At 40.1% G+C, this 144,179-nt stretch overlaps 1 long non-coding RNA gene across 1 annotated transcript; it reads right to left on the reverse strand.

Annotated features, from left to right (window-relative positions):
* Positions 1-19,714: 19,714 nt before the first annotated feature.
* Positions 19,715-77,261, reverse strand: LOC130931153 (uncharacterized). The gene is made up of 4 exons (XR_009067165.1): positions 76,936-77,261; positions 76,635-76,764; positions 21,796-21,910; positions 19,715-19,845 (listed from the first exon to the last, which is right to left on the reverse strand). It is a non-coding gene; the product is annotated as an uncharacterized LOC130931153 (long non-coding RNA).
* Positions 77,262-144,179: the final 66,918 nt, after the last annotated feature.

The following is a 144,179-nucleotide window of genomic DNA, read 5'->3' on the forward strand; positions in this document are numbered from 1 at the left end:
TTATTTTGAGATGTATGGGTTAATTTTTTTTTTTCCAGAACGTAGTTGCAAATTGGAACATGAATATATTGTTAAAATAAATTATCAATAAAAAAAATAATGATATATATATATATATATATATTTTTTTTTGTGTAATTAAAATAAATATAACTTATAGATTATACCCACAGCCACAGCTCAAGTTGCTCAAGAACAAAATAATTTCTATAAAAAAGTAAAAACACTTCTGAATAATATATTTTTTTTTAATTCTACTGCATGACGGTTTTTTGAAGGTGGAAAAGCTCAAGTGAAGTTTCACCATTTTCAGCCACTGTGTCAGCTCTAGTCGACATGAAGTCATGCCTATGTGGTAAAAACAAAGAATTCATAAGTTAATAAGTTAGTTAAAAATGTATAAGTTAGTTTAAAGTGTAAATATTGTCGTGGAAAGGTTTCATCTAAACAAACAAACAAACAAAAAAACATTGGGATTGAGACCTCCTCTTGATCCAGCGAACATGGATTTGTGCTTAGGGCAAGAGCATCTTTCGCAATTAGCGATCTTTGATGCTATCCCCTTTTCCCCTTCATTTAAGCGAATCAAGCTTGTTTTCTCACTCTGCTGCTGTAACACTCGACGAAGTTGCTCTCCCAGCAAAGCCTAGGCTAACATTCGTCTTTGTAAACTTTTAGTTAGTTTGTATATTGAATTTGAAAGGAAAATGTGTGTTTTGTTTTTGGCGAACTTTTTCATGATGCTAATCTGTTGAAGCTACTCACACATGGAAAAATACAATTGTACAACGTTTTAAATGTATTCATTTTGTATATTCCACTTACCACGATTTGCGAGCTCAATAAATTGAAGAAAAGTACCCCTTATGTTTGGAGTATTTGTTTTTGGGTTCACTGGCTGTCTAGCCGATAGCGTCACTTTCACACACAGCAACAAACAGGAGGGGGTGAGCGCTGCCGCGCCAAGCCACTTCTGCCTGCATTTTTGACACATGAAAAATAGCTAATACCGTACTACGGTCTGACGGAAAATTTTAGTGGTTTTGAAACCGCGACGTTTTCACACCACGGTAAACCGTGAAACCGGTAAGCAACACATGCATAGTCATGACAAATAACAGTCATGTGCTAAATGGAATATGATATATAAAAAATGCTTTTATTCAGTACAACAGGGCCAAATTACCGTACAATGGTCAAAACTGCCGACTTCTTGAACCTCCCAAACGGTACTTTATGCCACCGGAGTTAGTCCAGCTTTTGTCATTTCCCTGCCCCGACTTCAGAGACGGAAGAAAAAGCGTAAAAAACACAGGAGGCGTGAGAGCTAGGCGACACGGTAACCCGAGCAACTTTTCCTAGTCTTATCATCGCCTTTCGAAAACGAAAAATCACACAAAACTACCCCGACTCATGTCACACACGGCAGCGGGGTTAATTGTCGTCACCGATCGGCCAGCCCACGGCGGCGAGCAAGTTTCGACTTGTCGTTCTGCTGTGGCCCCGGCAGGCAGGCTGTGCTCGTCGCCGGGGACGCAGAGGGGAATGAAAATGGCGCAATCTTGGTGGACAAACCGGCCGATGTCAGAGCATGTGGCTGCCTGAGCCCAAGCCGAGAATAGTGCTCGAAAGATGGGCACGCGAAGAGGGCCAAGGGGTGTCGAAGTCTCGACACAATCGAGAACCGGAGACGAGAGCGGGGGGCTCCTGTGGCCCAAGCAGAGGATAGCGCTCTATCCAGAAAGGAATAGTATCTTTTCTCGTATTTACTGTTTGACTGTTAGTATTACTCTAACATACCCAATATAAAATAAATAGCATTTATATCATAGTTTAAGGGACAAAAAGAATATATTTGACATAGGGCATAAGAGATACATGACGCTTTCTGACCACGGACGTCCAACGCGTGCGTCATGCAGCTGAGTAAGCAAGATTGACGCTGACTACAAGGTGATAGGCAAGACATCTACAAGCCCACGTCTGCAACACCAAATCCTGCAATCAGCTCTACAGGACAGTCCAGAACAAATGCTGGGACGTCCTGTACTACCACGAACACCCGATTAGAAAAACAACTAAGTTTGATAGCTCGGCACCTCTCAGACATCAAGGCAGGCCAAACCTTCCACTTCAGTTGCCTCAGTAACCATGACCCAGCAACGAAGGGTAGCACACCAACTTGACCACTCAAATCTGCAACAGAAGAATTTGCCCTAAACAACACCCAGGCACACCCTTCGTCCGGCCCACCATACTACAGACTTCGAAAAGACTGAACGCTTAGCTAACAACTGTCGCTTCTCGGGGACATTGCAATGTGCTCGTTGTTTTGCTGACCCTGGATCCAGAATCGCCTCTGTGTCGGGGACCTATTTGCTTTTTGCCTTGCTGTTTGATCGCTGTTACCTGAATAAATTGTCAACTTGTGTTTCGAAGCCTTTTTCCATCTTTTGAAATGGAGTCAGAACAAGGACGTTAAGACTCAGGTGAGCGTGCAGAGTTTGGCCTTTTGCCGGGTTGTCGGAGTTTCGCCGGCCCGGGTCATTGGAGCTGCACCAGCGCGGGTCCGGCAGTTTGGCTGGCGTGATTCCAGCAATCTGGCTAAAAGGTCAGATTCCTTCAATAGGCAGGCACGCCTTTCTCGGCCGGCGACCATGGTGTGTCCGGTCGTCAGCCGAGCGGCCTTCTCGGTGGACAGGGAACATTGTTACGCACAAAATGCAAGCCACCTTCTTATTAAAACGTTTGCCATGACCCCAGTATTTGACATAACATAAAACACAGAGCTTACTCACGTAGTCATGCATCCAATGGTCTCTTTATTGTCGGACTTGTTTTGCCCATTCTTCGTTGTGAACAGGAGCTTTTGGAAATCTAAAAGCCTCACACTACTCTCCCTGGTGTAGCAACTAAAGCCTGCAGCACATTGGGCTAGCGTGACGCAAAAAATAAACAAAGTAATACTCAAAATCAGCTGAATCCGCAGTCCTTCTGCATTCGATAGTAATGGCTGAATTGTGAAGATGATTAGTCTGTTGATGTCACATTCGCCTTCTTCCTCAATCCGAGGCCGTGGCTGGTCTCATTTTCGTAGCGCGGGATTAAAAAAACTGAATGAATATATCGATCGCTTCTGCACATATCCAAGTGGTCATTTTCATTCAGGAGCATAAAATACAGGGTGTAATATGAAATAAACATGCTTTTTTGTGTTACAGGCACTTCCATTAATCGATTTTGAACCGAAACCAACATTTCTGGTTAAAACGATCGCAAAAACATTCAAATCAGTAGGTTCAATATTCAGAACCGCACCATTTTGGTTCATTTAAGCCACCTTATTTTCCTCAGCATTTCCGCTTCCTCCCACAAGAGGGCGCCGTCTTACACAACAACAACTATGGCTACTGGTGATTCTGCTACTTTTGCCCAGACAACTTTGGACACAAATTGCATAATGCCCTGAGTAGGTGTAATATCTCAAGAAGTGGTTGAAGCAACACTTGTAACTTTTCAGTTTTGGTCGATTTTAGTGACGCCGGTGGACAAAAGTGGTAGTGTTTTGCCTTAAGGAAGACTGCGTTTCCCATAAGGGCCAGCGCACACCCGCACAGTGCTGTAAAATCATCAATCAATCAAAGATCAGTCTCCCGGTCGCCTGCAGACGGACTAAAACAACATTACTGTTTTCAGTGGCTGTGTGAAGGATGAATAGTAATAAGGTCATGAATACAGTTGTGGCTAAACAATAGCATATAACAGTTAGAAACCGTGTGGCTTAGTGTGGCATGCGCCCCTTTAATGCTAACACTTCATCAACCAACATCGCTCAAACTCTTGCAAATAAATTAATATGAGGTGAACAGAACAAACGTGCAATACTGCAAACCCCTCCATGTGCCACGGCCTTTACTTGTCTGACAGTGCGACCAGCACCGAGAGCCATGAACAGGTGATAAATCATTGTCAGGATTTATTAAAAACCCAGCCAGGCCAAACAAAACATCTCATATTGAGCTGTAATAGCCATTGAGACACTGTATGAGAGAGAGAGAGAGAGAGAGAGAGAGAGAGCGAGAGAGAGAGAGAGGGTGAGGCCTTCCTCTTTGGTATGCTGGCCAGCATAGGTCTAATGTCTTTCCAGTGGAGGTGCGTGAGAGAAAAGTAGAACACCACACTGAGAAACCACCTACGTGAGCACTGACCAATACCCAAACTTTCAAAATGAAGTCCAGTAAGTGTTAGAAAAAGTCTGCAATACCGGACAATGGCCACTGGGTCTGGCTCCACAGACATATTAGCCCGCTAGCATTTGGTTGTGGAAATTCGTGGTCATTAATATGATCAGCAGTTTGATGATTTTTATGAATGAATGAATGAATTTATTGTCATTGTCATCATCATCAAAATCATTGACAATTTCAGAGTGTGGAATTTTACCCGAAGCAAAGACGAAGACAGACAAGGAAAGACGGGAAAAGCAGATGCTTATCGAAACCTGTCCCCCATCAGGCCGGGATGCACAAACAGCATATTGTGTATCAGTCCAGTCATAATCTTCACATTTCGTTCAAAAGTCATTGATTGCCATGGATTTTCACATATTGTCAATTCGAGTGGGTTCATTGTATCAGTTGATGTCCAAGTAGGTGTAGGGAGGGAAGGCCGGGGGTGCTATGGAGGCTCGCGTCTGTTGTATCCGCTTCAGAAGATTAGTCATCGTCCTCCCTTGCCCGGTTTCCTCGAGCGAGCCTTTCGTGATCACGGAGCTCCGTGTTGATTTTTGTGACCATTTGAGCGGCGGCATCACTTAGCGCTGCTTGTTCCTTCGTCACCTGTGACAATTTGTCGCCGTTGTGACGAGCAACCTCCATTATCTCGTGGAGTTGATTCTTCTTCCTCATCGAGAATCGGCGCACCCAGAGGGCACCAAGAAGCAACAGGAAGGCGAGAGCAATCAGAGAGCCGAAGATGAAGAGGTCCTCGACGTCCTCAATCTGGAGAGACGTTAAGCATAATGGCCTCCATTTTCCCTAGGCATCCTCCACATAACCAGACGTGAAGGTGTTGGCCGGACATGGTCGTTGGTTTGGTGTAGGTCTCATCGTAGAAAATATTTTATCCAGAGAGCTCAATGCCCAATCTACAAGCTCCATTTTGTAGCAGGTCAAACACGGTACTCTCGTTGCAATGGCAGCTCAGTAATGCGATTTTGCTGAAGGGCATATCCTAAGAGCAATTGTTATGTCTTATTCTCTGACCCTTATTCTCTGATTGACTTTGTAGTTGTGTCATTGGATTTGCGGCCGCATGTTTTGGACACTCGGGTGGCGAGGCGGACTGTCAGCTGATCAGGGTGGCGTGCCCTCTCTGGATCGGGTCACGCTTCTGTGCGCCAGTTATTTTTTAGAGCGAGAGGGGAAGAGCGATAGTTCGTTGCTCCTTGTCTTTCAGTTGTCCAGCAGTAGTTTTAGGTCATGTCAATTGAATGTCCTGAGTGTGTTGATAAGATCTGTGTGCGTCTATAAGAGTACACAAAACCTCTCGTACTGTTTAGCCTTTATTGTTGTTGTTTCTGAGATGTTAACAGTTAGCTCCGAGCGCTAAGCTAATTAGCGAATTCTTTAACGTGTGTTTTCCATGGTTTTCTGTGAGCTGTTTGTTGGTGCTCAAAAGTTACTCCATGTGCATAACATGTAAAAACCATGATTAAGTACAGCGGTAACACTACAAACATGTGAAATAGTACAGAAATCTGTGAAAACAAAGTAAATTGGTTAAAAGAAGTCTTATTTCTAAAGACACTGTTTCCAGAAAATGTGGAATTTATTCCAACCGTGTAAATGTTATTGTATTGTTGAGAGAAATAAGTACTGCCCTGATTATCGTTCAATAATCGAATCGTAGCACCCTGAATCGTAATCGAATCGAATCGTGAGGTGCCTGAGGTGGCACACCCCTATTGTTCACAAGTGAGAGAACAGGAGATCAACAGGCGGATCGGTGCAGCGTCTGCAGTCATACAGACTCTGCACCAGTCTGTTGTGTTGAAGAAGGAGCTGAGCCAAAAGGCGAAGCTCTCGATTTACCAGTAGATCTATGGTCCTACCCTCACCTGTGGTCACGAGCTGTGGGTCGTAACTGATAGAACAAGATCCCGGATACAATGAGTTTCCTCCGCAGGGTGTCCGAACTCTCGCTTAGAGACATCTGAGAGGTACTCTGTGTCGAGCCGCTTCTCCTCTGCGTTGGGAGGAGCCAGTTGAGGTGGCTCGGGCATCTGGTTCGGATGCCTCCTGGAGGTCTCCCTAGAGTGGTGTTCCGGGCATGTCCCACCGACGGGAGGACCTGGGGACGACCCAGGACACGCTGGAAAGACCTGGGAACACCTTGGGATCCCACCGGAGGAGTCGGTTGAAGTAGCTAGGGAGAGGGAAGTCTGGGTTTCCCTGCTAAAGCTACTACCCCGGCGACCGTACCCCGGACTAAGCGGCAGATAATGGATGGATGGGTTATCCGCCATTGCTAATTCGCATCTGTTGTTAGTCTGGTTGAGAGGTGGAGACGTATTTCATTTGTTGCTGATGCATAGTTCGGATGTGTGAGCATTCATAGTGTGGATATTCACATATTAAAGTGGCCCAAGTTGGATGTGAAAAGATCAGAATATCAAATACGGGTCTGATACGGGCAAAGAAATTGGAATTTAACGTATTTTCCAGACTACAAGTTGCTTTGGAGAATAAGTCAAAGTTGTCAAAAAAAATAATTTATTCACTTTCCAGAATTTTCTATGGAAATGTTTGATGTAAATCACCCAAAAAAAAAACAACTTCTGAGTTTTTGACTGAACAATTACAGTGGTACCTCGACATATGATCGCTTCGATCTTTTCGACATCAGACATAAAATTTGACTCGCCATTTGTTTCTACATCCATCAACATGCTCGAAATACGACGACATGACAGCACCGCAGACGAACGCACGGCGGATTTTCCTGTGGGAGAAATCAACACAGGTTTCAAAAAAGTTGGTGCAGGCGGTGAAACAAGGAAAAAGGTGACGCTTACCTTCTAAACGAAGATGCAAATTATAGAAAAATATGAGTGCGGGGTGCGCATCCGTGAACTGGCTCAACAATACATCTCCATGGTCCTCCTCCAACCATCGTTCGCCAGTCTTGATAAGTTAAGCTGATAATTATAATTGTGGTAACATAACATCACCAAAGAAGTCGCCTGCTTCGTCACTTTTTTATCATTTATTTCACAACTTATTCAACACAAAACGCCTCCTGACCGCCAAAGATGACAGTGATCTCAAGAAAACATTAAAAGTGAAACTCTCAAGCTTACCACTCTCGGGTGCGGTACGTTCAGGTACAGCAAAAAGCGTCAGCCACATTAGAACCCTATTTGTTACACTATTACTAGGGCTGTCAGAATTATCGCGTTAACGGGCAGTAATTAATTTTTTTAAATTAATCACGTTAAAATATTTGACGCAATTAATGCACATGCCCGCACAAATAGATTAAAATGTCAGTACAGTGCCATTGGCCACTTGTTACTTGTGTTTTTGGGGTTTTGTCGCCCTCTTCTGGCGCTTGTGTGCGACTGATTTTATGACATTTATTATTGACTCAACAATGGCTAGCTACTAGTTGATTTTTTGATTGAGAATTTTACAAATTTTATTAAAACGAAAACATTAAGAGGGGTTTTAATATAAAATTTCTATAACTTGCTCACATTTATCTTTTAAGAACTACAAGTCTTTCTATCCATGGATCGCTTTAACAGAATATTAATGTTAATGCAATCTTGTTGATTTATTGTTGTAATAAACAAATACAGTACTTATGTATTGTATGTTGAATGTATATATCCGTCTTGTGTATTATCTTTCCATTCCAACAATAATTTAGAGAAAAATATGGCTTATTTTATAGATGGTTTGAATTACGATTAATTAATTTTTAAGCTGTAATTACCTCGATTAAAAATTTTAATCGTTTGACAGCCCTAATTATTACAGGAATTATTATTATTATTATTATTATTATTATATTATTACGACTTTTATAATTCATTTGTTTTGCTATGTGTAATTGGCTAGGCTATTTATTAAGGATTTAGTGGAAGTTTTTGGGCTGAGGAACGAATTAATGGAATTACAATGTATTCCAATGGGAAAATCCTGCTTGAAATACGACCATTTCGACTTACAAACAAGGTCCTGGAACGACTTAACTTCGTATGTAGAGGTACCACTGTATTTGGTTTATCTACACAAGTTGCCAAATGAACCGAATGACACATTCATGTGCCTTTTATCCCTCCAAGCAAAAAGCGTTTATCGCGGTCAACCTCTCCGATTCAGTTCTGCTGACTAGCCAACAATAGAAATCATCACTCATTATTTATTTACCTGGTCGAGGAGCACTTTTAAGACAATTAATTGAGTCAGTGAAAGATTTAGAAGCAGCTTGACCGGAGTGCTCAGACAGCAAATGGGGCGCGTTGTCAAATACAGAGGGAGTGAACCTTGAAAATCAATTACTCTGACATGTCATGATGACCTAAATAACCCAAACAAGGAGTGTTGACAAAATGAAGCCCAAACTTTGCGCTTGATGTTTAACACTGTGATAGCCCAACGGAGAGTAACCTTTCCTTAACATGTGCACTGTCTCATAAAAAAAGTCCCCCACTTGCATGCACGGTAATGACAGTAAGTGTGGCTGAACGGCTGAGTGCATACGCCACATGCAAAACATTCTTACCAGCTCAGCATATTTCTGTTGGGCTATCCTGAAACAGCTACACGCTCTTCATTCCTTCTAGGTTTTGCCCTTGATAGCCATGCTGTTGGGTGGTCCGTCTGACGTAAATTTGCTAATTTCTCTTCCTGTGAAAGATATTTTTTCTGTGCACACGTGTATATCATACACCTCTCTCTCTTGTGGCATATTTCTTACAGGCAATGAGGATGCGTGGTTTTAAGTCATAACTCACTAGTGACAAGATAAGAGTGTTAACACTGTGGATGGGTTAGGACCAGAAGTTGACAGTTGTTACATTTGAACAATTCCAAGACAAAGCGCAAATATATTTTTTGGGTGAGTGTATTTTGAGATTTTTTTTTTTTTTTTTTTTCTAGATTCAAGGCAGTGCTTCTCAATTATTTTCTGTTACGCCACCGTTAGGAAAACGTAAATGTTTCACGACCCTCCAAACTCTCTGCCGCCACTGTAAATAGTATCATTTGTCTATAAAAATACTATTATAAAAAGGGCTGTAAAAATGATCGCGTTAACGGGCGGTAATTAATTTTTTAAATTAATCACGTTAAAATATTTGACGCAATTAACGCACATGCCCCGCTCAAACAGATTAAAATGACAGCAGCGTAATGTCCGCTTGTTACTGGTTTTTTGGTGTTTGGCGCCCTCTGCTGGCGCTTGGGTCCAACTGATTTTATGGGTTAGTACCATGAGTGAGCATGGTGTAATTATTGACATCAACAATGGCGAGCTACTAGTTTATTTTTTGATTGAAAGTTTTACAAATTTTAATAAAACGAAAACATTAACAGGGGTTTTAATATAACATTTCTATAACTTGTACTAACATTTTTCTTTGAAGAACTACAAGTCTTTCTATCCATGTATTGCTTTAAGACAGACATGTCCAAAGTCCGGCCCGGGGGTCAAATGCGACCCATGGTTAAATTTCATGCGGCCCCCCGCCTCTGTCATAAAATCAATAACGTCTGGCCCACACACAGACTTAATAAATTGGTCAGAAGTACTGCTACCAGCATATAAAGTAGCTAACACACTAAATGCTGCTCCTCATTTACCCACTAAAAGGCAGCAGCACTCTAAGCAGCATTACCCTGTGTGACCCTTCCAATTTTCTAAAATGGCAATAATCAACAACAACAAAAAAGTTGACTGCGTTGGCCAACGCTTCAAAAATAGGTGGAAATTGGACTATTTCTTCAGTAAAATACGCAATAACTGTGTCCGCCTCATTTGCAAAGAGACAGTCACTGTTTTTAAAGACTTCGAGTGAGGCGATTTTACCAAACAAGACACGCTGACACGTACGACAAGATTACAGGGAAGATACGTTGCGAGAAATTGAAGCAACTTGAAGCTAATTTAATTTCACAGTAGGATTTCGCAAGAGCCCGAGAGTCGAAAGAGAATGCCACAAAGGCTAGTTGCGAGATTGTTGAAATTATTAATTGAAAAAAATAATAAAGCAAATGTGACGCACAGAATCGCTTGCTAAAATTTGCTTAAATATATTGTTCTATGTAAAGGACGTCAGCCAAGTTCGGCCCCCCACATTTTTACCACATCAAATCTGGCCCCCTTTGCAAAACGTTTGGACACCCCTGCTTTAAAAGAATGTTAATAATGCTTTTGCCATCTTGTTGATTTATTGTTATAATAAACAAATACAGTACTTATGTACCGTATGTAGAATGTATATATCCGTCTTGTGTCTTATCTTACCATTCCAACAATAACTTACAGAAAAATATGGCATATTTTATAGATGGTTTGAATTGCGATTAATTACGATTAATTAATTTTTAAGCTAACTCAAATAAAAATTTTAATCGTTTGACAGCCCTAATTACTGTATAACTACACTTCTGCCTAAGATTGTGTCCTTTTTTTCTAGTAAAGACAAAGGTAACATAGATCACCTTATAATAAAGTTTCATTATTAACATTGTTTTATTTGTAACAGAAAATACTTTAAGCGCATTAATTTGCCCGAATAAAAAAAAAAACAAAAATTGACATCCAAACTGTAAAAATACTCAAGGAACATTTTTGACCATTTGATACTTAAAAACAAAATGTACTAAAATCAATACATAATAATAATTTCAAATTGATTAGCAACATTAACTCGTGAGGACAATATGCCCAAAAAAATTGACTGAAAAAACAAAACTGAATAGAAGAAAATCGACAGTGTCAGTAGACAGAAATTAATTAAAATTATTTTTTGCTGCTCGCAGTAGCACCTCCTCTGCAATCTTTGCAATGGTGTGGGGTTATTTTGCACTAAGCATGCTAACAGTGCTCACTGGTTTATTGATGTAACACTGATAAAGCGGGACGATTGTTGGCAAGATTTGGCACGTTTTCGCTGAAAAACAATCAGGCGTCTTATCAATGAGAGTGGACTCTAATGTCTTTAAGTGACGTCTTAATTCATGGGTGTCCAAACCTGTCCGCAAGGGCCGCTGTGGGTCCTGGTTTTTGTTCCTACCAATCGAGCACAGACAGTTTAACCAATGAAGTTTGTGCTAAAACAAGCAGCACCTGACTGCAATCAACTGATTACACTTGTGAGACACCAGATTGGTGAAAAGATGTCATCTTGTTTTGTAGGAATGAAATCCAGCACCCACTGCGGCCCTATGTGCAATAGTTTGGACACCACTGTCTTAATTGATTTGATCTTGTTGACGCTACAATATATGCAGGTTGTCCATAAGTTACGACGTACTCGACTTATGCGAATTTGACTTTATAACGCCAGAGTCCCGTCTGCCAGTTTGTCTCCAGTCGTTTTTTTTTTTTTTTTTTTTTTTTTTAGTCGCATAAACGGTACCTTATTGTACCTCACAGTAACTTACTTTTTACTTTACTTTTTTAACATGACATGTAGGAGGAGTGTATCCTCCCTCATTAAACAAAATACAATACTTTAGGACTTTTTGGATAGTTATTTTGGGGTACTTAAAGGGTTAATTCCGCCTTACGCAGAAATTTGCGTTACATCGCCAGCGTAGGAATGGAAAACTTGTTCTTAACCTGGGAACTACCTGTATTGCCTATCTATAATATGTAGGTGTAAATTATTGATATACAGCTTTCAAGTCATTTATTACTCATCAACCATCAGTTTATTAATGATATATTATCTATAAGGCATCATTATGAAATATTAACAAACTGTTAAACATTTAACAAATCAACATGAAATCATTCATTAACAGTTTACTAATTGTCTGTTAACTAGTTATAACGGATAGTTTTTAGAAAGTTTTATCAATATTTTGTTTATAGTAATCGAAACCTTAAAACTCTGGGATGGAATTTTGATTTTTTTTTTTTTTTAAATGTTGTTCCTCATCCTTTCTAGGATACGGTGAATTTAGTCCTGAATCCACCGTGGTTTCTAAATGGCACATTGTTTACTTGCTTAAAGGGTATGTCATGCACTGGGAAAATGTTAATATTCCATCATTTATCCATAAACGCATGCCTTTTGTATTCATATCATGCCACTTCGTGTAATTACACACAAGAAAATGAGAGATATTTGGCTCGATTGTCAAGCTAAAACGACCGGCGCCCGAGATCTGGCAGATTGTGTGCGACACGTGAAGAGAGTGCCACCGGCCACTAGGGGGGCAGCGCCTGTCTGCATCAATATAATTCCTTCTAGTGAGGGGAGAATTAGGCTACGTTCATACTACAGGTCTTAATGCATGAATCCGATTTTTTCGTGTTTTTCCGACTCGAGTGAGGCATTAACTTGACGGTCTGAACGTGACAAGTCGCATAGAACGGGACCATTTCAAATCCGATCTGGGTCACTTTCGTATGTGGTCTAAATCCGATCTGGGCCACATTTTTCCAGACTGTCGCGGCGGTCTGTACTGTCCAGTCCCGCAAATCGGATTTAATGCAGCAATTACGTCATCAAATAGCGAGAGAGTCGTTACCGTAGCGAAGCACCTGTGCGTTATTAGCGCCTAGCTTGCAGTGAACACTGCTTTTGGGGAAGGGCTGCGCTTGACAACAGTCATAAAAAATAAAAATGGGTTGAGGATAAGCCTGAGAAAGCTCAGTTTTCTCTCTGTTCCAAGTGAGCAATATTTCAACATTGCCTCCACGGCCGAGAGTTGGGACAAACTGCCCGTATGTGTGTGTGACGTGCACGGACAGTGCGTGCATGCTATCGATCCATATAAACTTTGAATATAAGCCTAAACGGGGATTATTTATGTCTGTTATTTGTGTCCACCTTTTGAAAAGCAAAATAAGATATCCTAGAATGACGGATGACGTCTGTCATTTGTTTTGATGCTTCTGCGCATGCGGGTCTTCTTGCTTAGCGCTTGTCCGACTGCGAATTAGTGCGCATGCGTAATACTTAAACGGTCTCAATGGATAAAGGCAGTCTGAACGGGCACGCCAAAAAAACGGATATGACAAAAAATCGGATTTGTGCATTAAGACCTGTAGTATGAACGTAGCCTTAGGGGTGTTTTGAGCTGTTTATGCTGATGCATTGTGTTCGTCCTGCACATATTCCAGGTTCCCTCATGAAGAAACACCCCTCGTTGTCAATAAAAGAGAATTCAGAATTGACAGTGAGGGGTGTTTCTTCAACAAGAAAAAGGCTCAGTGCTTTAATATTGAATGGCGGCGATGATGGCAGACAATTTCGTTTCTAGTTTCAGCGACGAATCCGACGTAGAAGGACGTAACGAATGTTCATCTAATGGTGACGAGGAGAGTTACGAAGCTTTAATCGGTGTTTTAGGTTCAGGCATGAAAATGGGTAAGGGGTTAAAAAGGTGAGAAGGGTGTGGAGCAAATATGTTCCAGTACACTGTACACCCCAACAAAATATTGAGCTCTGTCGACCCACACTGTGTTTCAGCAGGGCCGTGCAGAGACCGGTGGAGGGGCAGGTGCTTGTAGATCAAAAGGGGCACATGAACAAGTATTTAATACACCTTAAAACAACATAACTTCAATCTTAACCAGCTTTAGATAATAATTGGCTGCGACTGGGACATACTTTAATTGGGAGGGGGTAACAGTGAATAGAAATCAAAACTGTCATCAACACTTTCTGGCTGTGACTCAGTCAGTCTGCCTCTTTTCTTCCTTCAACCTCTGCATCAAAACTTCCTTCCTCAACTTGTTCATCTGAGAACAAACCACATCAGATGGTCACTGAGCCACCAACAGCACAGTTTTCTCAAAACTATTATTTCATTATTATCCATACTTAACAACTCTAGCACCTAATGATTAATAAAGCAATGACATAAAATCTTATAGAAAAATAACATTGTGATTGTGTTTATAATTGTATTTAATAGCCGACTATCCTTGCAAACTTGTTCTTACCAGGGCTGCTATTCACCCAGCTGATGAGGTATCCACTGCCTTTAGCAGCCTCATCCAACTCCTTTTTTTACCCCTCAATCTCCTTTCCCTACGAGGCATGTCTATGTAACGAAATATAAATATTTAAAAAAAAAAAAAAAAAAAAAAAAACAGACTCTCCGGTGGCTTTTAGTTTTAAAGCTTTCTTAATTTCTTTCTCTCTCAATAACGATGGAGGTAGATTTGTGTTTTTGTTATTCAATCAAAAAACAAAGTTACTTCTATCAAAAATAAAGTTGCTTCAATCAAAATACAGTATATACTTTTAATCCCCAAAAAGTCACTTCAACAAAAAAAATTGTTTTTGATTGCAAAAATAAATTTGAGACAAAAAAAGCATTTGAAAACAATTTTTCTTGATTGAAACAAATTTTTCCATTGAAGTAATGTAGTTTTGTGTTTGGGCCACATTTTGGCTAGGACATTTTTGTCTTTATTATTCAATCAAATAAATTGCTTCAAACAAAAAAATATATGTAAAAAGAAAAACTTTGCACATGTGTCAGTCACCGTTTAACAAAGCCTGAGAGGGTTTGAATAGACTCACTATGAAGCATATAATAAAGCCAAGCATTTTCTTACTACTTTATTCTTGTTTAAAAATAATTTGGTGGGGCAGTAACATGTTTAAAACTGATCATAATTCTTACACTTTGAAGTGCTTGAAAACCATTTATAAATGATACTTTGGTGAAAAAAAGTGAAAAAACTTGTCTTATATATATATATATATCTTTTTTCCAATGTAAAATCTGAATACATACATCGAACACGCACAAAAAAATGGGGGGGGGGGGGGGGGGCTACTTCGCGGTTTTCACTTATTGCGGCGGGTTCTGGTCCCCATTAATCACGAGAAACGAGGGATCCCTGTATTTCTGAAAAGCTTTAAGAAGCAAGAGTCATTCCCACCACTCCTCAGCTAGAGTCCCAAACGAAAATAACGTGTCTCAGGCGGACGACGGGAGCGATGCGAGGCGCCCCACTCCATCCGAGAGCATGCCGCTTAATTTGACTCAACAGTGCGTTTCTTCGTTAATATAACCGCTAAATACACGAGTTTGACGCCAATTTAACGGGAGCTATTTTTTCACGGGAGATTGGGCTAGCTCTGGCAGTGTTCAACGCAAGCTGCAACGAATGGCAGTAACTTTATTATATCGCAAAATATGAAAACGATTGAAAGCATTACTCACCAAATTCAATCTGCTGGCAAATGCAGGGAAGTGTGTATGCTGCGCTCTGGTCTGCCCCGCTCTGGATAAGGCCTGCTTTTTGTTTTCGCAGCTTTGCAACGCAACCAAAGGCTCTCCAAGCACTCCATGTACACGTAAAGAGTGCGCGCGATTGGAATAATGGAACGCAGTTTGGGCCGATGATTGGTTCTCGTCAGCGAAGCATCTAGAAGGATTTGCAGACTGGATTTCTTAAGTGCTCAGTTTACGTACTAAGTTAATCACATGATGATAATAATAATAATTAAATAAAACCTCCCGACCCCCCCCCCCCTCCTCCCAAAAAGAATTTCTCCTCGGATCTATGCAATTCACGTAGGTCGCCCTTTTTGACTTCAAAACGGCGAATTTCTCCGAAAGGTGAGAGATTTTCATGCCTGTAGGTTACCAATTTGAGCCCAAACGAACGCCAATGCAGCGTAATGAAACGGTCATTGAGGGGAGCAATGACACTGATGAAACATCGGCAGCAGATCGTGTGGGAAACAACAAATGATATTTTTTGCATTTGTTTTTTTGAAGCTGATACACCGTGACCGCATAATAAAGTAATGTGTAGAATAATTATCATTTATTGCGCTATCATAGTTTTTCGCTCTGCCAACAGACACAAATATGAATGGGATCAGAGGATTTGTTCTATATATTTTACGAGCGATAATTTATACATGTGTCCAGTCCTGTATCCAATGCGTGATATTTTTTAATTATAAAAGAGTACTCACTCTGGCCATTTCGAGCTTGGCTGCTCCCCTCCTTTGCTTAGCCTTAGCCTCCTTTGCCAGTCATCGTCCTCTTTCTTGATATCTCGGGACATTTAGGTGGCTGTGCGTGTATGGTGGGCACCGCATCTGCTTTGAGCAGCAATCTTTTAGCAAAATCCGATTTCACTTGTCCATAGTTCGAGAAGCTTTCAGGTGGAAAATGCGCACCACAGAAAAGCGTGCCGGAGGCTGTGTCTAGAAAATTAGCCCTCTTTGCACGGACGAACTTTACCCATTGTCTGCGTAGTCCAGCTTTTTTTTTCGCGTTCGGGAACTCATGGATACTATATTCCGATAAATAACTATTTGTACACCACATAGCACAGCAGTTTTGAACCATTTTTGTGATGTTTTCATCAAACAAACCCCAACGCTACTCTCTCGTCGTTAAAAAACAATGGCACCTGGCTCCGCCTCGACTGTCAATCACTTGTCGTGACGTCCCCGCCCCATTCGGCTGTTTCCGGAACACTATCGGGAATGTTCGTCATTTTCGATCTATTTTCGATAATTGCTCATTAATGTGATCGATTTTTTTCTTAACTTTATCAATATTTGTTATCTTGGCACATTACGGTTCTATTGATGTCTCACACCCCCTTTGCCGCTACATACCCTTTAAGCTGGCAATGCTGTCACTTGCTCATGTCTGCCAATCCGTGAAAATTCTGTTTTTTTTTTTTTTTCAACAGTCGTCAACAGCAGCTTTCAAGAATGCATTCATGCAGGATTTTTCCTCCATCATTTTTCGTTTTATTGGATTGTTAAAAAGTTCCCGTTTTTTGGGGGGGTTACCATGTACTTAGTGCAGCTGTTGAATAAACATTAGGGGTGTGAAATACATTTCTTGAGCAGAGTCTACAAAACAAATGCATTTAAAGCCTCCCATCGCCGTGCTAGAAGTGGTATAATATTATTTTCCAAGATACCATGACACACTTTCAGTGGATATTTGCATTTGTGGGAGTCGGCACTTGCACGAGCAGTCATAGTTTTGATGCTGCGCAATCATTCAAACAAGAAGCCAGTAGTCCAGAGCAGCATGACAGATACTTATTATAGGTCTTGGCATCATATGTTTAGACAACCCCAATACGTTATGTTAGGCAAGATCCAATACGGTGGGTTAATGCAATATGGTCATGCTTGCTGTAGACAGGAAGTAGATGCATCAGTCACAAAGGGCACGTGAAGGATGATTGGCTGTCTTCTCATGTGTTTCAAATGAAGAAACTGTCATAGATTCTTAGATTGATAACACATCTGCACAAAGTGTTTGTAATCACACGTAAAGTCAAGGCAGGCAGTGATTCTTAACCAGCCGCTCAAATACTTTTCTTTTTTTTTATTTAGGGCGAAGTGAAAAGTCAATATTGAAAGACATGTTCCATTTGTAGGACCATGATTTAAAAAATGCACATCTTTATTGGAGATAAGCAAAATGTGTTAAGATGAGAATTTTATTATAATTATTGGATGTACAACAGAGTAATCAATGTTCATTTCAAATTTTAACTGCTATTTATTAACCTTATAACACCTAAGCCTATTTTGGCTGAATTTGCATGCATTTGATGTTGCCTTTATATTTCAAAGAAAAAAATGTTCACAATGGCTAAGTTGGGTCCCTTTTTTCAGGACACCTTTAACTTCATGTCCAAAGTGTTGTTTTCTTCACTGACCATCTACAATCCAAACTTTGGACCCAAAAAGACAAAAAAATCCCAAAATATTTCTAAAATTGTAATGTTGATGTCCCATTGACAACCAAATATGCTCGGCCAACCGTTTTGAAGCTTGATAATATTTATTCAACTTGTTAGGATAAACATTCAATAGAAAATAAATAAGATTGAATAGTTTTATGTTTGACAATTCAACACAAACAGCAGGTATGGTCATAGGCGTTTTTGGCCTTTACACATACTATGGTCAAAACAGGTTATATACAGTGCAAAATAGTGAGAAAAAATATATATGTATATTAGGGCTGTCAAAATTATCGCGTTAACGGGCGTTAATTATTTTTTTTAATTAATCACGTTAAAATATTTGACGCAATTAACGCACCCGCTGGCATATTGCCTCAAACATTACAATGAGGCCGTTTATGGACATTAAGAGTGAAGAGAATGCCACCGGCCGCTTGGGGCAGCGTCGTTCCATACTCATGTTATGTCTTCTAAGCGTGGGAGAATTAGTAGTTGTGAGACGTTTATGCTGTATTCACAATGCAATGCAAATTGCTATTTGTGCTCCACACATATTTCGGTAAGTTTTCTTTCTTTTAGTGTCAATTATGTGTCTCTTGTTTTATTTTGGGTAAGATATGTACAGATACAGTGGGGAGAACAAGTATTTGATACACCGCCAATGGGTTTTGGCAGTGTATCAAATACTTGTTCTCCCTACTGTATATGTTATACAGTAAAGGCGAGTGGACACAGGCGCGCCGTTTATTGGCATAAGCTTCTCCTTCACAACAAACATAAGTATCCTTTAGTGAAAGCACAACAAAAATAATATTCCTATCTCTCAAAAAATAAATAATGTTCTCAAAAAGAAAAGCACTTCAGTCTATAGTAATGAGGCCCTATTCTGACACACAGTTAAACAACAATGCTAAATAAACTGGCATTCCATATCAATTTAGCTATGCAAAATACACGTAAAACTTTTCACTCTATTTTTATTATTGTTATTTTTATTCTTCTTATTATTATATTAACTATACTTTTGATTGAAAATTTTACACATTTTATTAAAACGAAAACATGAAGAGGGGTTTTAATATAAAATTACTATAACTTGTAACTATAACATTTATCGTTTAAGAACTACAAGTCTTTCTATCCGTGGATCACTTTAACAGAAAGAATGTTAATAATGCCATTTGTGGATTTATTGTTACAATAAACAAATACAGTACTGATGTACAGTATGTTGTATGTATATATCCGTCATGTGTCTTATCTTTCCATTCCAACAATAATTTACATAAAATATGGCATATTTTAGAGATGGTTTGAATTGTGATTAATTGCGATTAATTACGATTAATTAATTTTTAAGCTGTAATTAACTCGATTAAAAATTTTAATCGTTTGACAGCCCTAATATACATATATATATATATATATATATATATATATATATATATATATATATATATATATATATATATATATATATATATATATCATCTAACACAAAAAGGGTTTGAAGGATATCACTTTGTGAAGTTAGGTATTGTGGTAGGTGTTGTACCCATCACCTTATCAAAAGCATATACGTACATGCAATCAAGCTTCTCGAACACACATCTATACAAAAATTGAAAAGATTATAGTGAAGAAAAAATACATATGACATTGAAAAAAAGCATTTTCAAAAATATTGACAAGTAGTTCAGTTCAATTCAAAATTTTCAGACATGTGACCCAATAAAGTTTTTTTCGCGCACTCAATAAAGCTTCTTCATGAACAGGTAATGGAGCTGCATCACACACAACTTTAGCCAGCCTACTCTTTCGCCGTTTGCGCGCTGCTGTCACTTCTACTCGCCGAGACTCCGACTTATCCAAGGAAAACAACGACAAATGCGGCTCATCTTCTTCCTTGAGTTAATGAAATAATGCATTAGCTTGCGCTAAATTTAGTTTTAGATTCATTCTGCACGTTTCAAAGTCGCTCCCTCAATCCAAACGGCCTTTGCTTGCTTCGCATGCCTCCCTTTCATTAGTTGGCGTCTCACTCGAAAATTTATTAAAAATGATCACATTCGGTTCGTCCTTCTTGACATCACAACAGCTCTTGGGATATGTAGTCTTTTGTGCTGCTTTCGGTTTTGAAAAAGGACAAGAAATGATGGAAATATGGAGATAGATACATGGTCCATGCAGCGTTTTAATGTATATTTATGAGTGCAATAAAAATTTAAAATTCAAATGACATTATGTGACAAAGGGTTAAACAGTTTTATTAGTACTATTTACACAATATTTGTTTTTCTTGGACAATCTGAACCTGTTAGTGGTTTGTTGTGATTCAAAAACTCATATTTTGTTAATACCGTATCGTGAACAACAACAACAAAAAAAGCTGATTTTCTCTTTTATCAGGTTACTTAATATTTTTATGAACAGGAGATGACGACACACAATTCACTAACATAAAAAATTTGTTATATTTTCAATATAAAGGTAAGATCGTGCTAACTAGATTTGTTCAATAATGACTTTTTAACAGATATCCCGAAATTATTCAACTCAAAAAATGGAGTTATATACACATTTATTCATTTTCCAAGCCGCTTATTCACACGAGGGTCGCGGGGTTTATATACACATACTGTATAATCTCACTGGAACAGCACCAAACCAAAGTTCCAGCATCATCTCCTTGTCCAATGCAGATTCTTGACTCTTACCACCTTGTCCAATGCAGATTGTCCAATGCAGATTCTTGACTCTTACCACCTTGTCCAATGCAGATTCTTGACTCGACAAGGAGATGATGCTGGAACTTTGGTTTGGTGCTGTTCCAGTGAGATTTACAAAGATGACCGCCTGAAGAAAACATCAACATTTTCTTAGTCCTTGATGGTATGGGGCTGCATGTCAGGCAAAGGCACTGGGGCGATGGCTGTGGTTAAATCTTCAATAAATGCACAATTTTACATTGAAATTTTAGACGGCTTTCTTATCCCTTCAATTGAAAATATGTTTCTCATTTTCCAAGATGACAATGCAGCATGCCACAGAGCTAAAACTGTTAAAGCATTCTTTGGAGATAGACTCATCCATTCAATGTCATGGCCTGCAATTAGCCCAGATCTAAACCCTATTTTTATTCATTTCTTTTAGTGTTTCTGAATGCTAAAGTGTTGCACTTTTGAACTAATTTATTATTTTTTCAAGCTTTTTATCCGAGTTTGTCCTACATGATAAAATGAGTGAGCGCTCGTCCGAGACTGGGGATTCCATACTTTTTGCTAGGGGTTGTACTACAGAATTCTCATGAATATAAAACAAAGGAAGAATATATCTTACAAGCCATGCTTGTATCAAGCACAAACAACATGGTGGGATGGCAAGAACTGCTAAGGTAAACTGGCTGCAGACGTTAGCTCGTCCATTTAGCTCTCTCTATTCGCAATGAGCTTGCGTCGACATATGATTTAGTCACCAGAAAGGGCTGCGACTTATCAAAACTAGTTACACCTAAGCGCCAGCAGGAGTCGTCAAAACATTAGAAACACAGGCAAGCAATAAGTGGACATGACAGCGTTGCCATATTGACCCAAAAGGAAATAATGTCAATAGTATCCGATATCATTTTAAAATGCTTTTATCGGACAACTCTAATGCTAACCATCTTTGCAAGATAAGATCGATTACTGGATCTTGATTAACATAATGGAAGGTCAATCAGTTAGTGCGACTCATCAATTCTAATTTTGTAAAATCTCATTATTAATTGATAATATGAGCATTATTAAATGAAATATTAGAATACTTAGTCGTGATTGCTGAGTGGGATTGTGTCATAATTTCTAGACATTTTACCTTGGCCATATTTGAAAGACGATATCCTGTCCTCTTCTTTGTGCTTGGATCCATCAGGTCAAACTAAGGACATCTCTTCCGTCGCTCCAGACAATCTGATATCACACATTCCTTCCTGGAAAAAGATGAAAGGAAAATTAAATGCGTGCAAAATCAAATCCACAGATCATAAGCAGGCAATCACAATAGAGCCCTGTGAGAACTAAAAGCAGACAGTGGCGCAAATAAGCGGAGGCACTCCGGAATGCACAGTGGTCACTAAGGCTAGGTTCACACTGCAGGTCTTCATGCAAAATTCCAATTTTTTGTCATATCTGTTTTTTTTTTGGCGCGCCCGTTCAGACTGCCTACGTCCAGTGAGCCTGTTCAAGTATCATGCATGCGCACCAATTTGCAGTCTGAGATGCGCTGAGAAAACTGCATGTGCATGGGCATCAAAACAAATGCTGGCTCAACATCATTCAAGGTTGATATTTTGATTTCCAAAAAGAGGACACATAACAGACCTAAATAATTCCGTTATGTCTTATATAGTCAAAGTTTATATGGATTGGGGCTCACAGTTACCCCTTCACGGCAGTCCCCGCCATTCCTGCACCTTTTTTAACACACCACATACATCACACTCATCCCATCACGGTGCTGAGTAACGGCAGCCAGCCGGGAACCTGGCAGCCACAGTAATAGGGTGGTAGGTGAGTCCCACATTTTTTCTCTTTGGCGTGGCTTCCGGGGCGTGGTCTCCCCTCTGCCTGTGCTGCCGGCCGCGGGAGTGGGAGGAGGTCGGGGCTCCGATCTCACGTCGCCCCATGGCGGCTCCTCGGCGTTCTCCTGCTTCCGCCTTCCCCTTTCTTCTCTGCATGGGTACCGGTCCTGCGCTCCGCTGCGCGTCGCTTGCTGGACACCGGTGTATGGGTTGGATGTCGCCTGCTGCGGCGGGGGACCCTGCCTTGCCCTGGGCTTGGTGGGCCGCTGGGGATCTCGTGGCGTGCTGTGCCGGTTGGGGGCTGTGGCTCGTGGGCCGGGCGTGGGGTTGGTGGTGCATCCCCTCTTCCCATCCCTGAGGGGTGTTTGATGGGAGGGGCGGGTGGCCCGGGCGACCACCCTGGATCAGGGCCGGTCCAGCCTATACGCAGACTATGCAGCTGCTTAGGGCCCCTGACCACTAGGGGGCCCCCAATCTGGTAATTGTTTAATTTGTATTCTGTTTACTACAGTTTGCTTTATTTGACTTTTGTGAGTTTTGAGACTTGATTACAAGCTTAAAAAAATAAAAGTTCTTCCTTAACTTCTTTCATCCCTCTTTTAGAAAAAGGTTTGGCGCTATCTACTGTAAGTACTGACAATCATTTGGGGTGAGAAGTTTGAAGTATGCAGTGCAACAAAATCTGATTATTATACAAAATATGGACGTATGGGTTGGATTGCATGTATGGGTTTCACAGTACACTGTGACGAAATGGTGGGCCAAAAATATGGGCCCCTTTGCATTATTTTGGTTAGGGCCCCCAAATGGCCTGGGCAGGCCCTGCCCTGGATCCCGGGAGGGTGACGATGGCTCCTTTGCTGGGCTGCAGGAGGAGGGATGGGCTGCACCCCCCCCCACTGCCCGCCCGCCTTCCCTCCCTCCCCGGGGCTGGCTGGGTGGGGGCCGTGGGCCAGGGGTGGCGCCTGCGCAGTGTCTCCACTCGTCTGCGTGGCTGTCGCGTGTTTGGTGGGGCTCGCGTACTTGTTGGATGTGATTAGGCACGCTCGGGTCGGGGGTTCCGGTGCCGAGACTGGCGGTTGGGCGGCGTAGGGTCGGTTGCCAACGGGCTAACACTCACAAGAGATTCACACGATTACTTGGTTCTAGATCACAGAGCTGATTTGAGTACATTCTACCACTCCCAATTACTTAGCTTATAGACTTCCCCACCCCCCTCCCCTTCTTTCCCTGGTCAACAGGCCCCCCACATGGTGTCAACCAGAAATAATTCTAACTGACGATAGCACTAACATATTAATAGCTATTGTAAGTGTTCAATGTATTTCTTGTTGTTGTTTGTGTTTCCCTTTTTTTCTCGTTTCTTTTCTTTTGTTCCGCCATAACCCCTTCCTGTTCACTGCTTTGTCATAATAAACAAGATATAGCGGAAAACACTCAGGTGACTTGAACTTCCGCTCTGAGACCCCCAGTTTGGCCAGATTTCAAAATTGTCCTACATGCGTGTGTGATACATCATTGGAAAGCTTAACATCTCCACTTTCTGGGGGAAGAAAATTTTTGAACAGGTGAGCATTTAAAAAAAAAAAGAAATACAATCTTTTTAAGCACCGAAACCCTGACTAGAGGTGAGAGCACTCGAGAGCAGAATTAAAGACGCCATGATTTTAACGAGATAGTATCGCGCACTTACCTATTTTCGATCCAAAAACTATGTAGCATGTATCACCGAGTGTCAAGACACAGTTGTGAATGGCCACAGCTGGATTTTTGGCGGATTTTATGGGTGAAACATGGTCATATAACAAGGGTTACGATGCAGAAATCGCAGACATCAAGGAGTGGTCGAGATTCGAAACATTTTTTTTTTCAATTTTTCTTTGCATAGATTATTTATCATCTTGCATATCGGAGGAAATGCGACAGTAACAAAAAAAAAAAAAATACAATTAAGGGATAGTTATGAGGTAGATATCAGTGACCTGTTTACAGACACCATTTTTTTCATTGTGACATAATTTGTAAAAAAGGTTTTAAAAGTTTAAAATATACGAGTGACATTTTTTTAAGTCTTTTTTTTTTTAAAAACGAAATATTAGACATCAATTAATGATTATATGCTAAAAACGACTTTTTGAATAATAAATATAACTAATTACCTTCGTTTTATGGCTGGGTTGAAACAAAAGTGGTTGCGTGACGTCTGTAAACGGGAGTTACCAGGGTAAAACGGACAAATTAAAAATTGTTTGGGGGCTTAATACGCCATGAATCTGCTATGGCAGCATATAGACATATTGTTCTATCAAAGACAACAGTTCTTTTGGCTTAAAATACAGCAGTTTATTTTAAAGAGGAGTGCAAGGGCAGAAACTGCTTTTTCAGTCTTGTCCGTGTTTTCCGCCATATGTTGAATGATCACAATGGGAGTACCGTAATTTCCCGAATATAACGTGCACTTTTTCCCCCCAAAATCAACTTGTAAAATCATGTGCACATTATAAACATGGATGGCGACAGAAATATATATATATTACATATATATATACTGTATAAACCGATTTTTTTCCATTGACACGGCCACATTGTGTTGAAGAAACGTATGCGGCGACCCGTTGCCGACCATTACGGTACGTGACGTCACCATTTTGTTTCGGTAATGCTTCACTCTAATCGGCCGAATGATTTCGTCTGTGTTCAATTCTGCTTTTTTCACTCTTCATAAAGCACATATTTTAGTTTCTTGAACTCATTTGAGTCAACGTTTATTGCCGCTCCGCAACTCGGACCATAACAAACAAAAGCACACAGACTTCCTGTGTGTGGCCGTCAACTATATCTGTCCCTCCGGAAACTCAAACCCAAATAACATTAGTTCCTATTGTTACTGTTGTGTCAACAGCGATGAGCTCTCACGGATTTCCGACTTACGTTCTCAATTTCATTTTACCATATCAATCCATGGAAGAAACATTTATTCATCATGATGAAACGAGCAAGTTATACATCAGCCTTTAAAAGAAAAGTCACATCTGTTTTGCTTTCTCCTAGATTTTGGTAAGTTGGAGAAGTTGTCAAATCACATTATTCCCGTAAATATTGTCAGTTTATGGTAATGTTTTGAACTACCAATGTGCTATGCTTGTGCTGTATTTCACCAGTCAGTAAAATGACATTTCTGTATCTGTACACGAGCTCTGTTTTCTTGTATTCTTCTATTTATTGGTGCTAAAATTAGGGTGCGCGTAATAAACGGGTACAATAATTTCCCCTAGATTTTACAAGTAAATTTGGGGTGCGCATTATACACAGGTGCGCCTTATATTCGGGAAATTACGGTAAGTCATACTCTCACTGTGAAACATTACAACTGTTCAGACCAACCGGACACTTAGACTTCCATTCTCCGTGCCAAACAGGACAGGTTTAAAAAAAATAATAAACAAAAAAAAACGAATGCAGGCACCGTGCGTGCATGACGCACACACATAAGCCTTATCTGTGTGTGTCAGTTTGCCCCGACTCGGCAATGTATGCAATACTGAAATATTGTTTATTTGGCGCACAGAAAAAAAACCGAGCATTATCAGGCATATCCTTTTCTTCATTTTATTTTTATATATTTTTTTTATGGCTGAGGTCAAGCCCGACTACTGCGTAGCTTAAGCTAGGTGCTAATGGTAAATGGTAAAAAAAACTTAAAGAAAGTAATCAGATTATAGTCACGCGTTATTTAGTACTGCTCATTGCCATTGCAATGGACTCAATACTTTGGAGTAGAGATGTCCCGATCCGATATCTGGATCGGATCGGACGCCGATATGGGCAAAAAAATGCGCATCGGTATCGGATCGGCCGACACGGAAAAAGTCCGATCCAGACTTCCGATTCGTTTTTTTTTAAAAAGTCCGATCCGGGTTTTCAAGCGCACCGATTTACATAATCCATTCCAGTTTTTGCTTCGGTTTCCCTAAAATACGGTCCGCATTTTACAGCACATCTTCAACACACTACATTACCGTCTCCCAATTTACTGAGAGACTTTATCGGTAAAAATGTCAGCTGTGTGGGATCATTTCACCTTTAAGGACGACAAAGACGAAGAGGCAGAGTGCAACATATGCCACAATAAAGTCAAGCGTGTTGGTAAAGCTGTAAGAAGTTTTAATACAACCAACCTAATCAAGCATTTAGCGAAATACCACCACAAACAATATAAGGAGTATGTTAAGAAAACCGAACTAACCCAACTAACACTGGCAGAAACTTGCTATGCGTGACAAACTGGCACTCGACAGTCCCAAAGCCCAGGGAATAACAAGAGTCGAAGAATTCATTCTGGACGACGAGCCATTATCTCCTGTGAGTAAAGACGCACCATCCAACACTTAGAACCCCGGTAGAACATGCCCAGCCGTCATTACATCCTTGAGCGATTCGGCCGTGGAAGATTCGAGAACGATTCACAAACATCCAAATTCCCATTATTGAAATATGTCAAGTAAAGCTGAACAAATACACAACGCGGTCTTCGGGACGCAGTGAAAAACGGACCGCATTGCGTCCCGAGAGTAAACATCATGCTTCTCATAGACCCGGGTAATCCCAATGCTCAACTCACGGCTTTAGCTCAACTCATGCTGCTGGATAAAAAAAACACAAGAATACCTGACTGCTGCTGACAGCTGCTACAAACTACGTCAACATTGTTTTACTGTAGATAATAGATATCATATGTATATAGAACTAGATGCAAAATGGCAGACTCGACGGCGTTAGCAACATTGAAGTATGCGTTAGTAAACAGCCGCCATCTTAAAGCAGGAGACTTCCCTAGGAGGCTGTTGTGAACCTTCCAAGCGAACCTAATTAACTTTTTATCTAAAATACTCCTAAATCGGCAAAATCTTGACTTGAATCTATCTTCAAATCAGTTTTAAAACTTTCACATGTCGGAAGTAGACAGAAGGGAAATTATGGAATAACGGGAGCAATTTTAACAACTTTAACAGTTGATTCGCAAAATTAAATGAATGTAGTTTAAAGCTGCTGTTACAGAATGGGGACTTGAGTATTTTATTTACTGTTTTAAAATGTTAACTTGATACTGAAATAGTCGTTTTCTTTAAACCTGAGAGGCTTTTTATACAATTATTGTAACTAATGCACGAAACATTAAAAGCATCTAATAGCTTGGGGGGTTTGTGGGATTTTCCATTGAGGTTGTATCTGTGTTTTGCTTTTTTAGGACAGTTTACAATATTATTTGCACGTTTTACTGACTGACTATGCCATTTCTGTTTGTTATTTATAATGTTTTGTGTTTGTCGCTGAATAAACAGGTCAGTTTCTTGTTACCAACCGTTGTGTGTTATTCAAACTCACCTAATACAGCTGGCTAGTTGTTATCAAGAGTACTAAAACCCTTTTCAACATGAGTCTGACAACTAAGTAAGGAGGCTAAATAATTTTAAACTTTAACACATGCTCAGATAGTATCGGTATCGGATCGGAAGTGCAAAACAATATCGGTATCGGATCGGAAGTGCAAAAACCTGGATCGGGAAATCCTTAGTTCAGACTGCCCCCACATTCAAGGAAAAATGTGGCCCAAATAGGATTTTCACCAAATACACAGATCGTATTTGAAATGGTCCACTTTTATGACTTTCCCGGTCCAGACCTTCAAGTTAATGCCGCACTCAACTCAGAAAAACACAAAAAATTGGATTTGTGCGTTTTGAATCTAGCCTAAGTCAGTCGGTGAGTATTTCCTTCCCTTGCACAAAAGTGCACCAAGGGCTGTATAATGCCAGCCCCCACGTTGTTTTCTGACCCCGCCTCTGCGCTCTGTGGAGGCAGGTTGCCAGAAGCTTTCAGGGTTGGTAGAACAAAATGTCTCAGCGGGTCTTGTTTTATTTCCCTCAAGTAGCAATCAGCACCTCCCCATCACATTCGCGCAGACAACCCCCCATTACCATAAGATTCAAATGTAACATTGCCTTTCATTCATTGTAAAAGGGCACCTAGAAACATGTAATTATTTTCTCTCTCCCCTCCCCGAGATCAAAGCCCAGGCAGCAGTGATTACGTAGAGTTAGGGCACGTCTTTGAAGACGCTCTCCGGCTCCCTCTATAGATGTTTGGTTGCTGTGTAAATAGGGCATGGGGGGACGCCGCCGCGCTAACCTCGCCACAGCAGGCAGACTCTCACAAAATGGCAGGTGTGCTTCTCTCTACAGCATGGTGTACTCAAACCCTGACCCATACAGGGGTTCCTGTTCTCACTTTCTCTGAAGCCCACACTCCCATTCTCCTTCTACTCTCCTTGAACCTTAGCTGTAAAAACACTTGTAGTTTTTGCGTGATCTATTTTAGCTATGTAGCGTTGAGCACAGTTATAGGAGAGAGAAGCCCTAAAATGGTTCTCCTCTGTACTAGGAAGCGCCTTGTAGGAGTCCTTTATGATCTGCCAATCCAAACACCATCTTTCATTTCTTTAATTTCCAGCCATGTATTAGCAGCACACGGATGACTTGAATTATTGCGAATCTCTTTTTGTTAGTTTAAGCTGAAAAGCAACTACTTTTTGCAACTGAACATCGAGTGTATCCATGCCAAATCTTCATAAGATATTCCAGCTGTGGAAGATAACGTTGCAATAATAAGACGGTGTACCAACCTTTTTGTAGCTGTGGATTTATTTGTCTTTTATTCTGGGAATATGGGATAAAATATTAATTATTTTAGAGCCCTATTTGCAGTGGCGCCACCAGGGGGTGGCCAGGGGTGGCCACGGCCACCAGTGTTGTCACAGATTACTTGAAAGAGTAATTTAATTACTCATTACTGATTACACCTCAAAAAAGTAATCTAGTTACTTTACTGATTACTTCATTATCAAAGTAACTAAATTACTTTAAAAGTAATCTATCAGTTACTTTTTACACATTTTTGTCCCTTTGTCGCCTCAACATAAGAATGACAACAGATGATGTGGACAAAATGGACAGAATATGTTAAGCCTGTACGAAATGATTTTGGTTAATATATGCTTATACATAACAATTTCTTTCATGTAAAAAATATGGCGAAGTAATAGGTTCCCTGCCTCTCGGTTTTTTGTTTTTACTTTATTATTTATCTTTTTTTTTGTTTTTGTTTTTTGTAAAATCTTATTTTGTTTGTAAAAAAAAAAAAAGAAAAGCAGAAGAAAAACGTTTTTTTTTTTTTTTTCAGTCTGGTATGTTGAAAGAACAAATGGCTTTTCAATAAAAAACAATAAATTTGAAAAAAAAAAATGACAACAGAAAAATGTCATCACATGTAATTGACTTTCCGATGATTGAATTTAAAGGGGAATATCAGAATTTCGCGCTAGCTTAGCCACTCCAGAGCCCTGAAACTAACAAATATCTGACTAACTGCTTGGAATTTGTTGAAATCAACTCCACCGACCAATTAAACCCCGCTAACTCTAAGATTAAGCCTAATGTCAAAACTTCTGAATTTCGGCTTATCAGTGCCAATGTAAAACAATGCAAACTGACGGCACAATAATCAACAACACAAGTGGATTGTACAGTGCAAATAAACACAAAGGTTGTGGTGGGCGCGGATGCGCGTGCAGCCGTGCAGATTAACAACCCGGAAGTACTCCTCTCAACACACACGCGGTCAATTTGGCCACAAAACGTGGCGGCAACTAAGCACTTTACACTCAATTGGACTTACAACACATCCCACAGATGCTAAACGAACACATCACCTCACGGCATGAATGTGCAACACGCATATGATGTGAACAAAGCTTGCCAACTTGGAGCAATGACTGCCCGTCATTGCTACGGCAAAGCTACGAAATGGCCGCGCATGTAGGGGGTCCCACCTTTTGCTGATACCCTCCAGAATGAAGGAAAAATACTCACCTTCATTCATGTATATCTACAGATCAACATTCCCTCGCAACGTCTCAACATTTGGCGCGAATGTCCACCCGCCTCAGTCCCACAACACGTGACGCAAACCAAAACAGGAAATAGCTAAGAGGTTGTCATGGAAACATGTACCGGGAACCTTTTATTTTAGCATTTTCCATTCAAAATGCTCTTTGTACATGACTACAATATTCTTCATTCTACATACGTTATGAGGCAATGAAAAAATAGTAACGCAGAGACACTCAGGAAACTAACTTTAATCAGATTACTGGTGTAGAAAAATGAACGCGTTAGATTACTCGTTACTGAAAAAAGTAATCAGATTACAGTAACGCGTTCCTAACTAACGTGTTACTGACAACACTGACGGCCACCCGTATAAATTTGTTGGCCAACCCACTGGCCACCTCGCTTGCCAGTATATCGTTAGATTGTTGTAGCATCAGTTACGCATTTCATCCCAAATGAATGCATTTATTTTGTTTTGTTAAATGTACACCTTATGCCTAATATATACATAACAAAATAAAACAGAATTGCTGTGGAACTCAAAATGTTGATTGGACAGTTATGGACTATGCACATTAAATCATTATTAACATCAAATATTACACAATACACCAAAGTATATCAGTAGCCGTGTCTTTCTGATAGTTTTCCCCTGACCTTTTACTCCAACAACATAATGAAAACCTGAAATTATGGCTTTTAGTTTTGGTGTGCCACCCCAAGATTTTAAGTGGCCCCATCTGACCACCCCTATGAAAAATTTCTGGAGGCGCCACTGCCTACTTGACCGGAATCGCACTGGTGCAGCTCCAACGGGCTGGGCTGACGGGACCCTGGCAATCTGGCCAGAAGGACAAACTCCGCGCGTTCACTTAGTCCAGTGGTTCTTAACCTGGGTTCGATCGAACACCAGGGGTTCGGTGAGTAAGTTTCAGGGGTTCAGTGAAGGTATAGAAACACAGAGCCCTGTTTTCGTACGCTGATTAAATCTAAGCAAAGTGGCTTTTTAGACCAGGTCTTGGACTGGTTTGCTCCCAATTTACAGGCTTAATCCATTTCTTTTAACTGCTAGTCCTCGATCTGATGGGAGGAGGAACTGGTTTGTTCAGTGGAAGGTTGACTCGCACTTGGTATGAGGGAATACAACAGACCAATGGGCAGCATGGTCTCAAATTTTGACCTGTTTCCATGCTATTCCCTATGCTTTCAAAATGAGAAGCATTTTAAACTGGAATTTGCTAAATCATTAAATCGCTATATTAGATACAGTTTGGAATTTGAAAAAGTTGCTTTATTAACTAATTTCAAAGGGTTCGCTGAATCCACATGTGAATCCTGTAGGGTTTGGTACCTTTAGCAAGGTTAAGAACTACTGCCTTAGTCTTAACCCGTTGTATTGGCTCCATTTTGAAAGGTTTAAAGAAGGCTCACCGAAAACAAGTTGACAATGTATTCAGGTCGACAGAGATCAAAATAGCGAGGCTAAACAGAAACACTGAGGTGGGGAGGCAAGCTCGTTCCAAGGTCACCATATGAGTAGTCAACAAAAAGGTTCCCGAGAAAAAAATGACAACGCTTAGTTAAACATTCAGTCTTTTGAAGGCTCTCGCATGGTGGGCCGTGGGCAAGAAGAAGGGTGGGTTTGGGATTAGCATTCTTAGCATTTAAGATAGCAGACTTTTGTTAGGCAAATTAAGCTAATTTCATCTACTAAATTTCCGCATTGATCAGACTAGATGGACGTTTGAACACCAATTTTTTGTGTCGCTCCAGCCATAAAATGCCCAACGAAGAGAAAAAAAACATATACAAGTCGCACCGGAGTATAAGTCGAATTTTGGGGGGAAATTTATTTGATAAAATCCAACACATATAACAGACATGTCATCTTGAAAGGCAATTTAATATAAAAATACAATAGAGGACAACATGCTAAATAAATGTACAGTGTACAGTGCATGAACAACGAAATGTGAATATACTGTCCAACGCTACGGCCTGTCCTGGCTATACAGCAAACTCCCAAAAGACAATGCTGGACGTCCGTATAAATTGCTGAATCAATTTGGTCCTCGATAGAAAACAGGTTCGCATCAACGTAAATAAATGATAATTAGGTACTAATAAGTAACAGGTTAGCATGCGTTCACTATCATTAGCACATCGTTCAAACAACCACACAACTGGCTCTAAGTGTCCGATCACGGGTGGAAAACACACAGCAACAACAGAAAAGATGATACACACAGGCGTTGCCTCTGTAGAGATGATTTAAAAGCATAAACAATGAAAGTAGGTTCACATCCCTCTATTCTCTCTAGCTAACTCGCCCACTCACTCACTCAGAGCTACGTAGCTGTCCGTCTTCTTCTGGCGTGTGACGTAAACAAGTACGAGTGCGCCCTCACGTGGGCGTGAAAGCGCCACAAACTAAATGCATCCATTTCAAGATAAAAAAAGTCAATAATACAATTGAACATACACTGCCAAAGGTAGAACGCGAACGTGGCCATAGCTATAAAGTTATTCAGATAACTATAGCATAAGAACATGCTAACAACTTTACAAAACCATCAGTGTCACTGCAAAACACCAAAATAACATGTGAAATTATATCATAATGTGTTAATAATTCCACACATAAGTCGCTCCTGAGTATAAGTCGCACCCCCAGCCAAAATATGAAAAAAAACGCGACTTATAGTCCGAAAAATACGGTATTGTTAGAATGTATGTCGTTTTGAACATAGGTGTACAGTGATCCCTGCTACTTCGCGCTTCATACTTCCCGCCCTCAGTCCATCCCAGATCCCCCCCCCCCCCCAAAAAAAAAACAATACAGATGAGCTGTCCAGAGACGATCGCGCAGTCTCATGCTCGCTCCCTTCCTCCCTCCCTCTACCTACTCTTTGTTCATCAGGGAGTGAACTGGAGATGCTTATTAAAGTAAACGATGACTGACAGACGGTTAAGCTTGATCTTGCCAGAGACTCGACCTTCAAAGGGCTGTGTGCGTCAATCATTGTTTAGAATAGAATAGGCTGTAAGTTGTTTCAGCTAATATATGTTTGTGTATGCATTTGTAATTAATTTTACAGCTAGTTTGTGGAGTTAGACTAGAGCGATTTGCTGTTAGAACTGTGAATACGTAAGCATTTGTAGCATTTAAGAAAGCGGACTTTTGTTACGCAAATTAGGTTAATTTAAAGTAGTAAATTTTACATATTGATCAGACTAGATGGACGTTTGAACACCTTTGGTTTTGTGTCAAAAAGAATACTGAATTGCACCATACCCACTGTGAAGCATGGGGGTGGAAACATCATGCTTTGGGGCTGTTTTTCTGCAAAGGGACAAGGACGACTGATCTGTGTAAAGGAAAGAATGAATGGGGCCATGTATCGCGAGATTTTGAGTGAAAATCTCCTTCCATCAGCAAGGGCATTGAAGATGAGAAGTGGCTGGGTCTTTCAGCATGACAATGATCCCAAACACACAGCCAGGGCAACAAAGGAGTGGCTTCGTAAGAAGCATTTCAAGGTCCTCGATTGGCCTAGCCAGTCTCCAGGTCTCAACCCCATAGAAAATCTGCGGAGGGAGTTGAAAGTCCGTGTTGCCCAACGACAGCCCCAAAACAGCTCCGGAGGAGATCTGCATGGAGGAATGGGCCAAAATACAGGCAACAGCGTGTGAAAAGCTTGTGAAGAGTTACAGAAAACGTTTGGCCTCCGTTATTGCCAACAAAGGGTACATAACAAAGTATTGAGATGAACTTTCGTTATTGACCAAATACCTATTTTCCACCATGATTTGCAAATAAATTCTTTAAAAAAAATCAAACAATGTGATTTTCCGTTTTCCTTCCCCACAATCTGTCTCTCATGGTTGAGGTTTAACCATGTTGACAATTACAGGCCTCTCTAATATTTTCAAGTGGGAGAACTTGCACAATTAGTGGTTAACTAAATACTTTTTTGCCCCACTGTAACTGTCTGAAACACAAAGACACCAGGAAAACCTGTAAACTCCGCACTGTAAGGCTCCAGCTTAAATTTGAATTCACGAACTGTGAGTTAGATGTGCCAATTACTAGTCTTGTGTATCTGCAAATTTAGGTGTGGAATTTATGCCCATATTAAGACAATACGCAATGCCACTTATGAGTTGGAAAGAGAGCCTGTAGAAATAGTGCTCTGGAGCTATGGAAAAAGGTGATGTGGTGTGACGAGTCCAGATTGACCCTGTTCTAGAGATATGTGTGCATCAGGCTAAGACGTGAGGCTGATAAATTGACCTTCCCATCACACTCTTTGCCTTAACCTTCAAACCTTTGGGGTCAGTGTTATGATCTGTGCTTGCTCCAATTGGTCATGTCTTGGTTCAGCAACTTTATGTGCCTAAATATAATGGCCGGCCGGCTGGCTGACTACCTGATTATACTGAACGGTGGATCTTTTGCCCTATTCCCATGAGGCGGAGGATATTTCAAGATGGCAATGAAGGATTCATCTGTCTGAAATAGTAAAAATGTGGTTTAAAGTGCCTATGACAGCAAAAAGCATGTTTATTTCATAAGGATCGCTTGGATATGTGTGGAAGCGACCGATATATTTAGTGAATAACTTCCTGGCAGTGGCGGACTTGGCAATTTTGGGGCCTAAGGCGAACATATCCAGGGGCCCTCTTCATGGGTCAGGTGTTAAAAAGGTGAGAAGGGTGTGGAGGAAATATGTTCTGGTACACTAGGGCTGTCCTAAACGACAAATTTTCTCCTGATTGGTCAGCCGACTAGTTTTACGATTAATCGACTAATCTAATAATTTTCTTTTTTTTTTTTTTTACTAATGTAGCAATGAAATTTTTGTTGACGCATATTAATTCACCCACTATTTTGGAACACTTAAGTACAAATAATCATGTAAATAACAATAATTAATCACAAATAAACAATGAGGTTAAATGCTGATCGCATTTACTAGTGCAAAAGAATGGAAAGTAAACAGATTCAGAACACTGACTTTGCCTTTCCAACATTATTCAAAACAATTCTTAAAAAAATTCTAGCAATAGTGTTATTATAGTATACTACTTTATATAATAGTAGTATAATAATTATAATATTTATTCATTGCCAATCATATTTGTCATGTGTGTCATTTGAAAGCTATTCTTAGTGTAGAATCTGTATTATGTAGTATTTACTCAACATATTATGATATCAATTCTGAAGTATGTAGGATTAACTCCAGAAACCATTATTTATATGACGAACATGACGTGCTTTTGCTGTTAACCAGCTGTTTGGGTGTTATTGTATGACTGATTGGAACTGTACTACATTGTTTCGCCACAGGGTGTGCTGTTGTGTATTTTATGTTCGGTGTGAAGAAGAAGAAAGATAAAATAGGCATTAGAGGCCTGTTCTCAACTTCTCCCTCACTGCACTTTGGCTCTCATGGAGAGAACGTTCGCTCATGTATTCGAAATAAACGATAGCCGACGTGCAAAGTAGCAAGTGAGCTGTAAAAATAGCGAGCTTAGTGGCGTGAAACCCGCAGGAGAGCTAAGTGAAGCTAACGAACAGCTAAGCGATGCTAAACGGCGCTAAATGAAAGCTAAGCGACTGATACTCTGTTCGTCATCGTGGAACAGTCCATTGTAGTGCGTGTGTGGGAGGGGGGAGATAATATAAATGCAGCATTCAAATGGCTTTCTTTTTTGTTTTGTTATTTGTTTGGTATGCTGACATAATTATACATGACGAATAGTTGGGGGTGCTGCTGGCTCCGGTGGCCCAAGCCGTTGCTCGTTGGGGCAAGGGCAGGGCAGCTGGTTGGGGGCCCCCTAATGGTTGGGGGCCTAAGGCGACCGTCTACTTCGCCTGAATAGTAGATCCGCCTATGCTTCCTGGATTGAAGAAAAAGGCGAATGTGATGTCAGCAGGCTAATCATCCTCAGTATAGAGTATGCAGAACAGCTGCGGATTCAGCTAATTTGGCGGAATATTTCGCATCACGCCAGCCAGATGTGCTGCAGGCTTTTGTTGCTGTACCAGGGAGAGACGTGTGAGCCTTTTTGGGTTTCAAAAAGTTCCTGTTCACCATGCATAATGGCCAAAACAAGTCCGTCAACTGTGGGACCATTGTGAGGTAAGTAAGCTACATGTTTTATATTATGTCAGTTACTGGGTTCATGGCACATGTTTTAATAAGGAGGTGGCTTGCATTTTGTGGGTAACAATGCGGCTTATCCACTGAGAAAGCCGCTCGGCGGTTTGTCACGCACCATGGTCACTTCCACTCCATAGGTCCTACTCGCGTGCCCGCCCAGAATGCGCTTTCCTCGGCTTGGCCACGAGCATCCCCCTGCTCTGATGTCAGCCGGTTTGTCCACTGAGAAAGGGCTATTTTCGGTATTCATTCCCGGCGACAAGCACTGCCAGCTCTCTTGGCCACAGGGGAACGACTAGCCGTAACTTGCTCGCCGCCAGGGACTGGCCGATCGGTGAAGACAATCAACCTTGCCGTGTGTGACATGAGTCGGGGTAGTTTTGTGTGATTTTTCGTTTTCAAAAGGCGAGAAAAAGACTTGCAAAAGCTGCTCTGTTTGGGTTAGCATGTCGGCTAGCTGTCACGCCTCCTGTTTTGTTTACGCTCTTTCCTCCGTCCCCAAAGCTGGGGCAGGGAAATGACAAAAGCCGGACTAACTCCGGTGGCATAAAATGTAATGTGGGAGGTGCAAGAAGTGGACAGTTTTGACCAATATGGAGTAATTTTGCCATGTCGTAAAGCATAAATGCATTTTTAATATTTCATATTTCATTTAGCACAAAACTGTTATTTGTCATGACCATACCATTTATTTAGGGGATAATTGGGGAAAAATACTTCGATAAAAAGAATATCCTGTAAAAATATTGGAGTAGAGAGATTGAAACAATCATGGCATTTCGCTGCTCCCTGTTGTTTTTTGCTCGTTCTGAATCTTCCCCCTCAATGGGCTGAATTCTAAAACAGATGAAATTGTGACTCTGCTGACGTCATCATCCAGCTGGGGACGCTCTAGCGCTATGATGAGAGGCAGGTCTAAACGGCAGATTAAAAGACTAATTTCTCGTCATCTCCGCTTTGCCAAATGGTTGTATATGGTTGAATAATCTCAAAATATGATTATAATTCACAAAATAATGCTATTTAGGATTTTTTTTTATTCTATCACTGGCACTATAAGGGGCATGAGACGTCATTTTCTGTACCTCCTGACGTGATAGGGGGACTTTAAAATTAAAATGTTTTGGTTGAGCTACAAAATAACCTGACCTATCCTCACTGCGAAATGTTGTAGAAGTATTTACAACAAGCCTTCTGCTCATGGGATTTTACTTATCCAATGATCTATGGAGAAAATGTACTGGCTTGTTCTTTTTCATCTGCTTTATGACTCAGATTTTCTTTCAATGGCATTATTGTTCTCAGCCAAATAATATTGACGATTTGCCACAGCTGTACACTACCTTACCAGTTGTAGCGAAATAGTGCACTGCATTTTGCCTCATCAAGGAGAATTCATCAAAACTAAACACAAATGACGTTTTTTTTTTTTTTTTTTTTTTACCCAGTTTGATCAGTCAATTGATTAATACTGTAAGTCCATCCCAAACAATAACAATGTCAGCAGTGCTCTATTGCGCGCAAGAGCTGTCACTCCTACGCGTGGGCAAAGTAGGGACGCTCGGAAATAGAAATGAATAAAATCAAGCCAATAGGGAGAAAGGGATAGAAGTAGGAGTGAGTGACAAAACGGATGCAGATGAAAGAAGACATGGTGACAGTTTCAAGATAGGCAGGGAGAAGCGACAATGGAGGGGAGGAGAGATGGAAGAGGACGCAGGCAGGAAACCCAGCAGGTGTTTCCAGCATGCCTGCCTCCTCTACTGTCAGCTCTTGTGCAGCCTCGGCCAGAGAAATGATGACGTAGTTGCTGCTTTGGAAGAGCCAGGAAACAATTTGCTACTGCAAGACTTGCAGACAACACAGAAAGGACAATAATTTCAGCTGACAGTGTATGACGTAACTTAATTGCCGTGTTGTACATAGACTAGCTCAGTGAATGAAAGTTCATGACCTTGTTCATGTTATGGGTGACCAAAAGGATTTGCACATTTTCAGTTCTTCATTCTGAATTTACGGTAATGCAGAGGAGATTGCATAGCCAGGGAGGTGCCAGGCCATGAAGTGCTTTAAAGGTAATGACAACCACAAGAGTATCACTATTACAAGTCATTGACACCTCACTGATGCATTTTATATTGGCTTATCTTGTGTTGTGTAAATTTATATTATATATATTAGGACTGTCAAAATTATTGCGTTAACAGGCGTTAATGTTTTTAATGAATCACGTTAAAATATTTGACGCATTTAACGCACATGCCCCGCTCAAACGGATTAAAATGACAGCAAAGTGTCATTTCCACTAGTTACTTGTGTTTTTTGGTGTTTTTCCGTCCCTTGCTGGCGCTAGGGTGCGACTGATTTTATGGGTTTCAGGCTTTAGCACCATGATTACTATTGACATCAACAATGGCGAGCTACTAGTTTATTTTTTTCATTGAACATTTTTACAAATTTTAATAAAACGAAAACATTAAGAGGGGTTTTAATATAAAATTTCTATAACTTGTACTAACATTTATCTTTTAAGAACTACAAGTCTTTCTATCCATGGATCGCTTTAAGAGAATGTTAATAATGTTAATGCCATCTTGTTGAATTGTTGTTATAATAAACAAATACAGTGCTTATGTACCGTATGTATATATCAGTCTTGTGTCTTATCTTTCCATTCCAACAATAATTTACAGAAAAATATGGCATATTTTATTGATGGTTTGAATTGCGATTAATTACAATTAATTAATGTTTTAAGCTGTAATTAACTCGATTAAAAATTAATTAATCGTTTGACAGCCCTAAATATTACCCAAAATAAGGAGAGAAGACAATTTGGTTGGAAAGCTTGCAAGGAGAAAGAGGTGAAATTTCCAGTTTCCGCAATCATTCTAACTAGCCCCTCCTTTACCTTGCTTTTTATTTGGGATGGCCCTAGCAACAGACGGGTGTCTTGCCCTAAAAGAGAAAAAGGGTAAGCAAGCTGGCGACACCTCTTGTATTTGTTTGGTTATGTGTGTGCATGTAGGTGGAATTATATACATATGTGTCAGCACATTTCAGTCTTCTGACCTTGACCAGGCAAGACAAAACATTCTTTCTTCGTGAAAAATAATAATAAGCAAAAGCATTTCTTCATTCATTATCTCATCAAATACATTTCATGAAGCAATAGCATTTGGTAAGTAATAAAATGAAACAACATGATTCCTTAAATGTATTGAAGTTGACCTGTGGAACCTAAGCCGGTTTAAACCGGTCAGAATGACAAGGCAGTATTATCAAGAGGTAAACATGTCTACAGTTATCAATTCCAAAAACGTCCCTGACTGCAATCAATCATGGAACATCCTATTATAACAATCAATACTTTATTATGAGTCTTCATTGTAAAAAGCAAATATTTAATAACCAGTGAATAATTATCTTATCAAGAAGCATCACATGATTTTTCAAAGTGGGCAAATACTTTTGTCTGGCTCATTTATGGAGTTTTGTGTAAAATGATAATGATTTAATTTTTTTGTTTTCATTCTCTTTTGTGTTTTTTCATTGCTAGCCCCCCAAAAATGAAGCACTTGTAATTGCATTTTCTGGGAGAAATTGAGCATTATCTGACAGAATTGCAGGGGTGCCAATACCTTTGGTCAGCAGTGTATCGGCCGGAGATATAGGTCAACCTCTATTTGTTACAATATATTATTATGTTAAAGTTGCATTAGCCAGTCCTTATTTTGCATTTCTTATTTTTGTAGTTTAGTGGATGGACAGAAGCTTCAGTGGCGTGAAAGTGACTCTCAAACAAAACCAACTGGAACATCATCACTTTGCCCTTTTTCATGGGAAATTTGCTTTACCAAGTTACAGTAACTGGGAGCGGCTTGTTGGATTTTGAGTTTGTTGAGAATAGGCGAGCTTTTAGTGGGACCTCAGGTACTTCTGTGCTCATTATGGATCGATCCTCCTGTCTCTTGTGTCAGGTTCTCTACAGGCCTGATTGAAGTGTTTTCACCCCAGTTTCATGAGTCTGTAGGGAAAAAAACATCTCTCTGCCTCCTATTGATTTCATAGTGTCAAAACCTGAACCTTAAGAAGAGCACAACACACTCCAAAATGCCTCAAGATGGGCTTAATAGCTGCAGAAAAAAATGCCTTTGGGAAACTTTCTTTTTTATTTATTTTCTACCCAGTTTACTCTTTGTAATGCACTCTCTTTGGTCTCGCTCCTCGGAACGCATTTTCTAAAAAGAAGTGGTAGGTGAAGCATATCACCATGCCATGATGAGGAAGAAACTGTCAGTTAGGAAAGCACCCCGTCTGGTTTGTTAAGGATTAGGCTGGTTGGGGAATGTTGTGGATTAATCCTGGGCGTCAGACATCACACCAAAGCCTTGCGCTGGATTAGGATTTGCTTTTGTTTGATTCATTGTGAATTAACCAACATAATCCACCTGGTGTCAGACACAAATATTAGCGCACTAACTGACAGGCACAGGCTCAAATAGTCTATCAGGATCGACTGACATCAGTCAGTGCATTTACGTGAATTGTTTAGTCAAGCTACTGCTATACCGCCGTTAAGATGTTGAGGCTTCGTCTACCGGAGGCCATTTCTCTAAAACTGCAAGGGAAGCTCAGCTTCTTTTAAAATGTCAAAAAAATGACTGCTCAAATGCATACTCTTATGTGTAGGTGTTGTTGATGAAATATGCGCTACAACGCACTTAGCTCTGTTCAGAATTAGCTTCTTTACAATGGTATGAAAAAGTATCTGAACGTTTTGGAATTTCTCATATTTTTAAATAAAATCACCATTGAATCTTGATCTTTGTCGAAATCCCACAGATGGAAAAACAGTGCCTGCTTTAACTAAAACAACCCAAACATTATAAGTGTTCATATTTTAATGAGGATAGCATGCAAGAAATGACAGAAGGGGGAAAATAAGTGAACCATTACATTTGATATTTTGTGCCCCCCCTTTTGGCAGCAATAACTTCAACCAGACGCTTCCTGTAGCTGCAGATCAGTCTGGCACATCAATCAGGACTAATCTTGGCCCATTCTCCTCTACAAAACTGCTGTAGTTCGGTCAGATTACTGGGATGTCTGGCATGAATTGCTGTCTTTTGGTCATGCCACAGCATCTCAATGGGGTTCAAGTCTGGATTTTAACTTGGCTACTCCAGAAGGTGTATTTTGTTCTTCTGAAACCATTCTGAAGTTTATTTACTTCTGTGTTGCGGATCATTGTCAGCATCCATCCTGTTTTTAGCTGTTTAGCTTTTTAACTGTCTGACAGACGGCCTCAGGTTTTCCTGCAGAACTTTTGAATTCATTCTTCCATTAATGATTGCAAGTTGTCCAGGCCCTGAGGCAATGAAACAGCCCCAAATCATGATGCTCCCTCCACCATGCTTCACGGTGGGGATGAGGTGTTGATGTCGGTGAGCTGTTCCATTTTTCTTCCACACATTACGTTGTGTGTTACTCCCAAACAATTCAACTTTGGTTTCATCAGCTCACAAAATATTTTGCCAAAACGTCTGTGGAGTGTCCAAGTGCCTTTTTGCGAACATTAAACGAGCAACAATGTTTTTTTAGACAGCAGTGGCTTCCTGGGTGGAGTCCTCCCATGAACACCATTCTTGGCCATAGTTTTACAGATAATTTATATGTGCACAGAGATATTGGACTGTGCCAGTGATTTCTGGAAGTCTTCAATAGACATTCTAGGGTTCTTTTTTAATTCTGTGAGGTATTCTGCGCTGAACTCTTGGGATCATCTTTGGTGGCGGGCCACTCCTTGGGAGAGAAGCAAAAGTGCCAAACTCTCTCCATTTGTAGACAACTTCACTGACTGTCGATTGATGAACATCCAGACTTTTAGAGATGGTTTTGTATCCTTTCCCAGCTTTATACGAATGAACGATCCTTGATCACAGGTTTTCAGACAGCTCTTTTGACCGAGCCATGATGCACATTAGACAATGCTTCTCATCAAGACAATTCTTACAAGGTGTGTGTTTTAAAGTGGGCAGGGCAGCTTTGAACCACTCATCAGTAATTGGGTACACACACCTGACTTCAGTTGTTTGGTAAAAATGGGTGTCAAGTCTCCTTAGCCAGAGGGTGCACTTACTCATCCCCCCCCTTCTGTCATTGTTTGCATGTTATCCTCATTAAAATATGAAAACCGATAAATGTTTGGGTGGTTTTAGTTAAAGCTGACACTGTTTTTTTTTCCATCTGTGTGTTTTTGACAAAGATCAGATCACATTTGATGGTGATTTCATGTAGAAATTTGAAAAGGGTCATATACTTTTTCATACCACTGTAGTTGGTTTGTCCTTAAAATTGGTGAGACTGTTCATGAGAAATATGAGATCTCAATTGATCAAAATGGTAAGTTTTTGGTGGTACCAAAGTCGGCCATTTTTTTGGGCAACAAGCCAATTCAAAATTCAATAATGATTACTAACTCCCTGATGCACCGTTCAGTCTTTTTCATATCTGGCATGTATGAGAGGTATCCCAGCCTGAACACGACTGCATTGAAATAGTACCCAGGGAGATCGAAATATGGATCGGTGCTGCGTCTGCAGTGGTGCGGACTCTGCATTGGTGATTTTATGCAGAAATGTGAGAAATTCCAAATCATTCAGATACTTTTTCATACCACTGTATCACTGATTACGACGCGACATACTTTTCATTCATTCGCATCACTACACAGTCCTTTAATGCAGTGTTTTTCAACCGGTGTGGCGAGATCGTCAGGTGTCCTGTGAGAAATTATCCAATATAATTTTTTTTTTACGTCGTCGGGCAAAGTTGCAGTAGGAAGGAAAGACTAGGTAGAAAGTTCTCGGTCATGTGAAGATGATTGAGGTATTGCTTGTGTCGCTTTCAAGAACTGCTCGGATTCCTACCCATCAGCCACCTTGCTGTCCGTTGACAGCAAGTGAGTTAACTTATTTAGCCAAAATAAACTACTCCAGCCCACATGGGATCTAATTGCCACAAACGTGGCCCGCGAACCCAATTGAGTTTGACACCCCTGTACTAAGGCATATGGTGTCTTCTCCAGTGTGTATCCTAAACCGCATCTTTGCTTTCCTCGTCACTCCAGCTAAAGAAATGCATTAGACATTTGAAAAGATGCTATTGTATCATCAGGCCAGCCTTGTTAATTGGCTGGCCCTCTTCCGTTGAATACACACACAGCTGCTTGCTCTATGGAGGTTAAGTGCTTAAACATGTTCTCCGCCTATTCTAAATGCCTCATTGAGGTGCTGCATCAGACCATGTCATTTTTAATTACTAAAAAGGTAAAAGACTACATGGATGAAGTTATATTTGGAGAGTTTTAGTACGGGATATTAGAAAAGAACATTTTATGCAACAGTGTTGAACTTCATCTGTTTTGAAAACGGTTTCACAGCAGATCCCGGTAGATAAAAGTCTCTCACCATCACGCTTGCAGACTTCAAACAGCATAATCTGATAAGCAACGTTTAGCTTCCAACTTGCGGTATCTCTAGGAATACATATACTGCCTTCAGAAGCATATGACTGACTGAAATGTGATTTACCCATGCTTAATCATGCCCTTACCTATGTCACCTTATAAGGACTACCGTGATGTTCGGAATATAAACCGCTACTATTTTCCCTCAGTTTGAAACCTGCGACTTATTCATTTATTTTGGTTAATAGGTAATGCTTTATTTGACAGTGGCATCAGAAGAGTATCATAATTATGACATGACACTATCATGGGCATTACTGAATGCTTATGACAGATGTCATTAAGTGTCATTCGGCAAAATATATCACTAACTCCATTTATGTCCAGCTTGGATCTTTTACATCCATTCAAAAGTGAGATAATTTGCCAGATGACACTAAAGGACATCTGTTATAAGCATTTGTTAATGCTCATGACAGTAATAATAATATAATTATAATTGTCTTATGACAGTCTTATAGTACCACTATCAATTAAAGTGTTACCAAATACCATAACTAGCAATTAATGAAACAACTGGAACAGTAACTGAAGAAATAATTAGCACAGAAGATGAATTTTGATTATTTACATATGTAGCGCTGCAATGCATGCTAGGAGGCATGTTGGACGACAACAGTGTTGACAGCAGGTGGCAGGAGAGGTTGACTGTGTCCCACCAAGGGAGCAGTGATGGCCAAATGAAGCTTCTTGAAGCAATTAAGCTTTGAACCAATTGGCTGCAAAGCTTAATGTTGGTTCATTTGGTCTTATGACAGTCTAATGATGCCGCTGTCAAATGAAGTGTTATTGGTTATTTTTAAAGCTTAATTAGTCACATCTGAGATGCAATTGTTGGCTGTTTTCAACAATCTACATGGAAAATAAAGACATTGATAGTCTGAAAATGGTTCAATAATAGGTGAAATGTTTTGTTTTCTCAAGTATATTCAGAAGTGCTCTTTACCTAAAAAAAAAAAAAAAAAACGTTTTATCCGATTACTCGTTTAATCGATAGAATTTTCAGTCGAATACTAGATTACTAAAATATTCGATCGCTGCAGCCCTAGACCAGACAGCACAGGTATGAATACTAGGGTTGGGAATCTCTGGCATGAAGCCGATTCGATATGTATCTAGATACACAGGTTACGATTTGATTAAAAAACGATACATTTTTAAGGCCGAGCGATTCGATACGATTCGATACAGTTTAAGAATGATACGGTTCGATACAGAGTGAAAACGATACGATAGTAAACATTTGTTGTGTCTGTTCGTACAGTATTTTAAACATATCAAAAAAGATTAAAAATTAAACAACAACATTTCATACCAATGCTATATTTTTTTAAGAAAAAAAAAATAAAGCTTACTATATGACCGTCATTTTGTTGGATGGGATTGATAATAAAATAAAACTCCAGTGACAGACAATAAAGTGCAGTAATTTAATTACTGTATTTCCTGGTGTTTTGGACACAATAGGTAAGTAATTTAAGTGCAAACTTTCAACGTAAATATCTTACAAGCAAAAAATATTAATTATATGCAGCAGCTCTTGAAAAAAAAAAAAGAATTAAACCTGCTAGTGTTATCAGAAATAAATAATAAATTATGCTTTACCACTGGTATAACTGGGGGGAACAAAACATGGCATTTTAGACAGGTCTATAATCATTACTTTAACCTTATACACAGCAAAGCCATTCACTTATGCCTGTGCTTCCACATTTTTTTATTCCCCATCAATGTCTCTATCTTTTTTGAAGGGCAGATTTTTCTTGAGGAACATCAACTGATCCACATGTTCATGTTTAAGTAGACTGCGTTTCATGGAAACAATATGCCTTCCTTTCCACCATTGTAGTGGGTTATTTTTCAGGGCTCAAAACTCACAATCTCTGTACCGCTTCACACTAGCTCTGTCCCATGCGAACAGATCTGTCTGCCTTCGTCACTTCAAAGTCCGACTTTTGTTTTCCGGAGTGCGTTGAAAATCAATCGCTGCACGTCGCTGGCGTGGTGCGCAAACTGTCCATTGTTTTAGCATGTTGCCACTACTAGTTTCGTTTTTGGCTGTGAAGAAAACGCTACGGATCGTGCGTTTTACAGTGGTTTTGTTAGCTCTCGCGTTGTTATGACACGCCCGTGACGATCGGGTAATGACGGCGACGACTAGCGGTTCTGCCGAAATGAATGGGAAGTTGAGGCAACCACGACGGCGGTCACAATCGAAGTGCGCTGTGTGGTGAATGACACAAGCGCAGCATGTGAGGTAAATGCTAAATTATTATCATATTAAACAATGGATTGAACTAGGCATTAGAAGTCGATTCTTGTGCTCGCGATAGCCGAATTCTATCTCTACTATCGGTTCATTGAATATTAATTACTGTCGAACGGTAACTTTACTATCGATACAGCTGTATCTCTCACCTGTAAAACCGGATATCCGGTCGTATCGGTTTATTGTTCTCAAGCTTAGTGAATACCCTTTAAAACCCAATTACTGACCAGACTTAAACAGGCGCCGTAATGCTCGCGTCAGCCAGCGAACACTGGGATGAAAAAAAATGTAAGGCGATTTTGGTCAAGGAATATCCAGGCAAGCTGTCAAAGTACGAGGCACTAAAACGCTTTGTAGCATTTTAGTGCCTTGTAAATCTACAAAGTAATATAGAGACGTGAGGCCTCCTCACTGACTGAATGCATGTGTGCTTATGTGAGCTTTGCTATATAGTGCTTCAATGTGAAAACCATCTTCCCAAAGTCAGAGAAATGCGATGCGAATCCCCGACAGCAATAAATAGCTACGATAACTTGAGAAGGAAGCCATATTCCGCCGCTGTGATGGGTCCGCGCGAGGACGAAGCGGCCATAAAAGACTGAATGAAGAGATGTAAAACAATAAGGCCGAGAGAGGACGGGGGGTAAAGAAGGGCGGGTGGGCGAGAGAGAGAGGAGGGAGGGGTGACGACCCCCTGCAAACGCGACTTAACGAGAGATAGATGGAGAAACGGAACGTGTGGAGGAAGGGAGAGGGTGAGTCAGCCATGTCTGCACTCCATCAAAAACTGTGTCAGTCATTCTGGAGTACCAAGCAACGCCACCTCACCTACCCAACAACCCACCCCCCTTCAACTAGCACATTAATTCTACTTCTTTTAACCGCCAGCCAGGGGTGTCCTCGACTGAATGTCAATCCTGTGTTCAGGGTGACAGAGGACAGAACCAGGGGTAGAGAGAGGGGGAGCGGGGGCAAGCAGAGGAGGGGGCGAACGAACGGCCAGCAGTGTGGCTCATTTGCAGGCCTTCTATATCTAAAGGCCTCACCCGGCGCGACCTGCTCCTTTTCCATTTTAATTACTCTCTTTTAATATGACTCCTAGCTGCTCAACTGACATTTGCAGACACTTTATGAGATACTGAAACTATGACGTAGTGTTTGACAACATGACGACTGAGGCTCAGCACAGACGTGACGGTGTGGTGAGCCTAGGTGGGGTTTGACTTTTGGAGCAGGGGGGGGCACAACATGTTGATGACCCCGAAACGCAGTGTCAGCAATAAAATTAACTTACAAGAATATTTATTAGAGATGTGATGCCGATCGATCGGGTCCGATCACGTCATTTTCAAAGTATCGGAATCGGCAAAAAATGCCTTTTTTTTAATATATATATATATTTTATATATTTTTTTTAAATATATATATATTTTTTAATTAAATTGTTTTCTAATTGTATTTAATGTGACAGACATAATGTGTTACACTCTTCCAGAGTCTTTAGTTCAAGCTTAAGGTAGGGTTATCAAATTTATCGCGTTAACGGCGAGAATTAATATTTTTTACATTCATCACGTTACAATATTTAACGCATGCGCTGCACGACCCACTCACGCATTGTCGCGCTCATTCTATAATGGCACCGTTTTACCCATTCAGTATATAGAGCTAAAGGGCAGCGTAAAATGAGTAAAGTGAATTTTGGCAGCCTTTGGAGCCTTTTTTAAATGGCTAAAGCCTTTCAATCCCTCTCCCAACGATTAGAATAATCGTGGGAAGCAATGTGGGGAAGAAATGTAGTAAATGATCTTTTTCTTACCACCCTATGTTATTTCCCAACGCAGAGAAGATATATCAATTGGTGCCACTACGCACAGTCAAGGTTGCAACTTCCCATCATGCATTTGGCCAGAAGTTAAATGGCTACAGTATCATTTACTGAAAGCTCAACAAATACACTAGAAGGCAATATTTAGTCACAATATACAAAGTCACATTTATCCTTTAAGAATTACAAGTCTTTCTATCCGTGGATCCCTCTCACAGAGAGAATGTTAATAATGTAAATGTCATCTTCAGGATTTATTGTCATAATAAACAAATACAGTACTTATGTACTGTATGTTGAATGTATATATTCGTCTGAGTTTTATTCATTTTTTTCTTAATGCATTGCCAAAATGTATATGATCGGGAAAAAATATTGGGATTGATTGGAATTGAATCGGGAGCAAAAAAAAAAGCAATTGGATCGGGAAATATCAGGATCGGCAGATAAACTAAAACGATCAGGATCGGATCGGGAGCAAAAAACATGATCGGAATAACCCTAATATTTATAATAATAAGATGACAATGAGCGTTTTTTTGTTTCCCATCATTCTTGAGGGGAATTCGAAATCAGGCTGCTTAAGCAATACTTTTTGCCAAGATCATCATCCATTGAATATGGTACGCCCGCCGATGTTGTGCCAATGTAGTTACCCAGGTCAAAATTGTATCCCCTGGGCGAAGCCATATGGAGGTAGATTTGTGTCTTTATTATTCAATTAAAAAAAGTTGCTTCAATCAAAATATATATTTTCAATCTAAAAAAGTCTCTTCAATTAACTCATTTGCTCCCCAAAAAATATAAATACGTTCTATTTTTTTTATTACTTCAGTGTCCCAAAAAGATATTTATACGTCTTTTGTTTTTTTTTGACAAGAGGCATCTATAGGTTCCGATCTATCTAAAACATAATGCACAAAGCTCAAACCCATTTTAAAGCAATAAAACTGGCCACTGGAGGGCAGTAGCATATTTTGTAAGAACACATCTCGGGCCAAGAAAGGAAGTGAAGAAAAATAATCAGGAAACGGAAGTTGGAGGGATCTTGTGAAGACGTGTAAGAATTTGAGAAAAATGTGGAGAACGATCGGGGAATAAAGGCAAACGAGACTGGAGGAGTGTTTTGAAAAGAAAACGAAACCATCGTCAAAGAAGGATTAAAAAAAAATCTATCTTGATGAGGCAGACTGTGACGGCCACAACAGCCACACTCATTCTGCGGAGCTCATGTTGCGTTACTCCTGAGCCCGAGGTTGAAACCAACGATGAAGATGATGAAAAAAGTGAGACCGTTCTTGATCCGGACTCATCAGAATACTGGGAGCCACCTCATTGAACCGGGAGTAGCAGAGAGCCTTCCCCGTTATGTGCGCAAATAGTTCAACAGTTCAATAGTTTAGTTATGTGTAAATAAATTGTTACTTTGCGATCAAAAGCTCTATTTGTCTTGTTGTTTACGTTCTTTTGTAGAAGGAAAACATTCAGATGTTTGGGATGTCACATAAGCAAAAAATAGCTGTGTTAAAGTCAATGTTTAAAATGCATGCTTTTGCAAAAAGCTCAATTTCTCAGTTTTTATCAGAAATTGGAAAATTGCTCAAACTAAGCTATTTTCTAATGCTGATTTCTAGAGAATGGAAAAAGATATGAACTTTTCCCGCTGAAAGAAGAGCGTCTAATTTTTCTTTAAATGGGTTCCATGTTTATATAGCAATAGAACAGAATTTTCTATGGGCCTTGCAAAATCAGTCAAAATCCAGTAAAACGGCTGGGAGCGAAGGGGGTTGCTCCGGTGAAAATGGCTGGGAGTGAATGAGTTAAGCACACTGGCTTTCTTAAAGGAGAATGAGCATAGCTGAACAACATATAGTCAAGCCGGCTGAAAAGGCTTTTTTAAAATTAATTTCATTAAAAAAACACATTTACCGACATGGTCAAAATTACGTTGGTCATCGTGAACCACCTCGCTAACGGTAAATTTTTGGTAAACCGCCCACCTCTAATGTAAATGTAAAATAATTGCTGTCATGTTTAAAATTACGTTGGTCATCGTGAACCACCTCTAATGTGAATGTAAAATAATTGCTGTCATGGATTGGTCAGAAACTGCTTAACAACCTTTGTGCCTACCTGGTATGTGTGAAAATAAAGGAATGAACTCCTAAACTTGAGACTAAAAATCCTCTTCGGCATCCCGATCGATCGGGTCCGATCACGTCATTTTCAAAGTATCGGAATCGGCAAAAAAATATCGGACATGCCTTTTTTTAATATATATATATATTTAAATAAATCGTTTTCTAATTGTATTTAACGTTACAGATATAATATGTTACACTCATCCAGAGTCTTTAGTTTATGCTTAAAGTAGGGTTATCAAATTTATCCCGTTAACGGCGGTAATTAATTTTTTAAAAAATTTACCACGTTAAAATATTTAACGCAACTAATGCAGGCGCTGCACGGCCCACTCACGCATTGTCGCGTTCAATCTGTAATGGCGCCATTTTACCTATATATAGCGCTAAAAGGCAGCGTAAAATGAGTAGAGTGAATTTGGAGCCTTTTTTTAATTGGCTAAAGCCTTACAATCCCTCTCCCTACGATTATAAACATCGGAAGCAATGTGGGGAATAAAGGTAGTAATTGATCTTTTTCTTAACACCCTATGCTATTTCCCAACACAGAGAAGATATATCAATCGGTACCACTATGCACAGTCATGGTTCCACTTCCCATCATGCATTTGGGCAGAACAGATGGCTACTTATCATTTACTGAAAGCTCAACAAATACACTAGATGGCAATATTTAGTCACAATATACAAAGTCACACTTATCCTTTAAGAATTACAAGTCTATCTATCCGTGGATCCCTCTCACAGAAAGAATGTTAATAATGTAAATGCCATCTTGAGGATTTATTGTCATAATAAAGAAATACAGTACTTATGTACTGTATGTTGAATGTATATATTCGTCCGAATTTCATTCATTTTTTTCTTAATGCATTGCCAAAATGTATATGATCGGGAAAAATTATCGGGAATGATTGGAATTGAATCGGGAGCAAAAAAAAAAAAGCAGTCGGATCGGGAAATATCGGGATCGGCAGATACTCAAACTAAAACGATCGGGAGCAAAAAAAACAATCGGAACAATCCTAGTACTAATGCTAGAACATGACTAGCCTCTGCTAGCCTACAATTTCCCGTTTTCCCACTTGTAACGTATACATATTGTCATCAAAGATCTGTTACAAAAGATGAACAAATAAGTCTCCCCAAGGTACCATTTTTAGCAGAAAGTGTACCAATGAAAGTTGTTTTAACACTATATGACCATCCCTTAATCCCTGAAGAATAGATTCAAACAGATATACTGTACTACTATGGCTAATAACACTCTTGCAGAAACCAGTATATTTTTATCTTACTGTTACCGAATGAAAATCATGGAAGCATTTTGGTCTAACAAGGTGAATTCGGAACACTCGGCTCACTGCACAATGGCCTGGCACTTCTCGTATCCTACACTAACGCTCTCCTGTTAGAGTGAGAAATGAGCATGAGGAAATTGGGAGGTAGTCCTGGGTGAAATTCAAGGCCAAAGCATTCATTTTTACTCCATCTACAGTACCACCGCCCACCTCAGGCAACACATTACCCTTCTCCGGGACATAATCACACCTAGCGAAGAGTGAGCTTTCGCGACGTCGTTTACGAGAGAGAGAGGACATGGAAAGCAGTGCATGTGTTTGCACATGCCTTAAGGCTTCACACTTCCAAACACTGGAACAAGAGAACTCCTATAGGAAGTAAAGGCAAGCAACTAGTTCCCCAATCATTATAAGCAGAGATACCAATCGCTATTATTGTATCTCTGGACTATTTTGGATATTTTGTCGGGAAGAGTTAGATTTTGCATCCAAGCCAAAGCTCACACATGCTGATAATCAACACTATTTTTTCAGCATACCATATTTTTCGGACAATAAGTAGCGTTTTTTTTTTTTTTTTTAACATATTTTGGCTGGGGGTGCGAGTTATACTCAGGAGCGACTTATGTGTGAAATCATTAACACATCATGATATCATTTCACGTGTTATTTTGGTGTTTTGGAGGGTTTGGTGAACTTGTTAGCATATTCTTTATGCTATAGTTATCTGAATAACTTAATAGCTATGGCCATGTTCGCGTTCTGCCTTTGGCAATTTGTGTTCAATTGTATTATTGACTTTTATATTGAAATTCATGCTTTTAGTTTGTGGCGCACTCGCACTTGTTTACGTGAAGAAGAGCGCTCACACGCCAGAAGAAGACTGACAGCTACGTAGCTGTGAGTGAGTGGAAGAGTTAGCGAGAGAGAAGCAGGCTGCGAACCTACGTTCATTGTTTATGCTTTTAAAATATCTCAACAGAGGCAACGCCTGTATGTGTCATCTTTTCTGTTGTTGTTGTGTGTTTCCACCCGCGATCGGACACTGAGAGGCAGTTGTGTGGTTGTTTGAACGATGTGCTAATGCTAGCGAACGCATGCTAACCATTTATGTCTTTGTGCAAGAACACCTAATTACGTTTTTTTACGGTGATGCGAACCTGTTTGGTATCGAGGACCAAATTGATTCAGCAAATTATACGGACGTCCAGCATCGTCATTTGGGAGTTCGCCGCTGTATAGCCAGGACCGAGCCGTAGCGTCCTGGTGAGGACAGTATATTCGCATTTTGTTGTTCATGCACTGTACACTGTACATTTATTCAGCATGTTGTTCTCTATTGTATTTTTATATTAAATTGCCTTTCAAAAGGACATATCTGTTCAATGTGTTGGATTTTATCAAGTAAATTTCCCCCCAAAATGTGACATACTCCGGTGTGACTTATATATGTTTTTTTTTTTCTCTTCGTTGGGCATTTTATGGCTGGTGCGACTTATACTCAGGTGCGACTTGTAGTCTGAAAACTACGGTATATCTAATGGGTGCGTTGTGTATATGCATGTGAAACCTCCCTATTGGTGTCTGGGCTTTTGACCCAGCGGCTAAGTGCGCTCTCACGCCATGCTGGACGTGCCGTGCCGTGCTGTGCGAGGACAAGTCCTGACCCAGGAGAGGGGGACGGATCGCGTTGTGCAGCGTGGCTCCATACAGACCACTTACATACAGTGCCTTGCAAAAGTATTCGGCCCCCTTGAACCTTGCAACCTTTCGCCACATTTCAGGCTTCAAACATAAAGATATAAAATTTTAATTTTTTGTCAAGAATCAACAACAAGTGGGACACAATCGTGAAGTGGAACAAAATTTATTGGATCATTTAAACTTTTTTAACAAATAAAAAACTGAAAAGTGGGCGTGCAATATTATTCGGCCCCCTTGCGTTAATACTTTGCAGCGTCACCTTTTGCTCCAATTACAGCTGCAAGTCGCTTGGGGTATGTTTCTATCAGTTTTGCACATCGAGAGACTGACATTCTTGCCCATTCTTCCTTGCAAAACAGCTCGAGCTCAGTGAGGTTGGATGGAGAGTGTTTGTGAACAGCAGTCTTCAGCTCTTTCCACAGATTCTCCATTGGATTCAGGTCTGGACTTTGACTTGGCCATTCTAACACCTGGATACGTTTATTTTTGAACCATTCCATTGTAGATTTGGCTTTATGTTTTGGATCATCGTCCTGTTGGAAGATAAATCTCCGTCCCAGTCTCAGGTCTTGTGCAGATACCAACAGGTTTTCTTCCAGAATGTTCCTGTATTTGGCTGCATCCATCTTCCCGTCAATTTTAACTATCTTCTCTGTCCCTGCTGAAGAAAAGCAGGCCCAAACCATGATGCTGCCACCACCATGTTTGACAGTGGGGATAGTGTGTTCAGGGTGATGAGCTGTGTTGCTTTTAAGCCAAACATGTCGTTTTGCATTGTGGCCAAAAAGTTCAATTTTGGTTTCATCTGACCAGAGCACCTTCTTCCACATGTTTGGTGTGTCTCCCAGGTGGCTTGTGGCAAACTTTAAATGAGACTTTTTATGGATATCTTTGAGAAATGGATTTCTTCTTGCCACTCTTCCATAAAGGCCAGATTTGTGCAGTGTACGACTGATTGTTGTCCTATGGACAGACTCTCCCACCTCAGCTGTAGATCTCTGCAGTTCATCCAGAGTGATCATGGGCCTCTTGGCTGCATCTCTGATTAGACTCTCCCACCTCAGCTGTAGATCTCTGCAGTTCATCCAGAGTGATCATGGGCCTCTTGGCTGCATCTCTGATCAGTTTTCTCCTTGTTTGAGAAGAAAGTTTGGAAGGACGGCCGGGTCTTGGCAGATTTGCAGTGGTCTGATGCTCCTTCCATTTCAATACGATGGCTTGCACAGTGCTCCTTGAGATGTTTAAAGCTTGGGAAATCTTTTTGTATCCAAATCCGGCTTTAAACTTCTCCACAACAGTATCTCGGACCTGCCTGGTGTGTTCCTTGGTTTTCATAATGCTCTCTGCACTTTAAACAGAACCCTGAGACTATCACAAAGCAGGTGCATTTATACGGAGACTTGATTACACACAGGTGGATTCTATTTATCATCATCGGTCATTTAGGACAACGTTGGATCATTCAGAGATCCTCACTGAACTTCTGGAGTGAGTTTGCTGCACTGAAAGTAAAGGGGCCGAATAATATTGCACGCCCCACTTTTCAGTTTTTTATTTGTTAAAAAAGTTTCAATTATCCAATAAATGTTGTTCCACTTCGCGATTGTGTCCCACTTGTTGTTGATTCTTGACAAAAAAATTAAATTTCATATCTTTATGTTTGAAGCCTGAAATGTGTTGAAAGGTTGCAAGATTCAAGGGGGCTGAATACTTTTGCAAGGCACTGCATATACACATGCAAGATATACACGGATACATATATATAAATACACATACTGTATACAGACATGTATACAGTTGTATGAAAAAGTATCTGAACCTTTTGGAATTTCTCACATTTCTGCATTGAATCAACATCAAATGTGATCCGATCTTTGTCAAAATCACGCAGATGAAAAAACAGTGTCTGCTTTAACTAATACCACCCAGACATCTATAGGTTTATTGTAATGAGGATAGTACGCAACGAATGACACAAGGGGGAAAAATAAGTGAACCATCACATTTAATATTTTGTTCCCTCCTTTGGCAGCAATAACTTCAACCAGACGCTTCCTGTAGCTACAGATCAGTCTGGCGCATCAATCGCGACTAATCTTGGCCCATTCTTCTCGACAAAACTGCTGTAGTTCAGTCAGATTCCTGGGATGGCTGGCATAAATCACTGTCTTTAGGTCATGCCACAGCATCTCCACGGGGTTCAAGTCTGGACTTTGACTTGGCCACTCCAGAACGTGTATTTTGTTCTTCTGAAACCATTCTGAAGTTGATTTAACATGGCCTTGCTTGCTACCAGGTCACGTTGGCTAAAGCGCTATTGGAATGGAAAACAACCGTTGACAGAGGAAGCGTTAACATGGTACAAAAGCAAATGAGCGATTTTTTTTTTTTCTTTACAAAAATAACAATTTTCTAAAAGTAGCCTAGTAGTTGTACGTAAACTATCCAGTATGTGTGTGTTCTGCCATTTTTCACGCCATGTATGGACACAATAGAGAATGGGGGTTGACAAAGTTGGACCGAAACGGCTGTTTTTGGATGGAAAAAAAAACAAAACAAAGTAAGATACTCAGCACCCCCTGTTGTGAGTGACTTCCAGCGCCCTTGGTTGCAATACTAATCCTGCTCAGTATGAGAGGAACCACATATTATCCAACAATGCAGGTGCAACTCCACACACACACATCAAAATCAGCAGCTATAGTAACAAGTGTGTATTTGTCCTCCCTTAGCCTTTTACAGGTAGGAAAAATATATTACCTGAGCATTGAACAACTCAGCCAGGTTAATTATATGGCAGACTGCTGATTAACAACAGCATACAATGGAGAGTGGCACTTTGAAAGGTATTGGGTCAGCGAGGAGAAGGAATGATTGGCAATTGAGCGGAGTTATTGGAGACCAACAATGCATGCGTTGACTTCAGATGGATGTCGTCGCAAAGTTGAGCCCCAAGGCTGTGAATATGCTGTCTGGAAGCAGTGAGATTACTGTAACTAATGCAGCTCAGTGACATCATGTCTGCAGAGGTGGTTATGAGGAGTATCCATCAAAGGCATTGTATCGGGATAGGATATAGTACCTTGCATAATGTACTTGTAGTATTTAAAAAATACATTGTATATTGTTTTGATGAAAAGTTTGATATGCATTCACACTTTGGTTTTCTCCCTTCCGTGGGACGTCTCAACTAAGTAGGCTAAATCAATGCTTAGATAAGACCTGGCTGCTGATCAGTTCAATGAAATAGAGGCAACCCCATGTGGAGTTATTATCATCACAAATGCACAAACAACCCAAATACCCTTAATCTAGTCAAGGGGTAAAGCCTGTATTGACCTACTGGTGTGGTATGCGTGTGTACATGCGCGTGTGTATCTGACCTAGTCAGATGGGTGCAGTGAAAAAGTCTATCAGCCATTTTCACCTGTAGAAGGCCAGACTGGTCTACTTCCTCACACTATTAAGAGGCAGTTAGTGTTGTGCATGGGTTCCATCCATTCAGTGAATCTTTCTGATTCATATGATTATAAACACATTTCAATTTATGTTATGCAACAAGACATTTTGGAGATGGTGATAGAATCAATGCAGGAAATAGTTGGAGCAAGAAATCATTTGTGACAGTCACACATATTTTGGACTACATTGCTTTGTATTGATTTCAAGGGCGTAGGTTTGCATAGGGACAGTAGGGACATATCACTACCAACTTTTCAGGATGCTCAAATTGTCCCCACCAACCTTTAAGCAAACCTATATGCATTATATAATAAGTTCAGTTATACTGGTAATTTAGATTGTCTTCCCATATGTTGTAATGACAGAATTGACCCTACCATAATTAAGTGAATTATTTTCATTATGTTCAGACTTAAATTTATAAAACATGCTGCCTCCTCCGCCCCCTTCGAAGAGGAGGGATATTAGAAGTTTTTTTCAGCAAGCAGCAGCCACTGTAAGTCATTTAAAAAGACACCAATGTTGTGGAGGTGAGAAACACACCACTAATTTTGCTACTGAAAGTCCAAACTGTACCAGAGTTAACATAACATTAAACTGTGTGAACTTGCTACGCTGCAAAACTCGAGGAGGAAGCTGCTTAGAGAGAAGTGTCCTACTGATAGTGTTTTCTACTGTTAAGGTTAATTAAACTGTGAAAAATGCAGTGAACTCTGCTGGAAACTATAGAGCCAGAAAAACCTTAGCAAAAAGCTGCTTAGAGACAGGTGCTGCATAACTTAATTTGTTGCTCACACAACACAACATACACACCACATAATCATAATTGACAGTACATTAAAAAAAAAGAAGAAAAAAATTAGCGTTACAATCGACTGGTCGATCGTGATCGATGCAACGAGCACCCCTGATTTAGCACATCAATTAATTTGGTTCATATTCGCAAGAAATGTAGCCCTGCCCCCGTTCACCCAATCTGTTTGGTTTTATTAATGTTCCATCCCAAGCTAAAAGTGTACATGCAGGTTATTCTGTTACATCGTCCCTACCAATGTTGAGACCAAACCTACGCCCTTGATTGATTCTACCAGTATGAGTCTCTGGGTATATTCATTATCCATAGACTTCATAACGATATTGACGGGACACATTCCCCAGACATTGCGCCACGCCTTCAAGTAGGGGGCTGTCCATCACTCCGATTCAGTCGGTCGCAGTTATTCTCAAACACATGCAGCGATCCAACGCGGAATTTAGGTTGAAAAAGTACGAAAGCTGGACCACATAGAAATAGGAAGGATTGTCTGATTTGTTCGAGGATTCAAGGTTATTATATTTTTCGTACCACGTATGCATTTTGAAATGTTATGGAGAAAAAAAATCAATGGGAGACATTAACCGCTATGGCATTGGCGTCATACTTCGCAATATTTACGTAAAATAAATGCTAATAGCCCGTTTGTTTTTTTTGTTTGTTTTGTTTTTGCTTTTAACCCTTTAACACCAAACGTGTCGGCAGCGACGCATTTACGCATGTCGTCTTTGAAGCTTCGTCACGCTGTAATTACGTCACCCACGTGCCGCTGGTTGGTCTCATTTGAAGGTGCAGAAGTTGGTCTCCACACCAGTTTTTATTTGAAGTCAATCGACCAAGAAAAACGGGAGATAATGTCATTTGAGTTTTATAGTTTTATTGCACTCATAAATATGCATTAAAACGCTGCAATGACCATGTATCTATCTCCATATTTCCATCATTTCTTGTCCTTTTTCAAAACCGAAAGCAGCACAAAAAACTACAGATCCCAAAAGCCGTTGTGATGTGAAGAAGGACGAACCGAATGTGGACAGTTTTAATACATTTCCGAGCGAGGCGCCAGCTAACGAAAAGGAGCCATGCGAAGCAAGCAATGGCCGGTGTTGTGCACCGGTTCGATTGAGCGAGCGACTTTGAAACGTGCAGAATGAATCTAAAACTAAATTTAGCGTAAGCTAATGCATTATTTCATGAACTCAAGGAAGAAAATGAGCCGTATTTGTCGTTGTTTTCCTGGAATGAGTCGGCGTCTCGGCGAGTAGAAGTGACAGCAGTGCGCTAACGGCGAAAGAGTAGGCCGTGTGACGTTGTGTGTGACCCAGCTCCGTGACCTGTCATGCAGAAGCTTTATTTAGTGCGCATAAAAAAAACAAACAAAAAAAAAACTTTATTGGGTCGTATGCCAGAAAAATTTGAATTGAACTGAACTATTTGTCTCAATATTTTTTTGTGTTAGATGATATACATATATATATTTTTTTTTCTCACTATTTTGCACTGTATATAACCTGTTTTGACCATAGTATGTGTAAAGGCCAAAAACGCCTATGACCATACTTGCTGTTTGTGTTGAATTGTCAAACATAAAACTATTCAATCTTATTTTTTTCTATTGAATGTTTATCCTAACAAGTTGAATAAATATTATCAAGCTTCAAAATGGTTGGTCGAGCATGTTCGGTTGTCCATGGGACATCAACATTACAAATTTTGAAAAAATATTTTGGGATTTTTTTGTCTTTTTGGGTCCAAAATGTGGATTATAATTGGTCAGTGAAGAAAACAACAGTTTGGACATGAAGTTCAAGGTGTCCTTAAAAAAGGGACCCAACTTGGTCATTGTGAACAATTTTTTCTTTGAAATATAAAGGCAACATCAAATGCATGCAAATTCGGCCAAAATAGGCTTAGGTGTTAAAGGGTTAACCAAGAATCGAGCCTGTTATATGTTCATATCGATGAGGAATTCAGAGATTTAAGCATTTGTTCATAAGAATTTTCAATGTAAAAAGCTCCTTGCGGTGCTAAGGGGCCGCCACAGTTGGAGAAAAACAGCACTACCAGCATGTATTTTTTTGGTTTTTAACCAACAATCAAGACTGTTTTACGTCCATCTTTACAAAGAATTTAGGGATTTAAGCATTTATTCACAAGAATTTTCAAGGGAAAAAGCTCTTTGTTGTGCTAAGACGGCCGCCACATTGACTTACAGACTAGCGTCATACTGCGACATATTTACGTAAAATAAACTCTAACTGCCTGGTTTTTTGCTTTTAACCAAGAATCCAGACTTTAGCGTTCACATCTATAAAGTATTTAGGGATTTAAGCATTTATTCACAAGAATTTTCAGCAGACAAAGCAATCAGCCCCGCGCCCAGTCAATATATTATGAAGTCTATGCATTTATCTTGACAAAATGTATTAAAAAGCAAGACTGCAATACAGCAGATAATCCCCATTCACACAGGCAAAAATATTTATACAGGGTCCCCCGGGGCACGAACAAGTTCCGTTCCTACGCTGGCGACGTAACCTGAATTTCCGCGTAAATCGGAATCAACCCTTTAAGTACCCCTAAATCTCAAAATAACTTTCCAAATAGTCCAATAGTATTGTATTTTGTTTGATGATGGAGGATACACTGCTCTCTGGTGGCAGCGTTCGGTCTGGCTGGACTGTTGCCTTGTATGACTGAGGAGCAGATGCAGATATCTGACATGGGTAATGGATAGCTACGCTCTGGTTTGGCCCACATAAGGCTGTAACTTGTTTTCGCTAATATGTTTTTGTATACATTTGTAAAGAAGTTTAGAGCTACAGTTTATTGAGTTACTTGTGAGCGATTTGCTATGACAATAACCTAGAAGACTTTTGTTCGGCAAAGTAGGCTAATTGAATCCACGAAATTTACATATTGATTCTGACGAGATGGACGTCTGAACACCAATTGTTTTGTGTCAAGTGTTTTATGGTTAAAATGCATGTCGTTTTGAACATTAGTATACATATGTGTGTTACAGCTTTACAAATTGTCAAAAGTGAAGGAAGTAAAACGCTTCAAACAGCACAATTTTTTGCTGTCTACAGAGCTGAACAACTTCACGTTTAGTGAGGACGGAACACGTCATATTAAGAAAGTAATGGAAAAAATAAGATACTGAGAGGTACAATAAAGTACAGTTAAAGGGACTAAAAGAATACCGTATTGGCCCGAATATAAGACGCTGTTTTTGCATTGAAATAACACTGAAAAAGAGGGGGTCATCTTATATTCGCGGTCTAGACATTATACCCATTCATGACGCTAGATGGCGCCAGATATCATTGAAACGATGTTCTGTCATGACATATCTCAGCTACTCTTTTTAGTTTGACCAGTTTTCATTATTTTATTGCAATGTTTTTCCTTATTCATATTTTTTTCAAGACTACAGTTAGTTAGACTTCACTTTGATGGTTAATGCAGTTATTGCAATTTTGTTGTTTTATCACAATAGATTGGTTTATTCACATTTCAAAAACCAGAAGCCATTCATTTACGAATGTGATGGCACTTTAGTTTACATATTTAAATGTTCAGATATTAAGATATGAATGAGGCAAAATAGCATGCTTTTTCTCTCAAATTTATTGTTATAATGATTTGTTTTGGATGTACTGTAATTATTTTCTGTATAAAAATTAATTTGGTGTTCAAAAAGTCTTTTTTCAAACTTCAGTCCGTCTTATATTCGGGCCAATACGGTAATTATATATAAGAAAAAAACAACAACAACAACAACAACAACAACTGGAGACAAAATGGCAGATGAGACTCCCGCGACGTAAAGTCGAAATAACGTAAGCGGAGTAAGTCATAACCTGGGAACTACCTGTATAATGTGCATAAGAGTTGAGTCACTGGCAGTGTGCCTAACTGCTTGTTTTCATCCCAAAAAGTTGAAACATAAAATAAAATAGATATGAAGAAATTATTCGTGTCTGTAGGTTGCAGTAGCAGTGTCGTGAATGAAATTTATCAAATCAAACTTCCATCAGCTATGTTTTACAAGAGTAAAGCTGGCAGGAAGAAATAGCATTTCCATGCATCAAAAAAATCTGAGGACACTTTTTTTTTGCACATGCATTGACACAGATACACACTTTTTACTCTATTGCTGCCAAAAACATGTAGGCTACATAGTTATTAATGAAAATGTTATGTTGGCAGCTGTTAATGTTTGCTTACCAAGTTGATGTGACTTTACTTGGCTGTCTAATGGTACCTTAACTTTGAGACGTACAGTGCCTGATATCTTGGAGATGCACAGTAAACACTGGAATTTTTGTATTCTGAGACCATGAGGGTTCGATAAATAACACACCTCTCATTAAGTTATGCTAGAAGTAGAGGTCCATAATGTCACATGAAACAAAAGATATACCGTATTGGCCCGAATATAAGACGGCCGTGATTATAAGACGACCCCCTTTTTCAAGACTCAATTTGGAAAAAAAAAAAAAAAAGACTTTTTGAATACCAAATTAATTTTTAGACAGAAAGTAATTACAGTACATCTGAAACAAAGGATTATAACAATATATTTGAGAGAAAAAGCATGTTATTTTGCCTCATTCAAATCTTAAAATCTGAACATTTAAATATGTAAACTAAAGGGCAATCACATTCGTAAATGTATGGCTTCTGGTTTTTGAAATGTTAATAAACCAATCTATTGTGATAAAACTAGGGCTTTCAAACGATTAAAATTTTTAATCGAGTTAATCACAGCTTAAAAATTAATTAATCGTAATTAATCGCACTTAATCGCAATTCAAACCATCTCTAAAATATGCCATATTTTTCTGTAAATTATTGTTGGAATTGGAAAGATAAGACAGATATATACATTCAACATACTGTACATAAGTACTGTATTTGTTTATTATAACAATAAATCCACAAGACGGCATTAACATTAACATTCTTTCTGTGAAAGGGATCCACGGATAGAAAGACTTGTAATTCTTAAAAGATAAATGTGAGTACAAGTTCTAGTAATTTTGATAGTTTGTATATTGTGACTAAATATTGCCATCTAGTGTATTTGTTGAGCTAAACTTAATGTTTGAATTTTTTCTTTTTCTGTTTTCTTTTTGTGAACATTATTTTATTTTTGAGAGATAGGATTATTACTTTTGTTGTTCTTTCACTAAATGATACTGTAGCGACTTAAATGTTCTTAATTGCCCAAATGCATGACAGGAATTTGAGCAACCATGAGTCACAGTGGTTGCTGCAAATGGTATATCTTCTCTGCATTGAGTATAATACATGGTGTTAAGAAAAAGATCATCCCCTGTTATTCTTCCCCATGACGCTTGCCACAATAGTTATAACAGTTGTGGAAGAGATGCCACCGCTTATTCCATTATATAGCGCGGCTCCAATACATGCCTGCGTTAGCAATCCGCCATTCTTGGTAAATGGCGGTGCTATGGACTGGCGATTCATGTTGGCTCGTTGTCGTCGGTTGGCTCGGTTCGTCCGATTTTCCTCATGAGGAAGACGGCAGCGTACATACAAACACCAGGAGGCGTTGGATGACATTTTGTGGGTACTTTTATGAACAAAACAAAAGCATGTGGCGGACACAGCACTTCAGCTGACGTTATGTTAGCAAGGTACAGTATCTTTAATCTTATTAGCGCGTCAGACAGTACTTGCTACCTCCGTAGCATCATGCGTGCGTACTTTGTAGAGACGTTGTCATAGTTGGTAGCAGCTGTCGGCTACAATCAGGTATTTTATTGCTTCTTACTCAACAGACGTGACTTCAGCGCATTGTCCCACATTAAAAGTAGTCCGGGCAAAACGTGATGCTTAGAGCTGGAAAATTACACGGATCAATTTTTAAACTCGAGTTACTCGAGTATTCGTTTCGTTTCACAACAAATGCTTGGAGTGCAAAGGGTTAATCGATGGCAGTTAACACTAGAAAACCCAGCAGAGGCCGACTTGGCCTTTCCCAAGACAAACACTCCTAATATTCCCTAGCAATGGCCGATTTGGGCTCTCTTCCGTGACTTGTGATAGTTTGTGTCTGTTCAAGTGAAGCTGCATTTATTCAATTACATTTATTTATGAAGTTTCACACGTTTTACACATTTTTTAATTAACTTCTCCTATACTCCACACATGACGACAGAAAGAATGTAGAACTGCAATTTAAGTGTAAAAGCAGGAATTGTGTCTATAGTTTAGAAGGACTGAATCAGGGGCATGGAGTATGGATTGTGGTCATTGTGTCTGAAGTTAATGTATGTCTAGTGGTTGCATTTCCATATGAACGGCTGTTGTCTGTCCGACAACGACTTGCCAATTCGAAAGCACTTGGGTCATTTTTGCCACCCCTGGGTTTTCCAGGGGAGAGGCCATATCGGCCATTGTTTGGGACTAGTAGGAGTACCAGAATTCTCTGGGACTTCTAGTGTTAATGTCAAATATGAGTTTTCTTCTGTGCTGACTGGGGTTTGAACTGAAGTGGCGAGCCTATGTTTTAGGGTGGCATTCCCCCCCCATGCCATCCACATGAATCAACCCCTGCAAATTGTGCCTTCATGGATTCCAATGATAGCTGAGAATCTACACTCGTGTTCAAAATCTGGTAATAAGAAATAAATAGACTACATTTTAATATGACTCAAGATATCACATTGGTGTTTCCCAACTAAGGCAAGCCTGAAATTAAGGGGTTTCATTCAAGACCCCAAAGAGCCAATGGATCCATGTCATTTTCATGCAATAAGCCCATTTTTCTGCTCCCTTCCCCCTATCCGTCCATCCATCCATCAGCCCTCCACCCACCCATCTCCCCTCTAACCTCTCTCACCCTGCAGGGCAGACCCTGCCTTCCATCTGCTGTCTGTCCCAGCTCAGAGCAGCCCCATTCCCCTTCCATTCGCATTTACAATTCAATTAAAAGCAACAAGCCCTTCTTCCACCCTCGATTCTTCCAAGCCTCCCACTCTTTTTTTTTTTTTTTTGCCTGGATGAGCACACCAGAAAAGCTGATACCCCATGTTGGGAGGCAGTCATGACACACACTTGTAGGGGCGCAGTTAAGCAATACCAAGCCAACAGATGACGTAAACGCACACTGACACATAAATACACAGTGTGTGCAAAAGACGCACAGAGAAACCAACTGACTCGCACACACAATGATTTTTGGGGTCCTCATTTAGTGCATAGAATACAGGGTTTGTAGGACTTGGAACAATACAATTCAAGAAAGTGGGTCAGACTTTGCATCAGAATAACATATGTAACAGTGATGTAACAGCCTCTCAAAATAAGCAGGAAAAAAAGTATTTTAATTTGATGAATTAGTCACAGGACGTGAGTTGATTTCATATACTTGTAGCAGAGCTCTAAACCAGACCATCATCAATGTCATAAATATAATAAATCAACAAGAGAATAATAACACTACTGTCAAAACAGCTCAGCTCACCGCATTTAACCCATTTAACCTCGTTTATTTTTCTGCTTATGATATAATACGCAGGGAGAAATACATTATGAAACCTTAGCGTTCTAAATTAAGCATCTCATAAATATCGCTCGCTTTCTTTGCAGTAACGTGAAAGCAATATCTGGAGGCATCCCCGCTACTAAAAATGGGGGGAGTTGGGGTAGGAGTCTTTAATATTTAATTATGGTGGTGCCAACATGCAACTTTTATCATTTTCTTGTGTCATTTGCATCTCAGGCGAGCCCAGAAGATATACACAAACGCTAGTAAAGAAGGAGGAGGGGAGTATTGATTGTGATGTTGGGGGGGGGGGGGGGGGAGGCTGAAGAATACAGGAAGAAAGAGAAGTGGAAAAAAGGGGAGGGAAGGCACTGTCATCGGGGATCCCATTTGACAGAGAGCGAGCTCAGAAGAGATAAAGGTGAGAAACAGGGGAGGAGAAAAACAAAAAATATATAGGACAAGTTGGAGATTAAATGAAAACAACAGAAATTTTAAACAGAAGGTGAATAAAATGCATTGGCGGGGAAGCAGTTCCTCGTTGCCGTCCAACTGTTACCTAGCCGGGCTCTCCAATTTTAGCTGGGGTGAAGGGTTTTTATATTTTCCAGCCATATAGTATCATTCTGGGATGGGGTGGTGTGGCTCAGTGGTAGAGTTGCTGTCCCCCAACCCAGAGGTTGTGGGTTCAATTCTCTGCCCTGATGAACTCACCTAAGTATCCTTGAGCAAGATACTGAACCCCAAATTGCTCCTGGTGCTGCGTCACCAGTAGGTAGATGGCAATGTAGAGTGTAAAGCGCTTTGAGCACCTTGAAAGGTGGAAAAGCGCTATACAAGTATAACATCATTATTATTATAATTCTAAAGCATATTCAAGTTACAGTTTAGAGTGTCAGGTTTCGAGGGCTGGCGGATCCAATAGGGTAACGCACGAATGCTATGCTAACCTTTTTTTTTTTTTTTTGCTTTTAACCAAGAATCGAGACTCTTTTACGTCCATATCTATAAAAAATTCAGGGATTTAAGCATTTATTCACCAGACTTTTCACTGGCCAAGCTCTGTTTACATATGGCGGCCGCCACATTGACTGACAGACTAGCATCGTACTTCGATATATTTACGTAAAATAAATGCTAAGTGCACGTTTTTTGTTGTTGTTTTTTTTTTTTTTTTTTTTTTTTTTTTTTGCTTTTAACCAAGAATTGAGACTGTTTTACATCCATATCTATGAAGAATTCAAGGATTTAAGCATTTATTCACAAGAATCTTCAACAGAAAAAGCTTTTTGTTTACATATGGCGGCCACTAATTTCCTTATGGACCAGCCTCATAGTTCGCAATATTTACGTAAAAAATATGCTAACTGCAGATTTTTTTTTTTTTGCTTTTAACCAAGAATTGAGACTGTTTTACATCCATATCTATAAAGAATTCAGGGATTTAAGCATTTATTCACCAGAATTTTCACCGGAGAAGCTCTGTTTACATATGGCCGCCACATTGACTGACAGACTAGCATCGTACTTTGATATATTTACGTAAAATAAATGCTAACTGCACTATTTATTTATTTATTTTTTGCTTTTAACCAAGAATCGAGACCGTTTTACATCCATATCTATGAAGAATTCAGGGATTTAAGCATTTATTCACAACAATCTTCAACGGAAAAAAGCTTTTTGTTTACATGTGGCGGCCACTAATTTCCTTACTGACTAGCCTCATAGTTCTCAATATTTACGAAAAATAAATGCTAACTGCACTTTTTGCTTTTAACCAAGAATCGAGACTGTTTTACGTCCATATCTATAAAGAATTTAGGGATTTAAGCATTTATTCACCAGAATTTTCACTGGAGAAGCTCTGTTTACATATGGCAGCCGCCACATTGACTGACAGACTAGCATCATACTTCGATATATTTACGTAAAATAAATGTTAGCTCCACAATTTTTTGTTGTTGTTGTTGCTTTTAACCAATCGGCAAAGACAATCGATAACCACGTCACCGTCTGACATGTTCCTGGATAGTTTTGTGTGATTTTTCGCTTCGAAAGGCAAGAATAGGACTTTGAAACATCACTCGGTTCGGATTAGCATGTCGGCTAGCTGTCACACCTCTTGGTTTGCATACGCTTTCCGAAGGGCAGGGAAATGACAAAAGCCTGACTAACTCCAGTGGCATCGGGAGGTGCAAGAAGTTGACAGTTTTGACCATTTCTAAGTAATTTTGCCAAGTCGTACTGAATAAATTCATTTTTAATATTTCATATTCCATTTAGCACAAGACATATTTGTCATGACCATACCAAATTATTTAGCAATTGGGGAAAAATACTTTGATAAAAAGAATATCCTGTAAAAATATTGGCGTAGAGAGATTGGAACAATGACATTTTGCCGCACTTTTCGTCGCATTTTCCTCCTTCTGAATATTTCCCCCTCAATGGGCTGAATTCTAAATCAGATGAAACCATGACCCTGCCGACGTCATCCTCCTGTTGCGAACGCTAAAGCTAAACGGCAGAGTAAAAGACTTAATTTCTCGTCATCTGCGCTTTGCCAAATTGTTGTATGTAGTCGGTTGCCTGCAGGTGGATTAAACAACATTTCTGTTTCCAGCGGTGTGAAGGATGAATAGCAATAAAGTAATTAATCCCAGTTGTGGCTAAACAGTAGCATATGAAGGTTAGCAACCGTATGGCTAAATCCCCAAAAACCCCACCCGAACTCTTCAGCGCTGACGAGTTAGGTTGAGGGTGGGGGGGTTGATTGAAAATTGATTTGTTATACAGTACAAGTTACAAATTTGTGCACATAGTTTATTTTAGGATTGTTTTTTTTCAGTTATAATATATGTGACTTTTTACATTGTTGCGCTTTAGTAGGTTCAATCGTCAAATCACAACACATTCATACAATGTGATCACACCATTTGCTTAGATTATACAACTATCACCATCCCACTTGCGCTCCCCACTCTAGAAATACAAGCGTAATCAATCTACTACACTGCTTGATGGAAACGTGGCTCCTCAAAGCTCAAACACTATCTTCCAACCTCTCTGCCCTCCTTGAAGGCCAAACTCCTGGTCCGTGTCAGGCACTGGGGAAAACTGCATTAATGACTGATAATGTGTGTAATTAACAAGCCTAACAGCCACACATAGCTAATGAGGAACCACAAACATTGCCATACTATTCCATCCATCCGGCTGTCATTAATCCTCAAGCGACCGAGTGGGGTCATATATGACCCCGGGCATATATTTTTGCACGCTCATTTTCAAATTTTAATCATTAAAAAACATCATTCCTGCCAGGAATTTGTCAAACTATTTGTCGTCTGTTTGTTCATTGAATTCTGCAAGCATCGCATGATCCGTTTGGCAAGTATAATCTAAATTGCGGGGTCATATAGATCTATATTGTTTTATTAGTGTGTGTGTTTTTTCCTGATTTTTATTTTTTTTAATAAATAAAATAAATTGCATAAGTTTTTACAAAAGGTGACGGAAAATACAGTTGTGGTCAAAAGTTTACATACACTTGTGAAGAACATAATGTCATGGCTCTCTTGAGTTTCCAGTTATTTCTACAACTGATTTTTCTCCGTTACAGTGATTGGAACAGATACTTCTTTGTCACAAAAAACATTCATGAAGTTTGGTTCTTTTATGACTTTATTATGGGTTAACAGAAAAAGTGATCAAATCTGCTGGGTTAAAAATATACATATAGCAACACAAATTAGCAATTTCTTGTGAGTGATTATTGACTTGAACAATCATTGACTTGAACAAGTCAGGAAAGTCACTTGGAGCCATTTCAAAACAGCTGCAGGTCCCGAGAGCAACAGTGCAAACAATTGTTTGGAAGTATAAAGTGCATGGCACTGTTTTGTCACTGCCACGATCAGGAAGAAAATGCAAGCTATCGCCTGCTGCTGAGAGAAAATTGGTCAGAAGGGTGAAGACTCAACGGAGAATCACCAAAAAGCAAATCTGCCAAGAATTAGAAGCTGCTGGAACACAGGTGTCAGTGTCCACAGTCAAGCATGTTTTGCATCTCCATGGACTGAGAGGCTGCCGTGCAAGAAGGAAGCCCTTGCTCCAAAAGCGGCACCTTAAGGCTCGACTGAAGTTTGCTGCTGATCACATGGACAAATATAAGACCTTCTGGAGGAAAGACGAAACAAAAATCGAGCTGTTTGGCCACAATGCCCAGCAATATGTTTGGAGGAGAAAAGGTGAGGCCTTTAACCCCAAGTACACCATGCCTACCGTCAAGCACGGCGGTGGTAGTATTATGCTGTGGGGCTGTTTAACTGCCAATGGAACTGGTTCTTTACAGAGAGTAAATGGGATAATGAAGAAATTCTTCAAGATAACCTAACGTCATCAGCCCGAAGATTGGGTCTTGGGCGCTTGCCTGGCTCTGCCAGACTATTCTCCCTGTATTTTTCAAACACTGAGAGAAATAGTCTGGGAACCATCCCATTAACGGCCTTTTCGAGCAGGTACAAAATCAATCGACAAATCAGATTCGTTTATTTGCGTGACGTGTTCTTCACGAGAAACGTCACTCTTGCGCGCCGAAAGTCGTCTCCACAACACAGATGGTCAACGGGATAACCGAAAACATGTTCCAATCCGCGGTAAATTCAGTTTTAAATTACCAAAAACACAGCAACACGAGTCATTGACAATAGTCTGTCTCGCGCTAGCCACGTTGAATAAACTCCGCTCTCTTCGTATGTTTGCTTCTGCGTGCAAGTCCCTCGTCCTTCCGTCGTCAGTTAATAACGTCACGTCTGCCCGTCGCTGATTGGTCCACTTCGCTGTCTGTTTGCTGTGGCTTGCTCCGCCCTGGAAATTGTATCTGTGGGAATGGTGGCCAGACTCAATAGCTGGAACAGCGTTGAGTCTGGTGTACCAGGCAACTTGGGCGCAGTCTGGTGTTCCAACAGGACAATGACCCCAAACACACATCATAAGTGGTAATGGAATCAGGCTAGAATTAAGGTTTTCGAATGGCCTTCCCAAAGTCCTGACTTAAACCCCATTGAGAACTTGTGGACAATGCTGAAGAAACAAGTCCATGTCAGAAAGCCATCAAATTTAACGGAACTGCACCAATTCTGTCAAGAGGAGTGGTCGAAGATTCAACCAGAAGCTTGTGGATGGCTACCAAAAGCGCCTAATTGACGTGAAAACGGCCAAGGAACATGTTACCAAATATTAGCGCTGCTGTATGTACATTTTTGACCCAGAAGATTTGATCACTTTTTTCTGTTCACCCATAATAAAGTCATAAAAGAACCAAACTTCATGAATGTTTTTTGTGACAAAGAAGTATCTGTTCCACTCACTCTATCAGAGAAAAATCAGAGTTGTAGAAATAACTGGAAACTCAAGAGAGCCATGACATTATGTTCTTCACAAGTGTATGTAAACTTTTGACCACAACTGTATACTTGTATATAGGAGAGAGAAATACAGTGGTATGAAAAAGTACATAACCCTTTTGGAATTTCTCACATATCTGCATAAAATCACCATCAAATGTGATCTGATCTTTGTCAAAACCACACAGATGAAAAAACAGTGTCTGCTTTACCTAAAACCACCAAAACATTTATAGGTTTTCAGATTTTGATGAGGATATTATGCAAACAATGACAGAAGGGGGACAAATAAGTAGTGAACCATCAAATGTAATATTTTGTGGCCCCCTCCTTTGGCAGCAATATCTTCAACCAGACGCTTCCTGTAGCTGCAGATCAGTCTGGCACATTGATCAGGACTAATCTTGGCTCATTCTTCTCGGCAAAACTGCTGTAGTTCAGTCAGATTCCCGGGATGTCTGGCATGAATCGCTGTCTTTAGATCATGCCACAGCATCTCAATGGGGTTCAAGTCTAGACTTTGACTTGGCCACTCCAGAACGTGTATTTTGGTCTTCTGAAACCATTCTGAAGTTGATGTACGTACTTCTGTGTTTTGAATCATTGTCTTGTTGCAGCATCCATCCTCTTTTTAGCTTCAACTGTCTGACAGACAGCCTCTGGTTTCCTGCAAAACGTTCTGATAAAGTTTTGAATTCATTCTTCCATTAATGATTGCAAGATGTCCAGGACTGAGGCAGCAAAACAGCCCCAATTCATGATGCACCCTCTACCCTGCTTCACGGTGGAAATGAGTTGTTGATGTTGGTGAGCTGTTCCATTTTTCCTCCACACATGACGTTTTGTGTTATTACCAAACAATTCAACTTTGGTTTCATCAGTCCACAAAATATTTTGCTGAAAGCATCAGTGTTTTTTTTTAGACGGCAGTGGCTTCCTCCTTGGAGTCCTCCCATGAACACCATTCTTGGCCATAGTTTTACCTATAGTTGATGTGTGCACAGATATATTGGACTGTGCCAGTGATTTCTGTAAGTCTTTAGTAGACACTCCAGGATTCTTTTATACCTCTCTGAGTATTCTGCGCTCAACTCTTAGTGTCATCTTTGGTGGACAGGCAACAGTGCCAAACTCTCCATTTGTAGACAACTTCGCTGACTGTTAATTAATGAACATCCAGAATTTTAGAGATGGTTTCGTATCCTTTCCAAGCTTTATACAAATTAACAATCCTTGATCGCAGGTCTTCAGACAGCTCTTTTGACAGAGCCATGATGCACATCAGACAATGCTTCTCATCAAGACATTTCTTACCAGGTGTGTGTTTTATAGTGGGCAGGGCAGCTTTAAACCACTCATCAGTGATTGGGCACGCACCTGACTTAAAATGTTTTATAAAACATTGGTTTCAATGTCTCTAAGTCTCCTTAGGCAGAGTGTTCACCTACTTATTTCCCCCTTCTGTCATTTTTTTTGGTATGCTATCCTCATTAAAATATGAAAACCTATAAATGTTTGGGTGATTTTAGTTAAAGCAGACACAGTATTTTCATCTGTGTGATTTTGACAAAGATCAGATCAAATTTGATGGAGATTTTATGCAGAAATGTGAGAAATTTCAAAAGGTTCAGATACTTTTTCATACCACTGTACATATAAAGATCCCTAAAACTATCATTGATATAAAATATTCCTATATAAACTGAATGGGGTTGCAAATGTTTCCACTCTGATATATTAGTCGCTGAAATAGCCTGGTCGCTTGAGGGTTAAGGTGGCCATCTAACATAAATAACACATGGCAAAACAATTGTTCTTGTAAGTATATTTTTAATAGGGTTTTGATTTAAATTTCGAGTGACTTTAGGGATCTATATTATGGCAGTTTCATTCATCACTAGCTACTAATTTAACACACCATATAATTTTACAGTTCAATGCACAGACCGTAAACTGGCTGCAAGTGTGTCTGGCAATTGGACTGGTTGCTATGATCGCTTTGTTTCTGAGAAAGAAACAGTTTTTGAAAACTCTTGGGAATATTAAAAGCCTTGTGAATTGTCCAGAACTTTTAACTCGTGTTAACTGAGGTGCTACAGAGTCCGTGAGGTGCTGGAATGCAGTTTCTTGACTTTTGGGAACAGCATGATAAAATAGTTATGAGATGCTTATTAAATATTTGCTTTTAATAATGATTGCTTACAATAAAGACATGTTTTAGTGATTGATTGCCAGAAAAATATACAGTGCTGGCCAAAAGTATAGGCACCCCTGCAATTCTGTCAGATAATGCTGAATTTCTCCCATAAAACGAATATTCCTTTATTTTGCTTGCAATGAAAAAAATACACAAAAGAGAATGGGAGAAAAAAATGAAATCATTATCATTTTACACAAAATTCCAAAAATGGCCCGGACAAAAGCATCGACACCCTTTGAAAAATCATGTGATGCTTCTCTAATTTGTGTAATTAACATCACCTGTTACTAACCTGTGGCACATAACAAGTCACGGGGGCAACTAAACCACACTTGCAGCCAGTTAAAATGGATTAAAGTTGACTCAACCTCTGTCCTGTGTACTACATTGCACATGGAGAAAAGAAAGAAGACCAAAGAACTGTCTGAGGACTTGAGAAGCATAACTTTGAGGAAGCAGAGCTGGAGTTTTCCAAAACTTACCTGAGAAAGCCAAAAACGTTGAGGAAGAATGTTCTCTGATCAGATGTGACAAAAGTAGAGCTTTTTGGGAAAAGGTATCAACAAAGAGTTAACAGGGAAAAAAAACAAGGCCTTCAAAGAAAAGAACACGGTCCCCAAAGTCAAACACGGCAGAGGTTCTCCGATGTTTTGGGGTTGCTTTCCTGCCTCTGGCACTGGACTGCTTGACCGTGTGCATGGCATCATGAAGTCTGAAGACTACCAACAAATTTTGCTGCATAATGTAGGAACCAGTGTGAGAAAGCTGGGTCTCCAGCATGGGGCATGGGTCTTCCAGCAGGACAATGACCCAAAACACACTTTAAAAAAAGCACTAGAAAATAGTTTGAGAGAAAACACTGGAGACTTCTAAAGTTGCGAGCAATGAGTCCAGACCTCAAACCCATAGAACACCTGTGGAGAGATCTGAAAAGGGCACCTTTTAAATCTGAGAGACCTGGAGTCGTTGGCTAAAGAAAAATGGTCTAAAATTCCAGCAGAGCATTGGAAGAAACTCATTGATGGATACCAGAAGCGGTTGTTTGCAGTTATTTTGTCTAAAGGTTGTGCTACCAAGTATTAGGCTGAGGGTGCCAATACTTCTGTCTGGCCCATTTTTGGAGTTTTGTCTCAAATGATAATGATTTCATTTTTTTTTTTTTCATTCCATTCCATTTTTCCATTGCAAGCAAAATAAATGAAGATATTACTACCAAAGCATTTGTACTTGCAATCATTTTCTGGGAGAAATTCAGCATTATCTGACAGAATTGCAAGGGTGCCAGTACTTTTGGCCAGCACTGTAGCTAGACATGTTTTGCTCTCAATAAAACTGCCTTGTCACTTAACACAGGTCCAAACAGGCTTTCATTCCACAGGTCGGCCTTGAGACAAGCCGAAGACATTAAGAAATCAAACTGTCGCATTTTACCTGTTGCCAAATGCATATCGCTACATGAAATGTCTTGAGACACATGTATCCAAATCCACCAACATACACACACATAGTCAAAAAAGTTCAAGGGGTGTCGCCAGCTTGCGTGCCCAATTCCTTTTTGAGGGCAATACACCCATCTGTTGCTAGGGCCAACCCAAATAAAAGGTCACGGGAGGGGGAGGTTTAGAACAATCTTGCTTTATATAGTTCCCTCCCGTTATCCTTGCAAGTTTCACAAAAAGCTTCTAAATGTCACCCTACGGATTTATATTTGAACTTGATATTTAATTGGTCCTTCGAGCCGGATTGCAAAATACTTGGAGTTCCCGGAGGCGGAGCTGACATCCAGTCAAGTCTGTGCACGGCCTCGGTTTGCGAAGTACTGGCCTCACCTCTGCATCTCCAGGCCAAGGGTTTAAGCAAAGCCTAAGGACTAAAGGCATCTCAAGGGAGGAAATTCACTCACCCAAATGTATGAGTGATACGATTTGCGCGGCTAACTCATTTTAAGGACGACGGTATCCTGTGTACATTCAAACTTACTGAAAAAGAGAGTAGTCTACAAAACTGTAGGGTGACGTTGTCCTGTACTATGAATGATTTAATTGCAAATCTTGAATTAAAAGGTACAAGCGAACGGTGGTGCATAACTCAAGGAAAGCTTTTGGTTGAAACCTTAAGGTACAGTGGGGTAAATAAGTATTTAGTCAACCTCCAATTGTGCACGTTCTCCTACTTGAAAATATTTGAGAGGCCTGTAATTGTCAACATGGGTAAACCTCAACTATGAGAGACAAAATGTGGGGAAAAAAACCCAGGAAATAACATTGTTTGATTTTTAAAGAAATTATTTGCAAATCATGGTGGAAAATAAGTATTTGGTCAATATCAAAAGTTCATCTCAATACTTTGTTATGAACCCTTTGTTAGCAATAACGGAGGCCAAACGTTTTCTGTTAGTCTTCACAAGCTTTTCACAAACTGTTGCTGGTATTTTGACCCATTCCTCCATGCAGATCTCCTCTAGAGCAGTGATGCTTTGGGGCTGTCGTTGGGCAACACGGACTTTCAACTTCCTCCTCACCCCATAGCGTCAAAATGATAACAGGAACGGTGAGCAAAAACCCCAGAACCACACGGGGGGACCTAGTGAATGACCTACAGAGAGCTGGGACCACAGTAACAAAGGCTACTATCAGTAACACAATGCGCCGCCAGGGACTCAAATCCTGCACCGCCAGACGTGTCCCCCTGCTGAAGAAAGTACACATCCAGGCCCGTCTGCGGTTCGCTAGAGAGCATTTGGATGATCCAGAAGAAGACTGGGAGAATGTGTTATGGTCAGTTGAAGCCAAAATATATCTTTTTGGTCGAAAAACAGGTCCTCTTGTTTGGAGGAAAAATAATACTGAATTGCACCGTACCCACTGTGAAGCATGGGGGTGGAAACATTTTGCTTTGGGGCTGTTTTTCTGCAAAGGGACCAGGACGACTGATCTGTGTAAAGGAAAGAATGAATGGGGCTATGTATCTAGAGATTTTGAGTGCAAATCTCCATCAGCAAGGGCATTGAAGATGAGACGTGGCTGGGTCTTTCAGCATGCCAATGATCCCAAACACACAGCCAGGGCAACAAAGGAGTGGCTTCGTAAGAAGCATTTCAAGGTCCTGGAGTGGCCTAGCCAGTCTCCAGATCTCAACTCCATAGAAAATCTGTGGAGGGAGTTGAAAGTCTGTGTTGCCCAACGACAGCCCCAAAACATCACTGCTCTAGAGGAGGTCTGCATGGGAATGGGCCAAAATAGCAGCAACAGTGTGTGAAAAGCTTGTGAAGAGTTACAGAAAACGTTTGGCCTCCGTTATTGCCAACAAAGGGTACATAACAAAGTATTGAGATGAACTTTTGGTATTGACCAAATACTTATTTTCCACCATGATTTGCAAATAAATTCTTTAAAAATCAAACAATGGGATTTTCTGTTTTTTTTTCTCCACATTCTGTCTCTCATGGTTGAGGTTTACCCATGTTGACAATTACAGGCCTCTCCAATATTTTCAAGTGGGAGAACCTGCACAATTAGCGGTTGATTAAATACTTATTTGCCCCACTGTATGTGCTGCGTCCTACACATAGGGAAAAAGGTTAATAATTTTTCATTTTCCTGAATAAAAACCTTGTGAAAACAAGAAGTCCTAAATATAAGCAATTGCTGGTACAAACAGCTGTATCTAAAACATTTTTTAATTCCCAATGTTTCTAAGATAGTCAGCTACTATCTAAAAATTTGCAGATTTTAATTTGCAATACTTAGTACTGTACTGTATACTCCATTTATAACAGAAGAAAAATGGCTTTGATTATAAGAGTGGGTGTTGTGTAATTCTTGATCTTACATGTCACTGGTTGTTTCAAGAAAGGAAACAGGCATAGCCAGCAAATCCAAAGCTCCAGGCAATGTCTGAAAAATTGTCTCTCTCTCTCTCTCTCCGTAATGCATCTGGCATTCTGAACATGTTGCTTCAGCTGTAGGATTACAAACAGCAATGCAACACAAACGTTATAGCGCTTTAGTTTGAGAGGCACACAGACAAACAGGGTCAACAAGGTAGAAGGCACACTGGATTTGAAGGTCTTTTTAAATCAAATCCTGAATAAATATTTAATTTCCAAAAAGAAACACGGAGAAGCCGTTACCTGTCTCATTGGCACTGTAGGAATGATGTTTCCATTGAAGTAATGTGACAGAACGATAGGCAAAATTGATTTACTGATCACTAATAATTAGGTAGATAGTGTCATAGGCGGAGATTGAGAGGGGACAGAGGGTGCAGTTTGCCCACCCCTGGACTAGCACCTTAGAGATGGTCCTTTGCTTTGCTTAGCTAAAACTACACCTGAGGAGTCAAGATATTGAGCATTTCCTAAAACCTAAGCTCTCAAATCTTTAACAATAACCGAGGATTGAACGCGAACAGTGTCAAGATACAATATATATATTGTGGCGTCCCAGTGCCACAGGACTCACCACAGGGGTCAGCACAATAGACGGCGACACCCCTGGGCGGCCACCACCACACCTGCCGGCAATTGCCTCATTAGGCAACAACACCTGATGAGGCAATCCAGGTGTGGCCGCAAGGGCGTAGGTTTGGTCTCAACAGTGGTAGGGACGATATAACAGCATACCTTGCATGTACACTTTTTGCTGGGGACGGGACATTCATAATCAATGCAAAATAAATCTGTATTGATTTATACTAAGTTTTATGTATATTGGTTCCGCCTACACTGCTCAATTCAAACCTTTATTTTCAAAAACTACTAAACATTTTGAAAACCTCCAGAAAAAAAGGTCCAGGTTTTAAGAGCAATTTTAATTTGCATTATTTGAACATAAATTTTATTAACATACAAAATAAATACAAGCTTGTTAATCATCTCTTGACGATCCAGGAATTTAAAAAAAAAAAAAAAAAAAAAAGTGTCTTAAGACCACTCAACATTGTCTAACTAAAATATAAATATCACTGAAAAAACTTCTTTGTTAGGGAATAACAAAAAATAAAAATGGAGCTGTCCTTCAGATAAAACACTACTGCTTTTGCCCACAAGCAGAGCCAAACTCAAAAACATGAAATATCCTGTGGGCTGCTTTAAGACCACATAAATAACATAAAAAGTACGATTGGGGAGAAGGGGGTGGACCTCGGTTCACTACATTTCTCACAGTTAATTTAACGTTAACAGTAGAAAACATACAGGAGGACCCTTCTATCTAAGCAGCTCCCTACTCGAGTTTTGCAGGTTAGCAAGTTCAAACAGTTTAATGTTATGCTAACTCTGATGCAGGTCAGACTTCCAGTGGCAAATTTAGTGGTGTGTTCCCCACTTCCACAACATTGATGTCTTTTTACATTTCTTACAGTGGCTGCTACCGGCTGAAAAAAAAAACCTAATATCCTTGATATATAATGTGTGTGTGTGCGTGTTTGTTTGGTTGGGTGGTGGGGGGGGTCAAGTCATCAGCCAATCAAATAAGCGTTTTGAAGGGGGAACAAATGGACCGGCACATTCAGCAAGTGAAAAGAGGTACATGTAAGTCTAAACATAATGAAAATAATTCACTTAATACTGGGGTCAGTTACAACAATTAAAACATATGGCATGGCAATCTGAATGACATATAACTGAAGTCATTATATAACACAAATAAGGTTGCTTAAAAGTTGGTGGGGACAAATTGAGCATCCTGAAAAGTTGGTAGTGGTTTGTCCCTACCGTCCCTATGCAAACCTACGCCCTTGTGTGGCCATGATCCCCTAAGACAGATGTTTGCTTCGTTTTGTTTAATAGTTGTTTCCTTTTTGTTTGTTTTTATTAATTTAAAATGGGCCACAACGGCCCAGCATGGTCGCAACCTCATCCTGCCTGTCCTCCTTCGAACCCCGAATGTTTACACAGGTAGAGAATGCGGGCAGGCCAGTCCCCTGCTGCCCAAAGACTCGAGCTATAGGAGGAAGTGCAACGGAGGCAGGTGGTGCGCTAGTTCACATTTGCGCACCTGAATCTGAGGGCGGCTCCGGAAGAAGCTGTCACGGAAGCAGAGAGCAGTCCGGATGCCCCCGCCAAAGTCAGGAGGGAGCGACCCTGTCGCTGGACGAGTTTTTGTTTTTGAACTTCCGTGCCCCCAAACGTGACTCTACATCAAATTGGTGTGCATGGCTGTCACCCCAGGAGGAAGCTTCTTCTGAAGACAGTACACAAGAAAGCCCGCCTGTCTCATCAGACCATAGGACATGGTTCCAGTAATCCATGTGCTTTGTTGAAAGCCCGCCTGTCTCATCAGACCATAGGACATGGTTCCAGTAATCCATGTGCTTTGTTGACATGTCTTCAGCAAACCGTTTGCGGGCTTTCTTCAGAGGCTTCCTCCTGGGGTGACAGCCATGCACACCAATTTAATGTAGAGTGCGGCGTATGGTCCGAGCACTAACAGACTGACACGCCCACCTCTTCAATATCTGCAGCAATGCCGACAGCACTCCTGTAATGAGTCACATGACATTTTGGAGGGAAAATGACAAGCATTACTCAAATTGGACATTTAGGGATGTAGTTTCTAAGTGCTCACTTTTGTTGCCAGGGGTTTAGATATTAATGGCTATATTTTGAGTTATTTTGAGGAGAAAATAAATTAACTCTGTTATATAAGGTGCACACAGACTACTTTTCATTGTGTCAAAGTTTCATTTTGTCAGTGTTGTCCCATGAAAATATATACTTAAATATCTGCAGAAATGCGAGGTGTGTACTCACTTTTGTGATACACGTTTCCCGTGTCATGTCAATAGGTTATGAAGTCTATGCATTACTTCAAAAGTAACAATAAGTGAAAGAAATACTTCATTTACTCGTACTCGATAAAGACCTGGACCATTTTTCTTAGTTTAATCGCTGACCAAGGTCTCCAAAGTCAGTTGAATATTGACTTTCTGCCATCAAACTTCACATTCTCAGAAGGTCAACCCAAACAATGTAAATACAATCAGACTCATTTTAACATCCTCTGGCTGCAAGGAAAAAGTCAAACCCCATTAATTCATGTCACTCTCCCTGACTTTCATTCTCTCTTGTCCAATATGTTTGTTATCATTTGTATACCGACCAATCGATGGGTCAATACGTCAATATATAACAAATGACACTGTGGGTGTTAATGACAACCTGGGATTAGGACGGATAATTCTGCCCGAGAAGAATCAATCGATGAGCAGCAGCAGTAGTCGTCGTCGTAACACAGTGCCGCAGTGAAAGTGCGCTTACCAGCAAATACATTCAGGATCAGGCAAAGCAAGGGCGTAGGGAGGGTAGGGACATAACACTAGCAACTTTTCAGGATGCTCAAATGGTCCCCACCAACTTTTAAGCAACCTTATTTGCATTTCATAATGAGTTCAGTTATATAGGTAATTTAGATTTCCTTCCCTTCCCCTTAGTCAACCTCCAATTGTGCACGTTCTCCTACTTGAAAAGATTAGAGAGGCCTATAATTGTCAACATGGCTAAACCTCAACCATGAGAGACAGAATGGGGAAAAAAATAGAAAATCACATTGTTTGATTTTTAAAGAATTTATTTGCAAATCATGGTGGAAAATAAATATTTCTATACCAATAATATACTCATTATTGGTATACAAGACACCTGTCCACAATCTCAGTCAGTCACACTCCAAACTCCACTATGGGCAAGACCAAAGAGCTGTCGAAAGACACCAGAGACAAAATTGTAGACCAGCACCTGGCTGGGAAGACTGAATCTGCAATAGGTAAAACGCTTAGTGTAAAGAAATCAACTTTGGGAGCAATTGTTAGAAAATGGAAGACATACAAGACCACTGAAAATCTCCCTCGATCTGGGGCTCCATGCAAGATCTCACCCCGTAGCGTCAAAATAATAACAAGAACGGTGAGAAAAAATCCCATAACCACACGGGGGGACCTAGTGAATGACCTACAGAGAGCTGGGACCTCAGTAACAAAGGCTACTATCAATAACACAATGCGCCGCCATGGATTCAAATCCTGCACTGCCAGACATGTCCCCCTGCTGAAGAAATTACACGTCCAGGCCCGTCTGCGGTTCGCGAGAGAGCATTTGTATGATCCAGAAGAGGACTGGGAGAATGTGTTATGGTCAGATGAAACCAAAATTGAACTTTTTGGTGGAAACACAGGTTCTCGTGTTTGGAGGAGAAAGAATACTGAATTGCATCCGAAGAACACCATACCCACTGTGAAGCATGGGGTGGAAACATCATGCTTTGGGGCTGTTTTTCTGCAAAGGGACCATGTATCGAGAGATTTTGGGTGAAAATCTCCTTCCGTCAGCAAGGGCATTGAAGATGAGACGTGGCTGGGTCTTTCAGGATGACAATGATCCCAAACACACAGCCGGGGCAACAAAGGAGTGGCTTCGTAAGAAGCATTTCAAGGTCCCAGAGTGGCCTAGCTAGTCTCCAGATCTCAACCCCATAGAAAATATGTGGAGGGAGTTGAAAGTCCATGTTGCCCAACGACAGCCCCAAAACATCACTGCTCTAGAGGAGATCTGCATGTAGGAATGGGCCAAAATACCAGCAAAAGTGTGTGAAAATCTTGTGAAGAGTTACAGAAAACGTTTGGCCTCCGTTATTGCCAAAAAAAAAAAGAGTACATAACAAAGTATTGAGATGAACTTTTGGTATTGACCAAATACTTATTTTCCACCATGATTTGCAAATAAATTGTTTAAAAATCAAACAATGTGATTTTCTGTTTTTTCCACATTCTGTCTCATGGTTGAGGATTACCCATGTTGACAATTACAGGCCTCTCTAATATTTTCAAGTGGGAGAACTTGCACAATTAGTGGTTGACGAAATACTTATTTGCCCCACCGTACAATTGACCCTACCTTATTAAGTGAATTATTTACATTATCTTCAGACTTATATTTACCCCTTTTTCACTTGCTGAATGTGCTAGTCCATTTTTCCCCCTCAAACTCATGCTTGATTGGCTGATGACTTGATCCCCCGCCCCCACACACACATACGCACTGACCGGACGAAAATACAACATGTCGCCAACATGCCGCCTCATCCGCCCCCTTCAAAGAGGAGGGATTTTAGAATGTTTTTTTTTTTTTTTTCAGCCAGCAGTAGCCACTGTAAGTAATGTAAAAAGACGTCAAAGGTATGGAGGTGGGGAACACACCACTAATTTTGCTCCTGAAATTTTGCTACAACCTTCATCAGAGTTTGCATAACATTAAACTATGTGAACTTGCTAACCTGCAAAACTCGAGAAGGAAGCTGCTTAGAGAGAATTGTCCTCCACTTTTGTATGTATTTTCTGCTGTTAACGTTAATTAAACTGTGAGAAATGTAGTGAACCGAGGTTTACCCCCTTCTACCCAATTTTCATTTTTGTTTTGTTTATGTGGTCTTAAAGCAACACTTGGTAACTTTTCAATTTTGGTCGATTTTAGCGACGCCGGTGGACAAAAGCGGTAGTTTTTTGAAGACTGCGTTTCCCATGAGGACCAGCACATGAGCACGTATTGTCGTCCTATGAAGGGCGTAACAGAAAATAATTGAGGAGCACTGGTATAACTCCATACAGATGTATTTTGCAATGATCATTTATCAATGAATTTGGTTCATTTTTGAGAGAACTGTAGCCCTGACCCTCGTTTACCTAATCTGTTTGGTCTTATTAATGTCACGTCCCCAGTAAAAAGTGTACATGCATGTTATGCTGTTATATCGTGCCTACCAGTGTTGAGTCCAAACTTACAACCTTGAGGCAAAGACTAGAGTAAAGAGTGAGTACTGCACATTAAAAGGCTTGCACCCTATCAGTGGCGCCTCCAGAAATTGTTCATAGGGGTGGCCAAACGGGGCCACTTAAAATCTTGGGGTGGCACATCAAAACTAAAAGCCATAATTTCAGGTTTTTATTTTGTTGCAGTAAAATGGCCAGAAGAAAACTATCAGAAAGACTTAAAGGGATCCTCTGTTTTTAAGACAAGTAATTCTTAAAAGATACATGTTAGTATGAGTTATAATAATTTGATATTAAAACCCCTCTTAAAGTTTTTGTTTTAATAAAGTTTGTAAAATTATTTTAAGTGATAGGTCGCCATTCTTGTTACGTCACAGTGCGTGATGTCACTGGTCCCGTTGCGGAAATCCCAGCGTGTCACTCGTTAGCTTTCCCAAAATATCGTCAGTTCTACCCTTCCTATTTGAACCAAATCTGAAAAGTGAAGAGCAGGACAGCACTGTCGGTCGTTCACAAGACGAGCTTCAGGGAAAAATGCGTGCAGCAAATACCTGATAAGACAAAAGTTGGGCAAAACTGGTGATGCAAGAGAGTACTGTTGGGAAGTCCGGTTGGGAGCGAAACTGTATGCTGTCCGGTTTTATTAGCAGATATTCAAGGTAAGCATATTGCGTTTTCAAACTTATACCAATATAATTATGTAGATTGTTAGCATCCAGAGCTGTCGTGTGCTTTACATACAGTACAGGCCAAAGAGCACACCTTGTGTAATCCATGTCTTGTACATTGTAACGCGTGGTAGCTAGGATACGTGTATAAAAGTACCAAAAAGGGGAGAAGCTTCCACTTATGCACATTTATTCACAAAAAATAATATTTTCATCTTGCTTGACCACTCTTGACTCGGGAGCTCAGCAGTACGCAAACACGCCTTCCCAGACGAACTCCAACATTGTTTTAAGGTCCACGTCAGAGTCACTGTCGTCACTGTAGCGTGCCATAGTGCTTTAATTATTTAGTATGATTTGGGGAAAACTCCCACGAAGAATAGTCAACAAAAAAGATAGCAATAGTAATCCAAATCCGCGTTTTTTACTCACTCGAAGATCCAGGAATTAGACCGATCCCATGGCAATGTCGCAGCTGCGATCAGGCCGTCGATTCCACAAAATAGACTGATCCGAAAAGCCGCTGTGGGACCGACGTATCAAAAAAATGGACGGATCCGAAACCAATATTGCAGACGCGGTGGGACCGTCGGATCCAGAAAATAGACGGATCCCTTACTTGACTGAGGATCCAGGAAAAATGTTCGGGCGCCAGTTGTAACGCGTGGTGGGTAGGATACGTGCATACAGGGACCAAAAAGGGGGAGAAGCTTCCACTTATGCACATTTATTCAGTAAAAATAATAATTCCACCTTGACCACTCACTTCACTCCCCTTGTCTCCATTTGACTGGAAATTGCATCCAAAAGCAGCACATCGTGGCATTTTACTTAGCGAGTTTAGGTAGCAATAAGCAATTGTTGAACACGAACGATACCAATGACGTCATCACTGCGAGCCCGCAAACCATGACGCCAACTAACGGTCAAAATATGGACTAAATATTATAAAATATTGCCATTGATTTAACATTTTATGTGTTTCTAACAACCTATTTTATTACAAGAGAACAATTGTGGTTTATTAGAGCCTACATGTATTTAAGTTAGAGGATCACTTTAAGGACACATCTACTGTTATACTTTGGTGTATTGTGCTATATTTAATGTTGCTAATGATTTAATGCGCACAGTCCATAACAGTAAGGTGAATATTTTGACTTCCACAGCTACTACAATCTGACATCATACTGCAGCGGCGCTGGAAGTCACTCACAGCTTTTTTAGTATTTCCCATCCAAGAAGAGCCGTTTTGGTCCAAATTTGTCATGATTGCGCATTTTTTCCATACATGCTGGATAGTTTACATACTACTACTACTAGGCTACTACAGAGACAGCGTTCTATTTCACCTACAGTGTGTGTTGGAGTTTTTGTACTGGAAATAAAAGCGCCCGTGTACTATAATGCAATTTCCTGCAGCTAGACGGCAATGACACACGAACGCGTTTGAAAAATAAAAGGTCCAATAAGCCTCGGTTTAACACAGGGGTGTCCAAACTTTTTGCAAAGGGAACCAGATTTGGTGTGGTAAAAAAGTGGGGGGCTAACCTTGGCTGACGTCCTTTACGTAGAACAATATACAGTATTTAGGCAAATTTTAGCAAGCCATTTCGTGTGTCACATTTGCTTTATTATTTTTTTCAATTAATAATTTCAACAATCTCGCAACTAGCCTTTGTGGCGTTCTCTTTCGATTTTCGGGCTCTTGTGAAATACTGCAGCTGTAAAATTAAACTAGCTTCAAGTTGCTTCAATTTCTCGCTAGGTATCTTCTCTGTAATCTTGTCGTACACGTCAGCATGTCTTGTTTGGTAATATCGCCTCACATTGAACTCTTTAAAAACAGTGACTGCAAATGAGGCAGACACAGTTGTTGCATATTTTAGTGAAGAAATATTCCAATTTCCACCTATCCTTGAAGCATCGGCCGTCGCAGTCAACTTTTTTTGTTGTTGATTGTCGCCATTTTAGAAAATTGGGAATAAAGGGTCACCCGGGGTAATGTTGCTTGGAGTGCTGCTGCCTTTTGGTGGGTAAATGAGGAGCAACATTTAGTGTGTAAGCTACTTCATATGCTGGTAGCAGTACTAGTGACCAATTTATTAAGTCTGTGTGCGGGCCAGACGTTGTTGATTTTATGACAGAGGCTGGTGGCCGGATGAAATTTGACCAAGGGCCGCATTTGGCCCCCGGGCCGGACTTTGGACATGTCTGGTTTAACACCAGGGGTGCTGCAGCACCCTCAACAACCCACTTCTGGCGCCACTGTTATGCTGGCCACTGGGGTGGCCATAAAATTTATAGAGGGGCTGTGGCCACCCCCTGGTGGCGCCATTGCACCCTATCCCCTTCATAACAGAAATGCCGGAACACATTTTGCCACATAAGGTCTTTAGGACGCTGAAAAAGATTTGCCGTGGCGCCAAGTCGAGAACGTGTGCTAATGCTGAAATGTCAAAGCGACTTAATTAACACACAGGGCTATAACTGTGATCAAGGCTCCCTTGAGGAGCAAACACAGTGTACAACCCAATCTCTCTGCCTCAGCTTTGCTCTTCCTCGATCGATGGCAATAGATTTTCTGCTTTTGCACACACCTGAGTGCTGTCAACAGTGCCACGTAAATTTGGTTTTCTGTTACTCCTCAGTTTCCCGTATTTGGGAGTTTATTTCTCCTTCGCCGTGCACAAAAAGTAAGGTGGGAACTGCTTTGGCAGGCAGAGTTTGTTATAAAATGTTGTGTTTATAGTGGTTTTGGTCTAAATCTGCTCTTCCTGCCCACACGTTGAAAGGCGCCTTTGAAAAGAAGGCCTCCGGTGGCTTTGGTAGGGATAGCGCGCTAACACTCTTGTGAGTTCACGCATGCAGTCGCACACTCACATGAGTCGTTCTCTCATTACTCAGCATAAGGCTTTCACGCTTGACCTGATTTTTAACTTTCTGATCTGGATTAGCGGCAAATTATTTCGTAAGGAGAAGAGCAGGGAGTGTGTGTCTGCTTGAGCTGAAAGGCTTAGAGGTTGCGCACTGTTATCATTCAAAGCTGGACTCAGGACAGTAGCGAATTGAATTGAAATGAGTTCATCACGTGTAGACGTCCAATCCGTTTGAAGCGGGAGGCTGACAGCGAATCAAACTTTGCTCATTCGCTGCCAATCTGCCCACTTCAAATGGATTGGATGTCTAACCGTGACAAACTCATGCAAGCGTTCAGATTGCCCTGAAATTAAAGGGAACCACAGATAGAAAGACATGTAGTTCTGAAAGGAAATCGTATCTTTTCTCTTATTTACCTGTTCAGCTGTTTGTTTCACTCTAACACACTTAAGATGCTATTCCCCGATTGATTATATCTTCTCCTATTTACTGTTTGTATTCCTCTAACACAACCAATATAAAATAAATAGCATTTATATCATAGTTTAAGGAAAACAAGCAGAATATATTTGACATAGGGCATAAGAGATACATGACGCCTTCTGACCACGGAAGCCCAACGCGTGCGGCATGCAGCTGAACGAGCAAGATTGACGTTGACTACCAGGTGATAGGCAAGACATCTGCAAGCCCACGTTTGCAACACCAAATCCCGCAATCAGCTCTTCAGGACAGTCCAGAACAAATGACTGGATGTCTTGTACTACCACAACACCTGATAACAAAATAATTAAATTTGATAGCCTCTCAGACGTCAAGGCAGGCAGAACCTCCCACCTCAGTTGCCTCAGTAACCATGACCCAGCAACGAACGGTGCCGCGCAAACTTCAATGCCCACATCTGCAACAGAAGAATTATCCTAAACAAAACCCAGGCACACCCTTCGTTCGACCCACTGTACTGCAGACTTCAAAAAGACTGAACGTTTAGCTAACGACTGTCGCTTCTCGGGGACATCCCGACGTGCTCTTTGTTTTGCTGACCCTGGATCCAGAATTGCCTCTGTCGGGACCTATTTGCCGTTTTGCCTTGCCGTTTGATCGCTGTCGACCTGAATAAATCATCAACTTTTGTTTCGAAGCCTTTTTCCAGCTTCAAAATGGAGTCAGTGCAAGGGGTTAAGACTAAGGTGAACGCGCAGAGTTTGGCCTCTTGGCCGGGTTTTCGGGGTTCTGTCGTCCTGGGTCATCGAGACTGCGCCAGCGCGGGTCCGTCGGTTTGGCTGGCGTGATTCGGACAATCTGGCTATTAGGTCAGATTCCTTCAGTTCTTAAAAGATAAATGTTAGTACGAGTTATAATAATTTTATATTAAGACACCTATCAATGTTTTCGTTTTAATAAAATTGGTAAAATTAAAAACCAAAAAATTTACTAGTAGCTCTCCATTGCTGTTGACGTCACAGGGCGGTGACGTCACATCGGTACGCTGTCGTACTTCCACAGTGTCACTCTTTAACTATGTAAGGTCATGATTTAAATACGCCACAAGGTGTCAATGGAGAGTTTTAAATTAATTAGAGATCAAACCAATAAGTGCGTTTTGTACCTTAACTGACGCCGTAGTTTGCTTTTTAGTATGGGTCCATTGTGCTGTATGTTCAATTGTATGTTGTCTTGACAACAGACAAGGACTCCTGACTCCCAGGATTCCGGCAGTATGTAAAGTATATTGTGACTAAATATTGCCATCCACTGTATTTGTTGAACTAAATGAGCTGCTAAAATGTTTATTTATAAATAGAGTTTGACCAAAGTCTGAGTAGGTTTTACGTGTATTTTGCATATCTATTTTGTGAATTTGTTAATGCCAGTTCTCTTTGCATTGCTGTTTAACTGTGTGAGGATAGGGCCTCATTAATACAGATTGAAGCACTTTTGTTCTTGTGAACATTTTTTTTTGAGAGAAATGAATATTATTTTTGTTGTATTTTCACTATATAAAACTTATGTTTGGTGTGAAGGAGTTGCTGAAGCTTATGCCAATTAACCGCGTGGTCCGAGCTACAAATCTGAACGCCTGTGTCCACTTGACTTTTTCTGCCTCTTAGAGCTCAATGCGCAAAATAAGGTGTTGTTATAATCTGTTGGGGAAATAAATTATACAAATTGCCAGCAATCAAACTAAGTTTAATACATTTATTCGCTCCCCGTGTCGCTTATTCACCGGGAAGCAAGCTTCGGGAGCAACATCTGATAAGTTTGATAAATCTAAGAACAGCGGCAGGTTAATCAACAATCTGGACATCTGCTTTTACATGAAAAAAAAAAATAAGGTAAGGCAGCTTTCTCTCGGTCACGGAGCCCCTTAGACGTCCCGGTAGAGGCAAACTGCATCAACGTTTTCAGGGGCTGTGATGCACGCTTGGCTATTAGCAAAAATAATCAAACTGCTGTGTTTTACTGTATACCCTAATCATATGGAAAGCACACGACAGCTCTAGATGCTAACTATCTCCATAATAATATTGGAATAAGTTAGATCCCCCAGTCGTTTACTTTGAAGATCTGTAAACAGTTTTTGACATCAAACACTCTCCTGCTCTCATCACCATAAAAGGAGAGTGCTGTCACTAGCAAAATTGACACATGAACGCTACTCTTCTCATCCAGTCTTTCCTGTTCATTTTGCATTTGCTGTCCTTCTCATTAATGTCCCATTTGGGTTCAAATTGGAAGGGCAGAATCAATGACATGTTTATGTAGTTAAAGAGTGACACTGTGGAAGTCCGGCAGGGTACCCATGTGGTATGAACAACAATGACGACCTAGCAGTTAAAATAATTTTACAAATGTTATTAAAACGAAAACATTAAGAGGCATTTTAATTAGGGTTGTTCTGATCATGTTTTTTTGCTCCCGATCCGATCGCTTTAGTTTGAGTATCTGCCGATCCCGATATTTCCCGATCCGTTTGCTTTTTTTTTGCTCCCGATTCAATTCCAATCATTCCCGATAATTTTTCCCGATCATATACATTTTGGCAATGCATTAAGAAAAAAAATGAATAAAACTCGGACGAATATATACATTCAACATACAGTACATAAGTACTGTATTTGTTTATTATGACAATAAATCCTCAAGATGGCATTTACATTATTAACATTCTTTCTGTGAGAGGGATCCACGGATAGAAAGACTTTTGACTTTGTATATTGTGACTAAATATTACCATCTAGTGTATTTGTTGAGCTTTCAGTAAATGATACTGTAGCCATGCCTAAATGCATGATGGGAAGTGGAATCATGACTGTGTGTAATGCTACTAATTGATATATCTTCTCTGCGTTGGGGAATAACATAAGGTGTTAAGAAAAAGATCAATTGCTACCTTGCTTCCTCACATTGCTTCCCATGATATTTCTAATCGTAGGGAGAGGGATTGTAAGGCTTTAGCCAATTAAAAAAAGGCTCCAAAGGCTGCCAAAATTCACTCTACTCATTTTACGCTGCCTTTTATCTCTCTACATAGGCAAAACGGCGCCATTACAGATTGAGCGCGACAATGTGTGAGTGGGTTGTGCAGCGCATGCATTAATTGCGTTAAATATTTTAACGTGATACATTTTTTAAAAAATTACCGCCGTAATGGGGATAAATTTGATAACCCTACCTTAAGCCTAAACTAAAGACTGTAACATGTAATGAGTGTAACATATTATGTCTGTAACGTTAAATACAATTAGAAAATGATTTAATTTAAATATATATATATATATATATATATATATATATATATATATATATATATATTAAAGGCATGGCCGATATTTTTTTGCCGATTCCGATACTTTGAAAATGACGTGATCGGGCCCGATCGATCAGGACATCTCTAGTTTTAATATCAAATTATTATAGCTCGTACTAACATTTATCTTTTAAGAACAACATGTCATTCTATCCATGATAACCTGTAAACGAAAGTAGCCAGAAAATGCCTAAAATCAGTAGAAATTGACCGAAAATCAACAGGATGTGACCCTCTCTTTTGTGAGTTACAGTGTCACCTAAATCGCTTTGAAATATATTTTAGGCCGGGCAGGGATCTGTTGAAAGCCCCACCGCTAAAGTCCCAAAGCTCAACAAACTCTAAGAAAGCACATTTTTCAAAGCTTCCTCCGTTGTCCTTATGTAATTACTTGTGATTATGTCCGCCGGATTATCCAGTTATGCAGCAAAAAGAAAGGCAACTAAGCATCAAGCTTAAGGCTGCGCCGGTTGCCGGACAAGGCTTAGAATCCTGGGATGTCTGGCCCAAATACGGACATATGGCCACCTTACTTGCAACATCATACACAATGAATGTGGTTTTTCAACAGTGCCTTAGGAGTAAGTAGTGTGAAAAAGGCTTGAGAGGGGGTGTTTCAAACGAACGGTGTGGGGGTTGATGGTGGTTGTAACAAATACATTTACATCCTCCCACTGTTTTATTTGCTCCCGTGGACTCTGCTCACGTCTCCCTATTCAGGCTTGTTTACCTGGCAAGCCAAGTGTGACTGAAGTAAATTCCCCACACCCTGAGGTGGCATTGGAGCCCTGATGGAGGGCACAGTAGGGGAGGAAATAAGGTAGGCTGGAAGGAGTCAGAGAATATATTATGTTGAGGATGCACAGTACCTAACAACTGCAAAGCTGGGTCGACATAGTGAAACAAGCCTATTTCAACAACGTTTGAAAGTCAACACAATGTGAAGAGATTTAGAATTTTATTATGAGGTGTCAGTCACATAGTTTACCCATGTACGGTGTCAAACAGAAGCATGATTACAATTAAAGTTTTGCAATAGCAAAATACAACGTGGATAACTGTTTAGCATGTCGTGTCACACTTCTGAGCTCAAGGGAATAACACACAGGGATAACATAAGCCCTGCCGATATGTAGAAACTAGTGGCGGATGCTGGTCTTTAGCTCAAATTTAGCCTACATCATAAAATGTGTCTGATTATTTATCATCGCTGCTTCTCAAATAGTGGGGCGAGCAATGCCGGGGGTGGCCCATGTGATCTTGTGAAACATACTTTTTTGCTGTACTAGAATAAAGTGTAATTTCTAGGGCTGTCAAAATTATTGCGTTAACGGGCGGTAATTAATTTTTTAAAATAATAATTAATTAATTAATACAATAAAGTAATTAATTTTTTAAATTAATTACATTAAAATATTTGACGCGATTAACGCACACGCCCCGCTCAAACATTAAAATGACAGCACACACAGTGAAATGTGTACTTGTGTTTTTCGGAGTTTTGTTGCCCTCTGCTGGCGCTTGGGTGCGACTGATTTTATAGGCTTCAGCATCCATGAGCACTGTGTAAGTAATTATTGACATCAACAATGGCGGGCTACTAGTTTGTTTTTTGATTGAAAATTTTACAAATTTTATTAAAACGAAAACATGAAGAGGGGGTTTTAATATAAAATTTCTCTAACATTTTTCTTTTAAGAACTACAAGTCTTTCTATCCATGGATCGCTTTAACAGAATGTTAATAATGTTAAGGCCATCTTGTTGATTTATTGTTATAATAAACAAATAGTCCTTATGTACCGTATGTTGAATGTATATATCCATCTTGTCTCTTATCTTTCCATTCCAACAATAATTTACAGAAAAATATGGCATATTTTATAGATGGTTTGAATTGCGATTAATTATGATTAATTAATTTTTAAGCTGTAATTAACTCGAATAAAAATTTTTATCGTTTGACAGCCCTATTATAAATGTGTACACTACGTTACAATGCTGGCGTAAAAAAAAAAAAAAAGTAAATTGACAATAAATCTTCTTTAAAAGCTTAGTATTTAGATTAATTTCGACATCACATGAACGCATCATCAATCTGCTCACGTGAAAACAATTTGTTCCAACTGACGTTCCCGATGCATGAACAAACAAGACCTAATCGGATCAGTATTTTTAGTGTCCACGAACACAGAGCATCTGATCATAATTTTACGCTGATCGGATTGAAGACATTTTCTCCATGTAAACATACCCAATGACATACACACAAGACCATATAGATTTCTTTACTGTTTTTTATATTTTAGGGGAAGCTGAGTTTCCCTTGCAGTCTTAGAGCAATCGCCTCTGATAGAAACACACAGCAACAAACAGAAAAGCACGGCTAGGTCAGAGTGAGACATCATGGTCTGCTTTTAATCAGAGGTAATGGTCAAGGAAAATAAACATTCTAGCGAGGTAGACGTCTATCTTAGGCTGAGGCTGTAGCTGCAAGATAAGGAGCAACAGGCCTCACAGACGTTTTTTTTTTCCCTCTTCACAGCTCTTTTCTTAGAATTGCACTTTAATATGGGTCTTAAGAAGCGTCTGCGAGGTGAAAAGGTGAAATTATGGGACGGCCAGTTCTGAAGTGCATCAATCATCTTTTAACTCTATTTATCGGGGGCTGTAGTTGCCCGACTTTTGATGTGTTCGCGAGAAGATCCGAACAAGCTTTCAAAAGGCGTTACAACATTCTTCAAGAGTGGATGGATGTAAGTGAGCCATCAAAGTTGCCATATTGCCTTGCATGGATCTTTAATTAGCTGAGAAAAGCCTCGTTAAGACAGGCTCAGTGGTTTTCATGCCACTTCAACTTCATACATCAGCTAAGCCCTATACACTGACGTAAAATAAAGCACTTCTTTCCGACTCAATAAAAATGGAAATTTGGATCTGGAAGACACAGAATTTATCTGAGGAAGCTTACACTGTGTTCATGAAAATATGTATGGCTATCATTCTCCAACAGTCATATTGAGGGGTGAGAAATAGTAGTAAGAACTGTTGAAATGTTGTGCATCAAAGAGAAAAAGAATGAAGAGTCATAGGGTAATCATTCTATCAGTCGCTGGGGAAATGAATCCAATTTGCCAAGCAGAGCTAGAATACTTCAGAAGTGGTCAAATGCAGATTCATCGGAGCTTTTCTTTTTTCCTTAGAAATATTTAAAAGCATATTGGCGAAGATATTCAAACTTGGTGTGCGATGTAGGCAGGAAACAGATCTCAATTATTACTTTTTTTTTTTTTTCAAATTTTTGATACCACCTCTACAATTAGCCCCTGTCTGATTATTCATATTTTTGTTTGTTTTCAAACAAAACAAGGATTGGCACTACTTTTGCGTGCCCAAACATTACTATTTGATTGTGGAAAATTTGAAATAAATATGATATGGTGGGGTGGGGGGGGGGGGTGTAGACGTCATAATTATCCCATATTGTCCCACACTCTGCGTCAGTTATTCACAGCTGGTCACAGTTATTCAACACGGCAGTGATCCAACGCCGGATTTAGGTTGAAAAAGTATGAAAGCTGTACCACACACAACCAGGAAGGATGGTCTCAGGGGTGATTTCTTCGAGGATTCGAGGTAATTGTTATATTTTTGTATCATGCGTGCATTTTGAAACGTCGTGAAAAAAATCAATGGGAGAAATGAACCGCTACGGCATTGGCGTCATAATTCGCGTAAAATAAATGCTAACTGCCCGTTTTTTGTGTTTTGCTTTTAACCAAGAATCGAGACTGTTTTACGTTCATATGTATAAACAATTCAAGGATTTAGGCATTTATTCACAAAAATTTTCAACGTAAAAAGCTGTTTGTGGTGATAAGGCGGTGCCACAGTGGCTTAAAGCGGAAATGTGAAGTAAGGTTGGCCAACCATGTTTTTGAATAATATCAATGGCTAAACAATTATAAGCATATTTTCGTTTTTTTTTTTTTTTTTTTTTAACGCAACCCTTCCAGATTCTTTGTTTAACCCATAGCAACGCCCTCGACAACGAAAATGCTTTTCTTCGGCAATCTTCGGAAATTACGTCACACCGGGAAGTGCGAGGGAAGTCCGCCATAGAACAGCATTGTTTGTTGCATTGCTTCTCGGTAAGATGCCACGGCGGTGTGTGGCGATGTTTTGTTCTGACACAAACAAAAAGTTGTATGAGTGGCCAAAGGATAGCAGGGCACGTAAATGGACATCTTTCGTTCGCACGAAGCGAATGAATTTCACGCCATCATCGAGTAGTGTTCTCTGCTGCAAACACTTCGAAGATGCCTGCTTCCTTAACCGGTCTGCTTATGATCAAGAATTTGCGAAAAAGTAAGTGTGATTTTTGGATAGATGACTGATGACTTTGTCAAAGCAGAGCTGCCAACTGTTGTGGAATGAACAGTATAAGCTAGCGACGTTAGCCGAAAGTTAACTCGTGGCAATCCCCGATCATAGTTGTTGTTGCGTTCGCTAGGTTAAGCGTGTTTAAATTGTGCGTCATCTACGATCTTGTCCGAAAGGGTTAATCCACTGTCAATCAGGAAATGGGTGTGGATATGCATATAAGCGGGTCGGCGTCGCGGTAATTCACGGTCAAGTTGCCGTAAGAGACACACTCCGCCGGTGAGTTTGTGCACATTTATTTGTATTTTTATTATGTATTTCCACCTTCATGCTTCAAGCATTGCATTTCATTTGTACGGTTTGGCATTTCTTTCACGATGATTGCTTGATAGCCTTCTAGTTTGTGTTTTACGTACGAGAGCCGCTGACAGGTGACAATAACAAGCGTGTTGGTTTTAATGTCTGGCAGCGAATCAGCGAGCGCGCAGGTCACGCAGTGAATCATGGGAAATGTAGTCTCTGGACAACACTGAAGTGGTGCTTTGTAATCTGTTCGCTTGTGTGAAAAAACTACAATTCCTCACACCACTAGACGCCACTTCCTGCCGAGAGCCCCGAGCTGTGTTCGTACTGTTAGCTCCATGTGTTAATAAAGAAACAAAGTTGTCAGCACGTCGTGTGTTCGATACATTTGTAAACAAAAAGCTCATAACAAGACACCATGCACGATCCATTTAAGAGACGCTGGAGTAGTAGGAGGCGAGGAGGAAATCAGCGAGAAGCAAAACTTAGCGGTCGAATGTGGCGGCAGTCCGCTATTATTTTGTTTTCTTATTGTTGCCACAATAAAGTGAAGAAAATCATCAACGACTCATCTTCTTTCTCCCCAACGTTTTTATATTATTATTTTATATGCACGAGAGCTGCCGGATCTGCCAAAATGAACGTGAAGTCTGATTATTATTTTTTTTTAACAATGTCATCAGATAGACAAAAACATAAAATTATGTGCAAATGTCTGCATCTTCAAATCATGAAAATAATAACAGCCTATATCTTACCAGTCTTGCAATCTCGATGGGTCTGGTATCCATTCCATGTCAGGTAGTCTAGGCACATTGTTTGCATCCTGATTAGCGTCTGGCTAATAAATGTTAGGTCCAACATAAAATTCCAAGCTCCTCTTCTTCCTCCAACTCTTCAAAAACTTGGATCTCCTCCCTTGCGCTCGATCTATCGCTTATATCGCTGTTTGAATCGTTGTTTGAAGGGCTTTGTATGGCAGCCGTATGTATGGAGCTGCCATCGCTGTTCCCGGTGTGACGTATCACTTCCGGGTTCGTCCAAGAAGAACCAAGAAGTCTCCTGCCAGAGACTGTTTTCCATCTATATCTATGCAGAATTCAGGGATTTTAAGAATTTATTCACAAGAAATTTCAACGGAAAAAGCTCTTTGTGGTGATAAGGCAGCACCACAGTCGCTTAAGGACTAGCAGCACATTTGAAATATTTGCGTAAAATAAATGCTAACTGCCCGTTTTTTGCTTTTAACCAAGAATCGAGACTTTTTGCGTTAATATCTCTAAAGAATTCAGGGGACTTACACATTTATTCACAAGAATTTTCAACATAAAAAGCTCTGTTTCCACTCGATCAGCTTTGCCGGAGATAGGCCCCCTATTAATCTGCCTCACGCCCCGTCAGTATGTTATGAAGTCTATAATGTATTTGTGTACATATTGTCGGTTTGGATTAATATAATCATTCTGTTACTGTTATTAAAATAACAGATGTCCTGTTATTTTAGTTGCTAAACATTATTTTTCTTTTTGCAATTTTCGAGAACCTAGTTCTTGGCCCAAAGCATTTGCACCCAGAACCAAACCCAGTCATCTTGGATCGGGGGTTACACTTGTACAACTCAATTTATATTTTCATACTACAACCAGGTGGAAAAATCAACACTTGGAGACACATTGTCAAGTAATCATTGCTGTTTTGTCAATAAGCATCTTGGGAAATGTAGTTCGGCGTCAGATCCCTGTTCTCTGGCCTAATGTAACTTTTGCTTTTTGGCCCAAAAATATTAAGGCGGCCTGATTAGTACACCTCGGCACGGCCCAATTGTGCTATTTGTTGTCATTTATTGAGCTGAGATGCACAGCGAGACTGTACAGCTATTTAAGTCTTCTTGAGGAAAGGAAGAAGAATGGATTTTCTGTTGAAATAAGTAGTGACGCCAGCCAATGTGTTGAGTTCAATCCTTGTATCTAACTTTTTGCCGTTTTATTTAGTAAACAACAAATTCATATGTTAAAAGCTGGAGCCAGAGATCTCCTCCTCCAAAGCCTCACGGAAGGGCTGATAATCTCGGGAGCTTCCCCAAACCCTGGCTGCATTCCTTCTGATCAGGTCTGAAGTTTAGTCGAGCATAGCTTTCACCTTTTAGCCCTGGCGTCCCCTAAGCTTGTAGGCGGTTACCTCGGCTCCAATACTGCAACAACAAAAGGAAATGAAGGAAGCTTCGCTGCCACCTTATCCTGTCTGGGTCAATGCATTGATCCCCGCAAATTAGCCCAGGACCGGACTGTGTTTGCCCACTTGGCTGCTTCTGCAGACACTTTGATGGTTGATTTTATGGTGAGGATTTTTTTGGGTCCAGTAATAAAACTATAGTGTTGAAATGAGTGAGTTAAAATCATTTTTTTCTCTTTGTTGTTTGTTCTACCATTGTGTCAGTTACGCTTAATAAAGAGACTGGGTTGTGGAACAACATACTTTATTGCCTTGTTTAAGGCAGCACACATATTCACATGACATACGTTTTGGGATTTCCACCCCATATCTTACCAGTGGCGTCCAAACTATTCCACATAGGACAGCAGTGGGTGCTGGATTTCATTCCTACAAAACAAGATGACATCTTTGTTTTCCAATCTAGTGTCTCACAAGTGTAATCAGTTGATTGCAGTCAGGTGCTGCTTGTTTTAGCACAAACTTCATTGGTTAAACTGTCTGTGCTCGATTGGTAGGAACAAAAAGCAGGACCCACAGCGGCCCTTGCGGACAGGTTTGGACACCCATGCCTTAGGCCTTTGGGGCTGCCGAGGGCAAACTATTTTCAACTTTGGCCATGCGGGTTTTAGACAGGAAGTAGGGGCACATATACTAGTGAATTGTGATTTTTTTTTTTTTTCTCGGGAACCTTTTGTTGACATGTGATATGGTGACCTTGGATCCTCGCCTGGGTCCCTCTGTGCTGTACGATTGCTGTCGACTCAGAATAAATTGTCAACTTGTGTTTCGAAGCCTTTTTTCAGCTTTCAAAATGGAGTCAGTACAAAGGGTTAAGAAAAAGGTGAACGCGCGGAGTTTGGCCTTTTGGCCGGGTTGTCTGGTCTCTCCGGCCCGGGTCGTTGGATCTGCGCCGGGTCCGGCGGTTCGGCTGGCGTGATTCAGGCAATCTGGCTAAAAGGCCCGATTCCTTCACTACTCAGCAGTTGCCGTATTCATGCACTTGGGGCGCTTTCAAATTAGACCAAGAGGAGCGGGGTCCGGTTGGAGAGCTATGTCTTAACAACACTTGCAAATGACTTGTTGAAAAGGTTCAGCATTCACACTGTGCCACCCGAACTTTCCGAGTAGCATGGTAGTGTATGTATGCATATACAGTGCCTTGCAAAAGTATTCGGCCCCCTTGAATCTCGCAACCTTTCGCCACATTTCAGGCTTCAAACATAAAGATATGAAATTTAATTTTTATGTCAAGAATCAACAACAAGTGGGACACAATCGTGAAGTGGAACAACATTTATTGGATAATTTAAACTTTTTTAACAAATAAAAAACGGAAAAGTGGGGCGTGTTATATTATTCGGCCCCTTTACTTTCAGTGCAGCAAACTCACTCCAGAAGTTCAGTGAGGATCTCTGAATGATCCAATGTTATCCTAAATGACCGATGATGATAAATAGAATCCACCTGTGTGTAATCAAGTCTCCGTATAAATGCACCTGCTCTGTGATAGTCTCAGGGTTCTGTTTAAAGTGCAGAGAGCATTATGAAAACCAAGGAACACACCAGGCAGGTCCGAGATACTGTTGTGGAGAAGTTTAAAGCCGGATTTGGATACAAAAAGATTTCCCAAGCTTTAAACATCTCAAGGAGCACTGTGCAAGCCATCATATTGAAATGGAAGGAGCATCAGACCACTGCAAATCTACCAAGACCCGGCCGTCCTTCCAAACTTTCTTCTCAAACAAGGAGAAAACTGATCAGAGATGCAGCCAAGAGGCCCATGATCACTCTGGATGAACTGCAGAGATCTACAGCTGAGGTGGGAGAGTCTGTCCATAGGACAACAATGAGTCGTACACTGCACAAATCTGGCCTTTATGCAAGAGTGGCAAGAAGAAAGTCATTTCTCAAAGATATCCATAAAAAGTCTCGTTTAAAGTTTGCCACAAGCCACCTGGGAGACACACCAAACATGTGGAAGAAGGTGCTCTGGTCAGATGAAACCAAAATTGAACTTTTTGGCCACAATGCAAAACCATATGTTTGGCGTAAAAGCAACACAGCTCATCACCCTGAACACACCATCCCCACTGTCAAACATGGTGGTGGCAACATCATGGTTTGGGCCTGCTTTTCTTCAGCAGGGACAGGGAAGATTGACGGGAAGATGGATGCAGCCAAATACAGGAACATTCTGGAAGAAAACCTGTTGGTATCTGCACAAGACCTGAGACTGGGACGGAGATTTATCTTCCAACAGGACAATGATCCAAAACATAAAGCCAAATCTACAATGGAATGGTTCAAAAATAAACGTATCCAGGTGTTAGAATGGCCAAGTCAAAGTCCAGACCTGAATCCAATTGAGAATCCGTGGAAAGAGCTGAAGACTGCTGTTCACAAACACTCTCCATCCAACCTCACTGAGCTCGAGCTGTTTTGCAAGGAAGAATGGGCAAGGATGTCAGTCTCTCGATGTGCAAAACTGATGGAAACATACCCCAAGCGACTTGCAGCTGTAATTGGAGCAAAAGGTGGCGCTAGTTATTTTGAGGGGAAAATAAATGAACTCTATTATATAAGCTGCACACAGACTACTTTTTATTGTGTCAAAATGTCATTTTGTCAGTGTTGGCCCATGAAAAGATAATGCAGAAATGTGAGGGGTGTACTCACTTTTGTAATACGCTGTATATATAAAAGGCAAATCAAAGTCAGTCAAGTTCTGTGATTAAAGCCCTTAAAAGACAAACAACTTGGTTCGTGATTTCGACTCGAGAGTTATTTTTACATGTTAAACTACTATATAACTTTTTTTTTTTTTTTTTTTTTTTATTACTGGGTTTTATTTTGCAAAGATAATATAACTATGCATCTGTGTGTGTCAATTATTTGTCAACTGACTATTTTGTGAAGTAGAAGTTTGGAGGCACGTAAGTTAAAAAAAGAAAAAAAAAATAGCATAGCATAGCATCTCACCCAGCGACAGGGTCACTCCCTCCTGACTTAATGCCGAGTGAACTGCGGTATGTAAAAAATGCATAGGAGAAAATAAACCACGAAAGGGTACCCCAAGTCACACAGGCGTGCAATCGTTCTCACTTTCGGGACTTTTTGGACTGTCAAATTGTCGCCACTCCCAGAATAGCCAAACTTACAAAATGGCCGCCTGTCTCGGCCACTGTCACTTTCACACGGTCCGTTCAGGAACAGCATTCAAAACACAACCACCACATTAAAACCCCATTCTGAGTATCAAATGTAACTGCTTAGCGCAGCACAACATTTGGCCATGAGTAATCGTCTGTCGTCTTGGCATTGTTGCAAGCGTGCGCAAGCGCACTGGGCATTGTCTACGACGTCTCGCCGTGTAGGAAGGAAATGCGGAACATTGGGTTACATAAAGTGAACATCTTATCTTGATTGGGAGGTTGTCGTTTGGGTTAGTTTTTATTGAAATGGGTGGATTTTCCAGTGTGATTAGGCTGGCAAGTAAAAACATTATTGAATTGTTTGGGAATCAACTGTTCCTTCATCTGTTCCACTCCACATTTTGAAATAAATTGTGGCAAAATGAGCATATAATGAATCAAGTCTCCGGGATCAAATACTTGACTGTTAGAGAAACAATGCGCTGCCTCCTCAATAACGGGGTGGTACGTCTCGCTACCAGACATCTTTGACGGATTCGACGCTTCCTCGCATTTGATGTTTCTTGGGATTCATGAATGTGGCAAAGGGGATAGTCACTGTAGTAGTGGCCTATGTGTCTCCTTTAGATTGTTCTCCCTGCTATGCCTGATATATTGCCAGCAGATTACCGACTAGCAAGAATGACAGCGGCTGCATTTCATACAAATGCTGTGAATACATAATGCATAGCATTGTCTGCGTGAACCCTTTCACATGCTAATGCCAACCTTTCTGCAGCTGTCTCAGAGGTATGCACCGGTGACTGAGGAATGGCAGGGAAGGTAATAAAGAATAAAAATAAAAAAAAAAGATTCAAATGCAACAGTGAAAAAAAAGCTCATCAACAGTCTAGTAGCTGTGACACGCAGGCAATCAAGCATAATACCAAAATACATTTAGAATCCATTCGCCTTATCTAAAATGAAAGAGTAGGGTGAACACTAGACTCAAAGGTGACGTGGAGTCGTGTAGTTGCCAGTTTAGAGAGAATTTTGCATGTTTAAAATATGAATTTTTTTAGTCGATAAAAAAAGAGTAAATCGGTGAAGATAAAAGCTCCAATGCTGTCAACTGCAGTACTGCCTTTTCTGCTTACTGTCTTCTGTTTTCAACGGGTGGCAGTGTCAGGACACAAAATTGATATTGTGATATGAAGAATTTGCCTAGAAGCCTAAATAAGCACAAACAATCAGCCACTCATGTTAAAAGTCAGCGCTGAAAACTTAAAACTCAAGGCAGACCTCTTCTAAAAACAGACATTTTTGTCCATAAGGATAGTCACATGGATTTCATGTACAAGTAAAGGTAAAACCATAAAGTTATTTGATTTCGGCTTGAAATATTAAACTGGAATTATATATAAATACGTAGTATGTGTGTGTGTGTTTGTAAATTTGACTGGAAGTAAATGCGTCACTCATCATGAATCTCACCGGACGTCCGTTTTACCCTGGAAACCCCCGTTTACAGACGTCGTGCAACAGCTTTTGTTTCAACCTAGCCAGAAAAACAAGTAATCGTATTTATTATTTGAAATGTCTGTCATTTTAGCTTAGAATCATTAATTGATGTCTAGTATTTAGTTAAAAAAAAACGACAAAAAAATTATTCACTCGCATATTTTAAACTTTTAAATAAACTACGTCAGAATAAAAAAAATAGCGTCATGCATATCTACCTCATAACTATCGCTTAATTGTATTTTTTTTTTTATTACTGTCGCATTTTCCCCACTCTTTTAGATGATAATCGATACAAACAAAGAAAAAAAGAAAAAGAAAAAAAAACGTTTAAAAGGATAAATACCGTATTGGCCCGAATATAAGACGGCCTCAAGTTTGGAAAAAGACTTTTTGAACACCAAATTAATTTTTATTCAGAAAATAATTACAGTAAATGTTGAGATAATTATCGGGGTTCGATTGATTAAATGTTTGCTTGGTTGGTTGATTGAATATTTGCTTGTGCTCATATATACCATAAATAATACATATTGCCATATTCTTCTTACTTACGTATATATTTGCTTGTGCTCATATATACCGTAAATAATACATATTGCCATATTTTTCTTATGTATATAACCAGTAAATGATTATTGCTTGCTATACCAGATTGTAGTATAATGCTTAAGTGTTACAAAGAGTAAAAGAGGGTCGGGGTGACAACTGTTTTGCTTCATGGCCGCACCATTGCGTAACTAGACCTTCCGAGGCATCCTCAGCACCTGGCGTCTGGACTTTCGTCTAGACCTCCGAGGACAATTTTCCATCCGAGGACATCTTCCATGGCCGCAGCGTTGCATAACTGAAGTGTCTGGATTATTTTGACTGTTTATATGATTATTTTGACTGTTTACATGTTTGTTTACATAAGCTCTTGCTTCCACACGTTGTATTCACTTAGTTCCACCTACATGCACACACATATCCAATCGAAAACCACATGGGTGTCGCCAGCTTGCTTTCCCCTTCCCTCAGGGCGGCTTCCATCTTGTTTAGGGAAAACCCCTAAATAAAATACCAAGGAGGATTTTTTTCCTTTAGATCAATTTTGGTGACTCACGAGTCACATTTTGTTCTCCTTGGCCAAGAAAACTGAGTGTCTTCTCTCCTTATTTTTGGGTAATTTTACAATGTCTACCTAAGGATCTATTTTTGAACTTGACAGTACATCCGAAACAAATGATTATAACAATATATTTGAGAGAAAAAGCATGTTATTTTGCCTCATTCAAATCTTAATATCTGAACATCTAAATACGTAAACTAAAGGGCAATCATATTCGTAAATGAATGGCCTCCGGTTTTTGAAATGTAAATAAACCAATCTATTGTGATAAAACAACAAAACTGCAATTACTTTGATAGTTAATGCAGTTAAGTCTAACTGTAACTGCAGTCTTGAAACATCTGAATAAGGATAAATATTACAATAAAATAATGCAAACTGGCTAAACTTCAGAGTAGCTGAGATCTAACATGACAGAACATCACTTCAACATCTGGCGCCATCTAGCGTCATGAATGGGGAGAGTAGCTGAGATCTGTCATGACAGAAAATTGCTTCAGTGATAGCTGGTGCCATCTAGCGTCGTGAATGGGTATAATGTCTAGACCGCGAACATAGGACGACCCCCTCTTTTTCAACCTTATCTCAATGCAAAAAACACTGGCTTATATTCGGGCCAATACGATATATATAAATACGTAGTGTGTGTGTGTTTGTAAATCCGACTGGAAGTAAGTTCGTCACTCATCATGAATCTCACCAGACGACATTTGTCCGTTTTACCCTGGAAACCCATGTATACAGACGTCTCGCAACCGCTTTTGTTTCAACCTAGCCATAAAAAGAAGAAGTAATCCTATTTATTATTAGAAATGTCTGTCATTTTTAGCTTAGAATGATTAATTGATGTCTAATATTTAGTTTTAAATAAAAAAACGACTGTAAAAAATTATTCACTCACACATTTTAAACTTTTAAATAGATTACGTCACAATGAAAAAATTAGCGTCTGGAAATAAGTCATGCATATCTACCTCATAACTATCGCTTAATTGTATTTTTTTCGTTACTGTCGCATTTTCCCCAGTATTTTAGATGATAAATAATCGATCCAAACAAAGAAATATTGATTAAAAAATGTGTAAAAATATGAAAATCACGACCATTCCTTGATGTCTGCGATTTCTGCATCATGTTATATTACCGTGTTTCACGCATAAAATCCCCCAAAAATCCGGCTGTGGCCATTCACAGCTGCGTCTTGACACCAGGTGATACATGCTACATGGAGTTCTTGGATCGAAAAGAAGTAAGTATGCGATAATATCTTGTTAAAATCATGGCGTCTTTAATTATGCTGTCTCGTGCTCTGGCATCCGGTTAGGGTTTTGCTGTTAATTTTTTTTTTCTTTTTAAAAATGCCCTCCAGTTCAAAATTTTTCTTCCCCCAGAAAATTTAGATTTTAAGCTTTCCAATGATGTATCACAAATGCATAAAGGACAATTCTGAAATTTAGCAAAATTGGGGGTCTCAGAGCGGAACTTCAAGTCACCCGAGTGTTTTCCGCCTCAGCTAAATGAAACCTTTGCCTTATTGGTAAAATTTAACTAATGGGAAACAAAGCACAACTTCATCAAAATGATGCCATATTTTAAAAATGTGAAGCACTAACATTTAAAATATCTGCTTAAGAATAAGCCTCGGGTAATTTGCAGTGGGAAGCATTGTGTGTTTGTGTTTTCTTGACTTGTTTTGTTCCTCAACAAGGCATAAAGTAAGTACTAGCTTCCAATGTTGACAGGGCCCTGCTGACCTTCCGTCCCCCCTCGGGTGCTTGAAACACTGCACCGGCTGCCACGGTCTGGGTCTGTGTTTTGTGTGCAGAGCCCCAGTTGTGAGACCGGAGCTGAGAATTGCAATTCGCTGTAATTTTACTCATGCTGAGCTGAGACGCAAAACTGATCTTGCGCTAGAGATTCTCTATAGCGGTCTTTAGTTTCTTCAGCATTTGTACTCCGCCTTGTGTTGACTTTCTGGCCTGCTGCTACTGCTGCTACGTCTAAATAAACATTGCAGCGGTTTAGGCGGGCTCTCCCATTTATGCCTCACTCTTATCTGATCCAAGTCATAGAGAAACAACTAATGCAGAAACACAACATTTATGTAAATTCATTCACTCTGTGTACATATGACAGTGCAGGGATGATGAGATGGGCATGCAGAAAATGGTGCTGAAAACAACACGCAAATGCCCACTTGCCAATCTAGGGGACTTACAAGCCTCAATTTCAGATGATATCCATGGTATAAATTAGTGATGCACGATAATACATTTTTCAACCGATACCGATAATATCCTCCTCGTTCCAACTGATAACCGATAATGTCAAGCCGATAATTCTATCAAAAGATTTATGTAAAATTTTAAAGTATACACAAGAGAAAACATTACTGTGCAAAACTGTAATTTATTGCTCTTTTTTCAACATCAAATGTGAACAAGTAGTCAATTCCAACATCTAAATAAAGACAGATTGTCTGACATTGTGTAATGGTAAACTTTTGCCAACAATGACTTACAGAGTAAATACCTAAGTTGCACAGAAATGCCTTTAAAAGTAAGCCATTCCTAACAAAAAAACATTACAACCTCCTTCAAAATAGTTAAATTCCCTTGTTTTCGGTGTAAATCTATTGGAAATAAGTGAAATTATCTGCCAGCGGTTTAAGAATATTTCACTCAAGTTTCTTGAAGAAAAATAGCGAGCTGAAAATAATCTTAACAGCCTTATTTTAAACAAATTATTATACTTAATCCTAAAAAAAACATGTCAGAAATATTCTTAATTCAAGAATAGGCATGGTTCAAAACATTTGAAAGCAATTTTTTCATGATTTAGGTGAAAAATGACTAATTTTTTTTAGATGTATGGGCTTAATGAGAACAAATGGCAATATTTACTTCAAGGGTCGGTTGCCAAAGGGCTTACACTCACAAGGGATTCACACGATTACTGGGTTCTAGATCACAGAGTTGATTTGTGTACACTCTACCCCTCCCAATCACTTAGCTTTGAGACTTCCCCACCCCCCTTCCCTTCTTTCCCTGGTCAACAGGCCCCCCACATGGTGTCAACCGGAAATACATCTAGCTGACGATAGCACCAACATATTCATAGTTAGTATAGGCGTTCAATGTATTTCTTGTTATTGTGTTTCGTTTCTTCCTTGTGTTTCATTTGTCATATCCCTGCTATGTTGTATGATATGTGTGTGTACTGTAACTTCTGTAACTGCTCTACTTGTAACTTGCTCTGTAATTTCTGGAGGGAGAAGTTAGCGGCGCGGAATGTCTGCAGTGGCCCGATGCTCACTCATCGAATGGAATTTTGTTGTCATCAGTTGTCATCTTGTGAGAGCTGGTGTCAATGACAAAATAAATCTCTGAATCTGAACAAGCACTTGTTATGAGGGAATACAACTGACCAATGGGCAGCGTGGTCTCAAATTTTGACCTGTTAATAAAACATGCTGTCGAAATGATAAGAATTTTGAATGGAAATCTGCTAAATTATTAGCTTGGTAGCTTAGATACTGTATATTGGCTTGAATTTGAAAAAAAAAACAAAAACTTTATTATCTAATTTCGAAGGGTTTGGTGATTCCAGATGTGAAACTTGTGGGGTTCGGTACTTTTAGCATGGTTAAGAACCACTGTCCTATATGAAACACTGATCAAAACAATAGAAAACTGGATCAGCAGTATTACTGATTCAAAACAAATCCATCTACTTGAAAACATGTTAATAAAGCTAATAAAGCAATATATTACCATCCAAATTATGGAATTGAGGCTAAGACTATAGTAGAAATGGGGAAAAGAAATAGCTGATCTCAGAGCAGTGATACATACAAAGGTTCTAACACACATTTTACTGACCTATGAAGAGCATTATGGGGCCCACGTCCACATCGGCCTGCCCCCCTGGTAATCTGGCCCATCCTCTTAAAAGTGGAATTGATTGAAAGAATTGATCTTTCCGAGGTTGGCAGACACAGCCCCAATAATTACCTGACGTAAATCTCTGCAATCACATATGAAATGTCAGGATCTCCGGCTTATACTGCTGCTCAGCTGCTTGTCCACAGTGGCCACTTTGGGCTCAGCAGACACATGTTCTTCCTGATAAAGGCAGACTTGAAGTGAAAGAAAACAGTTTGTCATACAAAATCCGTCAGCTGTGGGGGAAATAGCACCAAGTCTGCACAGAAAGATTGTATTTCTTTGACATAGAACTATTAAACTGTGACCACAATGTGTCAAAATTGTGGAATTACAAATATTCATATTGCTACTTTCAAGTCTAATTGCATTTGACAAGGTAAAGTTGGTAAAAGACAAAGTGTTTTGCATTATTTTCACATTAGCGTGAAAGGGTTTGGCGGCAATCCGTATAGAAACCAGAACCCCGCTTGTCATCTTGGCCAAATTTGGAAATGCTAACACAGTAGCATTTCACTCAAGGCTTTCTGTCAACAAAGATTTCGATTGGTGCATAAGAAAGCCATGGCTTGCTCATTTTAAGGAGTAACAGGAGATTGTAGCAGCTGCAAATTGCTACAATGACTAATAGTTTTGGCGGGAACATGGAGAGTTTAATGTTACTTGTGAGCTACATTTTCTACTAGTTTATTTTTTGATTGAACATTTTACAAATTTTAATAAAACGAAAACATTAAGAGGGGTTTTAATATAAAATTTCTATTTATCTATTTATCTTTGAAGAACTACAAGTTTTTTCTATCCATGGATCGCTTTAAGAGAATGTTAATAATGTTAATGCCATCTTGTTGATTTATTGTTATAATAAACAAATACAGTACTTATGTACCGTATGTTGGATGTATATATCCGTCTTGTGTCTTATCTTTCCATTCCAACAATAATTTACAGAAAAATATGGCATATTTTATATAGATGGTTTGAATTGTGATTAATTCAAAGTCATTAATTTTTAAGCTGTAATTAACTCGATTAAAATTTTTAATCGTTTGACAGCCCTAGTTTTAACCCTTCATTGCCAAATGCAAGTCAACACATGCATCAGCAGGGAAAAAAATTGATTTAGCAAGGATTATAGATATTAGAGCGCTTATTACACATATTCATTTTGACTTTGAAATTTGGAGAACAAAAATAAGTTTCATTAGGACCTTATTTTTCAAATTTTGGGATTCTCTGATCATTGCTTTAAGTTGCAGGTATTTAAGGGTTAACCACAGTTGTGTTACCTCTGCAACATTTTATGAATCTACAAATGGAGTAATGGGTGCATATAAGGTACATTGAATATAACATGAATTAACCCTTTACACTCTGCAATGTACAATGGGGGACGCTGGCATTCCCTTGATTTCTGTGGGCCATAACATCTGTTGTACTTGTCATAGACGTCATTTTTGGCCAGTAGATAGAGGAATAGTAGTTATTTCTATCAACACCAGTGGGCAGCACTGATGCTTGGTAACTACCGTAATTTCCCAAATATAAGGTGCACCCGTGTACAATACGCACCCCAAATGTACTTGTAAAATCTAGGGAAAATTATTGTACCCGTTTATAACGCGCACCCTAATTTTAGCACCAATAAATAGAAGAATAAAAGAAAACAGAGCTCGTGTACAGATACAGAAATGTCATTTTATTGACTGGTGAAACACAGCACAAGCATAGCATATTGGTAGTTCAAAACATTACCATAAACTGACAATATTTACGGTAATAATATGATTTGACAACTTCTCCAATTTACCAGAATCTAGGAGAAAACAAAACAGATGTGACTTTTCTTTTAAAGGCTGCTGTATAACTTGCTCGTTTCATCATGATGAATAAATGTTTCTTCCATGGATTTATACGGTAAAATGAAAGTGAGAACGTAAGTCGGAAATCCGAGAGGGCTCATCGCTGTCGACACTGTGACATATTGGTATTCTATGTTATGTTGTTCTATGTTGTGGCACTATAGGATCCATGCTGCTGTATTGTCATATCTTTTTTTGTGATTGTCTATGAGCCAGAGGGCCGCTGAGGCTAGACAAAAGAGCGCCGCATTATAGCCGGACTGTCGGCATTTAAGTTAATTGAAAGCAAGAAATAAAACGTTGAACACGGCACTCAAAGTAATCTAGTTTTTTTTTTTTCAAGAAAAGATAAAACAGACACGACAGTAACAATAGGAACTATTGTTATTTGGGACAGATATAGTTGACGGAGACACACAGGAAGTCTGTGTTGTTACGTGTGTTATGGTCCGAGTTGTGGAGCTGCAATAAATGTTAACTCAAATCAGTTCAAGAAACTAAATTCTGTGCTTTATGAAGAGTGAAAAAGGCAGAATTTAACACTGACGAAATCGTTCGGCCGATCAGAGTGAAGTATTCCCGAAACAAAATGGTGACGTCACGTACCGTAATGGTCGGCAACGGATCGCTGCATACGTTTCTTCAACACAACGTGGCTGTGTCAATAAAAAATAATCGGTTTATATTAGGGCTGTCAAAATTATCGTGTTAACGCGCGGTAATTAATTTTTTTAATTAATCACGTTAAAATATTTGACGCAATTAACGCACATGTCCCGCTCAGACAGTATTCTGCCTTTTGGTAAGTTTTACAGCAAGGCTTTTTGTGCTGTCTAACAGCGAACTCTTGTGGTCGCTTTGCGACATGGTTTATTGTTTTCTTGCCAGTTCAATATGGCTGCACGACGTCTCGGGCTGACGCCTACATTGTAATGTTTTGCTTATATGATCCTTGGACAAGATTTGTCCGTAAGTATGGTTGTTGTAAAGAATGTACATATTATGTTAGTAAGCGAAATGTTATATTTTTTGTATGAGACACTTTTTGTTTATGTTTAGTGAACCTGTATAGCGTGCTAAGCTAACGTTGTTGCTAATGCAATGCTTGTGTACTTTTTTTTTGTAGTTTTACGACAGTCTAAAGAGGACAATGGTTTGAGGCCATTTTATTAATAAATCAGATTAAATAGGAAGAAGTCTGATTATTAAGGCGTCGTTCACTAGCTGTCTAGCTTTGGAAAAAGTAGACGCTTCGGAGTGAGGACAGCATAGACAGATTTAAATGACAGTAGAGTGAAATGCCCACTACAGTCCTTATGTACCGTATGTTGAATGTATGTATCCATCTTGTGTCTTATCTTTACATTCCAACAATTTATTTTACAGAATATACATATAATTCACAGAAAAATATGGCATATCTTATAGATGGTTTGAATTGCGATTAATTAATTTTTAAGCTGTAATTAACTCGATTAAAAATTTTAATCGTTTGACAGCCCTAGTTTATATATATATTATACATTTCTGTCTCCATCCATGTACTCGTTTATATTGCGCACCATGATTTTACAAGTTGATTTTGGGGGGAAAAAAAGTGCGCGTTATATTCAAGAAATTATGGTAAATGAGTTTTCCTGAGGTTACTTGAAATTAGTGAGTTGAAGCCATTTTGCATCTGCCATGTTTTATATCACGTCTGTGTTGGAATAATCAATTTTTCTCACAATTACATGGACAAAATGGAATCACAATGACAAGGCAGGGGTAGAATAAGATGTAGAACACCAGTCCTTAGGAGGCAAGTAGAAGCAGTGAATTATGCTGACTTTGAAGATGAGTCCAAAGAAAGAGGGGACATGGATTCGGAGGAAGAGGATTTGATCAACGTTGGCATTGATCCCCTCCAAGAAGGTAATAAAATGAAAAAATATAGCTATCATAAAAACATCAAAGATCAAGTCAAATTAGATAACATTTGAGCCCTCCGGACCTACCTTGAACAGTGTTCCTCTCACTGCTGAATCAATAACATCTTGTATTATTGCCTATGTAAACAATGACCAAAAAATGTGTTTTTTCATTTGTTTTTGTAAGCTGCTAAACTAAAACTACTTTTATATGATACTTATGTGTGAATTTTAAAATACAGTGTGAAATGGCTATCCGTAAACAATAGAAAATAATTTTTTTTTCACTTCAGATCGACTCCCAGCTAGAGCTCCAAAGGCTGAGAGAGCGAGTGGTAGAGCCAGAGGCATAAACAGACCCCTCCCAGATGTAAAAGATGAAGTTTTATTTCATAGAAATGAATAGATAATGTAATTTTTCAAGTTTCATAACAATAATGTCTATTGTTTACAAACTACTGTCAAAAAGTGCCATTTTTGGAATGTCAATTACTCCGTGCTCATTTGCGCAACTGCGATGTGCAATATGTCAAATTAAAGCTAAGATGTTAAATTTTTAGGATCTGTTGTCAAAACCTTCCTGGGATTAGCAGTTCATCAGTAATCAAGCATTGTGTGTAAGTTTCCATATTTGGCATTTAAATTTCTTCAACCTTACTTAGTTGTGACACTTTCAAAAATATATATTAAAAAAAAAATGAGAAAAAATTGCTTGGAGTGTAAAGGGTTGAATGACAATTCAAACCCGCAAGCCAAAGAAGCACAGAGGAAGAGTGGTTAGCACGTCATGCCTCACAGTTATGAGATGTAGGTTGTATTCCCAGTCTCTAGCCATCCTGCATGGACTTTGCATGTTCTCCCCTGTGTCTGCATGGGTTTTATCCGGGTACTCTGGCTTCCTCCCTAATCACAAAAACATGTATGGTAGGCTGATTGAACACGCTAAATTTTTCCATAGGTGTGATTATAAGCTTGAAAGGTCTCTGGTTTGAATCCGGCTCGAAGGACCATTAAAATGTCAAGTCCAAATGCAAATCCTTAGGAGGACATTTATAAACATTACAGAAAATAAGTAAGAGAAGGCCGTCAATTTAATTGTACAGCTTGCAAGGAGAGCAGAAGGAAGCTATGTAATGCATTACTAAGACTGCACAATACAGATTATACACTCATTCTAACCGAAGCCCTCCGTTCCCTTTCTTTTTTTTGCCTTGGAGAAACTGCTAGAATGATAAGAACAGCAGGGGGAGAGAGCGGCAAGTATAAGGACAGCGTTGCTGCATTGGAATGTTTGGACACACGTGTATTAAATCCACCTACATGTACACACATAGTGAAACAAATTCACTGGGTGTCACACTCGCTTTTAAATCCAATCCCTTTTAAGGTAAGACACTCCTTTGTTGCTAGGGCGTGCCAACCACTCGGCCACCGGCTATCCTAATGATCTCATCAGGTTGTTTGTTTTTTATGTGCCCTGTGATTGGTTGGAAATCAAATCAGAGAGTGCCCAGTGGCTCTTGCGACCCTTGTGAGGATAAGCGATACAGAAAATGGATGAATGAATCAACCTAACCAGTCAGCAGCCACTTGTGTTGTACACATACATATTTTATACAGCGGGTGCCATATTTTTACACTGTTTTGACACTTGCTTCTGTAGACATGTTACTAAAAAATCGCTTATTCATTAGACAGTTTTCACATCCCTGATTTTATCCATCGCCATTTTCTTTGAAAAATATTTTTAAAATCCGAATGATAACCAGTTTGTTGGAATTGAGTGGTAGATGTTCTACTATTTAGATTAGGAGTGGGAACCTCTTGGTACCTCACGATACAATACGATTTGCGATACAAAGCTCACGATAACGATTTGACGATATAGCGATAAAACGATTTTCGATATATTGGTCGGGAAATCATTCTAGGATATTCTCCAAAAACTAATAAACAAAAAACAAGCTTCTGCTGTGAATTGGAATGAGTTCATCACTAGTAGACATCCAATCCATTTGAACTGGGAGGGATGAACATTCGTTCATTCGCTGCTATCCCCCCCACTTCAAACGGATTGAACGTCTATGGCTGTCAGTGGCAGCCAATGCCAGTAATTTTGGGCCATTTAAGGTCATATACCTGTTAATTTTCAGTTACTTCCTGTTGATTTTGGGGTATTTTATGGGTCACTTCCTGTTTATTTTGAGTTACAGGACATGACCTGGGAATCTCCCAAATGAATAGGCCGTGACTCAAACTCAACAGGAAATGACCTGTAAATGCCATAAAATGAAAAGCAAGTGACCTGTTAATGCCCTGAAAATCGGACCGAATGACTGTGAATTAGGGCTGCAGCTATCGGTTATTTTAGTAGTCGATTAATCGATGAACTAGTTAGTTCGAATTATTGAGTAATCGGGTAAGAACATGAAAAGTTAAAATACCTGAGCTGAGCCTCAAGCGGTATTAAAAAAAAAAAAAACAGGTCCAACAAGGTCCAACAAAAGAACTATTTGCTAACTTACATAGCAAAAGTCCGCTAGCTTAAATGCTATAAAATGCTAACGTTTTTTTAGGGCTGTCAAACGATTGAAATTTTTAATCGAGTTAATTACAGCTTAAAAATTAATTAATCGTAATAATCACAATTCAAACCACCTATAAAATATGCCATATTTTTCTGTGAATTATTGTTGGAATGGAAAGATAAGACACAAGATGGATATATGCAGTCAACATACGGTACATAAGGACTATTTGTTTATTATAACAATAAATCAACAAGATGGCATTAACATTATTAACATTCTGTTAAAGCGATCCATGGATAGAAAGACTTGTAGTTCTTAAAAAAAAATGTTAGTACAAGTAAGAGAAATTTTATATTAAAACCCCTCCTAATTTTTTCGTTTTAATAACATTTTTAAAATTTTCAATCAAAAAATAAACAAGTAGCCCGCCATTGTTGATGTCAATAATTACTTACACAATGCTCATGGATGCTGAAGCCTAGAAAATCAGTCGCACCCAAGCGCCAGCAGAGGGCGGCAAAACTCCATAAAACACAACAAGTGAGCGTTTCACTGTGTACTGTCATTTAAATCTCTCTGAGCGGGGCATCCGCGTTAATTGCGTCAAATATTTTAACGTGATTAATTTAAAAAATTAATTAACGCCCGTTAACGCGATAATTTTGACAGCCCTAGTTTTTTTACAGTGCTCTTAACAAATGGTTTAGACACATATTCCCACAAAAAAAGCTTATGTTGGTCTTAACAGGGACCGGTTGGACTCAGCCATGTGAAATGAGGCAGACCAGAGTGCGGTGTATCCACCCTAATCAATAAAACTAAATGCAAACACTTTCAAAACAAACCATTACGACGCCACTTTAACTAATACCCGAAGCTATAAAATTTAACCCGAATATTTTTTTCTAATCGAATACTCGAGTTAATTGAATAATCGTTGCAGCACTACTGTGAATGCTCTGGTTTTGAATGAACGGATTGGGTGTCTAGCACCGTCAATGGCAGCCTTTTTTTTTTAACTGACACCTTTTTAAAACGATATCTCGATTCTTGACAGGAGCTTATCGATAACCGTTTGGGATAGAAAGTATCACGATATATCACCATTTCGATATTTTGTCACACCCCGAATATACATGGTGGTATGTGTTACATAATTTGTGCAAGGGTGATGCTAGGCTTTGCCTACATACCCCCAACAGCTGACGAAATGAAAGCCAGTCTCTGATTCAGTATGTTTTATGAGGCCGCTCATTCTTGGCCAAATAGGCGGCGAGTATACACAGACCGTCACGGAGACTCAAAAAGCAGCTGCAGAAACGGGAGGGTGAAGGATTAAGGCCGGAGCCTTGTTCAGAAGGGGCATTTCCATGACAGTGAACTGCAACGCAGCTTAACAGCCCGCCCCCGTTTATGCTTTTCAGAGGAGATGCCGGAATCCCTCCCCATGACAGATGGCCTTTCAGCCACAAAGTGCAGTGTTTAGACTTAGCTCGCTCTGGGGCAAGACTGCAAAGCTCTGATGACACAGCATTCGGCAAACAACTCCCACATGCAGGGGTAGTGGTCACAGAAAGCACACGGGCTGACCCACAGACTAACCAAATGAGCAGGAAAGCTGCTACGTGAGAGGGGATGGGTGCAGCCGTACAAGGACATCAGCGATAATGATGGACTCGGAGGCCAAAGAGCTGGCCTGGTATAACGATATGCAAGACAACTCCATTTTGATTCCATCCAGTACAATGTTGGCTTACTTCAGGCAAAATAGCCACGACCGAATCAATACAGTCTGAAAAAAAATAATGTACGGTGTCTAAATTTGTTAAATTTGGTCAGCTGAAGTGTAAAGAGATTTCTTCATAGTCAGGCAATGCGTTGCAGCCAATTTTGCATTAGCGAGTCAACAGTGAGCGAAAAGGACCAGCTGCTGGAGAGAATTAGCCTAGTCTCATCTGATCCAATGCAAACCTAGTCCTGCTTACACTCAGGGAAAAAAAAATCTGCCCTGACCTAGTCTGACCCTTCATACAAAGCCAGAGAGGCCCTGGGGGCAGTGAATTAATTGCAGCCCACTAAGCCTGATGCACCATATCTTAAATAGGAATGAGTTGCAGGCTCAGGAGGGCTGCAGACCAGACGAGAAAAGGTCTAAAAAAGGAAATGTGTTCAAATTACACACAGTAGACAAACATGCTAGGAATTTTTTCGCTCTTAGGGATATTCCAATCAGACTATATAATTCACGTGGTTGTATACAGGTACTCACGAACATCTGAAACTGAGGTCCGGCACAATAAGTCCATTACGGCCTATGGTTTGTGGGGATTGTGAAACAAGTTGAAACTGTTGCTATTGATTCAGTTCATGAAATGTCACTTTTTCCAAAACTTTTCAATCAAGGTGTAATAGTCACAGATGTGTCAAGTGAGTAGGGCTGCAAGTAATGATTATTTTTGTAATCGATTAATCGGCCAATTAATTTACTCATTTGCTGCCAAAAACGTATAAACATGTTCATTTTCAATTGTTTCAGTGTCCCCAAAACGTATTTATACTAAGCCTGTCAAAATTATCGCGTTAACAGGCGGTAATTATTTTTTCTAATTAATCACGTTAAAATATTTGACGCAATTAACACACAAATGCCCCGCTCAAACAGATTAAAATGACAGCACAGTGAAATGTGTACTTGTGTTTTTCGGAGTTTTGGCGCCCTCTGCTGGCGCTTGGGTGCGACTGATTTTATAGGCTTCAGCACCCATGAGCATTGTGTAAGTAATTATTGATATCAGCAATGGCGGGCTACTAGTTTATTTTTTGATTGAAAATTTTACAAATTTTATTGAGACGAAAACATGAAGAGGGTTTTTTTATATAAAATTTCTGTAACTTGTACTAACATTTATCTTTTAAGAACTACAAGTCTTTCTATCCATGGATCACTTTAACAGAATGTTAATAATGGTAATGCCATCTTGTTGATTTATTGTTATAATAAACAAATATAGTACTTACTGTATGTACCGTATGTTGAATGTATATATCCGTCTTGTGTCTTATCTTTCCATTCCAACAATAATTTACAGAAAAATATGGCATATTTTATAGATGGTTTGAATTGAGATTGTGATTAATTACGATTAATTAATTTTCAAGCTGTAATTAACTTGATTAAAAATGTTAATCGTTTGACACCCCTAATTTATACGTCTCTTATTTATTTATTTTTTTTGACAAGAGACATCTCTAAGTTCTGTTGCACCTAAACTGCGATGAACAATGCTCAAAACTCATTATAAAGCAATAAAACTGGCCACTGGAGGGCAGTAGCACATTTTGTAAGAACTAATCTCGGGCAAGAAAGGAAGTGAAGAAAAATAGTGAGGAAACGGAAGTTGGAGGGATCTTGTGAAGACACGTGAGAATTTGAGAAAAATGTGGAGAACGATCGCAAAAAAAGCAAACGACACTGGAGGAGTGTTTTGAAAAGAAAACAAAACCATCGCCAAACAAGGATTTAAAAAAAATCTATTTTGATGAGACAGACGGTGATGGCCACAACAGTGTCAGGTTCGACACGCGTTCTGCGGAGCTCACGTTGCGTTACTCCTGAGCCTGAGGTTGAAACCAACGATGAAGATGATGAAAAAAGTGAGACCGATCTTGATCCGGACTCATTAGAATACTGGGAGCCACCTCATTCAACAGGGAGCAGCCGAGAGCCTTCCCCGTTGTTATGTGCGCAAATAGTTCAACAGTTCAATAGTTTGGTTATGTGCAAATAAATTGTTTCTTTGCGATCGAAAGCTCTATTTGTCTATTTGTTTATGTTATTTTGTAGAAGGAAAACATTCAGATGTTTGGGATGTCACAAAAGCAAAAAATAGCTTTGTTAAAGCCAAAGTTATGTTTGAAATGTATGCTTTTACAAAAAGCTCAATTTCTCCGTTTTTTCATCAGAAATTGGAAAATTGCTCAAACTAAGCTATTTTCTCATGCTGAATTCTAAAGAATGGAAAAAGATATGAACTTTTTTCTGCTGAAAGAAGAGCGTAATCTTTTGGTGGGTTCCATGTCTATATAGCAATAGAACGTAATTTTCTGTGGGCCTTGCAAAATCTGTCAAAATCCAGTAAAACGGCTAGGAGCGAAGGGCCTTGCTCCGGTGAAAATGGCTGGGAGTGAATGAGTTAAACAATTAGAAACTGCAAATTCCGGAGAAATTGTGATAAGACTAGCAATCACACTACTCAGCCTACCTTGTAAAGTCCATGCAGGGATGCTGGAGAGGAGGGTCCGTCGGGAAGTCGAATCTCGAATTCAGGAGGAGCAGTGTGGTTTTCATCCCGGCTGTGGAACAGTGGACCTGCTCTACACCCTCGGCAGGGTCCTCGAGGGTGCATTGGAGTTCGCCCAACCAGTCTACATTTGTTTTGTGGATCTGTAGAAGGCGATCGCCCGTGTGCCTCGGGGAGTCTTGTGGGGGGTGATCCAGGAGTACAGGGTACCGAGCCCCTTGGTAAGGGCTGTTCGGTCCCTATACGACCGGTGTAGAGTTTGGTCCGCTTTGCCGGCAGTAAGTCGAATTCGTTCCCAGTGAGGGTTGGACTCTGCCAAGGCTGCCCTTTGTCACCGATTTTGTTCATAATTTTTATGGACAGAATTTCTAGGCGCAGCCGAAGCGTTGAGGGTGTATGGTATGGTGACCTCGGCATTGCATCCCTACTTTTTGCAGATGATGTGGTGCTGTTGACTTCATCAAGCCGTGACTTTCAACTCTCACTGCAACGGTTCGCAGTCGAGTGTGAAACGGTTGGGATGAAGATCAGCACCTCCAAATCCGAGACCATGGTCCTCAGTCGGAAAAGGGTGAAGTGCCCTCTCGGGTCAGGGATGAGATCTTGCCCTAAGCGGAGGAGTTCAAGTATCTTGGGGTCTGGTTCACGAGTGAGGGTAGGAGGGAGCAGGAGATCGACAGGCGGATCGGTGCAGCATCTGCAGTAATGCCGACTCTGCAGTGAAGAAGGAGCTGAGCCGAAAGGCGAAGCTCTCGATTTACCGGTCGATCTACAGTCCGACCCTCACCTATGGTCATGAGCTGTGGGTCGTGACCGAAAAACAAGATTCTGGATACAAGTGGCCGAAATGAGTTTCCTTCGCAGGGTGTCCGGGCTCTCCCTTAGAGATAGGGTGAGAAGCTTGGTCATCTGGGAGTGACTCGGTGTCGAGCCGCTACTCCTCTGCGTTGAGAGGAGCCAGCTGAGGTGGCTTGGGCATCTGCTTTGGATGCCTCCTGGACGCCTCCATGGAGAAGTGTTCCGGGCATGTCCCACCATTGGGAGGCCCCAGGGACGACCCAGGACACGCTGGAGAGGCTATGTCTCTCGGATGGCCTGCGAATGCCTTGGGATCCCGCCGGAGGATCTGGTTGAAGTGGCCGGGGAGAGAAGTCTGGGCTTCCCTTTTAAAGCTGCTGCCCCCGCGACCTGACCCCGGAGCAAGTGGAAGATGATGAATTATGATAGGGCTTTGCTCTGGTAGGTAAAGATCTATCAGGTCACTTCCAGTTGATTAGGGGGCATTTAGGGGACACACCCTGTTGATATCAGGTCATTTCCTGTTAATTTGGGGACATTTGTGGTACACTTCCTGTTGATTTGGAGACATTTCAGGGACACATCCGGTTGCATGGCTGTCAATGGCATCGACTAACTTGGCCACCAGTTTAAATTCAATGAGCTGTAATGGTAGGTTTTTGGTAAAAAAAAAAAATCACAACCACACAGGTTTTTCTGCTATTGAAAATCAATTGAAATTTGGACGTACATGGTCGTCACTGGCATGTCAATGGCATGACGTTATTTGGGTGATTAATATTATAATATTCACAAGAATTTTAACTGGAAAAGCTTTGTTTGCATCAGGTGGCTGCAAGCTACATTCACTAACAGACTAGTATTGTGCTTCGACATATTTATGTAAAATAAATGCTAACTGCCCATTTTTTTGCATTTAACCAAGAATCGAGACTGTTTTACTTCCATATCTATAAAGAATTCGGGGATTTAAGCATTTATTCACAATAATTTTCACCGGGAAAGCACTGTCTACATCAGGCGGCCGCAAGCTACATTCACCAACAGACTAGCATTGTACTTCGACATATTTACGAAAAATTAATGCTAACTGCACTTTTTTTTTTTGTTTTTAACCAAGAATCAAGACTTTCATCGTACCATGCATTCATTTCGAAACATGAAAAAAATCAATGGGAGAATGGGAACCGACACGGCATTGGCGTAATAATTCAACGTATTTACGTAAAATAAATGCTAACTGCCCGGTTTTCTGCTTTAAACCAAAAATTGAGACTGTTTTACACCCATATCTATAAAGAATCCGGGGATTTATGCATTTATTCACAAGAATCTTCACTGGAAAAGCTTTGTTTACAGCAGAAGGCCGCTAGCTACATTCCCTAACAGACTAGCATTGTACTTCCACATATTTACGTAAAAAAATGCTAATTGCACGTTTTTTTTTTTTTTTCTTTCAACCAAGACTCGAGACTGTTTTACGTCCATATCAATAAAGAATTTGGGGATTTAAGCATGTATTCACAAGAATGTTCACAGGAAAAGTGCTGTTTACATCAGGTGGCCGCAATCTACATTAACAGACTAGCATTGTACTTTGACATATTTACGAAAAATGAATGCTAACTGCACAGTTTTTCTGCTTTTAACCAAGACTCGAGGCTGTTTTACGTCCATGCTTATAAAGAATTCGGGGATTTAAGCATTCATTCATGAGAATTTGTGATTCCACTCGGTCAGCTTTGACGGCCTCGCCAACAATGCGGGCCCTCTATCAGCCCCGCACCCTGTGTCCTGTCAATACATTATGAAGTCTATGGCTAAAGTTATTATAATTCCACGTTTATGCCAATTTCTCTTCTATTGTGAAAGGTAGCAAGCTGGCGAGTAACTGACTTTTGGCCAAGACTCAGCTGTTTTATGTTCTGTTGTTTTGTACAACAGTATTGCCAGTGTAATTCCCACGCTGTTTGTGCAACTTTTCTCTTTATACAAACCACAGCGGGACAGAAGTGTGCACCAGTGAAGACCCGACAGTAGCCTCGCTGCCATTGTCACGTTTGCCTCCCAGGAGCCAGGACACAGAAGCCATTTATTCCATTATTATTAGATGGGGCTTTTCAAGGCAAAGGCCTAGATAGTAAAGTTCCTATTTTTTTTTTTTTGTTGTTAAGACGTTTTTTCGGCGCGCCGCACAGCCCAAATGTTTGACCGACCGACAATGTTCGTGTGTCAAAATGACCGGAAATTTCGCGTGACGCAGATGCTAACGAATGTTTTTCAATAACAATGTAATGAGTGTACAAACAAGCAAAGTCCTTGAAATCAGGTTTCATTGGTCACTATCCAAAAAGGCGACTGCAACTCCACAAATTTGGTTCATACCGAAGAGGTATTTTCTAGTGATGTACGATAATACATTTTTCAACCGATATCGATAAACAATAATTTCATGCCCCTTCCACCCGATAACCGATAATGTCACGCCGATAATTCTATTCAAATATGTATGTAAAATTTCAAAGTATACAAAGATCAAATGTTACTGTGCAAAAATGTAATTTAGTGCTATTTTTTTCCACATCAAATGTGAACAAGTAGTAAATTCCAACATCTAAACAATGGCAACGACATTGTGTAATGGTAAGCTTTTGGAAACAATTACTTAGAGAGTAAACACCCAAGTTGCACAAAAATGCCTTTAAAAGTAAGCCATTCCTAACATATATCACATTACTACACTGCAAAGACACCTCCTTAAAACTAGCAGAATTGGACAAAACTGTTGATTGCGCACATTTGGAGGCTAAATCAAGTATATAATTATCGGATTGCATTATCGGTTGAATTTCGTTTTATCTGGATTACCTGTGTGACGTCATAATTGCCATTATCGGCCGATAATTATTGGTGCCCGATATTATCGTGCATCTCTAGTATTTTCCCTAGCATTTCGAGAGAGCAGTTTTTGCAAAAGTTTCAAGAAAAAGTGACTCCTTACAATACACCTGCCCACAAAAAAGTGCACACAAAAGCGCCAATTTAAACACTCGCAACACTGATTTATAGTATTCAATCTGTTTTCCTCAGCTCTTCAGATCCACACTGTTGGAAACCGCCTAAATTGCCCTCCTGCACCATATAGATTTTCCATCACAAAGCAGTGTCTAAACAAGACGCAGAACAGAGAGCGAGATAAAAGAAGTCGGGCATTGAACAGTGTATTGGCTGACCTCATTGTCTTACTTGAAGACAATACATAGCCAGATTCATAAAATTAATACTGTAACAGAAAGCTAATATGGGGACCAGACACATAATCAGATTAATTCTGTACTATTTTTTCATCTCGTTTTTCCTTTTTAAGAATAGTTAATTGCTTACAGTAACACAAAACATCAATTTGGCCGTACAGTATTCACACTTGTTATAGTTGAAACAAATTCTGTTGGGTTTGCTCTGACAGACTCGTTTGCTTTGTATGTGATCACAATCATGTGAACCCTGGTGTACATCAAACCAGAGAACTGTAGCGCAGTTCGGTTTTGGTAATACTGTACGCAAAGTTCTCAGTTTTTCTCAGGTCACAGAGGCCATGAACATACCGTGATTTTCGGATGATAAAATGCTACATTTTCACTCATCTTGAATCCTGCGGCTTATACAGGCTTATGCGTACTCGACTTACGCGATTTCGACTTTACGACGCCGGAGTCTGGTCTGCCATTTTGTCTCCAGTTGTTTTATTAATTGAATTTTTTTTTGTCGCATAAACAGTACCTTAATGTACCTCAATGGATCTTTTTTTTTTTTTTTTCTACTTGTCTTTAAAGTGAAAACTTCTTCTTTAAAGCTAAACGATGATTAACACATTTGTCGTCTTTGAAGGTAGCGCTGCCAAGCTTCTCTGGCAAGATCAAAGCTTCAATGCCTGTTAATCATCATAAACTTTAACACTCAAAACTCACAGTGCACTGCTGACCAGGAAAAGCAGCAGGAGGGAGAGTGAGATTGTACGTGCATACAGCAGAAAAACATAGATATACAGTATATTTTTTAATTAAATACCCGATCCTCTGAAAAATGGCGGTATAGTCTCTATCCTTAGTTTTAAATTGAGTTTTGGTGTCCCTTGTGTTGAGACATGTCTTCCCGCCATTTGTTCTGGACCGTCCGGGAGAACCGATTGCGAGAGTTGGTGTGTCAATCTTGCTCATGACGCACACGTTTGCCTCATAAGAAGGCGCCGTGAATCTCTTTATGCTCTATATTTTGCTTGTTTCCCTTAAACTATGGTATAAGTACTATTTATTACATACTGGGTGTGTTAGAGTAATACAAACAGTCGATCGGTAAATACGAGGAAAGATATTATTCCCTGATTGATCATATTAAGGTGTATTACAACACCTGGAGAAATGCTAATATTCCATTATTTACTGTATCCATAAACGCATGCATTTTGGATTCATATCATGCCACTTCGTTTAGTTACATCGCAGCACCAAGAAAATGATATAAATTTGGATCGATTGTCAAGCTAAAACAACCAGCACCCAAGATCCCGGAAATCTAGCATATTATGTGCGTGACGTCAAAACAAGGAAACACCGGGCTCAGTGCTTAATACTGAATGGCGGCGATGATGGCGGACAATTTTGTTTCTAGTTGCAGCGACGAATCCGACGTAACGAACGTTCTTCTAATGGTGACGAGGAGAGTTATGAACCTTTCTTTGGTGTTTTGGGTTATCAATTTGAGCCCAAACGAAAGCCAATGCAGCCTAATGAAACCGGGAGCAATCACACTGATTAAACACCGGCAACAGATCGTGTGGGAAACACCGAATGGTTTGTTTTGCGTTTCTTTTTGTGAAGCTGATACACCGTGACCGCAAAATATAGAATGATTAACCTTTATTGTGCTATCATAGGTTTTCGCTCTGCCAACAGACACAAATATGAACGGGATTCGAGGATTTGTTCTATATATTTTACCAGCGATAATTTATACATGTGTCCAGTCCTATATCCAATGCGTGATATGTTTTTTATTATAAAAGTACTCACTCAGGCCATTTCCCTCCTTTGCTTAGCCTGGGGTGGTGTGGTGGTCTCATTACAGCCAGTCATCGTCCTCTTTCTTGCTATCCCGGGACATTTAGGTGGCTGCGCGTGTATGGTGGGCACCGCACCTGCTTTCAGCAGCAATTTCTTAGCAAAACCTGATTTCATTTTTCCATAGTTCGAATAGCTTTCAGGTGTAAAATGTGCACGACATAAAACCGTGCCGGAGGCCGGGTCTACAAAATTAGCCCTCTTTGCACGGACGAACTTTACTCATTGTCTGCGTAGTCCAGCTCTTTTTCTCGCGTTCGGGAACTCATGGGTACAACATTGTGACAAATGGCTATTTGTACACCAAATAGCATGACAGGTTTGAACCATTTTAGCGAATTTTTGATAAAACACGAACGCAACTCTCTCGTCGATAAACAACGATGGCACCTGCCTCGACCTTTTGTGTCCTTGCTGTGACGTCAAAGCCCCATTCGGCTGTTTCCGGAATACTTTCGGAAATGTTTGTAATTTTCGATCTATTCTCGATAATTGCTCATGAAGGTGATTTATTTTTTTGTTAACTTTATTAAAATTTGTTATCTTGCCACATAACGGTTCTATTGATATCTCACAGCCCCTTAGTATTATAATTCACATTAATTGTGTTAGGATAATGCAAACAGACGGTGCCTATGAGAAAAGGTACCATCTTCATCACACAAACAGTACCCAATTGTACCTCACAGTGTCTTATTTTTTTACTTTATTAACATCACTTGTTATGTGCTCAGAAAAAAAGTTGTTCAGCTTGACAGAGAGCAAACAAAGCAACTGTGCTTTTTGAAGCTTTTTACGTCCTACACTTTTGACAATTTGTAGAGCTGTAATACATGTACACGTCTTTTCAAAACAACACGCATTTAAACAATGAAACACTCGACACAAAACGACTGGTGTTCAAACGTCCATCTAGCCTGATCAATATGTACATTAAGTACAGGGTGACCCAAAAAGATGCGTACCCATGAAAATTTCAATTGTGACTTTGATTAAAAAGCTATTTATTTCAAATTACAACCACACATTATTCAGTTTATGGAAGACCATTCACCAGAGTTTCAGCTATTTCTGTCAATTTTTAGTCAATTTATGGCTTTCCCAAGATGTGTTCCAAATGTCCACCATTCCGTTGCAAGCAAACCTGTACTCGTCTGACAAAGTTGTCAATCACTTTTACACACTCGTCTTTCGGGATGGCTCTTATTTTTGCTTTGATGGCAGTTTTCAGTTCCTCAATTGTTTGTGGATTTCCCTGGTATACATTGTCTTTGAGGAAACCCCACAGATAAAAATCTGGGGGGTTAAGATCTGGTGAGTGTGGGGCCCATTCCACATCGCATCTTCTGCTTATGAGTCTCTCTTCGAACCTCTGCCTCAACCAAGCAATGGTTTCGTTGGCTGTATGAGGTGGTGCCCCGTCTTGCTGAAACCATTGTGAAGCTCTCACAACCCTTCCCAACCCGAAAGAGGAGTGTGTAAAAGTGATTGACAACTTTGTCAGACGAGTACAGGTTTGCTTGCAACGGAATGGTGGACATTTGGAACACATCTTGGGAAAGCCATAAATTGACTAAAAATGGACAGAAATAGCTGAAACTCTGGTGAATGGTCTTCCATAAACTGAATAATGTGTGGTTGTAATTTGAAATAAATAGCTTTTTAATCAAAGTCACAATTGAAATTTTCATGGGTACGCATCTTTTTGGGTCACCCTGTAGATTAAATTAGCCTAATTTGCCTAACAAAAGTCCGCTAGCTTAAATGCTATGAATGCTAACGTATTTACAATTCTAATAGCAAATCGCTCACACGTAACTCCACAAGCTAACTGTAAACTTAATTAAAAAGCAGCCTTATGTGAGTCAAACCAGAGCGCAGCTATCCTTTTTTTCATGTGAGACATCTGAGGGAAGCTGTATGGAAGCATTATTGAACGACCGTCCAGCCACACCCGATGCTGCCACCAGAGGGCAGTGTATCCTCCACCATTAGACAGAATACAATACTTTTGGATAGTTATTTTGACATTTTAAAGGTACTCCGACTTCCGCGGAAATTCGGGTTACGTCGCCAGCATAGGAACGGAACTCGTTCGTAACCTGGGGACAACCTGTATTTAAATACACATCTATTTTCCTTTAGGAAGGCTTGCAGGAGTTGTTTTGAAAGGGAGCTAGAATGAATAATCCAATAAAGAAGCTTACAGTATATGAATGATGGCCAAACCAGACCATGTAGGCTTCATGGCCTCTTTTTATGAACTATTTTTCCATATGAGGTAAGCAGGTCTTACTCAGTAGCGATCATATATGCATAATTGTGCAGGCAGCATGGGAAACAAGAAAATGTCATGTCAGGAAAAGATCAATAACATCTGACTGACGATGAATTTGAGAAGATACTATCTGTCTGACTGTTGCTGGCAATAAATGGAAGATTAACCTTTGCGTTCCCGCTAGTCTTGGGAAGTACCCTGAAGGGCATGCTCGGCTATTTCCTAATCAAAAAAAAGTTGTTTTTTCGATAAAGCAAGACCCGAGAATGGCTTAGTGGCTCTGCACAAGACCCTGAAAGATATTGACTCGCACCCCCTACCTATATGAGCATCATAAATGTGAAAGATGAACACTCCACGGCTGAGTATTATGTGTCACAGGCAATGGCTCCAGAGGTGTGCATCGACACATCCCGGTTTATTAAAAATAAACACTATATATTATGACAATGCCGCTGCTCAAATATAATAATTCCTGTTGCCTTGCATAGAAACGCTGAAAATGCAGTCACGTGACAGGAGAGCCTTGTTGTTTGGCAAAGACTTCTTGGCTGGCTGCATTTTGTGTCCTTTGTGAGCCACGGGGGGAAACAAGAGCTCCTTTTCTCCTTCAGAAGAGTGATCCCCTTTCACCCTGCACCTTTGAGCTGGGAGCCAAGGTTTTCAATGGCCGCGACCCCCGTGACCTTTGAGCTGGCTCACACTGGCCCCCGACCGCCCAGCTGTTCATCCAGCCAGGCCGACACACTGCCCACTAAAACCTTGCTTTCCAGGGGCAAGAGGAGGGACAGCCTGAGTGCAATACCGCAGGCTAAAGCCACAACACCTAGAGTGTTGGATGCATCAGCATTAGAGCATGACGGGAAGAACCGAGGGAAGTTATTCCACCCAATTTCCGGACAGTTTATGTTAAAATGTTTGGGAAATTTAACGGTACATTAGATCTAAAACATAAAGAGCAAAAGGTATGTTCCAATTATAGGTCTAATCAGGGGAACTGGAGAGCAGCGTCCGTCAGGTAGTAGAATCTTGGATTCAGGAGCAGTAGTGTGGTGTTCGTCCTCCCTGTGGAACAGTCGATCAACTTTATACCCTCAGCAGGATTCTCAGACTTCGTGGCATTAGCCAAACCAGTCTACACGTGTATTGTGGACTTGGAGAAGGCTTGGAGTCCTTTGGAGGGTGCTCTCTGAGTATAGGGTACTGCAACCCTTGCCTGGCACAGCCAGACTATTCTCCCTTTAGTTTTCAAACACTGTGAGAAATAGTCTGGGACCCAGCCCATTAACGGCCTCTCGAACAAGTACAAAATCAATCGTCCAATCAGATTCGTTTATTTGCGTGACGTGTTCTTAACGAGTAACCTCACTCTTGCGCGCCGAAATTTGTCTCTACAACAACACAGATGGCGAACAGGAGAGTTGAGAATATGTTCCAATCCGCGGTAAAACCAGTTTTAAATGACCAAAAACACATCGACCCAAGTCATTGACAACAGTCAACATGGCTCGCGCTAGCCATGTTGAATAAACGTCTCCATTCTCTGCTCACGCTAATTACTTGTCGCTTTAACAATGTCACGTCTGCCCATCGCTGATTGGTCCACTCCGCTGTCTGTTTGCTGTGGCTTGCTCCGCCTTCGGAATTTGATCTGCCGGACGGTCGCCAGACTCAATCGCTGGAACAGCGGTGAGTCTGGTATAGCAGGCAACTGCAACCCCTGATACGGGTGGTCCAGTCCCTGTATGACAGGTGCCAGAGTTTGGTCCACATAGCCAGCAGTAATCCAATGAGGGTTGGACTCCGCCAAGGCTGCCCTATGTCAACGGTTCTGTTCATAACTTTTGTTTTGAATTGAACATGGGGCCGTGTTGGTTATTATTATAGCAGAAAAGACAACTGTAAATCAACAAAGGCAAGTCAACTGGGCCCCGATCTACCACTCAAGAGATCTGATGGACTCAAAAAGGGGGTTACGATTGCATATTAGTTTGAAAATCAACCGGATCCACCGTATTTTTACACGAGTGAGTTCCGGTCTGCTAGCTAGTAGTATTGACGCAGGAGGGTCGCGTCTCGCGTCAAATAATAAACTCTGCCGTTCTTTTCGCGTGCATCGCGTTGAGCCGCTTCTGGGACGCGTCTAACACGCGGCCGCACTGCGACTGGTGTGCATTGGCTGATTGACTTTGACGGCCGAGTTTCACTGCATTCTCGCGGCGGCCACGTTGTCGCGCCGTTGACGTTTTTTACTGTCCTACTGTGATGGTCCTCATTATAGTAGAGAATACGGAGTAAATATAATCTACAAAAAGAAACTGTAACCCGATCGACTCGCAGCCTCAAAAAGTAAGGGTTACATTACGTATGAAACTCGTTCGGTACGCCTCCGTTCCGAACTGACCACCAAGTACCGAAACAGTTCAATACGAATACATGTACCGTTACACCCTTACTATCCAGCCAGTCCATCTCATACTGTTGTATGAGATGGACTAAGGATTCAGCTGATTTTGCAGATTAATTCGTTTATTTTTCGCATCACGCCAGCCAAACGGCTGCAGAAAAATGTTGCTGCACCAGGGAGAGGTGTGTGAGCCTTTTTGGAGTTTCAAAAGGTTCCCATTCACTGGTGCATATTGGCCAAAACAAGCCCTACTACTGTGGGACTATTGGATTTACGACGAAGTGATTAAACATCGTGTTTTGTACTATGTCAAATACTGAGATCATTTTAATACGTAGGTGGCTTGCATTTTGTGGCTGACATGCTCCTTGTCCACTCGGCCGATGACTGGCGGCTTGTCGCACATCCCCCAGCTGGGAGAGCACTACACTCGGCTTATTGCCCTCTTCATGTGCCCGGTGTTCAGTCAAATTTTCCACCCGATCAGAAATTGCAACTTTGTGTTAAAAATGGCCGCGAATACAGAGAGTACAAAGTAAACACTACAAACTTTCTTTAAATAAAGGACTATTTACTTACGTTTGATCATGGATGGGCATGTAAAAAGCTCTCCTCATACACATTCTTTCATGTTAGCTGCACAACAACTGCAGCCGCTCTCCTATGAATGTCTCTCTGTTTATGTCTTTGCTGTGTAGTAAAGCATTATTTTGCCATATTCAATGACCATGTGGCAGCTAAGCGCTCCTTCGATGTCGGCCTGTTTTTCCGGCGGTCATTGTCCAGCTGCTTCCCCGCAAACGAGTCCTCAGCAGGGGAACAACGAGCTCTAACTTGCTCGCCACCGGGCGGGTTGCCGATCAGCGAAAACAATCGACAACCCAGCAGTTGTGTGAAATGATCCGGGCTTGTTATGTGTGATTTTTCGCTTCGAAGACTTTGAAACATCACTCAGTTCGGGTTAGCGTGTCGGTTAGCTGTCACGGCTTGGTTTGTTTACATTCTCCGAAGCCGGGGAAGGGAAATGACAAAAGACTAACTATGGTGGCATAAAATATCGTTCGGGAGGTGCGACAGTAAAGGTGAAGTCGACAGTTTTGACCATTATGGAGTAATTTTGCCACGTCGTACTGAATAAATGCATTTTGATTATTTCATATTCCATTAAGCACAAGACTGTTATTTGTCATTACCATACCATTTCTTTAGCTATTGGATATTGGCTATTTATTTGTTATAACCTACTTAGGACAAGAGCAAAAGAAAATTGATGGCTGGAAAGTGACAATATGACTACTGCAGTCGCAAACAGATGGCAAAGTGCAGTAGAAAAGTTTACTCCCTCTTCTGCATGCATGTGTGGCTCTGATGACAGGACACTATTCCCTCAGCTCAAACTGCTAACTGGATAATAGCACCTCGCGCTTCTCGCTCCGTCAGTTTTCCCATCTACTCGTTCCGTCTTCTGTTTTCAGAAAATATGTCATCCGTCTAAGGCACGCAGAAGTCTCTAGCTATGTTTGTTTACTTTTGAAAGAGCATCACCCCGGGCTTCTTGCTCATTAAAAGCATCCAAACAAAGACGACTTGAGAAAGCTTTTAAAACGCCTGCAATTTGATGTGTGCACGTCTGTCGCATGTGTACAAGATGAAAGCCTCCGAGGACAGTAAAATGAGAAGATCTTCTCAACCTACATGTGAGAGAGTTGAGTTTACCCTAATTTCGCCGTGAGCGTTAACCTTGGGATTGGGAACCTGTGGTGCGATTTCCAAAGAATGTTAAGATTTTCCGTCTGTCTGACTTAAATGCAATTTACAAATATTATTTCATAAACTCAATAGGGCATTGATAATTTGTTGAAATTGGGTTAATACTGTATATTAGAGCAATGGGACTAGAAGATGAGCAACGACAGCAATTCCTTCCAGTATACAGTAATGGACGAAATGATTGGCACCCCTGGAATTTTTCCAGAAAATACAGCATTTCTCACAGAAATTAATGCAATTACAAATGAGGAAAAAAGTCAAATTGACACAATTTTAGCCAAAACTCAAAAAATAGGCTGGACAAAATTGTTGGCACCCTCACCTCAATATTTGGTTGCACATCATTTGGAAGAATTAACAGAAAGCAATCGGTTCCTATAACCATCAAGTTTTGGGCACCTCTCAGATGGAATTTTGGACCACTCTTTTGCGAAACTGTTCCAGGTCTCTCAGATTTGAAGGGTGCCTTCTTGAAACAGCAATTTTGAGATCTCTCCATAGTGGTGATGATATGATTTTGATCCGGACACATTGATGGTCACCTCAGAATTCTCCAGCGCTTTGTCTCCAATCATTTCTTGTTGCTATTTGAGGTATGAGGTTTGAGTCATTGTCCTGTTGGAACACCCATGACCTCTGACGCAGACCCAGTTTTCTGACAATACACCCTACATCTTGGCCCAAAACATTTTGATGGTGTCAATATTTCATGACTTGTTGCACACTGTTGAGTTAATTATCGAGGGTTGATTGAATATTTGCTTGATTGATTGAATATCTGCTTGTGCTCATACATACCTAATGCATGCTCATACATATTGCCATATTTTTCTTATTGATATACCGTAACCAGTAAATGATTATTGCTTGCTATACTAGGTTGTAGTATAATGCTTAAGTGTTACAAAGAGTAAAAGAGGGTCGGAATGACAACTGCCTTGCTTCATGGCCGCATCATTGCGTAACTAAACCTTCCGAGACATCTTCAGCACCTGGTGTCTGGACTTTAGTCTAGACCTTCGAGGACAATTTTTCATCCGAGGACATCTTCCATAGCCGCAGCGTTGCATAACTGAAGTGTCTGGGTCATTTTGACTGTTTACATGATTGTTTACATGAGCCTTTGCTTACACACGTGTACTCACTTAGTTCCACCTACATGCACACACATATCCAATAAAAATCACATGGGTGTCTCCAGCTTGCTTTTCCCCCTCCCTCAGGGCGGCATCCATTTTGTATTAGGACAAACCCCTAAATAAAATACCAAGGAGGATTTTTTTTCTTTAGATCAATTTTGGTGACTGTCACTAGTCACTCTTTTGCTCTCCTTGGCCAAGAAAACTGAGTGTCTTCTCTCCTTATTTTTGGGTAATTTTACAATGTCTACCTAAGGATCTATTTTTGAACTTGACACACACTGTCAAGGCATCCAGTGCCAGAGGCAGCAAAACAACCCCAAAACATCATTGGACCTCCACCATGTTAGACTATAGGCACTGTGTTCTTTTCTTTGTAGGCCTCACCCTTTCGAACTGGAGTATATAAAAATGCATAGGGGAAAAATAAACCATGAAAGGGAACCTTGTGCTACCCCGAGTCACACAGGCACGTAATCACTCTCACTTTCGTGACTTTTTGGACTGTCAAAGTGTCGCCACTTCCAGGAAAGCGACACTCACGAAACAGCCGCCCCGAGGCTCCGCCTGTCTTGGCCAGTCAATCTCACACGGTATGTTCAATAACAGCATGCAAAACACAATCGCCATATTAGAATCCGATTCTGTGTATCAAATGCAACTGCTTAGCCTAGTACAACAATAATTTGCCATGGCTAATCGTCTGTCATCTTGTCATTGTTAATTTGTTTGATTGTTGAATAGCGTCCGCGCTGTACTTCCGCTTCAAAGGATGCTTTTAGTGTTTCGTCAGAGTCCATAAAAGTAGCAAAAGCGAACCCTGCTGCGGTTCCATTCACAAGCGAAGCAGGGTGCTCTGAAAGGGGACAGAGATCCGCGATTTTTGAGTGAACCAGAGTGCGGTTGTTTAGTCCGAACTAGAATTAGGATGCGCGTTCACATTTACAAAACGAAACCGACTATCTGAGGAAAAACAACTCTGGTCCGTTTCAAACGGACCAAACAGTGCTTGTGTGAAATCAGTGAATGGGACGTCTATCTTTGTCAATGGCAAGCAGTTAGCATAGACTTCATAATGATATTGACGAGTCAGATTCGACCTTCAACGCGCCACGCCGTCGAGTAGGGGGCCATCCCACAATCCACTTCAGTTATTCGCAGCCGGTCGTAGCGACACATGCAGCGATCCAACGCCGGATTTATGTTGAAAAAGTACGAAAGCTGTACCACATACAAAGAGGAAGGATTGTCTCAGGAGTGATTTGTTCGAGGATTCAAGGTAATTATTATATTTTTCGTTTTTTCACAAGAATTTTCAACGTAAAAAGCTCTTTGTTGTAAGGCCGCCGCCACATCGTCTAACAGATTGACATCGATCTTCAACATATTTACGTAAAAAAAAAAAAAGCTAACTGCACAGTTGGTTTTTTTGCTCTTGACCAAGAATCGAGGCTGTTTTACATTCATATGTATAAAGACTTCAGGGATTCAAGCACTTTTTCCACAAGAATTTTCACCGGAAAAGCTCTGTTTACATAAGGCTGCAGCCACATTGACTAACAGACTAGTATTGTACTTCGCCATTTTTATGTAAAATAAATGCTAACTGCACGTTTTTTTTTTTTTTTTTTTTTGCTTTTAACCAAGAATCAAGAGTTTCATGTCCAAATCTATAAAGAATTCAGGGATTTAAGCATTTATTCACAAGAATTTTTAATGGAAAAGTTGTTTATTTATGGCGGTCGCCACATTGACAGACAGACTAGCATCGTACTTCGACATATTTACATAAAATAAATGCTAACTGCACATTTTTTGGGGGCTTTTAACCAAAAAATCGAGACTGTTTTATGTCCATATCTATAAAGAATTCAGGGATTTAAGCATTTATTCGCAATAATTTTAACCAGAAAAGCTCTGTTTACATAAGGCGGCAGCCACATTGACTAACAGTCTAGCTTCGTACTTTGACATATTTACATTACATAAATGCTAACTGCACATTTCTTTTAACCATGGATCAAGACTTTTTTACGTCCATATCTATAAAGAATTCAGGGATTTAAGCATTTATTTACAAGAATTTTCACCGGAAAAGCTTTGTTTACATAAGGCGGCCGCCACATTGACTGACAGACTAGCATTGTACTTGCCAGTAGATGGCGATGTAGTGTAAAGTGCTTTGAGCGCCTTGAACGGTGGAAAAGCGCTATATAACACCATGTACCATTCAACATATTTACGTAAAATAAATGCTAACTACACATTTTTTTGCTTTCAACCAAGAATCGAGGCTGTTTTACGTCCATATGTATAAAGAATTCAGGGATTTAAGCATTTATTCACAACAATTTTCACCAGAAAAGCTTTGTTTACATAAGGCGGCCGCCACATTGACTGACAGACTAGCATTGTACTTGCCAGTAGATGGCGATGTAGTGTAAAGCGCTTTGAGTGCCTTGAAAGGTGGAAAAGCGCTATATAAGTATAACACCATTTATCATTCAACATATTTACGTAAAATAAATGCTAACTACACATTTTTATGCTTTCAACCAAGAATCGAGGCTGTTTTATGTCCATATGTATAAAGAATTCAGGGATTTAAGCATTTATTCACAAGAATTTTCACCAGAAAAGTTCTGTTTACATATGGCGGCTGCCGCATTGACTGACAGACTAGCATCATACTTTGACATATTTACACAAGATAAATGCTAACTGCACGCTGTTTTTTCTTTTAACCAAGAATCGAGACTATTTTACGTCCATATCTATAAAAAAAAATTCAGGGATTTAAGTATCTATTCAAGAATTTTCAACAACAAAAAGCTTTTTGTCTGTGATTCCACTCAGTTAGCTTTGACGGCCTTTCGAACAATGCAGACCCCCTATTTATCGGCCCAGTGTCCTGTCAATACACTATGAATGAAGTCTATGGCTTCCTGTTGATTTTAGGGCATTTCCAGGTTAGTTCCTGTTGATTTTGTATCACTTCCTGTTGGTTTTGGCTAATCCATTTTGACTGGGCAAATGAATAAATGTAAATGCGGACATGAATGTGAGCCAAGCGCTTTAGTGCGCACACTCGAACACATAAATCACAAATCTACGGTTCTACAGCACCGATGTCAAAGTAAAAGCATGTGATTTTATTTGTACAGTCCAGTTGGCAGGCCATTTGTGTGACACCCCTGTATTCGAGAACATTTCATTCATAACTGAATGATTCCGTTTTTTTCCCCCATTCATTATCTGAATATTTGAATATAAATGTGAAATAGCATTGTTTATGGCTGTGCATTTGAGTAAGTTTCATCAATGCACGTGCGCCTGATTGGCTGGCGGGGTGTTGGCAGGTTTGTGGTACCCTGCTGGGACAAACTGGGCCCAAGCAGCCTGGTAGAGGGGACAAGCTGTGGCTTGTATGCAGACACACACAAATGCGCACACTCGGCAGCTGCTCCTTCTGCAGCTGCTGTCATAGCCCATCCCAGAAATCACAGTTCTGGGGGGTGGATAGGCTTACAGAGGGAGTGACAAAGAAAATAGCTAAGTGGAAATGGAAGAAAGTGAACTGTCAAAATATATTGGAAGAGATATGTGAACGCAAAGTGCTGACGTAACTGGGGAGGAAAATGAAACGCACTTTATAAGGTTTAAAGGAAAAAAAATCATTAACTCATTGCAAGGGCGTAGGTTTGGTCTCAACATTGGTAGGGACGCTATAAGAGCATAACCTGCATGTACATTTTTTGCTGAGGACTGGATATTGATAAGACCAAACAGATTGGCAACATTTCTCAAAAATAGCTGGTTCCTACGTAAAAATGAAAAAAGTTACAGTAAAATTATTTTCATGGGAGAAAGTTTTTCAATTTACAGTGGTTGTGTTTTTTTTGGGGGGGGGGGGGGGGGTAAAAATGTGCATAGGCTGCAAATAAAAAATATATTTTTTTAATAATGTAGGAAATACATACATTTTAATTAGGGAATAAATGCACAAAATGGACAGTTGAATTAACGTTAACAGTAGAAAAGAGAAATAGAAAAACTCAATTACATGCGATGACATTTGTCTTGTTATTTTCATGTTGAGGCAGCAAAAGGAGAAAAATTGGTCAAAAGTAACATAAGTTACTTTTAAACAGTGTTGTTAATCTTACTGAAAAAAAGTAATCAATTATAGTTACAAATTACTTCTCCCAAAAAGTAATTGCGTTAGTAACTCAATTACCTGAATGTAAGAGTAATTAGTTACTTGGCAAAGTAATTGGTGATAATTACTTTTTTTTTTTTTCCTCCAAAAAAAAAACAAAAAAAACATTGGCCACATCATGTGAAGTTTTTTGTGAAGGTTTTTGGTACAATTGGCCCGAGCCCAATTCTTTACCCTAATTTACCCTTTACCCTGAATCAACTGTTAAAAGTTGTTAAAATTGCTCCCATTATTGCATTACTTCCCTTCTCTCTACTTTCGACATATGAAAGTTTTGAAACTGTTTCATCATTTAAAGATAGATTCAAGTCAAGATTTTGCCGATTTATAAGTATTTTAGATAGAAAGTTACTTAGGTTTGCTAGGAAGGTTCTCCACAACAGAGCCGTCCTAAAAAGTCTACTGCTTTAAGATGGCGGCTGTCTACTAACTCATTTAGTGCCATGTCTGTCATTTTGCATCTAGTTATATCTATGTACAGTACATGTGATATCTACCATGTCTACCATATCTACCATAACATGCGGGCGTAGTTTGTAGGCTATCGGCTACAACATGTATATTTGGAGCTACCTAGCATCGCATTTGCTCGGCGTCACAACTTACTTGCCTCCTCCCTACTCCTGCTCTGCTCTGTCGTCTCGGTGAGTCCGTCTCCCTCAGACTTTTCGACCAATATAGTAACGCACGCCTTTTCGTCCTCAGGAACGGTAACGGCGTTGCCAAGATCAGAAAAGTAATTAATTAGACTACCCACTACTGAAAAAAATAACGCCGTTAGTAACGCCGTTATATTGTAACGCCGTTATTAACAACACTGCTTTTAAACTAACTTAGTTACGTTGATAATAATCAGTAAAGTAACTAGATTACTTTTTTGAGGTGTAATCAGTAATTAAATAAGCTTAAGTAATCCGTGACAACACTGTCTATAACACAAGTATTCGCTTAATTTCTTGATAACTGACTTCAGATAGGAGCTAGGAGCTAATTAAAATTAAAAAATGGATGGATATAAATAAATTATCATTAAATTTAAGTAAAACCAAAGCTATGATGTTTGGTAGCTTTAAAACTAATCTTGATTTGCATGTAATTATTGATGGTTTCCTAATTGAAAACGTAGATGTGAATACATTTTTGGGTGTCACAATTGACAGTAAGCTGACCTGGAAACCCCACATCAGACATATAAAAACAAAAATTTCCAAAAGTCTCTCAATTATAAATAAAGTTAAACAATTCCTTGATGAGAACACACTCCGCACTTTATACTGCTCTTTGGTTCTCCCATACTTCTCCTATTGTGTTGAAGTCTGGGGAAACACTTATCAGAGCATGATAAATCCTTTAGTTACCTTACAGAAACGGGCCGTGCGGATCATCCATAAGGTCGGGTTTTTGGATCATACACATAATTTGTTTATTCAATCAAAGCTGCTAAAATTTAACGATCTTGTAAATTATAATACCTCAATAATCCTCTATAAAGCATTCAATAAATTATTACCAATTCAATTGCAAAACTTTTTTACAATGAAAGAGAGAACTCATAACTTGAGAGGATATGGAGACTTCAGAATACCAAAAATTCGAACAACTCGTAAAAGCTTTTGTGTGTCTGTGTGTGGAGTGAAACTTTGGAATAATTTGGGAATGCAACACAAGCAATGCCAAACTATCTACAAATTGAAAAGGTTATACAAACTTATGGTCTGGTCACAGTATACCGAAATAAGGTCTTAATTACATCAATAAATTGTCTTGGAATGAGTGCTGGTTGTTTTTTACCATTGCTGGTATATTGTCCGTGACCGTTGTTGGTATAGTTATTGTTGCCATTTATAATTTGTTGTCCTGTGTCTGTGGCCTTTACCATTGTTGGTATGGTTTTACTTTCATTTACCATGTTGGTATGAAATTGTTTTTGGTTTGGGTGTTGCCTGCGGTAACTTCATCACAAGGGACAAAATTTGGTACAAAACTGTATATGTGCAAAACAGTTTGGACTGATTTTTTGGTGGCCTACATTTTTGGAAGGAAGTAGCAAGAATTTTTTGTTCTTAATTAGATAACAATAGGGGTGGGATTAAATAAGTTTTCTTCTTCCCACTCCTTTTCAGGCATGTAGTTGATGTTGTAATGTTACTCAGCTTTGCTGCTCTTTTTTGTTACTTTATTATATGAGCTGTATATATTTGTTGTCTTGACAAGGAATAATGGCCTGAAATAAACGAATGAAATGAAAAAATGAAAATAGTCCTCGATATTTCACCGCCTTGTAGAAAGCAGTTACTCGAGGTAGCTCTAACTGCGGAGGGGCTAACTAGCGCCTTTCACACAGGGCTTTGCTAGTAAAGTTAGCGAACGTCAGTTGAGATCTGAATTGTCGCCAGTTGGCGTTGTGACGAGTTATTTAAGGCCCCTTTGAATAGCGCTTGTTAACGATAAAAAGAAATAAATAAATCATGAGCAATGAGGTAACTAGAGTGATGAACTAGTGCCTTCCATACAAGTCATGTTCAGGGCTTTGTTAGTAAAGTTCTGAATGGTCACCAGTTATTTTTGACAACGAGTTATTTAAGGCCGCTCTATACTCTCCGATAATTACAGAAAGGGAAGAGTTTTGTCTTGTTGTGGAGGCGGTTTCATTTGTTTAGCCATCGAGAGTTTATCAAACCGGAGAGCTCCGCTACAGGTCGCATTTGAAAGTACCCCCATTCCCACGCTGTTCGTACACACCCCCGTTCATGAAACAGCCTACGAGTGTACTTCTGTTTATCCAGTATGATGCCCTATCAATCGAAGTTAAGCACCATGGGACTAATTGCTTTGGTTGAATGTAAATAAAGTTATGATCACTACAGTTAATGCTTTTGAAGACTTGTAATTTTTTTATTCTATCTATCTATCTATCTATCTATCTATCTATCTATCTATCTATCTATCTATCTATCTATCTATCTATCTATCTATCTATCTATCTATCTATCTATCTATCTATCTATCTATCTATCTATCTATCTATCTATCTATCTATCTATCTATCTATCACATAATAGTTAAGTGAATGCGATAATTTTGGCATCCCTAATATATATATGTATATATGTATATATATATGTATATATATATGTATGTATATATATATATATATATATATATATATCTATATATATATATATATAGATATATATATATAGATATATATATATAGATATATTTTTTTTTTTTTTTCCCAGAGAATCGGCAACCCTACTCACAACAACCACTGTTGCAAGTCTATCTTTGTAAGCATGTATCTTTTTCTTGTTGTTGTTGTTTCAGGTTACAGAGGCATGAGTAGCCAGCTGCAGAGCTGCACGGGATGCTGATTGGAAGTGAGTCTTGAGCGCTCAGGACAATTATGGAATCATTACCGCCACCATGCCAGAGGCAAAATATGAACACTGCACCATTTGTCAAATAAGCACAGCTTTCCAATCAAGCTCTTATTTATGTGCGTGCGTTTTTTATGTGTATGTGTGCGAAAGAGGAAATGTCTGTGCCAACATATTTGCGCGGGGTAACGGATGACTCAAACCCTCCCCAATATCTTATGTCAGTACATTTGTGGAAACGCGTGGCAGTGTCCAAATGGACAACCGGCTGTAGTCGGTGTGCGTGTGTCTAGCGTGTGAGGAATGCCCTGCCTATTCGCAACTGGCTAAACATGCCCCCATCAGCTGTCTCTCTGCTGCCTTCATGAAGAAATAACTATGAGTTATTATTCATCAAGCTCTGATGGCACAAGGGAATGTCCCTCAGTAGTCTCTGTTAGACAATAAAGGTGTGTCAAAGTGTACAAACAAAACTGTCAAGTGTATAAGAACAGAGACGAGGGAAGGAGAGTATGGAAGAAAAGCTTTTATGCTCCTCTTTAATCAGCCCCCCCCCCCCATCTTTTTTTTTTGGCCTACAGGAAGCACCTGTAATCCATCTCCCTGTTTAGGGATTGCGCGTTAACAGGTGGCATAAATATTTTAGGTAGATTTAATTAATTGATTCAGGGAGTGAAAATATCAGGGAATATTTATCACAAGTACGGATTCTTTCATGGCTTGGAAACGCCGGGGGCAAAGTCAAAGGGATGTACCTCTTTAGTCTACAAAATGTGTGGGATTGAAATTGAAAAGTGAAACAGTTTGAAAAAAGTTATAGAAATGTGAGCCTTGGAACCTGTGAAATACTGTACAGCAGTTTTTTTCAGCTGGTTTGCATTAATGTGCCGTGAGAGATTATCCAATATTATTATTATTGTCCAAAAGTATTGGCACCCTTGCAATTCTGTCAGATAATGCTCAATTGCTCCCAGAATATGATTGCAATTACAAATGCTTTAGTAGCAATATCTTCATTTATTTTGCTTGCAATGAAAAGAGAATGGGGAAAAAAATAAATCATTATCATTTTACACACAACTCCAAAAATGAGCCAGAATAAAGTATTGGCACCTTTTGAAAAATCATGTGATGCTTCTCTAATTTGTGTAATTAACAGCACCTGTTACTTTCCTGTGGCACATAACAGGTGGTTGCAATCATAAGCGGAGTTTGGTGGCCGAAAAGTGTCATTGCATGTAATTGACTTTCCTATATAAGTTGTAAAGCAATAAAACAAACAACAAAAATGAATGAAATGAACAAAAGATATTTTCATAATGGGTCAAAATTATTTTTCGAACAGATCATGTGATGAGAACATGAGACTGTCATTTGCTTTGCATATTATTTTCAAAAAAAAAAAAATAGGGTAGAGCAATTTTATTTTTGAAGTGATCTTTCTTTGAAATTGTGTTTTTTTGATTGATTGAAGCAACTTTTGGGGGGAATGAATGATTTAGACAAAAATGTCCTACCCATGATATGGCCCAAACACAAAAAGGACTGCTAAAAATCTAAGAAAACTTTTTTTAAATGAAAAATTAAGTGTTCAAATGCAAATATTTGAGTCTAATATTTTTTCGCATTCAAAACTTTTTCTATGATGGATATTTTTCTTTTTTCTTCTTTTCTTGATCGAAGTGATTTTTCTTTTGAAATTTTTGTTTTATGTTTTGTTTTAAGCAACTTATTTTTTGATTGAATAATAAAGACACAAATGTCCGAGCCAAAATGTGGCCCAAATGCAAAAAAACATTACTTCAATCAAAAAATTTGCTTCAAAAAAAAAATTTCAAAAAAAGAAAAATAGCTTTCAAATGCATTTTTTTAGTTTCAAATTTATTTTTGCTTCTTTTTTTTTTTTTTTTTTTTTTTTTTTTTTTTTTGATTGAAGTGACTTTTTTTTTAATTGAAAATCTATATTTTGATTGAAGCATCTTTTGGGGGGTGATCAAATAATGAAGAGACAAATCTACCTCCATATGGCTTCGCCCAGGGGATACAATTTTTGACTGGGGTAACTACATTGGCACGACACCGGCAGGCGTACCATATTCAATGAATGACAATCTTGGCGAAAAGTATAGCTATCCCAAGCAGTCTGATTTAGAATTCCCCTTAAGAATGATGGGAAACAAACAAAGCTCATTATCAACTTATTATTATAAATATTCTTGTAAGTTAATTTTATTGCTGACACTGCGTTTTGGGGTTATCAACATGTTGTGCCTCAACTGCCCCAAAAGTCAAACTCCGCCTATGGTTGTAATAACTAAATCACACTTGCAGCGAGTTAAAATGGATTAAAGTAGACTCAACACAGATAAAATCAGATAAAATTTGATAAAATTAGCCAGAGTAATTTTGTTTGGGGGGGGGGGAATGAACTGCTACATCCAGCAAGTGAATAGAGGTCAATTTAGGTCATGATTATAATAAAACAAGGTAACATAACAAAGTATTGTATCATAAGAGGATTATTAAATGATTATTAAATATTTGCTTTTATCAATGAAGGCTCACAATAAAGTATCGATTGCTATAATAGTATGTTCCCTGATTGATAACTATAGACATGTTTAGCTCTTGATAAAACTGCCTTGTCATTCTGACCGGTTTCAACCGTTCTAGGTTTGAAAGGTCAACTTAAATACATTTAAGAAATCATATTGTTGCATTTTATCACTTACCAAATGTTATTGCTTCATGAAATGTATTTGATGAGATAGTTATTAAGTTGGACGACCGAGCAGAACGACCGGGACCACCAGTGCAGCGGACGATGCCATTGAGTCCGTGCTGCTCGCCAAGCAGACCCCGCAGAGACTCAAAAAAATCCATCTTTATGAGACAGACGGCGATGAGGGAAAAGTTTACCCGGTTGTCGCGGCCACAACAGTGTCATCTGTCAGTTAGTTATGTGTAAATAAATTGTTAATTTGCGATCAAAAGCTCTATTTGCTGGGAACGTCTGGCAGAATCCCCTGTCAGAAAGAGTTTCAACACCCACCTCCGGCAGAACTTCTCCCTTGTCCCGGGGGAGGTGAGGGACATTGAGTCCGAGTGGGCCATGTTCCGCACCTCCATTGTTGAGGCGGCCGATCGGAGCTGTGGCCGTAAGGTGGTTGGTGCCTGTCGTGGCGGCAATCCCCGAACCCGCTGGTGGACACCAGCGGTAAGGGATGCCGTCAAGCTGAAGAAGGAGGCCTATCAGGCCTTTTTGGCCTGTGGGACTCCGGAGGCAGCTGACAGGTACTGGCTGGCCAAGCGGACTGCGGCTTCGGCGGTTGCCAAGGCAAAAACTCGGACATGGGAGGAGTTCGGCGAGGCCATGGAAAACGACTTCCGGACAGCTTCGAGGAAATTCTGGTCCACCATCCGGCGTCTGAGGAGAGGAAAGCAGTGCACCATTAACACGGTGTATAGTGAAGATGGTGTACTGCTGACCTCGACTCGGGACGTCGTGAGTAGGTGGGGAGAATACTTCGAAGCCCTCCTCAATTCCACCGACACGCCTTCCTTTGAGGGAGCAGAGTCTGGGGACTCTGAGGTGGGCTCTTCGATCTCTGGGGTTGAAGTCACTGAGGCGGTTGGTAAGCTCCTCGGTGGCAAGGCCCCAGGGGTAGATGAGATCCGCCCGGAGTTCCTAAAGGCTCTGGATGTTGTGGGGCTGTCATGGCTGACACGCCTCTACAACATTGCGTGGACATCGGGGACAGTGCCTCTGGATTGGCAGACCGGGGTGGTGGTCCCCCTTTTTAAAAAGGGGGACCGGAGGGTGTGTTCCAATTATAGAGGGATCACACTCCTCAGCCTCCCCGGTAAAGTCTATTCAGGGGTGCTGGAGAGGAGGGTCCGTCGGGAAGTCGAATCTCGGATTCAGGAGGAGCAGTGTGGTTTTCGTCCCGGCTGTGGAACAGTGGACCAGCTCTACACCCTCGGCAGGGTCCTCGAGGGTCCATGGGAGTTCGCGCAACCAGTCCACATGTGTTTTGTGGATTTGGAGAAGGCGTTCGACCGTGTGCCTAGGGAAGTCCTGTGGAGGGTGCTCCGGGAGTACGGGGTACCGAGCCCCCTGGTAAGGGCTGTTCGGTCCCTGTACGACCGGTGTCAGAGTCTGGTCCGCATTGCCGGCAGTAAGTCGAATTCGTTCCCAGTGAGGATTGGACTCCGCCAAGGCTGCTCTTTGTCACCGATTCTGTTCATAATTTTTATGGACAGAATTTCTAGGCGCAGCCGAAGCGTTGAGGGTGTCCGGTTTGGTGGCCTCAGCATTGCATCTCTGCTTTTTGCAGATGATGTGGTGCTGTTGGCTTCATCAAGCCATGACCTCCAACTCTCACTGGGGCGGTTCGCGGCCGAGTGTGAAGCGGTTGGGATGAAGATCAGCACCTCCAAATCCGAGACCATGGTCCTCAGCCGGAAAAGGGTGGAGTGCCCTCTCCGGGTCGGGGATGAGATCCTGCCCCAAGTGGAGGAGTTCAAGTATCTTGGGGTCTTGTTCACGAGTGAGGGTAGGAGGGAGCAGGAGATTGACAGGCGGATCGGTGCAGCATCTGCAGTGATGCGGACTCTGCACCGGTCCGTTGTGGTGAAGAAGGAGCTGAGCCAAAAGGCGAAGCTCTCGATTTACCGGTCGATCTACGTTCCTACCCTCACCTATGGTCACGAGCTGTGGGTCGTGACCGAAAGAACAAGATCCCGGATACAAGCGGCCGAAATGAGTTTCCTCCGCAGGGTGTCCGGGCTCTCCCTTAGAGATAGGGTGAGAAGCTCGGTCATCCGGGAGGGGCTTGGTGTCGAGCCGCTACTCCTCCGCGTTGAGAGGAGCCAGTTGAGGTGGCTCGGGCATTTGGTTCGGATGCCTCCTGGACGCCTCCCTGGAGAGGTGTTCCGGGCATGTCCCACTGGCAGGAGGCCCCGGGGTCGACCCAGGACACGCTGGAGAGACTATGTCGCTCGGCTGGCCTGGGAACGCCTTGGAATCCCGCCGGAGGAGCTGGCTGAAGTGGCTGGGGAGAGGGAAGTCTGGGCTTCCCTGCTAAAGCTGCTGCCCCCGCGACCCGACCCCGGACTAAGCGGAAGATAATGGATGGATGGATGGATGGATGGATGGATGGATGGATGGATAAATAAATTGTTAATTTGCGATCAAAAGCTCTATTTGTCTTGTTGTTTATGTTATTTTGTAAAATGAAAACATTCAGATGTTTGGGGTGTCGCAAAAAATAAAAAAAAAATTGCTGTGTTAATGTTTGAAATGTATGCTTTCACAAAAAAGCTCAATTTCTCTGTTTTTTCATCAGAAATTGGAAAATTGCTCAAACTAAGCTTATTTTCTAATGCTGATTTCTAAAGAATGGAAAAAGATATGAACTTTTTTTTCCTGCTGAAAGAAGAGAGTCTAATCTTTCTGGGTTCCAAGTTTATATGGCAATAGAACAGAATTTGCTGTGGCCCTTTCAAAATCAGTCAAAATCCAGTAAAACGGCCGGGAGCGAAGGGCCTTGCTCCGGTGAAAATGGCTGAGAGTGAATGAGTTAATAATGGTAGGGTCAGTTCTATCCTTACAACATATGGGAAGACAATCTAAATTGTCTATACTGTACAACTTAAGTTATTATACAGTATAATGAAAATAAGGTTGCTTAAAAGTCAGTGGGGACAATTTGAGCATCTTAAAAATTCAGTAGTATTATGTCCCTACCATCCTTGTGAAAAACCTACGCCCTTGGAACTTCCCAGAGTAGCCTTAATAGAGACTTAGTAGAGAAGAAAAATGTATTTTTCTCATGTCAGAATTTAGGGTGAGTTACTACTACATACTTACAGTACTTACTACATAAAAAAGTTGATGGGAAACGAATTAGTGTTGTCTTGGAGAATAATAAG

Source organism: Corythoichthys intestinalis, chromosome 15, assembly GCF_030265065.1.
Source record: "Corythoichthys intestinalis isolate RoL2023-P3 chromosome 15, ASM3026506v1, whole genome shotgun sequence".
NCBI lineage: Eukaryota > Metazoa > Chordata > Actinopteri > Syngnathiformes > Syngnathidae > Corythoichthys > Corythoichthys intestinalis.